This window comes from Colias croceus, chromosome 25 (assembly GCF_905220415.1).
Source record: "Colias croceus chromosome 25, ilColCroc2.1".
In the NCBI taxonomy this organism is placed as follows: Eukaryota; Metazoa; Arthropoda; class Insecta; order Lepidoptera; family Pieridae; genus Colias; species Colias croceus.
In genome coordinates, this window is record NC_059561.1 from 6141953 (window position 1) to 6253483 (window position 111531).

The following is a 111531-nucleotide window of genomic DNA, read 5'->3' on the forward strand; positions in this document are numbered from 1 at the left end:
AGTATATAAAAATAAGGTTAAGTTATAATTGATGTCACATATTCAATTGTTTTATTATATACAGAACGGAAATATATACAAAAAGAGCGTGTGTGCCGATCACACGTGTCTGAAGTGAAACTTCTTTAGCAAGATTCAAAGATACCAAAATCGTCGCCTTACTCCACGACGTGACGATATTGCCATGACGCGACCTTGAAATTTTACTCTCAACGCGCATTATGGAAGTTTAATTATTTCAATAGGAGAAATTTTTTTTTACTAGTAAAGTTGATCGCTAGCCGAATTTTCCTATGTTCGATTTTTCGTAATTAAAGATTCTCCGACACGACCTTGAGAATTTACTCTCAATGCGCCCAAAAAAAAAAGGAGTGTGTGTACTTGTACACGCGTTAGAACTTTAGAAGTTATACTTCTTTGGCGTATATTCACCTAGAACTAACTTCATGCTGTTAAATTTAGGTGTCGGTGTGCGCGCGCATCGTAAAAATTCACTCTCATCATTTTTCTCCATCGCGCCAAAAGAAGTATAACTTCAAAAACAGTTTCTAAAATGTAACAATATTTTGCTTTAGGAATGATTAAACTGTCAAATTAAGGGATAGCTATTCTATATAGAGTTGCATATATTATCTGGTATTTGTCATAACTTCATTGAAAATTGTAAGATCTTAGCAGTATATAAAGGAATATCTATTAAGGAAAATAATACACACAAGTGCATTTCTCAGATCTATTTATTTCTCTGGTATTTCTCACAATTAATAATTTATATATATTATGAATTGATTTATTGTCACGTGTGTTCATTGTATCCTATTTTCCAATAATTAATTAAATACAGCGATACGAGTAATGTTACATGATATTGATCGATTGCTTACGATTGGAATGTTTTATATAAATAATTTTTAATACGGGCGTGAAATATTATTACGAATGTGTCATAAAACATTTGAGTTGTAATACATTTATTTATGAATTAAATTTATTTAATAACTAGCTGCTCCGCGCGGTTTCACCCCCGTGACTCCACTCCTGCTGCCCGTAGCGTGATAAAATATAGTCTATAACCTTCCACGATAAATGGGCTATCTAACACCGAAAGAATTTTACAAATCGGACCAGTAGTTCCCGAGATTAGTGCGTTCAAACAAACAAACAAACTCTTCAGCTTTATAATATTAGTATAGATATCTAGTATTGCAATATATAATAGGTAGGTATTTTTAGATTCTTTTAAATCACGTGGGATACAGTTAACAGTTTATAACAAGCTATTAAACTGATGTTCCATAAATGATGATATTGGGAGTTTGAGAATGGTTTGAAAAAATAAAATGTACCTATTCTTGACGAAAGGGCAACTACAGTGTTTCTTTCCAGACCGTTTTCTGAACCTGTAGGATATGGTTAGTTTATGTTATTAAGTCTAATAAACGAATACATAATGTTTGTATTTTAATCCATACTTATATTATAAATGCGAAAGTAACTCTGTCTGTCTGTCTGTCTGTTACTCAATCACGCCTTAACTACTGAACCAATTTGCATGAAATTTGGTATAGAGATATTTTGATACCCGAGAAAGGACATAGGCTACTTTTTACCCCGGGACATAGGATAGGTTTTATCCTGGAAATCCCACGGGAACGGGAACTATGCGGGTTTTTACTTTGACTGCGCGGGCGATGCCGCGGGTGGAAATTTAGTAATTAAATATGCGAATGTCGCGTCGACGAAGAATACGTTTCTAACTTTGTTCGACTGAAGCAATTTTTCTTAGTATATGATTAATTTTTATATGTTTAACTAGTAAAGTATTGCGATAATAATTACTGTTACAACTGGAATTCCTGTTTTATTTAGTGTTGCGTTAAAAATATCTTAAAAACGTCTGTTTTGTAACGTTTCTTAATTGCATTACTATGTCTGTGTTATGGTTTATAAGTGGATATTGCACCTTCATTTATAATGTCTACATAGTATAAAACAAAGTCGCTTTCTCTGTCCCTATATATGCTTAAATCTTTATCACCACGCAACAGATTTTGATGCGGTTTTTTTAATAGATAGAGTGATTTAAGAGGAAGGTGTTTTAGTTTTAAGATAAAGCGGGCAAAGCTGCGGGCGAAAAACTAGTGAAATATAAATAGGACTTTCGTTTAAATTTTATAAGTAACTAGCGGTCCGCCCCGGCTTCGCCCGTGGTACATATTTCGCAATAAAAGGTAGCCTATGTCCTTTCTCGGGTATCAAAATATCTCCATACCAAATTTCATGCAAATTGGTTCAGTAGTTTAGGCGTGATTGAGTAACAGACAGACAGACAGACAGAGTTACTTTCGCATTTATAATATTAGTATGGATTATTATTGAGCTTTAGCTATTTACAATATACAATACTTATAAGAAAAAGAAAACATATTTTAAAGTATATTGCTAGGAGACCGTATTAAATTATTTAATGATAACAAAGTTACCTACAGTAAGAGTTTTTAATATTTTAACATTTACTATTAGCTTTTAATAAAACACAAGTATTAATACGTGTTATAATAAATGTTAACCTTCTCCACGAATAAATTAATAATATTTGTTTGGATTTATGGTAAAATCTATCATTTTCTTGTCTGTTATCTATCGAATTATTGTAGAACTAAAGTGGTTTTATATCATCAATAATAGTCGCGCCATTATCAATTAATATGGTAATATTCTAATATATAAGATACATATTTACATTAAGATTATAAAGAGGATGTACATTTTGCTAAATTGTATGTTAAGCTACCTATGAATAAATGTTTGAATAAATTTTCCCCCTATTATATAGATTGTTGACAAAAACTACATTTATGACTTTCCGTAGTTAAGAAATTAAAATGATAATAACTATTAATTGACAATAATAAATGAAATTTTAATAATTAACAAGAATAAATATAAACATTTTTTTGTCTAATCAGACCTTAATTATTATACTTCGTAATTATTGAAGTGCATAGTTGATAGAAATATTAAAATAAATCGTATAGTTATATTTTTTCATAATATTAATAATCGAAGTGAAATAATAATAAAACGCATATCAAGTTTTTTTTTCATTTAGTATAAGTTTTAAAATTTATACAAATCTAGGTAATCAAGGTATCGATTACATCGATAACCTTTTACTAATAGTAATAATTATATATTAAGTGTTTCTTGATTTGAATCGTAAAATTTGATCGTCCACCTGTTTGATTTTATGTATTTATTTACATTTGATTGTATTTTCAACTCATTAAACAACACATGACATGATTGCAATTTTAAGCTTATTACTACAAATTAGATAATTCCTAACATTAAATTTCACATATTTTACAGGATATTTAATATTATTATACAAGATCAATCTAAATACGACTAACTCTGTCTGCCTGTCATGCTTATACGCCTGAATCATTGAACTGGGTTTGATGATATTTAATGAGAAGAAAGACTAGTCATACTAAATGATAAGGACATGCTACAAAACACACAGACATGCTACGGACACTACAAGACTTGGTGTTTAACAAGGAATGGAAACAGGGAAAATATGAAGCTTATGCGAGCAAAGCTGTGGGCATGAAGCCAGTTGAGAATATTTCGATTAGTGTTTTAATTATTTAATATTCTAACTGATTTCACATATTTTTAAATGGAGTAATCATTAATTACTTTGTGGTTAAAAGGTTTTAATAGAGTAATTAATTAACTCAAAATACATACAAATAGATATAATATTTTTATCGCCAAGTTAATCCAAGTAATAAGCTCTACTAATGAAAATTGTTTTCCTTTTTAAAGAACCTGTCGATAAATTGACTTATTGAATACATTTGTTTTATGAAAAGAATAAGTGGCACATACCTACAGTCATACAGTAAACTTACCAATAAAAACCAGTCCGTGTAAAAGACATCAACGCGTGCATGAGCTTCGCGTGAAATCATTTGAATAAAATATTAATGAAATTATCAATGAATATACTTTAGCCCGCGGCGAAACCTGATATATTAGATTGATCAGGATATAAGCTTTTATCACTACAAGTTGTATAATATTGCATACACCCTATTAGTTGTGGCAATTTTAACGGTTCGACGTAAGACATGTTAATTGGAAATGGAAGTGGAATTGATATAAAAAAAAAAATAAAGTTATTCTGTGTAAAATAGTTTGTCCTGCATATATTCTATAAAAGTATTAATATACTTTATGGTATATTTTCTCTTCAAACTAAATATTAAATAAAATATCTATATAAATAAAATATTGACTGGTCGGTTGCTTGTAGTGGTCGTGGGTTCGATTCCCACCCGGGGCAAATATTTGTGTGATGAACATAGATGTTTGCTCTGTGACTGGGTGTTAATTATCTATATAAGTATTTATTTAAAATTATATATGTACCTATGTATGTTTATCAGCCATCTGGTTTCCATAACACAAGCGAAAGCTTAGTATGGGATCGGATCGTGCCGTGTGTGAAAATAGTCCCGAAATATTTATTTAAAATATTTAAATATCTATAATAATAATATTATCTAATAGCAAATCAAATTATATCCTTGAAAGTCATACCACCTTTGATTAGTATTGATATTTCATGATTCACCAAATTAATCTATCTCATCCCTTGTATTTCATAAAAAATGGATATCATTTATAACAGCGACAAAATATCAATACACGATCGCAATAGAGTTTGGAGTTTATTGCTTTACTTACAGTTACTTCTATACAGTTTAATCGCATAGATTGAACTTGCAAAGCAAGCCAGTGAATTTGATAAGGAATCGAGCTTGAGATTTTCCTATAAATATATAATGAAGCCTCTAACACATACTGCAATGATGTTCGCTACATATTATGTAGAGCCTCTCATCTTGCCAACGTAGTATTGTCTTGTGTTTTAATATTTAGATATTGACGAGTTTTAACGGATTTTAAATATAACCGGGAGATATGACCACGCTCTCTGTAGAGCTTTCAAAACATCCGCGTCGGGGTAAGTAATATAATGAATAAATTGAGTTTAAAATCCATTGCAAAGTATTTAATTTGTAAATCTTGCGCATAATTCCTATAAACGTCTTTTGCGGATCACTTTTCTTTATATGTTTAAATTAAATTGTAAGTGATGACTGATGAGCCTTCTACGAGCCTTCTGTACTCTACCAAATCTCGATGCAAGTCGTCGACATTATTCGTTTTATTTACAGTGAAGACTTATAAAATAATTATGACTTAGGCCAGTTGCAGAGCTTCACCGACCATCAGTGCGTACGTCAGTCGCGCTTGTCATATGTATGGAAATTCATAAAACCGTTCATAGCTAGACCGACCATACGCACGTGTATTTCCATACATATGACAAGCGCGACTGACGTACGCACTGATGGTCGGTGAAGCTCTGCAACTGGCCACATCTACTAATCTGTAAAGAAAATTGATCAAGGTATCATCTCATAACACACGACTTTGACAAACATTCATAGGAACTCGGTATTCATAAAATTTTGTTCTCACAAGTTTTAATTTAATTGAATACAGATATAAATGCTTATTTGTTATTATTAATATCAACAAATGTTTGCCAGACCCGCTGCGCCGTTAGACGGCTATGTTACAGCCGCAAACCGCAGCTTTCCCTAATATTTGGAGCGTCAGCAGAAAAGAATGTTACTATATATTATGATATGGTTATTGGTCCATTTTTCATGGATGTTAGCGTATAAAGTAGATAAAATGAAATATAAAAAAGCCTGAATGTGTTCATAACCCAAAAATATACATGAAATAAATTACTCAAATTCAATGTAAAGAGAAAAAAATAAGAAGAATTCCTATAAATTTGTAGTTACATTTTAAAGATGTATGTGCAGAAAAATTAGTGACATAATATTTCATAATATAAAATAAAATTGTGTAAAAGAATAAATAAATCATTAAAATTTTAAATAGCCATATTAAGTATTTTTAAATAATATATGCATCGTATTGATTTAAATATTTATGTACATATTTATATTTCATTCATGGTTTTAACATACATTTGAGATAATTTAGTAACCTTGATACCGTTTAACTATTAACAAACATTATAACACGACTATATGATAAAAAAATAATAAATAATTATTTTTTAGACAAATTCACCACTTTCAAAGAACAAGATATACCTATTTTTAAATAGTACTAGAAGCCACCAGCTATCAAAAAAAGAGTGTGTGTACTTATGTACACGCTACTTCTTTGGCGTACAGAAAATACTAGAATATAGGTACGACTTGAACATAGTTATCAATTTTCATACCACCTAGAACTAACTTCATGCTGTTAAATTTAGGTGTCGGTGGGCGCGCGCATCGTAAAAATTCACTCTCATCATTTTTCTCCATCGCGCCAAAAGAAGTATAACTTCTATAAAAAAAAAAATATCATCGAAATCAGTTTACCCAGTCGAAAGTTAAAAGTTAACATACCCAAAAAATACAGTCGAAGCCTTTTTTTGTCGTAGGTTAAAAATATAATATTTTGAAACCAAAATATTATTATTTCTTGTAATTGTTTTGCCAACTGTACCAATACCGCTAAGTTTGTCGAGGCTTGCTTTTTTATTACGAAATAAACGTATTGTATTTCTGTATTTGCATATTATTTTGATATCAGTGACTTGGAATTGATCGCGATTCCGTCTGCTTTAAAAGGAACTGAATTTGTTTAAATACATTTTAATACTAGTTTTCTTACATCTTATCTTTTGCTATTAACTTTATTAGCTTTATTAATGGGTCACTAGAGGAATAACTTATCAATTAATAAAAATAAAATTCGATGATTTTGCCTTTATATTATGCAATATAATAATCTTTTAGAGCGTAGAGAAAATTAGGTCAAGAGGTTAAATATAAAATACCAAAAGAAAAACAAACGCTTTGGGACTTTTTAATTACATAGGAATCACGCCTTTATATATTTAGATGTGATATAGTATATTTATTATGAAAACAAAACAAATAACTACATACTTTCTGGTGATTTCAACGACATTCGACATCTCATAAAAATTCGTCCTTTGGGCTGTAGGGCGTGCAAAGAAATATACATACACTCGAAAAAAATAACCCTCCTATCGCAGTCGGGTTTAAAATATATAATCTAGTCAAGAAGTGCGCATTAAATTAGTACTTAATGGTATATCCTATCCTATTCTACTAATATCATAAATGCGAAAGTTTGTGAGGATGTGTGTGTGTTCGTAACTTTTTCACGCAAATACTACAGAACCGATAACAATGAAATTTAGCATACATATAGAGGGTAACTTGGATTAACACATAGGATAGGTTTTATCCCGGAAATCCCACGGGAATGGGAATTATGCGGGTTTCCCTTGAAAACGAGGGCGAAGCCGCGGGCGGAAAGCTAATAAATTATAAACAATTCGTACCAATGTATGTGCTTTATCTTCCGATTGTACAAACAGGTTAATTTACTTTTTATGTATAAAAATAAAGTCACGGACTCACTATTGACCATTAAACCAAGTTAAACGCTAAACCTGTTCTAAATATAAACAAGAAACTCATTTGTATGTTCGTGTGTACCTTTAAAAGCTGTATTTATATTGATTGTGTACGTAGTTGTAGAACAGAAATACAATTAGCATAAACGCAATTATTTCGTCACTTCCTGGATGTCTTAATTTTAAACATGGCATGGGTTAGTTGTATTAGTATAATTATGTTCTACAACTTCTATAGATAACAGATAGTATTTTCTTGAAAAATAGTAAAGAAAGCATTGTGAATAGTTTAGGTATTTATTATAAGGAGCTTTACTTTAAAGCTTTATCTGTCAAACACAAACTCAAACGTTTATTCATTTAACAAGACTTCTTTAACTTATACTCGCGTTTTCAAAGAAAAACTCGCATAGTTCCCGTTCCCGTGGGATTTCCGGGATAAAAACTATACAATGTGTTAACCTATACAAACCTATACAATCCAAGTTACCCTCTATATGTGTGCTAAATTTCATTGTAATCGGTTCAGTAGTATTTGCGTAAAAGAGTAACAAACACACACACACATCCTCACAAACTTTCGCATTTAATATAATATTAATAGGATAAAAAGTAAGTATTAAAACAGAATAAAATCTATCTCTATGACAAATTCCATTCAAATTGGATGTACTTTTTTACGTGAATGCGTAACGTTCATTTATAATTATAATAGTAGTAAGAAGTGATTTTCTATAACTCTAAAGAATTCACGAGGCATAGTAAATGTATGTAGTTTCTTTCAATACGAAAGTCGGGTCACTCAACTAGTATTCAATGTGAACGCACTATAATCATACAAACAAAAAAATAATATTATGACCAGCCCGCGGCGTTGCTTGCCTCATTACCATCCGTCTGTCAAGTTTGTATCATTTAAATAATTATTTAAGAATTACTTTGGTATTTTGTTCGCTTATTTATTTACTATAATAGAGTTCTTAGATTTTGTTTAGGCTATTATTATAATCATAGTGGTTGACCTAATCGTTTGCATGTTACTGGATTTAAATTTAAATATAAATATAAACTGGGTCATTATTTTTCTATACTATGGTAGGTATAGGCTCCATAAAGACTAGAGATTTGTTCGAATATGGTTTTAATATCTAAATATATATTTGTATAAAAAATATGCAATTTCAAGAACTACAGTTCTGTACCTACATTTGTTCCCTAGGCTTGTTATTTTTTTAATTCTCATACGATTTCAAGCGAGCTGTTGCGATAGTCTAACCGACCCTAATTTGCAGGTTTTTCCTAAGAAATTACGATATACATCTAGACACGCGGCAGCGTGTCAAGCCGAGTTCAAGCGAAGAGAACTGGCGAGCAGCAGCCGTGTGTATATTTACACGAACCATTTCGAGCCACTTTTCACCCCCTTATAACTCAAAAACTATTTAAGTTATATAAACCAAATTTGGTACATATCAAGAGGACCTCAAGATAAACAAGAACCTTAAATTTCATAAATACAGATTAAACAGTTGCGTAGATATTAATATCCAAAAATCGCAATTTTTAAGACTGACTGACTTATAGACATATACAAAACCTAACCTACTTCCAGATGACCTAGAAAGTTCAAATTTTGTAATCAACTAGGTAATAGTGAGTGTACAAAGGAAAAAATCAGAAAATACTGAATTTATTTGTATTTAATTTTTTTTTCAATGACATAAATTTTGTTTGTATGGAAAAATGGAAAAGTTTAAAAAAAAAGAAAATAGTATATTCACCTTACTAGTCTTAAAAAATAGATCAAAACTAATCAGTGGCCGAAAAAAAATTTGATATCCATCAATAAATGACTGAGATATAGATTATTGAAGTTTACATATTTTAGGACGAAACATCTGTAGATTCGAAACGCCTCTGACATCACACTCACTCGCGCTAGTATCGCTAGGGCGGATTACTTCGATTGCATGATTTCTTTATTCAAAACTGTTATTAAACGTAAAATAAAAGAAAATTGTAATAAAAATATTGCCTTTATTGCTCATACAGTTAAAAATAATATATAATTTTACATATTCACATTTATTTATTCTTTATTTATGAGTGTTTAGTTTAGTTTTAATTTCAGTGTAAATCAATAAATAAATAAATAAAATCTTTATTTTGCTTTAAACATGGTATTCAATGGTGATACAATTATATTAATAAAGCACAAACATGTTTAGCCAATACAAGCAATAAGCATGCAAAAATAATTACCATAAATGGTGTAATGGAAGAAGGCTTCGTCGAAGGTAAAATGATTTAATTTGCGTAATATTAATATGAGTGAAACATCTTTAGGCGCGTTTAGAGTAAAATTTCAAGATCGCGTCATGGCAATACCGTAACGTCATGGAGTAAGGCGACGATTCTTCTACAACGATCTTTGCATCTTGGTAATAGTGTGTGTACAAATTCACGCTGGATGTTTAGAAAATCATGTAATCTTTTAAACAGAAAACGAGTTTAAAAAATTGCAGATAATGACGGGGCAATGTGCGCTGACATTCATAACATACAAGAAAATATAGAAAATAATACTAAACAAACCATACAGAGAAACCGCAAGAAAAAAAAATCGTATATAAAAAGTATTATATATTTTATAAAGTAAATCAAATTTGCAGAGTAATTTTCTGTACAAAAAGTAATGATATCCCACCAAAAACATAAATGTAAAAATTGGAGCCGAGTTCAATCGTTGACTTAATTTGCCAAAAAAAGAAATGCGATCTAAATGTGTGCCAAGTTCTGCAGACAGTCCAGAAATTTATTTACAAAGATGTATTAAGTTCTTAGGTTGACTGAAAACTCAATTGTTTTATTTTCCCTTAGAGAACAATGTTTATTCTAAAATATAACTTTTTTAATTTGAATAATATAATTATTTTCACAAAGCAAACAACTAATGACCTATTGAACCCCATAATTTGATGAGGCTAGTTTTACACACTGTTTATATTTTGTGAGGTTCTGAAAACTAGCCTCATCAAATTATGGGGTTAAATAGGTCATTAGTTGTTTGCTTTGTGAAAATAATTATATTATTCAAATTAAAAAAGTTATATTTTAGAATAAACATTGTTCTCTAAGGGAAAATAAAACAATTGAGTTTTCAGTCAACCTAAGAACTTAATACATCTTTGTAAATAAATTTCTGGACTGTCTGCAGAACTTGGCACACATTTAGATCGCATTTCTTTTTTTGGCAAATTAAGTCAACGATTGAACTCGGCTCCAATTTTTACATTTATGTTTTTGGTGGGATATTCTTTACGCTATACAGCAGAAAGGGCTTGAAGGAAAAAAAATTAGTATTGAGTGTTAATTTTATGGTGTAATTTTGTGGCAGTTAGTGAAGAGGCTATGGAGAGATATGAGCTTCTTTTTATACGCTTTTTATTAGCTTCACCTGTATGTTTGTATGTTTGTTTGTAACCGACTTCTTTGGGCGCGATTTTGACCCACTTTAAACGGCCAGATTTCGTTCAAACTTTGTAGATTTATTGAGGACCGATGACAATACACTAATTTGATAAAATTATTCCATTTTTCAATTTGCAAAATATGATTTTTGGTACGCTTTTTTTAACTTATTATATTTTTTTTTTACTCACACTATTATTAATTTATATTCATTGAAAATTTTAACACTATTTTCTTAATTTAAATTCATTTAAATTTATTTTCTATTTTTAAGTTCGGTTTTCTATAAAAAGCGTGTTTTTTAGTTTTTTTTAACTATTATTAATTATTACCACAGTGAAACGTCTAATTCCCATGTGAATTTTCTTTGACACGCGGGCAAAGCCGCGGGCGGAAAGCTTGTAACTGTGTTAAAGTAAATCATTACATACTATTATCATTTGTATCATTACATATTATAATATATTACAAATTTTTGTGTTCAAACAGCACTTAAAAATTACTTAACATTACCACTAATTCAAAGAGATAAAACAAGTACATTGCTACAGTAATTCACTCTTAGATAAGTTTCCACCATTAACTGGGGACATTTACAGTTAAATTGATGTTGAACCTCTTGGGCCGTTCAATTAGATTAACTGGAAAACAATTTGCTCTAACTAGACGCTCGGTTTGTTCACTTTAATGTTATGTAGGAAAAGGACTGTAATTTTGTATGGACTGAGAATTAAATTCGATCTGACTAAAACTGGATTTCATTTTTTAATGTAATGAACACAAAAGGTGAAGAAACATTTTATACATTTTGGCGTATGTAAATTAGTTAAATAATATAAAATAATAGTTATATGTGACTACAGCTTACAAGCATTAACATTAACGAAATCAATACAAAATCCATAATCTATACTAATATTTAATTATAATAATTAATAATAATAGCTGAAGAGTTTGTTTGTTTGAACGCGCTAATCTCGGGAACTACTGGTCCGATTTGAAAAATTATTTCGTAGTTAGATAGCCTATTTATCGAGTATGGCTATAGATATAGGATATGTATCATCTCACTGAGACCAAAAGGAGCGGAGCACTGCGGTTAAAACTGCGGAGCACATCTAGTTAATAATAAGTGGACTATGTTGTTGTAGAGTTGTAGCGTTCATAATATTAAATCATTTAGTGGTATCGTTATTGCTATGTGATATCGTGTGGAGAGGATTATAATAATTTTATTTGATAAAGCAGGCAAAAGAGTTTGTAAACATCAGCAGAACTGAACTCCTCTAGTACATTAGTTTAATTGTTCAGTAGCTCTACCATGAGTTTACGCACACCATACTCGCTAGCGATTGTAGTAAGCGGTTTGTATAAAATTTCGTACAGCGCCCCTAGTGATCCGTAGCGGAACTAAAAAGCCTACCACGAGGTGCAATAGTATACTACAGTAGATTACGTATAGTAAACTATACTACACTCGCTGTAGTAACCATACAATTTTTACACCATGAGTTCTAATTTTGACATAATATGTCATAGTTTATAACTATTCGATACTTCATTCGAACTATTCACATTCACTATTGTAGTTACGTCAGACGATTTAACTATGTCAACTCATCGTAGAGGTACAGAGGGACAAAGAAAACATTTAAATATCCCTAAAAGGGCTTTAATATCCAACATTTTTCACACTCATGATCTCAACCTTCGTATTAAAAAGCTTTTTGTTTTAAATTGGAGTAATCATCTATCCATAAATGATCGGAAATTCTAAGAAAGGAAAAGATAAGATTATCTGTTCTCACCCTTGTTATCAATTAATTTGTTAACAAATGGGTCGACGAAACAATTTAGATCGCAGAAAAAACTTTATCGATTCGGACGGACTTTTTATGTTTGTAGGGTTCTCTCGAGTTTGGTCGCGTTTGATTTAATGTTTAATTTTCCTTAGAATCAACGAATATATCGAATAAATATAAATTAATAATACAATTAATAATACAATTAAATTATTTAATGCATGTAACATGCCACAGTTGTAGATTTGATTTCAACTAGTTTAGATTTTCTTCAAATAGGTATCAATTTCCTGTCTCGTAAAAATGACACTGTTTCCCTTTTTTTTTCACCATCAACCATATTATTATATATTTTGGTTGCCTGCAAGATATTGCTTTTCACAATAAAGGAAATTTTTTATCAAATTGTTTAAACACACTTTTAAAAGAGTTACTGTTTAAGCAAGGCTTATACAAAAATACATATACACATTTACCCATACATAGAAATCCTCTAATCCAAATCACTTCTGAAATAGCTCCAAAGATCCCTAAAAAGGTGTCAATATGTCCCTCACGGTAGCAATTCGTCAGCGAGTTTATTGGCTGCGATCTAAATGATAAGATTTTGACATATTTATAGTTTTCGTCTCGACTATTTCGCCTGAATGACTTTTTGTTTGGATTTTAGAGACACTCGGAGCGGGAGTAACCTTTGTGTTAATGAGAGCGATTTGATTCGTGTCTCTTTTTATTTGATAAGTAGATTTTATTCAAACTTTTTATTTAATATTTGAAACTTAATTTATGAAAATATAGTTAACTAGATTTCCGCCTGCGGCTTCGCCCGCGTTATCAAAGGAAAACCCGCATAGTTCCCATTATTCGGGAACGGGAACTATTCCCGTGGGATTTCCGGGATAAAACCTATCCTATGTGTTAATAAATGTTACCCTACATATGTGTGCTAAATTTCATTGTAATCGGTTCAGTTGTTTATGTGTGAAAACCATACATACATACAAACCTTTCCTCTTTATAATATTAGTATAGATTGGCCTCTTTTGTCTTATTAATCGTAGAAGTTCGAATTTTAATAATAAGTTTTCATAATTCAAAAAACAATACGCACGTTCTTCGTAAGTACGTACGTACTTCAAAATAATTGTTCTACGAAAAATACGTTCGAAGTAACGAAATTGTAAGCCTATTTAATGTAATTAAAACGCGAAAGTTTGTAAGAATGTATATATTTATATGTTTGTATGTATGTATATTATGTTTGTTACTCGTTCATGCGAAAACCACTGTAAAGATTTTGATGATACTTGGCAGTCTTGTTGATTTTGTATCAGAATAACACATTTTATGATACCTATAGTACTTTTACCCGCGGGTTCGATTTCAGATGTAACTACGCGGTATTAGTACTATGTATATCATATACTACTTGCTAAATAATGTAAAAATTTTATTAAAAGAGATAAGTATTTTATTTTGTATTTTTTTGATATAAAATATTTTTTACAAAATATGCCACATATTTTGTAAAAAATATTTTCCGCTTATCGCTTCGCATCTCACAAATACCTATCTTATCTTTTATTACACAATTAATTAACAAAAATAATCATCAAATGCTATTAAAATTTTATTTCAAACATTGTTTAAGCATTTGTCGATAATTGCCTCAACAAGTTCGTATATTGACCGTATAATTTTAGTTACATAATTTGTCTTTATCTATGATAATTATGTTTTTATTTGTTAATTGTTAAAGGGAATTTACTTTTATGACCTTATGTTGACAACGGACTCCAGCAAGAAAAAATCAATTGAAAAAATGACCTTTACAGTTATACTTTTATAATATTCTCGTAAACATTACATTCAACTTAAAAAATTACAACTCAGTTAATTGTTATTAAATTATTTAATGAAATCTTATATAACATTATGTACTATTTATACGTCATATATAACTTAAAATTATAAAAGTCGTATTATCTTTTTAATTTAAAACATGCAAAATTTTATTATAAAATCCTGTCTATTTTCCATGACCTATATTATCATAATATAAAATTTAATGATGTCACATTATCTACTTATAAATAAAAGAACAAAATACGAAACGATATTTATCTCAAACCAATTTGAAACTAAAATGCTTTAGCACGTGTTTAAAATTATTTATTTTAAATAAATATTTATTTATTCTATTATATTGTTTGTTAAGTGTCTAAAGACGTCATATACATTAAATAATTGTATCGGAATTTTAACATTTTGACTTTTTTAATGTTAACATTGCGTAATAATATTGTGATGACGTAAATTAGTGTTTTCTTGTGTCTAGTTTTACGAGTATCTAAACATTTTGAAATTAAAATGCAACAAATTTATTATGTTAATTAAAAAATCATGATTGAAATCGGTTCAACAGACTTCCATTATTAAAAATATATAATCTACATAATAAAAATGTAGCCAAATGTGACTCGAGAACGGCTGAACTGATTTCGTTAATACTTTTTTTTAAATGGTTCTTATGGAGAGAAAACGTAAACATGTACCGCGGGCGAAGCCGGGGCGGACCGCTAGTATATTTTAAGTATTACCAGTAACACAACATTATTAATATTAAATAATTTATTCCTAAAACATTAATAAATCGACATTTCATTTACATCCATGTCTAGTTTTGTTTGTTTCTTTATATTTTGTATTGATGCTCACAATACAGGCCACGAGTCTAGTGTGGGCATCTTGGTTCAAATGATGTATAGAGTATACTATAATATATTTACTGTGTTAACAGCCTTATAGTAATAAGTTCAACGAGATTGTATGCTTGATATTTGAATAAATATTTTTTACTTTTACTTACTTTAATATTAATAAAAATCATACATTAGATTCTATTCATTTTCGACGCGGGCGAAGTCACTTCCGGAAAGCTAGTTTAATATAAATAACACTTAATTTATTGCGTATACTTTTTAACCACCTCTTTTTTCCAGTTTGTTATCACACCTTCAGTTGGTTGCCTGGAAGAAGTTACTCTTATTAAGTTATTTAAGTGATAAGGCCGCCATCTGTGTTGATTCTTCTCTTGGAATAAGTTTTCATTTTGTGTTTTTAGTTGGCAGCACAATAAAGGATTTAAATTAAATAAATTATTTAAACATATATAAATCTATACTTACTAATATTATAAAGCTGAAGAGTTTGTTTGTTTGAACGCGCTAATCTCAAAAAATACCGGTCCGATTCGAAAAATACTTTCGGTTTTAGATAGCCCATTTATCGAGGAAGGCTATAGACTATACGTATATCATCACGCTCAGACTTAATAATAGACGAATGCGCTTAAAACCGTGGGGCACAGCTAGTAAATTATACCAACAAGCTTCTAATTTCAAGGAATAATGCGTAAAATTTACGAGAGCAAGAGATTACAGCTGTCAGGATAGTACAAATTAATTAGCGAAAGTTTAATTTACGTGCGCATGATCCGATCTATAGATCTTCGTAACCGGATATCGAGTATTTCATGAGCATTGTCAGTGAGTTCACAACATTATAAATAATCTTCTGGTAGTATATATTAATCTCCATTGGTTCGGTCGCGGAAGAATTCCAACCAATACCCGCGGCCCCATCATTAAAGCGGCTCGACGGAACACAGTGGGGTTTTAGTCGGCAGGAATCCGACATAACCCACGGCTCCTTCCCCGGGGGCAGTGGGTATCTTTGGAAGATTTCCCCACTATAAAAAAAAAAAAAAAGGGGTTAGAGCTAATATTATAGATGATATACAATTTTATTTTTGCCATAAATGATGCAATTGCTAATACTTAATAGTATGAATAGTACGAGTAGTAATTCTAAGTTTTTGTATAAAAAATAATACTGTAAAATAACATACTTGTATATTAGAAACTTAATATTATTATGATCATAATATGCCGATCTATAATATTCCGCTGTCTCTCAATGTAAATAATTTTGACGATTTTTATGCTATCGATACACACACTCAGTTTGGTGTATCAAATTAGATGTTAGAGAATATAGACAAGTGCATTTTAGTGTTATTTATATTTGAACTATATTATATGCACATGTAGGTAATGAACTTTTGATCAAACTATTCTCGTATTTTTATCTTCTCTGTTATGTCTAAATTCTACACTCAACTAACCAAATAATAAAAAGCTCAGTTTTGATGGTTGGATGAAAGCATTGATGTTTGTAACGCTAAAACCACTGAACGCATATTTATGAAACTTTCCTGTGTAGGAATAATGTATTTGTTTATGTCCCATACCAACATGAGCTTCACAAATACTATAGGTAACCTACTATACAATGCTCCTGTTTTTGTACATTCGTAAAACCGCGGGGCAGAGCTAGTATTTAATAAATATTCAAATTTCAAAATATACACTACATCCAACGTATTTCTTAACATTTCTCACTTCTAATACCATAATTAACTTTATAACTCTAATTTATGAGTGATAGGTATTATTACCATGAGCATGATGTCTTATAGCAGTAAGTGTGTGAAAGTGATGGCGCTAGACAACCTCTATAGCGCTGTCCTATTTCCACACTCATGATACGAGGGCAGGGCAATAGCCAATAACCAACATCGAATTAATATAAATACTAGGCTTCAGTCATTAGTTTGCTGTGGCTTGCACTGTCTATTATCGCCTTAGGGCTAATAAAGTTTAATCTATTTAAAACTTTATATAATTGTGTCCTAATTTGTAAATATTCGTTGAATATCGTGTAGAGATTTCGTTGCGATTAGCAGGATTAAAATATAATAATATGTAAAACAAATTGTTCTTATAACTAGCAAATTCTAAAACTCTAAATTTAAATTGGACTAATAGTTTTCACATAAATATATAATAATGCTCATTACAGAAACCGTACATGTCACCACATTACCATAACCACATACCTAGGATGAAAATAATGGCAAACAACAACATTTTATTGTAAATAGAGTCTACAGTCTAGTGGAGCACATCACAACAATGTCCCCGGTTGATATATTATATCTGAACATCGATTAATTAATGATAATAAACATATCCCTTGTGTCTACATTTTAGAACGTGTTTTATTATTTTCTTTAATCCGAAGTTTTACTATTAATAACTAGCACTAATACTTCAACGCCCACTCTGAGTGGCGGATTGGCTTAAAATAGTTTTAACTTTATGAGGCTTTCGTAGTTCCGCTATAAGAATAGAATATCTAGGAATTATCCTGATTAAATTGATCGTTTCGTTAATTACGGTCTTTCATAGGTTTCACACTAATTGACGTTGTTTGAATAATTCTATTTATTACTAAGTGAACGTATTTAAGTATTACATTAACTCATTTAATTGGGCTAGAGTTTTTTTGTATGTTTGTTTGATTAAACGCGCTAATCTCAGGAACTACTGGTCCAATTTGAAAAATTCTTTCGGTGTTAGATAGTCCATTTGTCGAGGAAGGCTATAGGCTATATATCATCACGTTAAGACCAAGAGGAGCGGAGCAGGGTAAAACCGTAGGGCACAGCTAGTAATATGGTAAGATTGAATTCTTATTGAATTCATATCTTTATTGCATGTATATTACACGCTTATCATTCAACCTATCAATTTTTCCCGTCCGATTAGGGCCCTTCTGGCCTCCTCCACTCAAGCGACAGCCCAAGCCGAGGTTCGTGGTCCCCGTCAAGGGGGGACGCCCTTGTGCATGTCGCTACCAGGGTGAACCTTCAGTTCACCCCCGCGTCCGCGTTAAAATGTAGTAGCCCTTCTGGCTAACATTGAGAAACACCATACAAAAAAAAAAAAAAGAAAAAAAAACCTATCAATTCTAGTATTTTATACAGATTATTTAAATTTCAAGTATTTTACATACATTTTAAAAGATGTGTTTACATTACAGGCTTTATCTTGATTTACCGATTGTTCGTGGTTGTCGTATTATGTGTAATTCAACTTAGGTTTTGTAATAACTGTATTTACTGAGCGATTAGTTTTTATTTATTGTTGTGTAGGATTTATAAGGCTTAGTGTTGTTTTCGAGATTAATATAATGGTTTGCTTGTGCGACTTATTTTTGATATATCTTTATTATGTGATTACTTCCACACGGTTTTTATTTTTATTTTACGGTATAAATTAGTAAAAAAAGAGCGTGTGTACCAAGCACACGTGTCAAAAGTGAAACTTCTTTGGCAAGATTAAAAGATACCAAAATCGTTGCGTTACTCCATGACGTTACGGTATTGCCATAACGCGACCTTTGATCTTTGACTATGAGGTGAAATTTTACTACGCGCCTAAAGACGTTTCCCTTCAAAAATAAAACGTTATAGCACTCTTTTAATTATCGTTTAAAATGTAGAGTTCAACACGTTTCAATCGCGGTTTAAAACTTAAATATCTAAATTATGTTTTTACTTTTCTTGTAGTAATATAGCATTACTTACTAAAATATTGCTTTTAAAACGTCGAAAGAAGAACAATAATACACAATTAACACCTATTTGAAACAGTTTATTCGACGAATAAGTTTTAGCCTAGTATAGAAAAAAAAAACACTATGAATGTATTTTAAAATGACTGAATCGTGTGTAATATATCACAGATTGCCAATAAAGTGTGGATAGTGATACGATGGTAATTTAAGAATTATCGATACCATGCAGAGTTGTAACGATCTATTGATCGATAACTCTATGTTGATTTATTAGGATATGATCGGTTTCATGTATGTAGTGTGTTATTTTAGTTTCGTCAGCAATAATACAAGAGCTTGCGCGTTTAATAAAGTAATTTTATAATGAGCATCCTCATAATTGAAAATAATTTGATGACGTACCTAGATAGAAAATCGACATCGTATTATTCAATGTATGTATGTAGAAAGAATATATTATGCTAGGTGAGCCCCGCGGTTTTACCCGCATTGCGCCGCTCCTTTTGGTCTTAGCGAGATTATAATATAAAGCCTATAAGCCTTACCTCGATAAATTGGCTATCTAACATAGATTTTTTTCAAATTGGACTAGTAATTCCCGAGTTTAGCACGTTCAAACAAACAATAGCCTAATGATATAATATAGCCTTCCGCGGAGAATGGACTATCTAACACCAAAATAATTTTTCAAATTAGACCCGTATTTCCTGAGAGTAGCGCGTTCAAACAAACAAACTCTTCAGCTTTATATCTAATATTAGTATAGATAATGAAAGAGATAATGCACTATAGCTCCTAAAGGTATTTAATAAAATTTGTAAATTATTTATTTTTATTGTTTAACATCGTTTTTTGTCGCAAGTGTGAGTGTGCTTAAAAATGGTTTTCGCTCTTTTTTTCAAATATTAAAAAAAATCTCATAAAATTCAATTTATTATTTGCTTATACTTTGCAGTTACATGATGATGAAACAGATAATAAAACCTAGTGAAAAACAAATTAAAAATAAATGTACATTAATAGCAATGATCATCAATACTAGGTTGTTATATTGTTGAAACATGGTACGCGTCGGCGCCATGTTTTGATCTATTACTGTCATAGTAATTTATTAGTTGCTTGAAGATGAGTCAGTCCACCTACAGTTTAGTAAAGGTGTGTTTTGATTGGAGAAAGGCTTATTGTAGAATATAATAATAAACTTTACTTGATTTACTAGGAATATTTAGAATAATACTAGCTTTCCGCCCGCGGATTCGCCCGCGTTTTCAAAGAAAATCCCGCATAGTTCCCGTTCTCATGGGATTTCCGGGATGAAACCTATCCTATGTGTTAATCCAAGTTACCCTCTATATGTGTGCTAAATTTCATTCAAATCCATTCAGTAGTTTTTACGTGAAAGAGTAACAAACATCCATACATCCATACTTACAAACTTTCGCCTTTATAATATACTAGATTTCCGCCCGCGGCTTCGCCCGCGTTTTCAAAGAAAATCCCGCATAGTTCCCGTTCTCATGGGATTTCCGGGATGAAACCTATCCTATGTGTTAATCCAAGTTACCCTCTATATGTGTGCTAAATTTCATTCAAATCCATTCAGTAGTTTTTACGTGAAAGAGTAACAAACATCCATACATGAATACAAGTACAAACTTTCGCCTTTATAATATACCTATGTTAGATATATATTATTAAGGGGATTTGAATTCAGCATAGTAATTTTTGAGTACTAAATAATGTAAAGTAGAATTCACCATACCTATATAATAATAATAGTAGCAACAAAAATATCTATTCAATTACCTATTAGTTAAAATATGCACATTTTTTTACACTGAAGAAGATTAAAGTTCATTATGAGGCTATCATTCCGAAACGTACAGAAATCGAAAAACTATCGAAGTATCTATAGTAGGAATCGAATAGTCTACTATCCTAAGAAGCTTGGTAAAAGTCAAACGCTTAAAATTCTACTCTACATAGAGACTATAAAATAATCGAGTTATACTTAAGTACCTAGTATTTTTATTACCAAACAAGAAACAATAAATAAAACAACATATTCAAACAACAACAAGTCGATCACGAATTTCAGAACAAAAGTCTGTATATTCACTTTGTTTAGAAATTGCGTATAAATGCCAAAAAAACGAGAAATACATATCAAAAAGTACTAAAGTAAGTTGAGGTGATCTTAAATCTTATGATAACAATATCTTAGCGAAATATACACGAATCGAACAGGAGAAAAAAACTTAAACTCTATGGATAGTCATAAATCACGGTTAACAATGTGGAAGGGTTTAACGTGATCTCTAGGTTATGTAGTTTAAGAGCTGCTGATGGATTCATTATGATATTTAAAGTGTATTTAAAACATTATGAAAGCATTTAATAATTATAGTACTAATTTTCGATGTAAATTACTACATATTTTCTCAATAAATAAATAAATAAATAAATTAATAGTTTATTTAATGAACTAAGGAAAACTTGCTCACATCATGATAGAGCATACTAACAGCTTTAGATTATTTTTGAAGTTATACTTCTTTTGGCGCGATGGAGAAAAATGATTAGAGTGAATTTTTACGATGCGCGCGCACACCGACACCAAAATTTAACAGCATAAAGTTAGTTCTAGGTGGTATGAAAATTGATAACTATGTTCAAGTTGTATATTCTAGTATTTTTTCCATACGCCAAAGTAGTATAACTTCTAACGCGTGTACATAAGTATACACACTCTTTTTTATAGTAAATAAAACACCTTTGCCGCGCGTTTTTCTGTGGATGAGCTTGTGGCCAAATCAAGTATTTCTTTAAGTCATTTTTTATTCTTATGCATTACTCATATTACTATAAGGATTCATCCAAATCCGTCAAATCAAATGAAAATTGTTTCAGTAATTAATTACTATGACGTGTAGGTATCTTTTTTATTCACTTGTAAATTACATAGTAAAAAGCTATTGTATAAATTATAAAATTATACTTTATATCAATCTCTTAGGCTATAAAATTCTTCGGAATTCTATAATCGTCCCGATGACATGTTTACGACATCTGTGCCCGTCTGTAAAGGGCCATAATGGAGAAAAAACACAACAAAGAAATCATTGCTAGATTAAATGGGTCAACATGTATTATGTTTTTAATATTGACCCGTATACATGTTATTTTATATGTTTATGATAACATTATTTTCTTTTTCTTCTTGCAGGATTGAAAAGAAATAGCAGACCATAAAGATATACATATAATATAGATATAGGGTTGTGCCTTACCAAATCATCGATTATCGAAAAGCGGGTTACAACTGCGGCTTGATGATGTCCAAGACTACTCTCTCAAGAGTGACACGATAAAGAAGATCTTAAATTAGAAAAAAAGTCATCACACTTATATCTATGTGGATACGATATGAACAAAATATTGTCTACAATGCAAATATTGCACTAAAATCTCTTTGTCGTAGAATTAAAGTATTAATTAGTAAAAAGTATTTGCTTAATTTATCATTTCAGCTTTCCTAAAACCTGATAAATCACTACATAGTATAAAACAAAGTCGCTTTCTCTGTCCCTATATCCCTATGTCCCTTTGTATGCTTAAATCTTTAAAACTACGCAACGGATTTTGATGCGGTTTTTTTTAATAGATAGAGAGAAAGTCAAGAGCTTCCTTTTCGTTTTAGTATATAATTTATTAGGTTTTAGACAAAGCGGGCGAAGCCGCGGGCGGTAAGTTAGTTGTATACTAAAACCTTCCTTCCTATCAATTCTTTTGCGTAATTTCAGATTTAAAAGATCGAAACATACAGACACACAGACGGGGGAACGCAAGTTTGTTTTATACTATGTAGTGATTAGTTGCTACTAGATGATAGAAATATATGATACTAGCTGTGCCCCGCGGTTTTACCCGCATTGCTACGTTCCTGTTGGTCTTAGCGTGATGTTATAAAGCCCAACCTTCCTCGATAAATTTATAGGCTATCTAACAATTTTTCAAATCGGATCAGTAATTCTTGAGATTAGCGCGTTCAAACAAACAAACTCTTCAGCTTTATAATATTAAGTACTTATAGATTCCAGAAGACCTTGCATTTTCGATTACCAATGACTACTCACTGTACATAGTAGAGGTTTAAAGGACAATCTTAGATGCATATCGCCCTAATCTCACGTATCTTCATACGGCATTGTGTGGACTGATTAGATTTTGGTGAACACCCATGTGGTCTTAAGATGTCCTCGTATTTGTATGCACTATTGTTATAGATTGTAAGTTTCCATTGTCACTACATAGTATAAAACAAAGTCGCTTTCTCTGTCCCTATGTCTCTTTGTATGCTTAAATCTTTAAAACGGATTTTGATGCGATTTTTTTAATAGATAGAGATTCAAGAGGTGGGTTTTAACTGTGGTTTTAATATATCATTTATTAGGTTTTAAGCAAAGCGGGGGTAGCCGCGGGCGGTAAGCTAGTATCCAATAAAAGCCTTAGTTTGTAAAATGTGCTAGAACGTAATATTGTGTTATGTGTACATAAGCTTTTCCCCCGCGGTTACGTCTGTGTAATCAAAGGGAATGATGTGTTTCAGCGTAGTAAGTTAGGACGAGTCAATTACTTAATGTAAGTAGCGGTATTTCAAGTTACGTGTATATTTTATAGACAAATGACTCTCCCATAATATAGAGGTATTATAGGTATAAGAAAAAATTGTAAAAATGTTACATATTGACTAAGAAATATTTCTATCTAACACCGAAAGAATTTTTCAAATCGGACCAGTAGTTCCCGAGATTAGCGCGTTCAAACAAACAAACAAACTCTTCAGCTTTATAATATTACTATAGATTATCACAGCTCAACAAAAAATCAATTTTTTTTTGTTGCTCTGGATATTTCTACTGATTTATATATTTCAAGTACCCAGTTTGCGAATGTAATCATTAAAATTATTTAATTGGTTCTATTTTTTTTTTAATTTGGATTTTCATACGTTAAATTTTTTTACGGCCCTTCAGAATACGGGTTACTAACAAGTGTTTATTTTTTTGTTGAATTACGTTTTCTGCACATTTATTCGCTCAGACATAACCCTATTCTATAAAACTGACTGTAGAATATCAGAATAATAAATGGTTTCTGTAAAAAAATCATTTTTATGAACAACAATGTTCGGTTTGTATTGAGTTGAAGGAATCCAGTTGCACTTGGTCAGCAAAGTGGATAGGTACCTATACGAAATTCCCTTGATGTTTTTATTAATAGTATTAGACAAAGCAAATTCATTAGGAATAATTAATAAATATGAGAATTTAGGCCTTTGAGGGAATCTAGAAGTATAAGAAGAATACCCGACGGCCCTACAGGACGGGCGTGTCGAAAATTGATAAAAGATGAAAATTTAACAAAAATTTATACCTGATGCTGTTTGTAAATTATGGAGAGATATAGTATTGGTTAATTTAAGGTAAATTTAAAACACCAAATTATAAAGAAATTGCACAACAGTTGTTAAAAAACTTCATTATTTTATGAGCAAATACGAACATAAAGCTACACTTTCCCCACAGTCTCCTGGATAGATATCCAGTAAATCTGAAAAATTTATGTGAGAAACAGGAAGAACGTATCGAAAAAGAAGTAAAAATTATCGAATAAAGGTATCAGGGTTTATGGGATCGGCACATGATGGCAGATTACTGATGGTCCATAACAAAACTATTGTCCCAAAATTAACTAAGAAGAGAAGCTTAAAAAATCTATTTCCTTGTACTATTTCATAAGTTTTAATGATTTTTCTCTATTTTTATATCCATTTGAATTAATTAAATACTAAAACAAAACGATAAGTAAGACTTTGTAATAAATAAATGATGTTAAACAAATATACCTTCTATTTCATTCTGCGTTTTAGAGTCTAATAAGAAAATTAGGATTAAAAAAAAACTAGAGCCAATCTACTAAAACCAGTTTTATAGTTTTATATATAACTAGTTTTATATATAATATACATTAAATTATTCGAAACCACTTTCACATCCAGGGCAACAAAATCATTGTTGACCAGTGTTATAATATCGTGCCGTACAACAATGGAAACTAAATTTCACCCAAACTCGTAACTAATATGTTTGACACTTAATACTTCCTCTAAGGGTTGAGATTTTGAATTATGCGGTAATAATACGAACCATTTGTTTGAGTTATCGATCTTTTTATTTATCTCCAGTCGGGGTCCGCCTTTGAAACTAATGATTTAACAGCATTGTATGGCTGATGTATGATATCATAATTAACGTGGTCGAAACGACCCCATTTATTTGATGTTTTATGATTGAAATTCGATTCTTGATAATTTTATGTTTATTGTATTAGGGTTAAGTTTTTAGGTTATAGGCTTGGTTATTTATTTAGGCGGTTTTGTTAAGTGTTTGATAGGTAAAGAGAAGAATTATAATTTGAATGGATTAAAAAAATATGTTTTGTATAAATATTATATGATCTGAATATTAATACTTTGAATAATAATTATAGCGGCGATTTTTCATCACAGAAGCATAGATAGCGTCAAGATGTAACGAGTTCTTAATTGTGCAATTTTTTTAATAGAAATTACAATTGTTTTATTATTTAAACAATTTATTTATTTGTTATAAGTTAACGTAACGATTCCTTTAGTCATTGCACTCCATTCTCCAAAAAAGAGACACATTATGGGTTGCAAAATAATATTTTAAACCGAAAAAATCTATTTTGACAGCTCGCAATAAAAAGGGCTATTTAATATCCAATGTAACAAAATTCCAAAGTATTTGTGTAAAGTGTACTTTTTCAAGGAAAATATCAACTATTTACTGTTAGCTCAGTCCATTGCCCTGTGTTTAAGATAAATCAGTTTACGTTATGATCGTTATTTTAATTTAAAATGCACATCACGTTAGAATATGGGACTATGGAACCATATATGCGATTTTAACAAGACCTCAAATGTTTATTGTGAGTATGTTCGTGACTTGCTTTCTGAGTGTTAGGTGTTAGGATTTATTATAGCAAATATATTATTTAATATTTACGCAATCCATATACATACAAAACGAAACTATGGTGGCTACTGGCTACCTAAAAGGATGAAGGATCTTTCGCTTTCAAGCGTGCTGCGATACTTCTATTTATTTGATACTAGCTTTCCCGCATAGTTAGTAGTAAAAACCCGCATAGTTCCTGTTCGCGTGGGATTTCCGGGATAAAACCTATCCTATGTCCTTTCTAGGGTATCAAAATATATCTGTGCCAAATTTCATGCAAATTGGTTCAGTAGTTAAGGCGTGATTGAGTAACAGACAGACAGACAGAGTTACTTTCGCGTTTATAATATTAGTATGGATATAGTTTTATTTTTTTTAGCCACTGGTTGGTCACTGAATCACGCCAACAGCTGAACCATTGTCGCTTATTATTTTTTAAGAGAAATAACTTAAAATTTTCTTGCCAAACTTAAAAAAGGAAACTATTCACACGAAGACAGTAGAATGTGTGTCGGTTCAGCTAGTATTTACCTATTATATTTCTTCAAAATTGATATTTCATATATATTTATATGAAATATCAATTTACTTGATACGTGCACAGGGACGCAGGATATAATAGTCGAAAGGTTAAGTTCATTTTGGGACGACTCTATAGTAAGTAAGTCATTGCTTCGTCCAAAAATACAATAAAACTTTAATCGCCCTACAAACAAGTGCATACTTGATACGAGCAATAATTTAACATCTACACGTACAAATTAACCTTCACCAATGAATATAATGGCCATGAAGACACGGTAATGACTCCTAATGATTGTTTATATGAGAACTTGTGGTGGGTCATTATATTGTGAATTATTGTGCATTCTTGCCTATTTACTGAAATAAAATCTAGGTATTTCCGTAGTGAATGGTGGTCGAATAAATCAGAGATAATTGAATGCTTGTTCATCGTGGTGTATATTATATCTACACTTATAACAGGGAAGACTTGATTGTTCGTGAGCTTGTAGATGGTATGTACTCAGAAACTACAACAATTATTTTACCAGTAGATCGTAGTAGATAGATAGAGTGAAGAATCTATACTAATATTATATAGCTGAAGAGTTTGTTTGAACGCGCTAATCTCGGGAACTGCTGGTCCGATTTGAAAAATTCATTCAGTGTTAGATAGCCCATTTAGCCTATAGGCTATTGTTTGTTTGAACGTGCTAAACTCGGGAATTACTGGTCCAATTTGAAAAAAATCTATGTTAGATAGCCGATTTATCGAGGTAAGGCTTATAGGCTTTATATTATAATCTCGCTAAGACCAACAGGAGCGGAGCACTGCGAGTAAAACCGCGGAGCACAGCTAGTACAATATATAAAAAAGACAAGTAGAAATTGTACTAACTCAGACTATAAATGAAATTATAATCTGACTCAAAACCATTAAAATGTATGTATGTACTTAGATCGGCGTGACATTATTTTTGCGTACCAAACACTCCTGTTCTGTGGTACCAAACCATCCATCCATTTTCACAGACGTGAACTTTTATAATATTAGTAGTATAGGATAGGATAAAAAAAACTCTGTTTAATAAACTGCGAACATAATTATGTATGTATGAATGAATACTCTTTATTGTACATACACAGAAATACAGTTCGTTACATGGTTGAGATAACTTATAAATAAATTAACTTATGATATAAAAAAAAAACTTATGTAATTTCTAGCCAAGAAAAAATACCAATGTTTGTAAACAAACAACAATCTTACAAAATAATTCAGTACAAATCTAAATGCAAACATTTGGATTATTTCTACAAGTGATTTAAATAAACCGAGACCTAGGCCGTGTTCCCTCAGCAATTCAAGTGCACTGTGATAAAGATCCCAGTACTCCGAGTTAAACCTAAATGCCTAGATTCTTAACTAAATTGCATATTGTTAGTTCCCGCATTTATAAACCTAAGGCCTGTTGTAGACGAGGAGTTTAAGTGCAAGCGTATAAAATTTGTAGTCAATTATACATTTTAATATTTTATCAAAAATATGTCAACTGCAAAATCTTTTCGATATAAGTAACATATAGCATATATTATTTCTTCCATTATTACTGAATTCAATTATTTGGTTTGAGTTGGTGTAAAACAATAACTACCCTGAAATATACAGTGTGATAAAACTTGTAAACACGAGTCTAATTATACCTTTTTAAAAATATCACAATTAAATTACTTATGTAGAATTTGTTGTTAATATTCTTCAATCTGTCAAACGTTTACGTTCCACAGTAAATAAATACAGAAAAAACGTAATAAGATCACGTTAAATTTTACTTCTTATTATAAGTTTCGTCAGTTGACCTAGGACTTAGGGTGCTTATCCACCAATAATGTAAGAGTATTACATTCAGTATTACAGTACATTCCTCGCTACATATTCTCGCACATTATTGGTGGAAAAACGCCCTTGTACCCGTAGCAGAGAATAATTCAACTTTCAGCGACGTTTTCCGCAATAAACGCTCTCCTATAAAATGCCTAAACATATTTCCCTATTTATGCGTGTATGTGATAACGATAATTTGACTTAAATGTATGTTGACTCATTAATATTAATCAGCTTGAATTACGCTGGTGGTCGTTTGCCATATTATTTAGTAATTTTAGATATGTATGTAAAATTGTATGAACGATGTAAGGCTTTGTATGTTATAAATAAATAAATTTTAAATGCTATTTATTTGTAAGCGTATTACTTGATACTGATTGAACCATTTTGATGTAAGTTTTTACAACAGTCGGGATGGAGATTAAACAGACATAAAAATATGAAAAACTTGCGCCAAGAATGGAAATATGTACAAAAATTTTATGAATACAACACTTTTACATAAAAATTATTTTACAATAAGGTTGAAAGTAAGTGTAGAGATTGTGGTAGAGATAGATTACAGGTACTAGTATATAGGCTATTTTTTAACACAGTACCAAGTGAATTAAAAATTTTACAAATATAAGAACAAAGAATTGTAAGACCTTAGAAACTTATAGTAATTTTTGTTATCCAGTTTTGGTTTTGTAATTTATATAATATAAATATCATTCAAGTCTAATCATAAATTGAGAAACATAATTTAGTTTTGCTAATGAAAATTAACTGAATTCGTGAACAGGTTTATTGCAAATTCTTGCACGAAATTTTACAATAGGCAATTTAAGTATATACTATACTATTACAAATTACTATTATTTATTTCTATAACTCTAGCTGACTCAGTTTTATCCGTATACGGAATTTAGAAATTTTTATTTAATGATTTAATAGTATATTCATACTTGACCTTATTTAAAATAATGATTTTTACTCCAATTAAAATATTTTGAAGCGAAACTTTTTAGGCTTGTTGAGAATAAAATTTCAAGGTCGCGTCATGGCAGTACCGTCACGTCATGGATTAAGGCAACGATTTTGGTATCTTTGAATCTTGCCAAAGAAGTTTCACTTCTGACAAGTGTGCTCGACACACGCTCTTTTTTCACCATTGTAACTTTGTTAGTTGAAAAATAAAATATTATTTACGCGCGTACGAATTCGCTCAATATTCAGCAAAAAGGTTTGTTCTATTTATGTCTAGCTGGTTCGTCCCTAACAAGATTTGTGGTTGTAATAAAAACAAAAGTGCGACGCGAAGACCGCACCGACTGAGCCTATCGGTTGCCAGTCTACTAAATTAGATGGCTGTTTATTTCACTTTGCTCCTATCGTTTAACCTGGGTATATTATGTTTCATTATCATAAAATGATGAAAGGGCTTATTTTATGATGTAAGTTGTGATTAATTTAATATTAGTATTTTATATAAGCTCAGTTTTTAACAATTTCATCTCGACAAAAGTAAGCTAAGTTCAATAATACGTTTGATCGCCAATATTCATGTTTGTTGAATAATAATTAGCCTATCTGTTTAATAAGCTATTAGATATTTTTATTAAAATGAGAAGTATACACTGAAGAACTCGGAATCTAAACTTTCATTAAAGCTTAAATAACAATGCCTTATTGAACAATATACGTATTTTCTTTTTCTTAATATTTATTAATACAATTTGTATACACCATCTATAATCAAAACAGTACCAAGTGGAATATACCATAGTATCTTCGACTTTTCGTAATCTGAGTTGCTTTGTCTAGTACTGTTAAATCTTTTTAATACAGATCAACTGACAGTCACTCGCGATTTACGATAACATGCCTTTCTGATCCAATCAATTACATCTAGAACACACCATGAATTATGTATCAGAATTGTTACATCTTTGGTGCAATGCACAATGGTTAGAGCTACGTATCCATGGTAACCATTTGTTGAGCAACAGTTGATCCTACTCACTAATAATATTATAAATGCGAAAGTTTGTGAGGATGTAGGTGTGTGTGTGTGCGGTTGTGCTCTTTCACGCAAATACTGCTGAACCGATTACAATGAAATTTAGCACTATCATAGAGGTTAACTTGGATTAACACATAGGATAGGTTTTATTCCGGAAATCCCACGGGAACGGGAACTATTCGGGTTTTTCTTTGAAAACGCGGGCGAAGCCACGAGCGGAAAACTAGTTAAAAATGTTTCTGGAATCTTTGTTAAAATGTTGACGCTCTTTCACAATACGCGTTTTGGAATACGGTGTGTCTAGTAATGATAGCTCAATGATATCTACGCAGAAAAATCAAAGTATACATTTTGATCTCGATCTTTAGGTACATCCATTCAATTAATATATCGGATTTGTTACATACTGAATTGAGATGAGTTTTAATAATGCTTATGGAAAATCATCTAAAAGAAATCCCAGGCACTAAAATTCGAAAATAATTCGTTCTAAAATGTATTTATTTATGCGTGTTTTTGACACGCGTTGTATTTATATTTAGGATAAGTAGTATTCAATATAGATTCAGAATATGGTTTCTGAGAACTAACTTAAGTTCCAGCCTTTAGTCATAAAATTGTGATGGTTAACAAACCGTAAAATTAACATATGCCAAACTCGATTGAATATGTTACATAATGTGGTTTGGAGCCAGATAATTCTCATTTTCGGTAAGCAAAATCGTGTACCGCAATACCGCAGTTCCTATAATTTACTTTAAAATTATTGTCTTAATCACTCTATTATTTGTAGTTTTGCTATAATCATATTCATGTATAGTTTAACAAAGTTACACACACGCTATAGCTTAAAGAAGGCATTTCATAAATCTTTTAGATTCTAATATTGTAATTTAAATTTATAAATATTTTAATATTCACAAAACTCTACCACAAAGTCGTATTAATAATATATCCTCTGGAACTCGTAAGTTGTTACTTAACTTAAACTGTAAGACTCGCAGTATAAAAAAAAATTATTTCAGGAGCTTTGGTCGTCAAATCATGTGACAAGGGCAATACAAGGGTACATGAAGGTAATATAGGCGAAAATGCAAGTTTTCCCTGGCTAGGAGTACTGAGAGTTCATGTTCGTAAGTGACTATGAATAGACTGAACAATATTATTGAAGTTATACTTCTTTTGGCGCGATGGAGAAAAATGATGAGAGTGAATTTTAAGAATGCGCGCGCACACCGACACCTAAATTTAACAGCATGAAGTTAGTTCTAGGTGGTATGAAAATTGATAACTATGTTCAAGTTGTATAGAAGTATAACTTCTAACGCGTGTACATAAGTACACACACTCTTTTTGTAGTAAGAAGTAACTGTCTTCTATTATAATATGAAGCAGCCTAGCAGGTTAGCCATATCAACTGTGGCCATATCTTATTGATTTTCATTGTGTCATAGGTATAGTATTATCGAGTAAATTGTTTAGTTGAATATATGTGTAAATTGCAAACAGTTTTTGATGTAGAGTTGAAAATCTCTTTATTATTATTTCTTATAGAAATAAAAAACCAATGTCGTGATGCATTGGATATCTGAAATTAAAGACCAATATATATAGACCAATAGTTCTAGTGTTTTCAATAGAAATTACGTACTAAACTGCAAGATGATAAGGTTCAAAGAAATTAATGTAAATTCCTAGAGCCCTTACTAATAATAATAACGGATAAGATAGTCTTAAATATTTTCAGGAAGTATGTTTCAGATAAAGGCTCGAATTTTCAAACGGCTCTCAGTGGGCTATTGCTGATTAAAACCACGTATGCAATTGTGAGCGGTAGTGATGTTGCCAGAGTTTCGAGGCATTTGCTACGGTAAGAAGAAAATAAGAATTGTGGAGTTTTGAAAGGTTTACGATATTACGAGTAGGTATAATCATAAAATTAATATAAAACAGAAGATAAACATAACACATCTTCATTCATCATCTTCTCATCTTTTAATTCATTCAAAAGTTTGAAATAAATGTTTCATATTGGTTGAGATGGTTGTTAAAATATCATATCAATAGATAGCGCGGGGTAAGACCTTTAGACAAATAAAACCGAAAGAGTAAATTCTATTGCTCAGTCTGAATCACGGCCGACAGCCTAGGCGTTGACCCGGAATGGCAAAAAGACGCGGGTTCGAATCCCACCTCGTGATTGAATTTTTTCATTTTATAAGTTTTTTTTTTAAATTTGAAAAATGTTCTAGGACGGATAGTAAAGCGATGTTTATCACATCAGATGGTAAATATTGGACGTGTGGTGTCAAAGATTACATGATGCATCCTGAATACGAATATACCACTTATAATACCTTGGCTCTGATTGAGCTGGATATTGATAAGGATAATGGTTAGTACCTAATGCATGAGTTTTATATAATAATCATTATGCAGAATATGTAATTATCCTTACTTCTTTAAAAATTTTAATATTATGTGAGTGTGATCGTTTATTTGTTTGCTTGTCTTTCTTTCACGAAGAGCTATTTCACGCGCTAATGTTTGTGTCTGAAGATATAGTTTGGAGGCTAGAAGCAACTTTGTTAGGTCTCTACCATGTCTCTACATCCTACTAATATTATAAATGCGAAAGTTTGTATGGATGTATGGATGTTTGTTACTCTTTCACGTAAAAACTACTGAACCGATTACAATGAAATTTAGCACACATATAGAGGGTAACTTGGATTAACACATAGGATAGTTTTTATCCCGGAAATCCAATGGGAACGGGAACTATGCGGGTTTTCCTTTGCAAACGCGGGCGAAGCCGCGGGCGGAAATCTAGTAGGCTATAATTGTGGTCAAAAACATCTCATTCCTACGGGTATTTTCAAAACTGCGGGGGAGAAGCCGCGGGTAAACAGCTACTACAACATACTACTTACTACAACATATTAAGAAAACGTAGAGAACCTGAAAGTTAAGAAAATAACTTGCCGAAATAGCAGTCCTACAACGGCCTGCATTTATTCGCTTAATCTTGAATTAAAAAAATATATATTCTTTAGTATACAAATTGGTTTTCAATTTAAATTTAAAAGCAACTTGTAATGATGGTATAATTAATATAGTGGTCTTATGAATAAAAGCCATGCAATACAAATAAATTATTTACAGAAAATTACTCCAACCTAAAGCCTATATGCTGGCCAAGCTATCTCTATAATGCGTCTACATATCTCTACGCACTGGGATACACAGATGGTAATGTATAAATATTTTTATTGTTGTATTAAGTAAAATAGTGAGCTCGTTAAGTGAAGGGAATGATAAATTATTTTAAAGTTGCATTGAAACTTGTGCTTGTTTTTATTGAATCGCACTAATTATTTATGCAGTATAAATTTTAATTTGTCCTCTTAATAACTGAGAATTTTTTTTTCAGAAAATCAGATATTGGAAAAAGTAATATATAAAATGCAATACGTCAGTCTTCCACTTTGCGAAGAATTTTATAACAGGGCTGGGGTATTTTTTTTTTCTCATATTTTTTTATGCATTTTACCAAAATATCTTGACCGCCTCCTTGGTACAGTGGTTGACGCGTGAGCGTAGAACCGAGGGGTCCTGGGCTCGATTCCCGGTGGAGACGAAGAAAAAAAAATGTCTCGGTCTGATAGGACATAGAAGGCTGATCACCTACTTGTCCCTAAAGAAAAATCGATCAGTGAAACAGATGTATGCATAATGCATCTGCCCCTTACCCCACTACGGGGACATGGGACTTCACTTTTACCAAAATATCTTATGTTGTAAAATAACTTGCCATAACTATAATGAATCATATTCACATTAGTATCTCATGTTAACTTTTAATTATATTTTTCGCGAATCTCAATTTAGTTAAACATTCTAAGAATTCCTTTTATTGCTTATACAATGAGCTATCTTCATAATTTTCTAAATCAGATCCGACAAAAATAGCAACAACGACAGAAAGCAAGGAATATAATTTTAAATTACTTCCTTCGTGTATATTTGTGATTTTTAATAATAATCATTTAATTATTTTAGACGTCCGGAGGAAAATTACCACAGTATCAATGTGGTTATGCCATAAATAATAAGAAAAACTGCGTTTGGGATAATGGCATGGTGCTTGCTTCAAATTCTACTGGTTTTTGGAGTGTGGTAAGCTAGTCTATATGTTTACGAGTATGTAAAATTATAAAATTAGGTAGTTATTTTGTTTATAATCCATACTAATATTATAAATGCGAAAGTAACTCTGTCTGTCTGTCTGTTACTCAATCACGCCTAAACTACTGAACCAATTTCCATGAAATTTGGTATGGAGATATTTTGATACCCGAGAAAGGACATAGGCTACTTTTTATCCCGGGAAAATGACGCAATCCCGGAAATCCCACGGGAACGGGAACTATGCGGGTTTTTCTTTGACTGCGCGGGCAAAGCCGCGGGCGGAAACCTAGTATAAACTAAGAAAGATTAGACTGGCGTATATTTTTTGTAGAATCGTCCGCCCGGATTATCTGTTTTTGCTGAAATATTGAGAAAATAAAAAATAAAATAAACATCAATTCTATAAAAACGTAGTAGAGATGATCTTATTTAAAAAGGATCATTTTTATCCTAGCAAGTGAAGCCGCCATTTTTTAAGAGTTTATTTTTATTGAAATTGCAATACAAATATGCTATTTTAATTAAAAATGATATAGATTTGTTAATTTTTCAGATCGGGTTTGGAGTTCGAGGGCCAGGATGCGCAGCTCCAGCTAGATTTATCAATATCTACCCATATTTATCGTGGATTCGAACTGCTACAGATTTAATTGATGCTACATATTTTTAAAGTTCTTTTAATTACATTACGGAAAAGTAATCTTCGGCATATTACGATGTTCGATAATAGTGACATCACTTAAATCTCTTTTGAAGAAGAAGAAGAAGAAGAAGAAGAAAAGTTTATTCAACACCACACACATAATAAAAGGAAAAAAAAAAAAAAAACACAAAACAAAAGCAACAAATTAAAAAAGAAAAAAAATAAAATAGAACTTATTCCTAATCAGTGTGGTGCTAAAAAGGGTCGCTACTCAGCATGTGCTGCACTTGTTGTGAAGCGCTGATTTTCAGTAGCCCCTTGTTGGAGTGCCAGTCAATAGACTTGAATTATAAAATATACGTATTATTACTTCTCATGTATACTTAAATATAGGTAATATTCAAATATATAATAATTAGTAGAATACACAACACAAGTACATATTAATAATAATAGTAATATAATATAAACAAGACATAATAACATAATTTTACATATAGGTAATATAGATATGAAATACAATATAACACAATAAACAATAAACACAATCGTACCCTGTAATATCCTATGCGACTAAGGCTGGTTATGTTATTATTATTACCATTTCAATTGGTTTTGGTACCTATAATAAATGCTCTTATGGATTTGGGTTCTTCTATACAATGCACTAGCTAATAAACGAATTAAAATAATTAATGTAAGTATTGCAATATAATAAATATTTTCAAACACTTCACAGTGGTTTTATTTTACAACCAAATGATTATCATTTAAAAAAGCTCAATTTTAAATGCCTTGGACACCTACAAAATGTAGGTTGATTGTAATTTCTACACATTATGTCTTTATTATTGAAGTGAAACTTGCGCGTTGAGAATAAAATTTCAAGAAGATACCAAAGTACCTTACTCCATGACGTGACGGTATTGCCACGACGCGACTTTGAAATTTTACTTTCAACACGCTTAAAGACACTTCAAAAAACCTACAAATACACCAACATAATTATTTCCTACGTTAGCATTTATTAAATTACTTTAATGTTAAATGATCTAATTCTGAACCAATTGCATTTACTCGAAAATGTAACGATTATGACTTGGTTTGAATCCCTTGGGCAATAAACCTTTATTAAAATAGGCCAGTTCAACCGTCTGTGACCTTATGACTTTACCTTTTAATGGCTCTAGATGCCCTTGTACGGCAATTTAGGGGTGATCTTTTAGCTTCTACTGTTTTACTATGTAAATACGTTTAAACGAATTAAACATTGTACTTTTATATGTTTGATTTTACGCGGGTATTACACTAGCTCTCGCGGTTTCACCCGAATTGTTCCACTCCTGTTGGTCTTAGCGTGATATTATATAGATAATATAGCCTTCCTCGATAAATGGGCAATCTAACACCGAAATAATTTTTCGGACCGATCTAAAATCGGACCAGTAGTTCCTGAGATTAGCGCGTTCATACAAAAAAAAACCAAAATCCTCAGCTTTATAAACAGCGTGGTCACGGGAACCGTGAATAATATAATGAATAAATCGCTTTTAAATCCGTTAAAGTCTTTAATTTCTAATCTTTTTCTAATCAATTCATGTTAAAAGTCTATGACGTGTAGTCTTCTGTTTCGTTCTCTTTTACGAAGGACATGAAACCTCTTTAGACATTTATAATTCTTTGATTATACAAAAATATGACCATTTCAATTCGCTTCGCTACAATCAGCGACATTACGATGTACCCCAGTATGTTTTGGAAAAAACAACGAGACGCATTCCCATAAAATAAATGCTATACGTATAAATAGCCGTAGCCTATAAATAACAATTCCAACGACTTCATCTCATAGCCCTAATTTCGCTCGACAGGTTTCAAGCTACGGTTATTATATGTCAATCATCAGGCCACTTATTTATAAAATAATAAAAATAACGTATGCATCAACACCAAATCAACAGACGAATAAACTCGCTGTATTAATAATGCATTTGATACCATGAAAATTTTATTTTGATCCTTGGAGGGTTGGTGTATCAAATGCGTTGGTATAACGCTGATGTTGGCTTTCGTAAGACGACAGCATCATAAAATTGATGGAATGTCGAAGAATGTACCAGAGGCTCTTTTGTATGTCTTATGTTAATTAACAGGTATTCTCAATATTTCATATGGAGTTGAGGGTTTGATTAAATTTATTAATTTTTTGTACTTCTCAATGTTTTATATCATGGAAATAATATTATAATAAAGGTGCTTGTGTGCTGATAAATAATACCTGTATAGAATCCATTCAGATTTTCAAATAAATTGATCCAAATGTTCATTGATCATTCAATTCTCAGTATATATCAGGTGATCGTATTTATTTAAACTGACATTAGGTTTATCTCGCAAATACTTTGAAATATAAATAATAAATACTTTGAAATTCAAGGGAAAATAAAACAACACAGAATATGTATTAAATCATTTATTTATACTTTTGCAGTAGCAATATATAAAACACTTAATAAGGTAATATGCAAAACAAGTTGTCTATAAGCACAACTTAATTCTCTCTATGACAATTAGGTAATAGGTTTAACATCTATGTTTGTGCGTATAAATTAATTTTGGTGATATTATCAATTACTCGTAAATCCTTACTAAAATATTCAGTGCTATAGAATATTAATCAGCAATAAAATCAAAATTTATTTCTTCTGAACGCAAAGGACTATATTTTTTACATAATATACTTATAACAAGTTATTACTAACAAGAGCAGTCTCATATGTTAGGAATATGATTCGTTATTTACACTTGAAATTGTAATTTCTACATTATTTTTCATGTCAATACATATAAAAAATTTAAAACTTTACACAAAGTTAGTCACAACTATTTACAATCTATTAAAACAAACACTTCCTAGCGGACCGCAGTAAAAAGTCCTCATCATCGAACTTCGGTTCCTCTTCCTTATTTTCAATTTTCTGCCCAAAAAACTCCACGACAATCTTGGCTTTACCAGTAAACTCAAATTTAAAGATAATATTGGTAGTCTCATAGTTCTCATACTTCGAATATCTGTCCTTTATAAACAGTATTTTCGGCGGGACTGTGGTATTACGTCCCAAAATTGGTACAGTCTTTATGAGATGTTCCAAGTCGTCCTGGTGGAAGCCTTTGTCGATCCAGAGATTTGTTTTTGTCCGTTTGTCGCAGTGTACTGTTACCATCACACAAGTCATGTTCGGATATAGCGTGTCGAAGAGAGATAGCTGAAAAATGAAATGAGTAATGAGGTAATAGTTAAAACTATTTTATTGTTCTCTAAAAATGCGTTTCGCCCTATTTATATGAGCTTTTAAATGTTGGCTTCTACTTGATAAAGATACTTTTTAAATTTGATTTGTTCGTTCGTGATTTGGAATGTTGTAACAGTGTATGTGGTTTATTCATATACTTTGTTCATTTGCTTCCTAACTTAGATCAAATAATTAGATCAGATACTAAACTAACTATAATAACTAGATGTGCATTTTCACACGACAAAAGATAGGTACTACTCTAGCTTATCTGTTATTCTAGTACTACTTTAAAATTGTAAATTTAATCAAAATACGCTCAGTAGTTTAGTTGTGATTGTAACAATTTTTAAACATGCAAATTTTTAAATATAAATACCACATAAACTCCTGTTCCGATGTGTCCCGGGGCTTCAATTCTTCCAATTTCTCTGTACATAGGTTCACCATCTATATCTGAACATTTGCCCAATACTGTTTCTCTTACGTTAGAATAATCTGGAATTTTACATTACTATTTCATATTATGTACTATAATATTATCTTCTCTTATTTATTTCATCAAGTAGCAAAGGTATGCAGGTAAAAAATAATTAATGTGCATTCAACTGTCTCTTTTTGTGTTAAATATTTACAAAAATGTAATATTAGTAGGATATGATTTATTAGTTCTCCATCTTGTACATATGAGAGGCTTCATTTTAATTTTAGCGTTCTCGAAGTAATAGCAATGAATAGCAAATATTTTCTGCAAATTCAGAAAATGTTTCTATTGATTTATTGGAACGAAGTTCCTTATCGCGCGTTGTGAAAGGGGGCTAGCCGGAAAAAATTCTTACGAAAAGTTGTCACGACACTTTTTGCTAGAGTTGTGCGGCGTGCGGCGTGCGCGTGGTTCTCTGTCTGTCTCTCTCTAACTTAACACTTCGTTCCATCCGGATGTCCCTTGACATCGCTCAAGATTTTTTTTAAATGATCGTGGGCTAGAAACACCTATATATGTATACATAATTTGTTACCTAAACTGTAACTAACTATACTAACTTTTTCTCAACACCATCGTCATATCATCCAGTTTTTCCAGTACAAAATCATCTTGCCTGTCAATACTCTCACTGGGTATAAACGGATTCTTGTTTCTTCTATACAAATTGGTATCCAAACGATATGTTCTACGGTATGTGTTTGTATGTAAATTTCTTTGTATCCAAGTTGTGTATGGAGATAGTTTTATGTACCTAGATGGCAGAGAGCAGCCGGGACCTAGGATGCTAATTCCTACCTGTGAAATTAATATATCAATAAGAGCGATTGTGTTTTCATTTAGGAGCCCTACAAATGACAAACATGTGTTGATAAACATCTTTTATAAGTGAAGAAGTGGAAATTAGGGGAAGAAGTCTTTTAAGTACATATAAAATATTCTGAAAGTTTATATGAAAAACAAGTTAGCGACTTTTCGACATGATATTATGTGATATTATACTGAACTAAGAAGCAACATGAAAAAACCTATCCTATTTCCCGGGGTAAAAAGTAGCCTATGTCCTTTCTCGGGTATCAAAATATCCCTCTACCAAATTTCATGCAAATTGGTTCAGTAGTTAAAGCGTGATTGAGTAACAGACAGACAGAGTTACTTTCGCATGTATAATTCTTGGCAATAGTATGTTCATACATTTTTAAATTAATAAAATCATTCAGTAATAGTAAATCATACAGTAAAAGTCCAGAAAAGCTTACCAGAATCCATTGATTCTTTATCTTGGAAACCAACGCCATTCCTGGATCGATCACACAACTCTGTTCTGTGTCTGCTTTTACACATATGAAGTGTTTAGGCCAGAGACTCTGAAAGTTGATCTGAAAATATATTTTTCTTACTATATTAATTATGATTACCTAGTACCTACTAAGTTAATATACTTAACAAATTACTACTGTTAATATTACATGAAATGCAAAAAGCTGAAAAAATCTGCTGTTAACTGTTTGTTGTCTCTACATAATATTACATAACAAAGTTCTCCGTCGCGTCTGTTTGCCTATCATTCTGTTCACGATTAACTCTAAAATTGCTGAACCGATTTTCATTTCGTTTTCACCCTTGGATAGCGTGGTTTTCAAGGAAAGTTTTCGTTCATATGAAACCTCACCTCCTCATTCTGATAAAATTCTTCACAACTATTTTTATCGATTTCTTGCACCTTGTTCTTTATCTGACGGAACCTCAGGTCAACTGTGAAATTAAATTGTTAAGGGCCGATTTTTCAATGATTGGATAAAACTTATCCGTCCAATAAAGTATTACACGATAGTATTACAATGTCACGTAAACTGTCAAATACGGGCAATTAGAATACGTTTTTAAAATGGTAGTTTTATACATTATTCGACGAATAAGTTTTAACCAAGGATTGAAAAATCAGCCCTTAAATCTATACATATAATAAATCTGTAGAAGGGTCAATTCTGTACATTGAAAATATTGAAAAAATAAATAGCAGGGGGTGTTACTGGATCGATACCAAACCCAAATATGTGATTAAAAAATTTTTTGTCTGTCTGTCTGTCTGTCTGTCTGTCTGTCTGTATGTGAAGGCATCACGTGAAAACTAGCGGTTCGATTTCGATGAAACTTGGTATAATTATACCTTATTATCCTGGGCGTAAAATAGGATACTTTTTATCCTGGAAAAATACGTAGAAAAAAATTAATCTTAATTTTTCAGTTTTATCCATAGACGTTGTTCCGTAGAACCGCGAACACACGTTGCGTATTATTATAGGCCTAGCCGTATTTGGGAATTGGGTCCAATAGATATTTATAAGATGTTATTGACAGAGGTACTCAAAATGGAGAAATAACCATCCACGCGAAGACCGACATCCGCGCGGACGGAGTCGCGGGCAGAAGCTAGTATTACATATTATATTTATTGTGATAATTTTGAAATTTGGATTTTAGGAATACTTATTTACAACATAAATATGACGCGAAAACCTATTATCTACATATTAGAATTAATATATATATATTATATACTATTTTACATTTTATAAGATGAAATTAAATATAACTTACAATCGTCCTTTAATAATATCGTATATAAATTGTGCTGAAAGTCCATGGTTCCATTTGGCAAGTTAATTACGCTCCCTGAAAACATAGCCAATTAATTTTAGATAATATAAATTTTCCACGAAGCATAGATCTACACGAATTCATTAATAAATAAATCATTCAATTGAACAAGCATTTCTACATCCATATACTAATACTAGCGGTTCGCCCCAGCTTCGCCCGTGGTACCTACCTACATGTTTACGTTTTTGTTCATAAAAACTATCCTATCTCTCAAGTTGGATGGAACTGCACATGGTGTGCGAATTTTATTATAATCGGTTAAGTGGTTTAGGAGTCCATTGAGGACAAACATTGTGACACGAGATTTTTATATATTAAGATTATAAATGCGAAAATAACTCTATCTGTCTGTCTGTTCACGCCTAAACTAATGAACCAATTTGCATGAAATTTGGTATCGAGATATTTTGATACCCGAGAAAGGAGATGGCTACTTTTTACCCCGGGACATATGATAGGTTTTATCCCGAAAATCCCACGGGAACTATGCGGGATTTTCTTTTGACTGCGCGTGCGAGCCGGGGGCGGAAAGCTAGTAGTAATTTTTAACTAGTTATTTATAAACAACTAGCTTTCCGCCCGCGGCTTCGCCTGCGCTGTCAAAGATAAACCCGCATAGTTCCCGTTCCCGTGGGATTTCCGGGATTGCGTCATTTTTCCGGGATAAAAAGTAGCCTAACGCCTTTCACGGGTATCAAAATATCTCCATACCAAATTTCATGAAAATTGGTTCAGTAATTTAGGCGTGATTGAGTAACAGACAGACAGACAGAGTTACTTTCGCATTTATAATATTAAATAGTATGGATTTTATACATACAAGTTCATAGTAAGTGAGTAAGTAAATGCGTTTAACAATACTGACTTATATTAAATTAAAATAGTCGACGAAAAAGAAATACTCACAAAAATTATCATAACAGTTTAAATAAACCAAGGCTATTGTATTCATCACTTTATTGTGTTCTGGATGTATTTTATAGTCTATCAAACAGCATTCATAGGTCACCTCTTTGTGAAGGAAGTATGATTTTGCAGTTTTTCTAAAAGATGATGTTAAAATAAGATGTATAGAGCTGTATAAAATGTATAGTATTTCAGGCGGAACATCGACATATCCTACTAATATTATAAATGCGAAAGTTTGTATGGATGTATGAATGTATGGATGTTTGTTACTCTTTCACGTAAAAACTACTGAACCCGATTACAATGAAATTTAGCACGCATATAGAGGGTAACTTGGATTAACACATAGGATAGTTTTTATCCCGGAAATCCCACGGGAACGGGAACTATGCGGGTTTTCCTTTGAAAACGCGGGCGAAGCCGCGGGCGGAAATCTAGTGTTGTAATAAAACTTAATCTTCTAATATATGAAATTCCCCTGTCATAATGTTAGTTACCATACTTCTCCAAAACGGCTGGATCGATTCTCATGAAATTTTTTGTGCATATCGGGTAGGTCTGAGAATCGGTCAACATCTATTTTTCTTACCCCTAGGTGATCAAGAGTAAGGCAGAACAACGTTTGCCGGTACAGCTAGTAATATATAGATCTTATTTGTAATTATATTGAAACGATAGGGGGAGGACAATGTATCCAGGTTTCAAAAAATCAAATGTTAAGATTTATTGCTGATTATTTATAGCTTAGATATTAAATAAAAAAAAGATAATATTCTCAGATGTCACACAAACCTATACGTGTAGGAAAGTAGCCTAAGTGCTAATCTAGACCATAATAATTATTTATCAAAAAAATGTGTCAAGTTTCTTTTAATTAACTGTTTCATTAATTCATTTATAATAGTAGTTTTCTAATTTCACTTAAAATAAACACTTACATTAAAGAATTGTTGGCCAATTTTGCTATATCACTGGCGACTGCTATTGACACGTTTTTCTGTATCATGATCAATCCTGTTGCCGCTTTTGCTCCATAATCTGAAAAATATATTCTATATTAAATTTATAAAAAACCTGACTCTGATAGAGATCTATGTATACTAAATGATATGATAAAGCGAAAATATACCTATTTATTTTTGTACGTAAACAACAAACTCCAAAATACTCAACCGTAATTAAAATAGTTTTACCATTGGAGAGCTCTATATCTTTACCGAGTGACATTAATTTAATATCTCAGGTCAACCCGAGGGAATCCGGGGGCAGCAAGCTTGTTATAAATATAAAGATCGATGATAGAAATTTCCGTATTAGAAAGTAGAAATTTACGACTTGTTACATCGAACATTTCATACAAAATAAACTCGTAAACTTAAAAAACATAGAATCTTACCGCTAGTTACTTCCAAGATACCAATCCATGGATATTTTGCACCGCACACCCCTGTAAATAAAAGTTAAAAGCTGTAGTTTTTTTAGTAAATACCTCATTTTCATTAGTAGGTACTTATACATCTATACTAATATTATAAAGTGTACAGTGGGTATAATCATTGGTAATCAAAAATGCAAGGAGCAGTTAACCCCTATACAAATATTATAAACCTGAAGAGTTGGTTTGTTTGTTTGAACGCGCTAATTTCAGGAACTACTGGTCCGATTTAAAAAATTCTTTCGGTGTTAGATAGCTCTCTTATCGAGAAAGGCTCGCTCTCTCGCTCGCCCATTTATCGAAATCTACGCTAAGACCAACAGGAGCGGAGCAACGCGGGTAAAACTGCGGGGCACAACTAGTATTTAATATTTATTAACCTATAAATACAATCAAGAGAAGAAAATTTAATTCCATCGTAAAACAATCACGTCATATTGCAACACTGTACACGACTGGTTGATTCGAAAACAATTAAACCATAAATATAATTGTTTTGTAAATAAAAAGATTTATTTAAAAACAACCACATGTTCCTATATTTACTATTTATATTTTCTGCTTGAATACGAGTATAATTTTAAATAATACATTTTGAAAATTTCTGTTCGGTTTGAAGTAGATAAAAAATCATGTACCTACTAATATTATTATGAATTGGAAAGTTTTTTGTTTGCTTGCACGCGCTTATCTCAGGAACTACTTACCTTATACCTACACATTAATTTATCAAGGAAGGCATCGGAGCAATTTACCCACAAAACTTCGCTCGTAGTTATAGACGTAGACCCACCAGTGGGTCATAGCGGGGCAAACTTCACAAATAGTAATTTTGTGAATAATTTGGATAGCACAAACTGGTTAGACCACTAAACTTCACCAAGAAGCTGATCCCATTAAACAGGGCACAGTAATTAACTGAAACTAAATAAAATAAAAATATGCACCGAAGACAATTGCAAATAAATCTGTTTTGTATTTGCAGTTCCAAGCGGCTTTGTTGAAAACTGAGTACGGTCAGCAGAAATAATTGAATTAAAGAAAGAGTCATTCAAACTTTTACACTTCCTTTTTTTGTTTTGCCTTTTCACTTCGTTTTTTTGTTTGCTGTCATTCAAATCCTTCGAAATTATCCTTAGGTACAGAATTGAATCTATTATGAACAATAATATTATAAATAGTTGCTTTACTACTGTGAAAACTAAATACTGATACTGAATTATATTTTTGTCACAAGTATGAAGTAAGTAAGTATAAAAAACGTTACAAATTAACGCTACAAAACAAAAATAATTACTGCAATCACAGTCATGTAAAAGAATATGCATAATTTAGAAACGTATTATGTCTATCCATTGAGTTACCTACTATGTACTACGTACTAGAGAGGACATTGCTACTACACTATTTGCAACACGAGTTAGAGTCAATCGTCTCAAACCACGAGTTAGAGTCACCAATCGCTTGTCGCACAGATTTTGTTCGTGGTGTCCTCTCTATACGTAGTAATAATACCTCCATGTGTCTATCTATTTATATACTAAAGTAGATACCTACAATAATTTTAATTTTCACGAATACTTATTATGCCGACTCTACCTCATAATTTCTTTCGTAAAAGGAAGCTGTAGGCGTAACTACTTCCGATGTCATTGTTACTTTAACGGCTACTGTAAAGCTTACACAAATAGTTGCTATTTATTATAAACATTCTGTCCTTTGTCTATTATTATATTTTAGGAAAACAAGACTCTATTTTCACTTAAAAATTCTTAGTGAAAGAAAAAAGTGAAATAATAAGAAATGAAAATATGAATGAACACTAAAATAGGCTCAGAAAATTCAATGGATAAAAAACACTAAAGTAAATGGTTAGACACAAACAACAAATTTCATAATTAGAGAAACGTTGGATTTATTTTATATACAAGAATTTTATTTACAATGTCACTTAAGTACACAATTAACTTTTTTTGCATTTTCATAAAAATTGCAAGTAACTCGAACAAGTAAAAATAACATTACAGAAACCAGAAATATTTTGACCACATTTTTTTATAAATTAAGGCTAATTTCATTTTCGATTATGCAATGTTGGAAAGAGATAGAATATTGTGAAATTGATGATGAAGAAAGAGATCGAGGATATTATATTTTTTGAAGATGTGAAATGACAGCGCATCAAATTCGAAATTGTATGAATTTTTTCATTAAGTTTGATTGATTCAATGACTTTCCTTATTTTTAAAGAAAGTCAAGTTATTTTTTATTTTTTTCGTCATATAAATTTACGAACAAAATTGATATCAGCCTTCTCTTTTAAATATTAATGAATGTTATTCACGTTTCAAATTATTCTTAACTTCTGCAACAATATTTGAAATCCAGAAGATTTGTTAAGTAATTCAATAATAATAACGTGACCAAATTATTAGGACCCTCAATATATTCCTAAACCTCTTGTATTGTTCACATGTTTTGATTAAGATAGATTCTCTTTAAACTGGCTGTTCTCACGACATTGGTTTTATCAGATTATCTTAAGACAACAAAGATGAAGCCAGACTAATTTCAACTTTAATTCCAAAGTGTGTAGAGTTCAAAATCTTCTATCAATCTTGAGAAGATTACAGATACATCGATCGAAGTTTACAACACATAATCATGCATTAAAACAAAATAGAAATGAACTTTAAATGTATAGAGATAGAGTTGATTTTCAATTGTACATTTTGTTTATAAAGATTAATATGACAATGGAATTTTATTATAGTGCGAAAATCGGTTTGAATAAAACCAAAAATGTTTTTAAATACTCGCGAAGTATGTTATTTGATGTTTTTCGTGGTTGTTTTATTATTGGTGTTAATATATTTGCAAGTATGTGACTATGTGATTGGCAGATATGTTGTCAAAATTTTCAGTAAGTATTTTGCTGTTTTTAGTAGTAACTGCTTGCCCGACTTCGGATGAATTGACATTTTTGTTAGATATTTTTTTCCAAATTTTAATCTTTTATATACTTTAATGTTTAAACTAGGATCCATGTAGAGATAGAGTCACTAAATCATTAAAATCCAAACTGTTCTTACGTTTTAAATGGAGTATCTACACGATTTTCTTTTATATGTCCCTAGCTTACTGCCCGCGGCTTCGCCCGCTTTGTCTAAAACCTAATAAATTATAAACTAAAACCTTCCTCTTGAATCATTCTATCTATTAAAAAAAATTGCATCAAAATCTGTTGCGTAGTTTTAAAGATTTAAGCATACAAAGGGACATAGGGACAGAGAAAGCGACTTTGTTTTATACTATGTAGTGATACTAGAACAGCTGAAACCGCCAGGCGCCAGTTTACTTGCATAGTTACCGTGTAAGAAGTAGCCTATGTACATTGTACATCCAGACTGTAATCCAACATTTTTATTTATTATTTATACATTAAAACAAATTTCATATTATACCACTGTTATGTGATAAGCTGTTTTATGTAATACACAAGATAGATAGTACCAAGTTTGATACAGATCCCATCAGCTGTTTTCAAGATGTAGAGAAACAACCAACCATACATTTTCACGATTATTTCTTTATTAATATTGTGCGAACTAAATATTTAAGACCAGTAAACTCTATTGTCAAAATTTAAGGTAAAAATAAAAAAATTGTGTGTTTTAAGTTAAATATTTATCTGTATGTCTGTTTGTTATTATAAGGCTTAAAAAATTGATGCGTCACTGTGATGGGCTGACATTTAATCATAATATGTTTCTATCTATTAGTAACTTTTATCAAATAGATATATTCGACTTGATAACTGATTTAGATAAACATTCTCTTCGAGTGGTATGGTTGCCAAGTTGCCAATGGCTCTTAATGCAATACAATAGAATTAAACTAAAAAGAAAAGACAGATCATCGTCGTTGTTGTGTATGATGATTTATTTTTTATTGTACATAATATACCAATCAGAAATATACTATAATATTGTACTATATATATATATATATATATATATATATATATATATATATATATATATGGGCACTATGTTGATCAAACGTGCCATATAGTTAGTAATTATTTGATCCGTTTTCACTTGTTGATCCGGTTGGTATTTGTGGATCCATTGCCACACCACCGTCCGTATGTGGATCCGAACGGAGCCACAAGTGTCACGATCAGTAATAATAATAATTACGTGCTTTTTATACAAATCCACCTTTTTTGCGTTTTAGCTCTTGTTGATCCGATTCAAATGAGCCAATCAGAGCCCACCGAGCTCAGCCATTGGTCGCTTGCGGCCTTAGCCACTTGACGGTTTAAAGACATTTATTCCCGTTATAAAAACGTATGTTGCCGTTCGCCTTCCATAATTTGTTCGGATCTTTGGGAGGGCAAGATAGCTAGCTCGTCTATTAGGATAGTGACGATTTGATGTTGAGATTATAATATTTGTATTTATGTTTTTATGTAGCGCTTTGCGGATGAACATACACGTATTTTATAAAATTACCTATAATTGTTTTAAATTCATTATTTTAGTAACGTCGTAGATTTTATTTGTAGAAGTTAAAAAAGGATAGTTAAAGATAGTTTTAATGATTTTATTTTGTAAAATTTGGAGTGGCGCTAATTTATTTTTGTAAGCACTCCCCCATACTTCTATTAAATACATTACGTGCGGCTTTACTAACGTGTTGGCGTGGTGTGGCGTAATTTATGAGGAATGCAAGAAGTAATATTACGCAGAGATCTAAGAAGTGCTGATAATTTATTTTTTATGTGATAATTCCATTTCAGAGAGCTGTCGATTCACAAACCTAGGTATTTCTCGTGGGTTTTATGTTCTAATACAACACCGTTAATTTTAAGTGGAGCGTGTGGTGGAATAATTTTGTTATGAGCTTTGAATTTAGATATATTTATTTTTAGTAGATTGCATTGAAATCATTTATTTAATTTATTTAAATCATTTTGTGCTTGCGCTATCATATCATGTATAGAGGGACCAAAATAAAACAGACAGGTGTCATCCGCATAAAGTGTTAGGTGACCATTTAGCTTTAAATCTTGTAAATTATTAATATAAATTAAAAAAGCAATGGGCTAGAATCGAACCTTGTGGTATGCCACATGTAATTGGTAAGGGAATGCTATCGTGGTTATCTATTTTAACTATTTGTGATCGATTTTTTAAATATGATTTCAGCATATCTAGTGCTTTACCATTAATGTTAATGGATGTTAATTTCTTTATTAAAAGTTCGTGAGAAGGCCTTTTGTAGGTCAATAAACACTCCCAAAACTATATTGTTTGCGTCAATGTTCTGTTTTATTTTAAATAGTTAGGTCCATAGTCGCTGACAGAGTGTTACTTTTTGGCTTGAATCCGTATTGACGCACTGATATAAAATTAAATGAGTCTAAATATTTTTCTAATCTCGTGTGTAAAATCTTCTCCAATATTTTTGACAATACTGGCAAAACCGAAATTGGCCTATAGTTACCAGGTTCAAATTTTGAGCCACTCTTACAGATAGGAGTTACCTTCACTATTTTTAACGAGTCCGGAAAACGTCTTTGACTTATGGCTTGGTTAAAACAGTCGCTTAAGGTATGATTTAATTTTTCTTTGATGCATTTAATTGCTTTTGTAGTAATACCATCAAGACCTGTACTACAGTTTGAATTAAGCTTATTTATAATTATATATTTTTACTGGCTTCGGTAGGTCTGAACTTATTAGTGAGGTAATTTTTAAAATTTCGTAGTTGTATTTAGATATCCTCTCCTCTGAGTTATAAGATGTCGATTCTGGGAAACCAGCAAAAATTACATTTTTTTCTGTCCCGTAGTTCCTTGATTAAATGTTCATTTATATGAAGTTGATTTTTAGACGTAAAACCCGATGGATTGGCTGACTGATTTATTGATTGAAGATTTAATTCCAGTGATTTTATTTTACTCTCACCCTGGTTTATCTGGGATTCTAATTGAGAAATAGTACTCTTCAATATGTTTTGTTCAGTACCTAATTATCATACATGCTGATGACTTAATTTCATTGATTTGATTCGTATTTTGGCGAATTAAATTCAAGGATTGTTCGTTGGACGATTTAATTTCGGCAATTTGTGTTATTATCTCAGAAATGTTTTCATGAATTTTGTTTACTATTTGTTCATTTGAGCATACATATTTTTCAAGTAATGTACTAATACTGCTCAACTCCAACCGAATATCCTTCATATCATCACTAAATCTGCAATCTTGTTCTAGCGGTTGTTTCCGTTTTCTGTAAGTAATTTGAGTATCAGTTGGCGTAGAACTCGTAGAAAACGAACTTAGCTTCGAATCTTCGATAGATCGGGATGCGATCCACCGGCAGTACCCACTGCATGTTGGCGATCTGCGTACACTCATATTTACTCCGCAATGGATAATTTGTGCAGGAATATGAGTCGTCATTTGTTTGACCTAAATCTAACATTTTAATTATTTTATCAGATTGATGTCAGAATCAGGGCAAAGGCGAACGCTACACGTCAATAAATATTATGATAATTATCCTGATATTTACTGATGTATCTTGGGAAGGATCACAGCACACCCTACACCATCAATACGTATCGCGTCAGTAATGAAGCGTTCTTTGTACGAGCCAGACGTGATGACGGCAAGATAAATATAGCGATCTAGGTCCTGGGATCAGATCACAAGGATTTCCAGAAATCCAGCGATAATATATCGTGATTCGTCAATACACTACCCTACACGTCAATAAATATCGTAATCCGATAGTAAATATTGACGGATCACAATATGGATCTTACGTGTAGCGTTCGCCAAAGAGTTGCCCTGATTCAAGAGGTAGGTAGGTATCTTTTTAGGGTTCCGTATTTTTAGTTTCACAACGTTTTCTGTAAGTTTCAATTGAATTACGGTTGACTTCTTCAACTACCATAAAACTCAGGAGATTTTTTGCTAGCCCTAATTTCATATCCTCATGTCAATATCATGCAAGTGCATATAAATGGAACAGATCAACATACGACTAATGATTTGGTATATAAAACGGAGTCAAGAAGTGTTTGAGCATTTCAAAATTTGAACCGTTACGGAGTCGAGTTCGTCTAGTCTAGGCGGATTTAGCAATGTATGGAACATTAACTAACTATAATATGTTTGTGTACGGAGCCAACAAATACTGTAGTGTTTACGAAAAATTAATCTACGTTACTTAATATACAGTTTCGTTTTGTCGGATCAAATAAAGCTTTAATTTTGATAATATATATGGATCTGATCAACATACGACTTTGGATTTGGTATATAAAACGGAGCCAACAAGTGTTTATGGGTTTCTGAATTTCGACCGTTACGGATTCGATTCAGTTCGAGATCTTAGCAATAAAAATGTTGAGTATAACAATTTCTCCATGAATACGTTTGGCAACATCGCCCAAATATTTGCGCCGTTGCCACTCCGCCGTTGCCACACTATATATATATATATATATATATATATATCTAGGTACCTACTATATACTACTACAAATTCTTAATTCGGTAGTTTATACAAAGGAGAGCCAAAAATAAATAGACTTTATCACAATGCATTGACAGACTAATCTTAGAAATATCAGCTTATTAATTAAATCTATATGATTATGATATCTATATACATATAATAAATCTGTAGAAGGGTCAATTCTGTACATTGAAAATATTGAAAAAATAAATAGCTGGGTGTTACTGGATCGATACCTAACCCAAATATGTAATTAAAAAAAATTTTGTCTGTCTGTCTGTCTGTATGTTAAGACATCACTTGAAAACTACCGGTTCGATTTCGATGAACCTTGGTATAATTATACCTTATTATCCTGGGCGTAAAATAGAATATTTAGAAAAAAAAAATATCTTAATTTTTCAGTTTTATCCATAGACGTTGTTCTGTAGAACCGCGAACACACGTTGCGTATTATTATAGGCCTAGCCGTATTTGGGTCCAATAGATATTTATAAGATGTCATTGTCAGAGTTACTCAAAATGGAGAAATAAACCATCCACGCGAAGACCGACATCCGCGCGGACGGAGTCGCGGGCGGAAGCTAGTTGTATAATAAATTATAAGAATTAATATCTAAGTACTTAAAACAAGGAAGTTAATAAATTATGTATATATTTCATAATAATTACTCATCATTCATAATCGAATTGTAATCTTTGATTGTGGTTTTCGTCAACACGTTTTAAACATAACTATTTAAAAGTATGTTACGTATATTAGATAATTTTAAAATATTTTAAACTAGCTTTCCGCCCGCGAAATCGCCCGCGTTTTAAAAAAAAACCTGTTCCCGTAGGATTTCCGGGAAAAAACCTATCCTATGTCCTTTCTCGGGTATCAAAATATCTCTAAATCAAATTTCATGCAAATTGGTTCAGTAGTTAAGGCGTGATTGAGTAACAGACAGACAGACAGAGTTACTTTCGGGTAGGTACTGTTCGTTGTGTGCGCGATGACAGCGCCCCTAGTGGCCGCAACTATTCAGGACTTGTCATCTATCAAATCATGTCAACTAGATGATAAGATATTTTTGTGATATTGATTTTCGACTAGTTTTTCAACGAAATTGAAAAAAATAGTGTAAAAAGTGAGTGTGTATATTATACCTAGCGATTTTCTTCCTCGTGAAAAATATGGATATTATAATACGTACGGGATTTGAATCGATTAAGCATAAAATACATTTCCAACCTCAAACTGAGCAAAAAGGGAAAAATTAATGCACAGCATGTGAGAGAAGTGGAAGAGCTTAGAACGAACGGGAAAAGCTACACGTAAGCGTGATTTCACAGGAAAAAAAAATATTTTCAATTGCTCTAATGTTAAGTAATTTTAGTAGATGTTGTGTTTTTGATTACCTAAGTTGATTACATTCCAAATTATTTCTACTTAATGTTATTACATTTTTAAAGAATACGAATTTATAAATGAAACATTATTGATTTAATAATAAGAAACTTTGTTTTGAATTACAAAAAATGTGTTTTATTTACGATTACTATTATTTATTTATTTATTTATTTATTAATACTTTATTGCTCTTAGAATCATTACAAAAAGACTTAATTTAAGGATACATTACAACAATTGGCGGTCTTATCGCTATGCAGCGATTTCTTCCAGACAACCGGACGTACGAGGAGAAATTAAATTAGAGGAAAGGTGAAGGGTAGAGCATAAATATATATCCATATAATATATAATAGATACAATATAATATATTCACAATCAAATAAGAATATGTTACGTAATAATAGTATAATATTCGAATACATATAATATTAATAATTTATATTAAGTACAGCGATTATTATTTATATTATCAAAAATTGAGGGCTGTAAATTGACTAATACACAACATACATGTATCGACACAATCAAATAAATTGTGAGGAATTTTATCTAAAATTCGATAAACTCTCAGTCTTTGCATAATTCTTTCCACATGGATCTCGGACTCGAGCAATATCATATGTTTGTTGGGTTTCTTCTTTAGTAGTTTCTTGGTTCTCTTCACAGCAGCTATCCATTTTTGTCTTTGCTGTAATGTCCACTTTGATGTTGGAAACGAATAAAACTTGCACGAACTGTTTTTCCCATTGTTTTTACAATTTACGACACAGCATGTACCCTGTACCCATATCGCAAATTTTTACGTTTTTACTTAAAATTATAAAGGAAGTTATGAAAATAAAGCAATTTGACACATGACAGCCCAGAATTAATTCACATTTCTGCCATGTCGTGTGCTACGATCGATTTGCCGTTCCCCACTACCCACTTCGCACATAGCCAATAGCTTTCAAATTAATAATTCAATAAATATAATAAGTAAGGTAGGTATGCTTTATTGTTGTAGGTGTGTTTTTATATTATATTGTCATAAAAATTATTTGAAGATGTTTTTTAAAAAGTGACACGATACCGTCGGCGGTGTAGAAAAACGTTGGCTCCTTTATAGAGCAAAAGTAAATCTTGGAATGAAAATAAGTAAATAACAAAATCAGCTCTATAAATTTAGTACAGAGAAAGATTAAATTAAGTAGGTACCTAGTACCTAGATGCCTTTTTCTTTTGACGTGACAACGTCTTAAATTAGGTTGCGGCTGGGAGTCACTTATGAAAAAGTGTAACGCTCGGTAACGTTACGATGAGTCACCGAAAGAGGCACGCGGGCATGGTTAGCCCGCCTAAGAGCGAGAGAGACAGACATAAAAAGTCGTTGTCACGTAAAACTTTCGCCCGTATACCGACTTTACAGGCAACCAATTTTTTTGTCCGGGTTCGATGCAAATGACTCTGCGTGTTCCAGCTAGTATCACACTAATAACAGGTAATAGCTGGTAGAGTACCTAGAAAGTACAATGAGATGAACTAGACTTTTTACAATTTGCCAAAAGTTCCATCATAACTACAACGTCAATCGATTTAATTATTTTATTATCAAATCGGTACTGTTATCAGTTGATCAGAGATAACGTTGTATTCCGTATTGTTTAACATAATCGCTATATTGTGTGTGAAAACCGAAAAAATGGACTATCTAGTGCTCTTGTCTCCTTTTTTGTTGCTAATTTTGGTGTATGGATTGACATGCGTCTGCTTGCATCTGTGCGAATTGATCGGTAAGTTTTTTTGCTCTACAGATGTCAAATTTGGCGCCATTTTGCGTTTTTTTTATCTGTGCGTAGGTATTTTTCACAGGTATTTTTGGATAGGATAATTAGGTATATACCTACTAAGTAAATAAGTGTAGGCAAATGAATAAGTGTCTAGCAAATTTTATAATACTTAAAAGAAAAAATCAGTTTATTTTAATTATTTTAAATGGTTATTAAAATGGTAGTTAGGTAATACAAGCAACCACTGTTAGTTAATAAACAGCATTTAAGTTATAAATTACAATAAAATCAATACCCAAAAAATGATTGATATTAATTTATAAAATTAATATAATATTATTAGCTACTTAGGTTGTCAGATTTAGTAGGTAGACCTATGTATTAATAATTTTTTTATGTGTGGTTGATATTTTTATTATTAAAAATGTTCGTTAAAATTATATTTCTTATAGGTACATACTAAAGAAGTTTTTAATACTTATTATTTATGTATATAGGTATAACTACGTTTTAATCACAACTGTAACTATTTGCATATTTTTGGAATAGTTGTATATATCTACTGTAAAAAGAATACCAATGAATTTGCACCGTTCTCATAAAAATATGTTTATTCAATCCAACTGAAACTATACAAATTCTACTGAACTACACATTAATATATAATTTTTTATAACAACGCCATCTATTCGTAACTCATGTTATCACGCAAACATTTTTATTGCATGGAACAATAATAGTTCATGTAAAATGTACTAGATGGCGCTGAAACTAAAACAAAAATTTCACTGATATTCTTGAAAACAAAACAGGTTATCTATATACATAATATAATAAATCTGTAGAAGGGTCAATTCTGTACATTGAAAATATTGAAAAAATAAATAGCAGGGGGTGTTACTGGATCGATACCAAACCCAAATATGTGATTTAAAAATTTTTTGTCTGTCTGTCTGTCTGTCTGTCTGTCTGTGAAGGCATCACGTGAAAACTAACGGTTCGATTTCGATGAAACTTGGTATAATTATACCTTATTATCCTGGGCGTAAAATAGGATACTTTTTATCCTGGAAAAATACGTAGAAAAAAATTAATCTTAATTTTTCAGTTTTATCCATAGACGTTGTACTGTAGAACCGCGAACACACGTTGTGTATTATTATAGGCCTAGCCGTGTTTGGGTCCAATAGATATTTATAAGATGTCATTGTCAAAGTTACTCAAAATGGAGAAATAAGCCATCCACGCGAAGACCGACATCCGCGCGGACGGAGTCGCGGGCGGAAGCTAGTCTATAATATTATAATATATTTTATGATTTTATTCACTGAATTGTGAACATAATATTCGTTCGTATACTGTATAATATTTAATTAGGTGCATTTTGAATATGTTAGACTAGAGAAGATTATGCTTGCATTAGTTGCATTATTTATAAAATCAATATATTATTTCGTAATCATGAGTCTCTCTCTAGAAGTTTGAATAATAAATAGGTATTTACCTACTTACTTAGTCCTTTCTGTATGAAACACTAGTAACATCCTATCCTACTAATATTATAAATGCGAAAGTTTGTGAGGATGGATGTACGTACCTATGTGTATAAGTACCTATATGTTACTCTTTCACACAAATACTACTAAACTGATTACAATGAAATTTAGCACACATATAGAGGGTAATTTGGATTAACACAAAGGATAGGTTTTATCCCGGAAATCCCACGGGAACGGGAACTATGTGGGTTTTGTTTGGAAAACGCGGGCGAAGCCGCGGTAGGAGAGCTAGTCGTAGGTAAATATTTTATTATTTTTTAACAGATGATGGGAAAGTAATTTCAATACAGAAAACTCACCTGAGCGACAAACGCTCTATTGGCCAATAATTATTATATAGTTATTCGAAGCCCCGTAACTGAGTAGTTAATTTACCTACATTTCTTAGGTTACGTGAAGATTGGCTAACCGTTACTTGTGTGGTTTCTTGATTCAATATACATAATTGTATTAAATCGTTCAATTTAATTAATCTTCTGCGGCTAATTAATAACAGGTAAAGACAAAAGTTATCTTCACAATATAATATACTTAAATAATAATTATATAATTAATATAATAAATAAATAAATACTTAAAAGTTAAATAAATCAAGAGTTGGATGACGCACCGGCACATAACAAAAAAGAGTGTGTGTAGTGTGTACTTATGTACACGCGTTAGAAGATATACTTCTTTGGCGTATGGAAAAAAATACTAGAATATAAAACTTGAACATAGTTACCTATGAATTTTCATACCACCTAGAACTAACTTCATGCTGTTAAATTTAGGTGTGGCGTCGGTGTGCGCGTGCATCGTAAAGATTCACTCTCATAATTTTTCTCCATCGCGCCAAAAGAAGTATAACTTCAAAAATGAAATAAAATCTCTCGTCTCTATATTATTTTGCTAAAACAATCAACTAATATAGCGGAATATTTTTTTTATATTTATCTACCTCCTACAGGGTGTCTCACTGTTGGTATTCTAAGCTTAAAGGAGGATATAGTTTTGCATACGCTGAGTACCTACGTAAAAAATATATACTTATAAAATTCCAGACGCAGTTTTTTTCAAATAGATGAACTAAAACTCTATGTGTAGGTACAGTCATGTACACCCATAACAAGTAACCCGCCCAACTTTGCTACTAGCACGTGAGCTATCGATTATGTTTTCATAGACAAAATGCTCACAATATTAGAGAAGCGGTATATGTCGGCTGCGCGAAGCTAGAGAAGAAGACATGAATTTTCAGGAAAAAATTAGCAAAAAATTTTCGACGTAATTTTGTTGTATAAGTATTTTTTACGTGATCAGTGTATGCAAAACTACAAGTCCCTTCGCGCTTAGTATACCAATAGTGGGACACCCTGTATATTATAATTTCAACGGCGAACTTTATCAAATTCTTTCTCTAATCAAATGTAGGTATTTAGTCTAAATTGATTGACAGTAATTACATTTTAATGTATGTTTTCCAATCGGATAAAATCATAATTAAATACTAATGACGTCACATGATAAAAATAAGTTTGTTTGTTTACGCGTATCTCTTAAATACCTCTATTATCTTTAAAAATATAATAGTCAAATATTCATTTTATATACCTATCACTAGCTGTTCCCCGCGGTTTCACCCACGGTGCTCATCTCCTGTTGGTCTTAGCGTATCTAATGATATATAGCCTATAGCCTTCCTCGATAAATGGGCTATTTAACACTGAAATAATTTTTCAAATCGGACCAGTAGTTCCTGAGATTAGCGCGTTCAAACAAACAAACAAACTCTTTAGCTTTATAATATTAGTATAGATTAATTTTACTACTAGTCTAACTAAAGTTGTTTCTAAATAGTTTCTAAACAGAAGAAAATAATAAACACAGTTATTTACAAGGAAATTCAAAGGCTAATCAATCACCTTATAATTATTACATAATAATTAAGGAAAGTTATACAAGTATGAAGTATGCTGTTGTCTTATCTAACAACCTTGTTTTACCAACAGTGACATTGTATGCACGTGGCCTTTTGAATGGCAATGATTTTTTTATACTGACTATGTAACAAAAAAAGAGTGTGTGTACTTATGTACACGCGTTAGAAGTAATTAGGGATACTTCTTTGGCGTATGGAAAAAATTACTAGAATATACAACTTCAACATAGTTATCAATTTTCATACCACCTTGAACTAACTTCATGCTGAATTTATATTTTTTAGTTTTTATGGCATTCAAATGCTTTATAAATTTTTAACTTCATGCTGTTAAATTTAGGTGTCGGTAGGCGCGCGCATCGTTAAAATTCACTCTCATCATTTTTCTCCATCGCGCCAAAAGAAGTATCATGCCATGGATGCGTTAGAGTTTTTATTGGCATCACCTGTTTGTTTGTAAGCTTGTATCTAGCCGACTTCTTCCAACACGATTTTGACCCAATTTAAAGGATCGGTGAAAACACAATAATTTCATGGGTTTATCGTATTAAAGCGTGTTTTTTTTTAGTATATTTTTGTGTGTGAGAGGGCATCTGAGCTGATGGTTCGTCTCCAACGCCCATGGACATTTGCAGACTTTATACTTCTAGTAGAGTCTCTTCTCTACCAATGCATTATTCACTTTATAGGGATAAGAGAATGATTGTCAAAAGTCTCTACTTTTGGTAGAGTCTCTTCTCTACCAATGCATTATTCACTTTAAAGGGATAAGAGAATGATTGTCAAGTCTCTACTTTTGGTAGAGTCTCTTCTTTACCAATGCATTATTCACTTTAAAGGCATAAGAGAATGATTGTCAAAAGTCTCTACTTTTGGTAGAGTCTCTTCTCTACCAATGCATTATTCACTTTAAAGGGATAAGAGAATGATTGTCAAAAGTCTCTACTTTTGGTAGAGTCTCTTCTCTATTAATGCATTTTTCACTTTAAAGGGATAAGAGATTTTCAAACATTTAACTACGATGTTCAGTAATTTTTTTTATAATTATAAGACATACCGCGAACCACACTAAAAATAAACCTTATCACAATATAAAACAATAGTCAAAATGTCACATCGTTATAAATAAATTAGATAACCTTATCTACAAATACTAGATAAATCATCTATAATAAGATCACACGGATCGCCGAAGATTTTAAAAATAACGAATACATGTAGAATCTCAGCTTATCTCAAAAGTGCACAATCTAGCGTACAATCCATTCATGTTCCAGTAAATTCGCGATAATCAACTCTAATTGTAAGAAGATACGATCGAAATTATCTAAACAAAATCTTTATTTATTATCTGCGCTAGCGTCCTAGAAGCATTTGACACACGCAGCTCAGAAAACGCGGGCGACTCGAAAGAAATGACATTACGGCTTTTTGAATATAGAATAATATAGCCGCGTTCTTTTTTTTTAATTAGAAGTGCCACAGATTTTTGCTCTTTTTTAAATATAGATGATAAAACCTTAAAACTTTTAAAATGAATGTGCTAAGTGATTTTTATAATGACAGTTCGATTGTTACGAGGCAAGTGCATCCCGCTGAATCGGACGCGGGAAAAGTATTGGGACTATTGCCAGTGTTCGTTTTAATTTTAATAATATTCATTAGGTTAATCTACGTATTATATAAAAGTAAAGGTAAGTTAATTACAAATGCTATTTTTTTTCTGTGCTCAATAATATATGATATTTTAGAGTATTATAATGAAGGGAAAGCAAAGCTGCGCTGTTTAATTTCAAAATTAAATGATATTTTGAAGTGAAAACTTCTTTAGCGGCGTTGGGTATAAAATCTTAAACTCGCGTCAGGACACGTGGCCTGATCGAAAAAGCGTGACGGATGTTTTTTTGAATTTGAATTTGAATTTGAATTTGAATTTTTTTTTCTAATTTTAACACCTTAGTTTAACACATATTCCTTGTGTTTTGCAAAAATATTGTTTCATAGGATAGGTACATAGATACTATTAAATGCTTTAGTCGAAAATGCAATACTTACCCTATTATTCTTAGTGACAAGGTAGGTATTTGTCTGCATAATAATTTAAATCAGCCAATTAGTCTTTTTGCAAGAGCAGCATATTTTTATATTTTTTGTAAGTGTTATGTAAAATTTTAATCTCAGTAACGTCATCAATTTTGAAGCAACAATTTGTTTTTTTACCAAATCAACAAAAAGTGCAATTTTATCACGAGTTTGAACATTATGTCGACATTAGTCACAAAAATAACTTAAAAGGTTATTTTAATTATTATATATTTGTTATTTTTTAAAGAACTTTAGAGCCATAAATTATCGTGCTATTTATAATATATATTATTTAAATTAGAATATTGAAAAACAATAAGCAATTTACAAAATATATATACGATAACGCAGAGCACTTAAAAAACCTACCACATTGATTACTGTAGAGTGAAAAAAAACTAATAACGTAACAAACAATATCTCATAATATAAAGGATTCTATCATCTATGTCATTATTTTGATATACATAATAATATCCTACTTTCAATTAATGTATGCTCTATTTAAAAGGATTCAATTAATTATTAAATAAAATTTTAAAATTGTTTTAGTTTTTTCGCTCTTCTGCACCCACTAACTACAAAAATATTATGTGAAAATGATAACTAAGTATTTATAGTTTTTAAAACACGTTATCCATACTAATATTATAAATGCGAATGTAACTCTGTATGTCTGTCTGTTACTCAATCACGCCTAAACTACTGAACCAATTTTCATGAAATTTGGTATGGACATATTATTTTGATACCCGAGAAAGGGCATAGGCTACTTTTTATCCCGGGAAAATGACGCAATCCCGGAAATCCAAGGGTACGGGAACTATGCGGGTTTTTTCTTTGAATGCGCGGGCGAAGCCGCGGGCGTAAACCTAGTTCAAAATAAATTTCAATTTGACGGAATAATACCTGTAACTTCATAAATACCACTTTAACAAGACATATAACTTCAGTGGATAATATTTTAAAGCGTTTCTAAACGAAGTTTAGTTGAATAAATTATTCGAGTTTGAAACTTCATTTAATCGATTTTAATGTTGATAGGCATAATATTAGGTTAATTAAATATAACATTTTAATAATGTTAAAAACGTGACTATTCTCTTGTAAACACAATAAAAACGTAACTCAAGATTAACTTGGTTTTCTGATATGGAATATAAAAAGAAATGTCTATGCTTACCAAATATAAAACTTTTCGCCTGCGGCTTCGCCCGCGTTTTTAAAGAAAAACCCGCATAGTTCCCGTTCCCGTGGGATTTCCGGGATAAAACCTAGCCTATGTTACTCGTGGATAATGTAGCTTTCGAATGGTGAAAGAATTTTTAAAATCGGTCCAGTAGTTTATGAGCCTATTCATTACAATCAAACAAACAAACAAACAAAGTTTTCCTCTTTATAATATTAGTATAGATTTGAATGCAGTTCCTAGATATAAATAATGTTCTTAAATAGCTATTTCTCGCAATTATAATAGTGTTTTCTTTCTAGAACATGTTTTCTAACTATAAATAAAGATTTATAGTTTAATATTATATATTTATTTTATTAACATTCTTAAGACAGATTAGTGTATTAAAAGAAATGGAAATAGAGTTTATTTGTACGAGTATTTACTATTTATTAAACTGTGGTAGAGTGCTGAACTTACATTATAATGTGTAAACAATAAATTATATTATGTGTAACACTTTATTGTTCTTTGCTTCTTTGTTATTGAAATTATGAACATAATAAGCCGAATACTTACTTTTTATAACAACAAAAAATAGCCAAGTTCACTAGGTTCTATAAAAGGTAGGTATTGATTAGTAAAGGTAGGTACATATATACATATTATAATAATAGGTAGTTCTCTAGCCTAAAATAATAAGCACAATAGCTAAAACGAACCTGAAAGTAAGACAAACACATTTTAACCTTTATAATATTTAATACGGATTATATGTAATTTATGATCAAGTATATTTATAATTATAAAGCGTATTTTGGTTAATTAATTATTATTTTATCTCATTGTTTTAACAATATTAAATATTAGCATGCAACACATGTCTTGCGCAATTTGGTAATCGAATTCTATGCCAAGGATATACCAGGGTCACTTTGAATCTATTTATATTTTATTATCTATTAATAAACCCGTTTTTAGATGAAATCTGACTATTTAAAAAAATGGTATTTGTATGTATTTTACAAAAGAAAACATGTTGTAACTTTACTATCAGAATCAACAGACTCTACAATTGATTTATCCAATCTATACGTATATGTTATGAGATATTAATTAATACAAGTTATAAGTATTGGATATAAGACCATTGAGGTATTACTACTACCAATTAAAAGAAATCAATGTAACGAAAAAAATGGTTTGAGACGATTGACTCTAACTCGTGTTACAAATAGTACCTAGTTGTGATGTCCTCTCTAGTACGTAATACATAGTAAATCAATGCATAAGATAGTTTTAATTTCATTACCTATTATGAAGAAAAACGAGGTAAAATTACGTGAAAGCTATTGAGAAAATTTAAAACCAAAAAATCTCCAAATTCTCTAAAAATTTTTTGGGTATTAAAATAATTAATACAGTTTAAAAAACACACTTAAACAGATGAAATTATTGCCATGTCACCGATTCTTGATAAGTGTAGTATTTTGAATTAAATTTGTCCATTTAATTTAAAGTAGGTCAAAAATCAAAATCGAGTCTAAAGGTACATACAAACATGTCGGTAACACACAGGCGAAAGTAATAAATACTGACACCTTAGGCCGGTTACTCAAGTACCTGCCGCAGGGGCAATATAATATGAACAATCTCGGTTGGAGCAATTTCAGTTGTTCTATAAATTGCCCCTGCTTGCCTATACACATCACAATTAAGGAGCCAATTAAGGGTCCAATTTCAAAATTGTCCCTGCTGCAGGTACGTGAGTAGCCGGTTTATTAATACGCCGAACGAACTAACCTGAAAGGAACTATTCAAACAAGAATATCAAACTTTCTAAAAACGTCATAAAATTTTTGTTAACATTTAAGTCTTATCTGCGAAAACGTATAATCCAAGTTTGGTGAAATTTACTCATTGCCTTTATCTCGGGTAAACCCAGATGAATAAACATTGTTTGCGTTTATTGCATTGCTATAAATATTTAACAACACGTGAAGTATCTATACTATTCTTAATATTATAAAGCTGAAGAGTTCGTTTGTTTGTTTAAACGCGCTAATCTCAGGAACTACTGAAAAAATTATTTCAGTGTTAGATAGCCCATTTATCGAGGAAGGTTATAGGCACATATATCATCACACTAAGACAAATAGGAGCAGAGCAATGCGGGTAAAACCGCGAGGCACAGATAGTAATAATATATTGTATACAGGAAGACTTCACTTTGTACATTTTTGCTTCAGTTACCTTGGTTCATGAAATAGCATTGACATGTCATATAGACAATACAATGTATTTATGGAGCATAGTGGAAAAAGAAAGGAAATTGAATCAACACAGAATTAACAAGATCCCAGGGCTGCCAAACCTCACCTATTTTATGACGGAGCTATCCACCCGCGGCTTCGACCGTTTTTCAAAGAAAAACTCGCATAGTTCCCGAAACCGTGGGATTTCCTGGATAAAACCTATCCTATGTGTTAATCCAAGTTACCCTCTACATGTGTGCTAAATTTCATTGTAATCGGTTCAGTAGTTTTTAAGTGAAAGAGTAACAAACATCCATACATCCATACTTACAAACTTTCGCCTTTATAATATTTATTAAGATGGTTGGGATATAAAAAGGGATAAACTATACAGATTTTAAACTGAGTCAGCTTAATTTAATCGGTTCAATTTCATTGTAATCGGTTTAGTAGTATCTATTTTCGTGAAAGAGTAACAAACACACACATGCACATCCTCACAAACTTTCGCATTTATAATATTAGGGTAAGAAGTTTAATCATATATTGTGTTTTTTCTTATACTTTAATACTTTCTTCTTAGTTTTAATTGCGGAATGACAGAAAAGACTTCGAAAATTCTTTTTTTTTTGTATTCATTAGGTACTATAGGAAGAATGTTCTTAGAACCGTTGAGATTTTAATATCTATACTAATACTAGCGGTTCGCCCCGGCTTCGCCCGCGGTACCTACATGTTTACGTTTTTTTTCATAAAAACTATCCTATCTCTCAAGTTGGATCGAACTGCACATGGTGTCCGAATTTTATTATAATCGGTTAAGTAGTTTAGGAGTCCATTGAGGACAAACATTGTGATACGAGATTTATACATATTAAGATTATAAAGCTGAAGAGTTTGTTTGTTTGAACGCGCTAATCTCGGGAACTACTGATCCGATTTGAAAAATTCTTTCGGTGTTAGATAGCCCATTTATCGAGGAAAGTTATAGGCTATATATCATCGCACTACGACCAACAGGGGTGGAGCCACGGGGGTGAAACCGCGCGGAGCAGCTAGTCTAATAATAAACCTATCAAACTTTTATACGTCCTGAGTACCAGGAAAACATAGACAATAAAAGATACATACATATCAGCGTAATGACGAATAACTAAGATAATTTAGAAGTACGTATTTAACAATACTTTTATCCTCCTTATTGACTCTGTGGCGCCAGAATGAATATGTAGGTACTTTTGAGTTTTGTGCATTTGCATTATTATTAATATATCAAAATTGTATAGTTATTCTTCGAGTATAAGTATTAATTATTGTTTTTGTGATACAATTCAAATATTTCTTTCATATAATATACACGACATCTGAATCAACTTAATAAACTGTAAAAAATACACCCAAAATTGTAAGTTTAATATTAATATGCTGCATATTTTTAATGTGCATAGGTACATCATAAATGTTATTTTTTACTTTAAAACCGTCTGCAATTTTATTTGTATGTCTGTATTATAATGAACCTATATATTTTAAGAAATCAAACTAGTACAGAACAATCTACAACAATATTTGCAAGGAACATACATACTTATCGAGTCAATGACTTTTCTTTGTTTAGTATTTGGTCAAATATCACATTGTTATTAGATTCGACAAGGTTTTGTCTGACTAGCTATATTATCTTTTATCTATCTTGTATTGTTGCCTGGAAGAGACGGCTTAGTAGCCATAAGGGCGCTATTTGTGCATGTCTCGTATTGAAAAATGTGTTGGTTTTCCTATTCCTTATTGACAAAAATAAAATATAATAATATGTTCACAGTGAAAACACCTTATGGAGACATTTTCATGTATCTCTATTTAATAAGATTTGTTTTGTTCTATATATTATATTTCTGAATTAGCCTCCGTAAGTTTTCCAATAAAACAAATAAAATAAAATTTGTATTGGTCGTTTCAATACTAGCCGCTTACCCGAATCTATCTAGATTGGACCGGTATTATAACCGATGAGTAAATAGCCTTATATCACCGAGAAATTATTTAAATGTCTATTGTTAAGACAATTCCACACTCTTTTTCAATTCTTGAGTGAAACACAAAAAAAAATCTCTTAAAATATACGTGTAGAGTCACAGAATAATACAGTATAGGCTATATTATTTAAAGGATAAATTATAAAACAAGCCTTATAAAAAAGAGTGTGTGTAGGTACTTATGTAGGTACACGCGTTAGAAGTTATACTTCTTTGGCGTATGGTATATATGTATATATAAAAAAAATACTAGAATATACAACTTGAACATAGTTATTCAATTTTCATTCCACCTAGAACTAACTTCATGCTGTTAAATTTAGGTGTCGGTGTGCGCGCGCATCGTAAAAATTCACTCTCATCATTTTTCTCCATCGCGCCAAAAGAAGTATAACTTCAAAAATCTGCTTAAACCTTGAAACAGTTAACTCAATTTGCAGAAATGTTAAACAAACATTCGCTGAAACTGAAAACAATATGTAATGTCAATACATGTAAATCAAAATCACGCGTAGCACGAGTCATGTGATTCACTTATTATTTGTAATTGACAGTTTGCAAGTAATTGAATATTATGGGTTCTTTGGTCTTTACCACAGTCCTGAATGTTTCGGCTATTTCGTAGTGTGCATTCGTAAATTTATAATACTCCAAAGTAGGAAGAGTTTTTATGCTATTAATCTTATAAGCTTCTTATATGACACTATATTTTGAATACTTCAAAATTTTCTTTGACTACGAATCTCGCTCTACTTATTCGTGGTCGAATAATTTTTACACCCGAAATTATGAAGATAGTGGTTTTGGAAGTCTATTTCTCTTGATAATTTATTAACATAAATCTTTATGCGTATCCCGTATAACATAATATTACGACTCGTTTTCCTCTTAAATTTAGCATAGTAACAAGTAAACAACGACGGGTTTACAACTCTTATTCAAATATATTACAAAATAAACAAATATTGCTATCATGCAGCCTTGTAGCGTAAATCTTAGAATTTAATATAATTATTTAAAACAAAATATAGGTACATAATATTATAGTCGTATCGGTAACTAGCTATGCCCCGCGGTTCAGGATCAGGCCGTAATCCACCACGCTGGCCAAGTGCGCGTTGGCTGATATTGCTGGCATTTTAATCCTACTAATATTATAAAAATGCTAAAGTTTGTGAGGATGTGTGTGTGTGTGTTTGTTTCTCTTTCACTCAAATTCTACTGAACCGGTTTCAATGAAATTTAGCACACATATAGGATTAAACAAAATAACTTGGATTAACACATAGGATAGTTTTTATCCCGGAAATCCCGCGGGAACGGAAACTATGCGGGTTTTCCTTTGCGCGGGCGAAGCCACGGGCGGAAATCTAGTGTAATATATTTTTAAATTGAAACACCCTAATTACTGAACATATTATATAAACATATATAACATAGGTAATAATATATAAATAATGCAATATTGGTTCCCAAAGCCGCTCTGATTTCAAAATTTAAATCAAAAACATATTTCGATAAATGCGTTTCGATACGAGATTAGCCTGCATTGATCTCCTCAGATAAATGCAAAAATAAAACGCTTTTTCCGTGACAAAATCTTAATATATCATTTGGTATAACATCATGTGATTTTGACGCAACATCAATAATATGACATTACCATTGATCCCCCACTTGAGATAAATTTGTCGGTTTTCTCTTTAATAATTGTTGTTTGTTTTCTATTTAATATGATTAAGATTATTATGGATTACTCGTGATAAAAGAACATTTGTGGTATACGATGAGTAATGTTTCATTTTAATTCAGAATGCTTGAAAAAGAGCAACTATGGAGTTTCTTGCCGGTTCTTCTCCATAGATACTGCTTTCCAAATCGATGGTAAATGTTAAAAATATGTAGGTAATGTGACGATTCAAAAGTGCTTCTAAAAGAAGTCTAATTGAATAAATAAATGTTTGAGTTTGAGGATAGAAAAAAATTGATGAATATGTTGGGCCCTCCTCACAATGGGCAAAATAAATAGCTAAAATAAAGTATTTTTCATATTTTTAAACATAATTTCATACTCATCCCATACATTGAAAAAACTATTGTATATATTAGAGCTGTACTTTATACAAATTATTATAATAGTCTATTACCTATAACATTAACACTAAGTATAAGGCCGGTTGCAGAGCTTGACCGACCATCAGCGCGTACGTCGGTCGCGCTTGTTATATGTATGGAAATTCATAAAACCGTTCATAGCCAGACCGACCATACGCACGCGTATTGTCATGCGCATTAGTGTCATAGTCATACAATTGTTGATGCGTATCGTCAGGACCGATGGTACGCACTGACGGTCGGTCAAGCTCTGCAACCAGCCTAATTATCCAGAAATTTCATATGTTTTATGTGTCAAATTTCATATCTACCCCGTGCAAACATCCGAGATTTTTTATCTTTACGGCTTTAATTCTTAGTCTCTCATTTTATCGTTAATTTCCGCATACCTTTAAACCTAAGCCAATATTAACGAAATTAGTCGACATTTAGAGGGCGTATTAAATAAATATGATGTTTTTAATCTGTAGGAAATACGTGATTGTTCAAATATGTTCTTGTTCATAGGAAACAAAACATAACATGCGTCATATCTATACTAATATTATAAAGCTGAAGAATTTGTTTGATTGAACGCGCTAATCCCAGGAACAACTGGTCCGATTTGAAAAATTATTTCGGTGTTAGAGCCCATTGATTGAGGTAGGCTATAAAGCTAAGATTAATAGGAGCGGAGCAATGCGGGTAAAACCGCGGGGCACAGCTAGTTATACATAATATAGATCTAGATTATATTACACCTGTAAGAAAATTTATAAATGTATCTAGGCATCTTTTTTATTTTTTCCGAATACATAACAAAAGGGCCCGAAGCCGTAGTCTAAAATAAGTTTTGTAATTAATAAATTCAATTTATTTATTTATTACTGATTCCTTACAGCTATTCTTACAATTATTACAAAATAATAAATAAAATACGCCAATTAAAATGAATTCGATTAATGGCATTATAAAACATATTGTGACAAAGAAAATTGAGAAAGTTTATAAGGCATTTTTGCAAGTACCTAATATAACTATCTGCGCGGTTTCACCCACGTGTGACGTGGTTCCGCTCCTGTTGGTGTTAGTGCCTTCCTCGATAAATGGGCTATCTAACACTGAAAGAAGTTTTCAAATCGGACCAGTAGTTCCTGAGATTAGCGCGTTCAAACAAACAAACAAACTATTCAGCTTTATAATATTAGTATAGACAATAGAATCAGTATTAAGGCTTCGGTAGTCTAGTTTTATGAAAGTTTGTGTTGTCTTTGACATAATATTATATCAATCTTTGATTTTCCTCAGTCATTCTTAGAATTGCTTTTTTTATTTATAGATACGTTTTCAGGAAATCTTTTTATGTATTTAATCTTAACACTGTGTCACGAGATTTTTTGACATATTTAGATATGAAGTAAATAATCAAATTCTTTTTCAATCTGTGTTTTTCTTCTCTTTAAATAGGCATGAAATATAAATTACTAATAAACATGCTTTAAAGAAATAAACAATAAGATAAACTTATAAAATTATTGTATTGTTACCGGTCCTCGATAAAGGTACAATTCCGAGAGTCGAGACGGACCGCAGACCGCAAACTGCAACAGCAAACTGCAAGCGACAACACTTGTTTCTATGAACATCTATGAATCGCTGCGCGTCGCGTCTGCAGGCAGCAGTGTTGCCACTTGCCGCGCTTTGAATCAATTTCATAGATGTTCATAGAAACAAGTGGTGTCGCTTGCAGTTTGCTGTTGCAGTTAGCGGTCTGCGGCCCGTCTCGGACTTGTACCTTAAGTGTACAAAGCTGAATTAAATCTAATCGTCTGTTAATATAAATAAAGGATTCAGTTTCATTATAATGTACAAATATTGCTTATAAAAGCGTGCCAAAAAGAGAAAAAGTCTTAGGTAGGTACTTACCTAGATTGTGAAATCTTGTGTCTTAAAATATTTCAACATTATTTCCTTTTCCCATTGTTATCTTCTATAATATAAAAATGAATCGCAAAATGTGTTGGTAAGCGCATAACTCGAGAACGGCTGAACAGATTTCGATAATTCTTTTTTTATTATATTTATTGAAGTATGAGGATGGTTCTTAAGTAGAGAAAAAGTAAACATGTACCACGGGCGAAGCCGGGGCGGATCGCTAGTCTTAGATAAATACTTAGATCAAACTTCTTCAACGTAATAACTCTGAATCTATAAAATCTATCTGAATATATAAAACTTACGAAGTTTGTAGTTCTACGGTCTCTGCGTTTATTTATTACTAGCTTTCCACCCGCGGCATCACCTGCGCAGTGAATGAAAAACCCGCATAGTTCCCGTTCCCGTGGGATTTCCAGAATAAAACCTATCCTATGTCCCGGGGTAAAAAGTAGCCTATGTCCTTTCTCGGGTATCTCTATACCAAATTTTATTCATATTGGTTCAGTAGTTAAGGGGTGATTGAGTAACAGACAGACAGACAGAGTTACTTTCGCATTTATAATATTAGTATGGATTTACTAAACGTGCTAAAATTAATTAATGATCAAAACAATATGCTGGCATATATGAATAAAAGTGATCACTTTTAGAAATCAGGCTGGCGAGAAATGTTCGTAGTTAAGAGTACTTATACGTCTACGTACTTATAAATTTTAACAAATAACAAATATATATTACTGAGTTCCTATGGCCACCTTCCGATTCCATCATCAAATCAGCTCTATGTCATGACAATGTTTCATCGCTATCCAATTACGTATACAAAATTTCAGCTCAATCAGTTACCGGGAAGTGAATCAAAGTTACTTGAAACATTTAGAAATACAGACAAAAATTCTCATAAAATAAAAACTACTGGACCTATCCCAAAAAAAAATTTTATGGGACCAATACGACGACACCATCCCGCATCGAACAAAAAAAGAATCACGTAGATCGGTTCAGAAACCTTGGAGTAATCGGTGTACATACATAAAAAAATACCGGCCTAATTGATAACCTCCTCCTTTTTTTGAATTCTGTTAAAATACTCATAATTAATGTTTAAATCAAAAATTAGGTACAAAAGTACTTAAAACATATTTAACTCATTCGCAAACCCATTAGATGTAGTGATAACGATAAATCATTGTTGACTAACAGTTATGATAAGAGCCTTCGATCGGTTCCCGAAAAAAAATTGACAAAGTGGCAGGAAAATTGACAGACTAGTGACGACCACAGATAATAAATAACTTGTGTATTGTTTGTAAAAAGTTTTTAATGTTTTTTTTTTTTGTGATTAGAGTTGTTTTTTATTAAAATGAATGAAGGCGACAGAACTGTGGCGAAAGATGTAGCTCTTAGGCTAATTGTTATACCTTTTGCTCTGGCTTTGCTTATTCTAATGTATTTCGGATGGGACTGCTATAGGAGCAACAAAAAGATGTAAGTCATTTGAATTTATTTTTACCAGCTCACTTATTTTTTTTTTAATTGCGAAGTAAAATTGTTGTCCTAATCTAAGCGTAGACAAATCGAATACTTACTACAAAAGTTATTAAAATCTGTAAAGCCGTTTTTGAGGAGCATGAAACAATATTTTTCTCAATAACTTACAACCATTTCTAACGTGTTTTCCTTCCATTTCATATTGTGTGAGTCACATTTAAAATCCGTACAAACAAGAACATTTCCTATCAAATACTTACCAGTAAATCAGTAATACCTTTCATTTCACACATTGTGTGAGTCACATTTAAAAACCGGACAAATTTTCCTATCATTTATCAAATACCTATTTTATTTTCTATTGTGTGATAAAATTAGCGTTAAAATATGAAGTGAATTTTCAGCCAATCATTGATATTTCTATCGATAAGTCACCAGAATCATCTGTACGAATTTCACCTACAGATAACAATTGTACAAATTACCTCACCATATTAGTCATAAATCTATATCTATACTAATATTATTATAAAGAGGAAAGGTATTATAAAGAGGAAATTATGTATGTATGTATGTATGGTTTTCAGGCATAAACTACTGAGCCGATTTCAAAAATCCTTACACTATTAGAAAGCTGCATCTTCACTGAGCAACATAGGCTATGTTGCATTTTAAAAAAAATTAGAGATCCTTACCAAAAATGCAATAATGTAACCCAAGGTGTAAAAAATTCTGTCATCGCGTGCGCTGCGGAATCTAGGTATTCCTTGAAGTACGAGGATGGTTCTTAATTCTTATGAAAAAAAACGTAAACATGTAGGTACGACGGGCGAAGCCGGAGCGGACCGCTAGTTATCCAATAAAATACGTATACTTAAAAGTAATAATAATAATTTATAACATTATCAAAGTGAATAAAACATAATCTACCGCAATACTAAATCCTATTGTGCAAATCAATACAAATCCCAAATAATATTATTCCTTTCTGTATACATTTGATAACCTACAGACAGATTATATAAAGTGCATTGATACTGAAATAGTATATTCATATTAATCCATAGGGGATTAATTATTTTGAATTATAATTTATGGTTTTGAAAAATCAGTTGTTCACCGTATAGTCTATATAAAAATAGTTCATTGTTTTAAAATGCATTAAAAGAGATGACGTTGATAAATACCTGTTCTTATATATTGTTAATTAATAATTTAACTCATAGGTGCAACATAATTGAATAATAATTAGCTTCAATATTAATTGAACTCTGCCAATTAATTAAATAGTAATAATTCAGGATTGTATTAAAATGTTTAAATTAAAAATTAAGTAGGGAATTGATGTCACAAGTACCCTAGATGTAATTTTTTTGGGTTCTCTTTATAAGTACTTACATATTTTAACTAATTTAATTGTCATATATCGTGGACTTGAAATAAAATTGATGAAGCTATATAACGAATTTTAAAGAAGATACACTGGAATAAGCTTCAGGACATAATATCAAATAAGAAAATTGCAGCTACTTCCAATACTTGCATGATGTATCTTTCTTGTAAAAGAGGAAGGGGAAGGAAAAGTCACCGATGTCAAATCTTTCTTGATATCGAAACTGAATTTCCGAACTTTCGGGTCAATGAACTGTATGTTAAAAAAACAAATTCACACGCATCTTAGTTACAGTTGACACCTAACCTTGACTTCCGTAATATCGATGCAACACAAAATGACCGTAGGGCAATCGTTTTCTTACCTTGCATTTATGACACTATAAAAACTCAAACAACATGGCATAAACTCAGAACAATGCACTTTTATATCTTATCATAGCATTGAACTTGTAAATATTTACTACAAAATATAAACAAATTTAATAGTAAATCAGACGTGAAAGTGTCAATACGAAATGAATGTAAACGCTATGTATTTCTTATATTTTGTGTTAGCGTGTGTTGTTAGTGCTGTGATTATTTTATATGCTTTCCGATTTGTTCACATTGCACGTAAGTTTTCTACATACTTATTTTTTATTAGACTAGATTATTATGGCCATAGTTATATAATTTAATTTAATTTAATTTTAATTTAATTTATTTATTAATAGAACAATAAGTGCATTAATGTACAAGTTAAAGAGTGTTGGAGAAGTCAACCCTCCTTGTCTTACCCCACATTCAAGTTTAAATGTGTCCGAACGAACACCAGCCCAACGAACTGTATTGGCCTGGTTACCATACCAAAACTGTGAAATCCTGATCAATTCAGGAGACAAGTGGTAATCTCTAAGCTTCCTCCATAAGACCTCATATGAAATATATAATAATAATATAATACATAATATCTTAATTGTAATTATATTCATCTACCTTATTTATCTAATTGGATTTAATTTACAATATCTAATAATTATGTAAATTGTTAGACGACTATCAAGATGAGTTAATATTTTGAAAGTTATAAGTCTCTAAGTTAAAAAAAATCGATTACTTAAAAAGTCTACACTTCAATAAATTCCATGACCGTAGTAATTGGTTTATAATTAGCCAATTAGCCCAATACGATAAATAATTATGACTGACAACTACATAGAAATTATTACCTAGGCACTTAGGCAGGCGCTTTCCGCCGTCGCGTCTAGTCACAGTGCAGTGTGGCAGCTGAGTCTGAATGCTTAAATGATGCTTCACTACGCATTTTGTTTGGATTTTTTAATGGATTAGAGTGGTTCTTGAGATTTAAGTGTATCATTTATTAAAAACATAAACAAAATACCTAAAGTACTTAGATGAGAAGGAAAAATGCCATCCTATCTAAAAATGAAGAGTAGGGATACCTACAGGCTTGTTAGCCTAGGTTTATTTTACAATTGTGCTTCTTAAATGTTAATTAAATGCATTTATCCGAATGACAATTTGGTCACCATTTTTTTTTCAAAATAAAGTTTATGCATACAATTAGATACAGCGCCATCTAGCGTGTATTGAATAAACTACGGTGAAAAATAAAAGTTATCTTAGCTTCGTAGAGATTACTATAGATGTCACTGCTACATTAAAAACAGCTGTTGTGAAAAAAAATGAATAAAATATATCGCGGGTCTCAAACCATAGGGGCGTATCCACAAAACCCCTACTTTTCAGGAGAGACAAAAAACTTAATAACTTTTTTTGTGATTGAGCCACCTTGTTGTGTTTTTGCATGTAGCTATATATTTACACTGCAGTTAATATGGAATGCTTGGTTTTGAGATCCTATTCCCTCTGTAACACTAGTTTTTAGCTGATACGTCTATTTGCCATGACGAATAGACGGCAAAACTCCGTCAAATTTCCCCCATAAATGTATGGAATTTATGGACGTAAAACCCTTCTCCTTAAATTATTAATATTTATACTTATATTTATTTTTACCTAGTTGGTGACTCAAAATATTGTAATTTAGGAATGAGAACCCATCGAAATTAACGTTATTTACGCGGTTTTGAAAAATCTTACGCCTGTTTGGCTTGACATTTATATTGAGAGGCGTTTGAATTCAAAGTAGAGGTATAAACCAGTTTTATTCTACAATCTAGACAAAAAAAACAAATGGACGTAATTACACAATATTTTCTGTGTGAAAATAAAAGTAAGCATATAAAAAATTAAATTTATTTATAAATCTGAACATAGTTACTTACCTTCTTTAAATGACTAAAGTCACAAACATTTAGAACTACGTTAAAAACAACCGACTTCAATACGTAACGGAAAAGTAAAAAATAAAAAGAAGATTTGATGTTATTAATTATAACATATTATTTAGATGTGCTATTTACTAAATAGGTTTGATACTAAGTGCTTAGTGCTTGGCACCGACTTCAAAGCTATTTAATAAATAGCACATCTAAATAATAATATGTAGTAATTAATAATATCAGATTTTTTTTTTACCTTTCCGTTATTGAAGTGGGTTGTTTTTAATGTAGTTATTTTTAATACTTTATAATGTATTTATCAACACGAATCAAACGAGCCCAAACTCGATAAAGTTGAGTCAATATATTACTGAGTTCCTATGGCCACCTTCCGATTCCATCATCAAATCAGCTCTATGTCATGATAATGTTTCATCGTTATCCAATTTACATACGTTTACAAAATTTCAGCTTAATCGGTTACCGGGAAGTGTATTAAAGTTACTTGCTAGATTTCAATTAAGTCATCGAGATCAGACAAAAATGCTCATAAAATAAAAACTGCTAAGCCTATCCGAATAAATTTTTTATGAGACCAATTCGACACCATTACACATCAAACAAAAAAAGAATCACATAGATCGGTCCAGAAACCTCGGAGTAATCGGTGTACATTAATAAAAAAAATATACTGGCCAAATTGATAACCTAATTTTTACATGATTTGCTGGAGACATCATTACATATCTTAGCATTGAAGCCACCACTGAATTTCGATTTTGTCCTGGGCAGCAATCAGAATAAAGAATCAGGTGTTCCACATTGGTAAGCTTGGTGATATAAGTATACAAACATGTTGAGACTTCATTCGCCCCTCTATTTCTCTCGTACTCTGGCCAAAAGTAACAGTAGCCCAGTTTGCTCACTGCATTATGTATTGTGAAATTCATAAAGCCCAATTTCCTTTTATAAACGATAGGTTTACCCAAAATGTCCATTAGGGACAGTATAATACTGCTTCGAAATCAAAGGTATAGACAAGAAGAGTAGAGTCAACCATTGCCTTTAATTTATCTTCTTCTTTTCTTCTTTGGCATATTCTTTCCTATTAACATGTTTTTCATACTCCTCCTGTTTTTCTTTCTGTTCTTCTTCGGGTAACTGCTCAAACTTATGACACCAACATTGGTCTATCCTCGGCTTGTGAAAATCTATATTATTTTCCAGAATTAATTCTTTGTATGAAATCTTGCAGATAGGAACCTTATTATTTTCCATGAAATGTTCTTTATAAAATAACTAGCTTCGCATGCTTTCTCTAAAACGATTTGAAATTTAAACTATCCTATCTCTCAAGTTGGATCGAACTGCACATGGGGTGCGAATTTTATTATAATCGGTTATGTGGTTTAGGAGTCCATTGAAGACAAACATTGTGACACGAGATTTATATATATTAAAAGAAGATATATAATATATAGTAAATTCACTAAAGTTATTCCACGCATTAGAATTACATATACTCGCTTTGGCATCTCACTGCAGAATGATCGTGTTTCCGTGTTGTTGACATGACGATACGTCCACCAACTTGCTCTGTGACATCCTCCTAGTGACGAAATCTTGAGACAGCAATACTAAAATATGTAGACGTATGTGCATACGTCCGCAGTGATGACTAAATATCCCCAGGATCATGTTGACATTGATGGTCGTATGTGCATACGTCTATATAGCTCGATACAATGATTTCAGGTTAAAATAAAACAAACAGTCGTATGTGCATACGTCTATAAGGCATGTCAAAACTGCCTCAATAAGCAATAATATTGCTCTTACGTCTATTATACGGCTATATGGCCTAACAATAATTGTAGACTGTCTAGCTTACGGCAAATAATATTTTGCATTTTATACAAAAAGTAATCAGTATTAAATTATAAGAAAAATTGAGGTTATGTATTGCTTAAAGTAGAATCCAATGGCATTAAAAACGAAAAATCGCATTTTTGCATATACGCCCCTATGGTTTGAGACCCGCGATATATATCTCAGTACATTACATTTTTTAATATCACCATCATATAATATTACCATCTAGTTAAAAAAAAAGAATTATACTATTTAAAATTTCCGGTTGATTAGCTCAAAGCTTAGTGCCGTGTGTGAAAATTGGCCTGAAATATTTATTTATTTATAAACAGCCGATAATTATTATAACAGATATGCAAGTTATCAGCGGAAATGAAAGTCACTAATCCATACTAATATTATAAATGCGAAAGTAACTCTGTCTGTCTGTCTGTTACTCAATCACGCCTAAACTACTGAACCAATTTGCATGAAATTTGGTATGGAGATATTTTGATACCCGAGAAAGGACAAAGGCTACCTTTTATTGCGAAATAATATGTACCACGGGCGAAGCCGGGGCGCACCTCTAGTAAATAATAATTAATAAAAAATCTCGACGTAATATTATTATCATAATAAAAATATCTAAAAATATAGATTCATTATCAAATGTGGCAAAAATAAATAACTAGCAATGCCGTACGGTGTTACCCGCATTCCTCCGCACTTATTAGTTATTGGTCTTAGTGTGATCATAATCAATACTAATATTAAAAATTGCGAAAGTAACTCTTTCTGTTTGTCTGTTACTCAATTATGCCTTAACTACTGAACCAATTTGCTTGAAATTTGGTATACTTAGAGATATTTTGATACCCGAAAATGGACATAGGATAGGTTTTATCCCGGAAATCCCACGGGAACGGGAACTATGTGGGTTTTCTTTGAAAACGCGGGCAAAGCCGCGGGTGGAAAGCTAGTATTATATAATGTTGTTAGCTTATCGCCCGCGGCTTCGCCCGCTTTGTCTAAAACCTAATAAATTATACTAAAACCTTCCTCTTGAATCACTCTATCTATTAAAAAAACCGCATCAAAATCCGTTGCGTAGTTTTAAAGATTTAAGCATACAAAGGGACATATAGGGACAGAGAAAGCGACTTTTTTAATACTATGTATTATATATTATTATGTATAGGCTATAAGCCTTTCTTGATAATTTGGCTATCAAACTCTAAAATAATTTTTGGAATCGAACCCATAGTTCTTGAGATTTGCGCGTACAATCAAACATACAAACAAACTCTTCAGCTTTATAATATTAGTATAGATAATATATTTCCTATAAATACAAAAGATGGAATCTTTTCCTCTAATTGTAGATAAAATATGTATTCACAAATAAAAATCATAATACAGACACTTAAAAACGTCATAATATACAAATAATATACCATTTCTCCTCTCCAACGAAAACAGATAAGATTAGAATTATCTCTGTAATGAAAATGATTTTTTCAGCGATTTTTCATTTCAGTACGCAATAATCAACTTTATGATATGCGTGGATTTTGTACCTATATAATAATAACTTGTGCATGTGTTTGTGACTGACGTAGGTGTGTGTGTGTAGGATGGAGTTTTTGTTAATATTTCTATTGGCCGCTATTTTATTTGTTGCTGTGCTTATTATGAGAATATTCTCGTTTATTGGTAAGTTTTCGAGTTATTGCAGCTGATTTTAATTATATTTTGGTCTTTTAAACATTGTCTATAGTATTATAATGAGACACAATAATTAATTGGTAGAGATGCATTTTAATTATTTGAAATTTTATTATGTTTGGTTGACAAAAGGTTTTATTAATTTAATTCCAAATTGGGTTACTAAATTTGATTATTTTTACTCAAAGCCTACTTACTTAATTACTTTTTGGAACAAAAAACTTTTTGTGTTGAAATATGAAAACCTTTCTCGAAATTCTGGATGATTTTGTATCATATTTTTAATAAACTAGGTATATGTATTCATTGCACATTTTATGAATTTCGATACGACGTTTTAGCCATCAACACGTACAGACAGACATATCACATTTATAATATGAGTATGGATATTAGATATCTCGTAGGCAGAGTTCAATCTTGTAATGTGATGTAATGTAAGAGTCAGATGTCAATTGAATAATTGCATCCTGCGTGGTACAGACAGCAAAAAAAAAACTGTATTACAATTTTGATGAAATTAAGCTGTTTTGCCGATTTCTTAAATCTTGGTATGTATGTATGTATGTAATACATCACGATTAAACGTAAAATTTGTGTTTGCTTTTAAAATAAATTTTTAGGATTTTATTCCTAAGTCTGTCTGTTTGAAATATGCATAGTAAATTATCTGCAAAAGTGTATAATATTTTGTATTTATATAATATAAAAATTAAAAACAAAATCAAATATGAATATATTATAGTGTTATATCACGCCAAAAGCTAATTGATTATAATTATAAATAATATACCTAACTATCAAAACGATAAAATGGACAACGAATTACGAAACACCATGATTCTCTTGAGTTCATATTATTGTCAATAAATGTATTATATAATATTTATTAAAAAATAATATTTTCTCATAGTGTTTAACCGTACCGTATTTAAGTAATACTGTCTATTAACGCAGTCCTTTAATTCCTTTAATACATACATAAAAATTACCGCGCGAATCACGCACAGGACCTCGTAAATCGGGGTTGTCAAAAATAAAACTCAAAAACTAATTTCAAGTTAAATATAACAGTATAAAAATTTTAACTACACCGCAGTCAAGCAATATGTTATAATATGACCTACTATCTAATTAAAGTAATAGTGAAATACGTCACTTAAATAAAAGAGATCGTGTACAATAAATACACTTAATTTAACATCAAAAAAACAAGCAACGCTCAATATCAACGAAATCTAAAATGTTCAAGATAAGTAAAAAGTGCCTTATCGGTAATACACAATCTCTACCAAGCAATATTTAATTACTTAGCGAATATATACATTCACCTGAAGCGTGTTAAAGACGTGACATATACGTTATGTTTATGTAAAGTAACGTTAAATTTGGTCTTGAATATTTGAGTACTACTATAGGGAATACACTATATTTTTCTAAGGTTTCATATTTAAAAAGGACAAGAATAAACTGAAAAAGGACACGCTTTAAGAACCGATTTGTTGACAACCCTATGGTAAATCAGTTGTAAAATAATACGAGGTTAAAATTGATTTTTGACAACCATATAGACTATAGTGAATTTGTTTATTACATCGCTCCAGTATTATCAAGGACATGGGACAGGAAATTAACCAGTTTGACTGCTTATTCTTTTGCTCCTTCTCATAACCCGCCTTAGTATTCCTTTGTGCCACCCCTATGCGTACTTCAGCGAGGTTTGAACTTGGAACTAAACTCTTTGTACGTAAGAAATAAGATTTAATACATAATGACTTACTTAGTTTTAGTATGCAATACTAATTATTGATATTAGTGTGAAAGTTTGTGAGGATGTTTATATGGATTCTGTCATGTTAAAAATTTCTGATCGAATTTGGATGCTCTTTGTATAGAGAAAGATAATAATAGCCTGTATTTTTACACACACAATCGATAAAAAGTAATTAATTTTAAAAATTGAATACTTAATCTGCCGACGTTACTTTTAATACACAACAACAATATGGTCGCCTAATCTTTATAATATAGACAGCTTGATTAAAGGGAAGCGTATGATTAACGGCTAGCGTTAAGTCATATCTTTTTATATTAAAACTTGTATAAATCTGTTCAGATATTTGATAAAAAACTAAAAAATGTTTGTTCTCCATGTCATAGAAAAGAAAAAGTATAAGAAAATCTATCTTTGAAATTGACAGGGTGAAATATTCAGCCCATTCCATAATATACACGGGCATTCCATAATATAGACAGGGTGTAATCGTTACGTGTGCACACTGCACAAGCGATTATTCCGTAACTATTACAGATACAAAAAACTTTAAACTGATTTTGAAAGTACTTAACCTAATGGGTAAAATGGCCATAATATTTTTTTTTAAATAAAACGAGAAACACACAGGTGACATATAAATATATTCAGTGAATCAATGGTCAAATCTAAGCTGCTTACGGGTCATCAAATATGTACTTACATCCTAAAGAAACACAAATCTATACTAATATTATAAAGCTGAAGAGTTTGTTTGTTTGAAGTTTGAACGTGCTAATCTCAGGAACTACTACTTAGTCCGATTTGAAAAATTATTTCGGTGTTAGATAGTGAATTTATCGAGGAAGGCTTTAGGTTATAATATATTATAATCACGCTAAGATGAACAGGAGCGGTGGCACGCGGGTGAAACCGCGGAGTGCAGCTAGTAAATCCATAAGGCCACGACCGCACAGTCAGAAGGCTTGCTTAGTGCCTAGCGAGTAGTTTTATAAAATGAACGATTGACACGATTGTTTTGATTGATTGCGCTTGACGTCTTACTAGCCTCTACAGTAGACTCTACAGGGTAGTAAGACGTCAAACGTGTACTCTCTACACTCTACAGTGTCGAGCCTAGGCGCTAAGCAAGCAGCCTGTCTAGTGTCTGTGCAGTCGCGGCCTAAGGGGATTAATGTATCCTTAGGAAATGTTAGAAAAGACAAAAGAGGTTTTGTAATCAACATAATTAAGTTAAAATAAAACACTACATGCTCCGGCAGATGGCACTTAACAACTAAAATGATTCCATTACACCTTCAATGTACATGCTAATTATCAACCTGTCATTACCATTTGATAACATTATCTCTAGCCTGATAGCATCAGACCGGTCACATATCGAAAAACACGTATTTTGTATGTAATTAGACCTTTATTAAATTCAGTGTTTGATTTACCACAAAATGCTGGACAGAGAGACGGTTGCGATTATTTTGGTGCTTTCAGTGCCTGCTATTTTGATGTTCATAGTACTATTTTGTTTTATGAACACCATCGTCCTGTGTTATGAACTGAGTAAGTAGATTTATAATCGTACATATTTTAACCTTTGTGTTAGAGCGAGATAGATATGTTGGTGTCTAAGGTTGGTGTATTGTGAGGAAAGAGGACAGTTGAATTTAGTATTCTTATATAGTTCTATGAATACCAGCAAGTGCAGTTTTTGAAGTTAAACTAATTTACGCGCGTTGAGAGTAAAATTTCAAGGTCGTGTCATACCAATACCGTCACGTCACGGAGGAAGTTGACGATTTTGGTATCTTTGAATCTGGCCAAAGAAGTTTCACTTCTGATACGTGTGCTCAGCACACATGCGCTTTTTGTTTATTATACTCATGATTATGGTCCGTGATAAGTTTTTACTTTTTAGCCATCATGCAAATTCGAAAATGGCGGAGTTTTAAATAAGTTTGAACTTTGACATGACTGTACTCTGCGTGTGTATGTGTGTGTGTGTGTGTGCGTATGAGTGCCTGTAATATTAGAGCTAGCGCGCAAGAGCAACTTTTGCCTCCGCAACTATTTTGTCTCTCCCATCAACTCTAGTCTCTATGGGCTAATAAGAATGTGCGCGCACGTAGCGACGGAACTTCCTATAGAGTTGATGGGAGAGACAAAATAGTTGCAGAGACAAAAGTTGCTCTTGCGCGCTAGATCTTACAATTTTTTACGATACGTCTCACGAACGGAATAGAAACGAAATGAACCAATTTAAATTTCGATTTCCTCTAGAAAGGCTTTCGAATTTCTTTATAGATCGTTTTGACCAATCGTTCACTTTTGGGAAATTTGGAATACAATCTTTAGGTACTCTTTCTCTTTATAACTAAGGATTTCCCTACTCCGAGTCAACCAATTAAAACTATTTCCTCTATAAAAGAAAACAATTGAAAAAGCAAACGTTTAATTCACACACATCGCAATCACACAACACAATCGTTTAATTGTTCATAATAAAAATTATCATAATCAAGTAAAATAATACAAATACTAAGCAAACAATTATGCAGATTACGAAGCATTTTATGTATTTTTATGACCCAAATTTGACAAGACAGACAAACAAAAATCAGCAAATATTTGGCTGTTATTATTTAAGTGTTTTGTGAGGTTTTTACTATCACTAAAAATAATAAAACAAAGTGGCTTCCCGCTGTCTGTCTGTCTTAGATCTTTTAAAGTATGCAACGAATTTTGATGCGGTTTTTTAATAGATAGATGCGGTATTTTATGGAGAGATGGATGTTTATCGTGTAGTGGTGGGTCCCTAGTTAAAAGACATGATATAGACAATTACATAATTTAGAGACTGAAATTACGATATTATCCTACAACAAGCTGTGCTCCGCTCCTGTTGGTCCTAGCGTGATGATATACAGGGTTACTTGTAAAACACCAGCAACCTCGCAGGACAAGATAGCTAACATCATAAGTAACAACATTTGTTCTACGACTTTTGGCATAACGCAATAAATTATTTTTAAATGATTTTTTAAGCTTTTATTGTACTCTCCTAACATTTGTAAGTCTATGTTCTATTCATTATCGAAAGGACGACGCGAAGCCCCCTTCCCCCTCTCGTTCGCTTCTTGTTTACGTAATTTTTGTGATGCGCATAGAGTTTATAATATTCAGATGGAAAATGAAATGAATATTTATTTTTGTACGAAAATAAAATCTAACAAATTATCAAAAGTCGTAGAACAAAATATGTTGTTACTTATGATGCTATCTTGTCCTAAGAGGTTGCTGGTGTTTTACAAGTAACCCTGTATAGCCTATAGCCTTCCTCGATAAATAGGCTACCTATCTGAAAATTAATATAAAGATTCAGCTATCATAACCGTGTATTAAATAATTATTATTTATGATACCTTTAAATTTTCAACTTCTGTTGCAAATACATTGTTATAATATTGAAAAGGTTTTCCTTCAGTAGGTACAAGGGACAATAACCGATTATAACACATAAAGAGTATTACCTACTAATTAACTTAAAATCCCTTTTGAAATGTGTAATGAGTTCATTTTTACTATTAGTTAGAGTAAAAGTAGGTTTTACTTGTGTTTTTTTTTTTATTCTTTAAAATTCGTGGAACTCTATGTACGGGCTATGAATGAAAACAAATGTAAGAAAATATACTAAATTTTTTTCTATTATCTAGGTCTCCCTTGTATAAATATTCCGAAAGGAAAGATTATTAGGTACTTTTATTTATAAGTATGATGATATAATATAATATGATTTATTTTTATTAACCCTAGAAAGATAGTCTGCGTCAAATTGACTCCTGCGTTTTCGAAATATAGCTATATCTTTTTAAATGTCGCGAATCCATACCTGTGCGTTTAGGACATTTCATAAGTAACTGAGAGCTACCCTATGGTATACATGTCAATACATTTAATGTAACCGATTTTGAAATATAACGACTACGTGAGTCAAAATTACGCATGATTATCTTTACCGTGACTTTTAAGATTTTGACTTCTATAGTAGTTTGAATATTTTTTGGCTTATTATTACTGTATATTGTGACTTATGTTAAAAAATTATTTTCATACATATTGAAGCAAATATAGAAAACATTTGGGGATAGAAAATTGGAAGAATATAGTATACTGGCCGCTCTTATGCAAAGCGTCGAGGGTCCCTGTGAAGCTACCGATAGTGAAGTAGGAGGACCACGAAATTGAAGATGACGAGCAAAGTGACACAGAAGAAGCTTTTCCTGATGAGGTATAAAGCAAAGATGATATATTACATTCAAGCAAAAAGCGCAGTAGATGCATTAGACCGAATGTGTTCTCTGATGTCCTATAGTAGGAAGACAATGAGATGGCCAATGGCTTTATTTTATGGAATCATTAAAATTGCCTGCATATTGCATATTAAATTTATAGCCACGATGTTAACAACAAAGCACGAAAACATCTGAGTCAAAAAAACATAAAATATAGAAACATGGAACTGCCTTATTTGTTTATGTGTGGGCGTTTAGAATCACCAGCTTTGAGAACATATTTGCTTGATAATATCACCAATTTATTGCCAAATGAAGTATCTGGTACATCGTAAGAAACTACTGAGGAGGTCTTCAGTAAAAAAAAGTATTTACTATTCTTTTTGTCCTTCTGAAATATGACGAAAGGCAAATGCGTCCTGCAAAAAATCTAACATAGTTATATGTCGTGAGCATACTTTGATATGTGCTAAAGTTATTTCTCATAAATTTTTCATATTGCTATATGTACAACATATATATAACATATAAAAAAGTCTGATAATTGTGGTAAAAATAAGTTTTTATTAGAAATAAAACGTATTACAAGAATTCTAGATTTAAAGCAGACATTTAATGTTTTCATTTATTTGTATGTATAAAAATAATTATAAATAAATTATTTGTAGTATGAATTATTCTAATATAACTGTAAATATATAATAACTTACAATTTATAGAAAAAAAATAATATACCTCGACTTAGAGCTAACTAAAAAACATGCGTAAATTTGACGCATGACTATCTTTCCCGTACTACTCAATATGATTATCTTTCTAGGGTATGAGACGCCCAATAATTTCGTGTACGAAAGTCTCGATTGTGGTAGCTAACAGAGATAACAAGGATAAAAAATTTTGATTTGATGGTTCTCAAATATTTATTACTAACTGAATGAATTTTTTTTTGTTCAATCTCAAGATAATTACCTAAATTATTCGAAAAATATTTGTCCTACAAAATCTATGGTTTGTTCAAAGAGTCCCCCTTTCCAAAGTGTATCGATAACGAAGTCATCATAAATGATTACTAACAAGCTGATTTTTTTGTTTTCACTTAGTTAATGTTTATATAATTCAACAGACATATTGTCCTACAAATTGCGTAATAAATATTTGAGAACCATCAAATCAAAAATTTTTATCCTTGTTATCTCTGTTAGCTACCACAATCGAGAGTTTCGTACACGAAATTATTCGGTGTCTCATCAAAATAAAGCTACAAACGGAAAATCAGCTTGATAGTAGTCACTTGCAAAAATGGGCGATGTATCCTGAACTATTATTTGGTAACAATGTCGGTCTCCAAATTGGTGCTATAATTTTGCGAAAATGCTTTGCAATACCTAATTCGTACTAGAAATATATCGTTCACGTAAAAGCGAACTCGCGAAGAAATTATCTTTATTTAATGTTAATAATAGTACTTAATTGAAACCGGTCGTAATTAAACTAATATTTATTTTTAGTGATACATGAGTTTAAATAAATAAAAACTAAAGTACGATCTTATGTAGAGATGTCCCTCGTTTCGTAAGATATTTATTTTGTAATAGTATATTTATTACTTGCTTTCCCGCGACTTTTTTTCTAAGAAAAATTCGCACAATTCGCGTTGCCGTCGGTTTTCCGGGATAAAACCTAACCTATGTGTTGATCCAAGTTATCCTCTATATGTGTGCTAAATTTGATTGTAATCGGTTCAGTAGTATTTTCGTGAAAGAGTAACAAACATACATCGATCCTCACAAACTATCGCATTTATAATATTAGTAGGATAGGCTACAACTGGCTGACCCACGTTGACCTATCTTCGCGAAAATTGTCAAACCCGTGAATTTTGCGGCCGTTATAGATTCGCCTTTTCTTAATAAATTAGTGCAATTTTCTAACGTTTTTATTTTATAAGATCCTTCTCCGGCAATAACGAACACAACAAACACTGCCTTCTACAAATAAATATAAATAAAATGTCCTTGCTCTATTTATAAATCTAATCCATTGGGAGTTATACAATAGATCCAAAATAAAATTAAATAAACAGATTTGATTTGATTTGATTTGATTTGATTTGATTTGATCCATACTAATGTCTATGCTCCATTCAATTATATTATTGTATAACTAGCTGTTCCCCGCGGTTTCACCCGCATTCCTCCTCTCCTGTTCGTCTTAGTTCGTCTTAGCTTAGCATTCCTCGATAAATGGGCTATCTAACACCGAAAGGATTTTTCAAATCGGACCAGTAGTTCCCGAGATTAATGCGTTCAAACATACAAACAAACAAACTCTTCAGCTTTATAATTGTATTAGTATAGATAACAATAGAAATAACAATGAGTATGATTGTTGAAATTGTGATCCCTTCTGTTAGAATAATTGAATTAGATAGATCAAATCGGGTTAGACTAACAGGAGCTAGGAAGCAGTTACAAACTCAAACAACACTTTGGTTTGTGTAAACTTTTAAAAATAGTCATGTTTTTACTACCATTGATTTGGAATTTAATCGACTGAACTGACATTCAGAATGTAACAAATAAATAGGTTAATATATGTACGTATTGTGTACTTTATTGTAGGTAATCTATACTAATATTATATAAACGCGCTAATCTCGGAAACTACTGATCAGATTTGAAAATTCTTTCGGTGTTAGATAGCCAATTTATCGAGGAAGGCTATTGCTATGCTATTGCTAAGACCAACAGGAGCAGAGCACTGCGGGTAAAACCGCAGAGCACAGCTAGTACAAAATGTCCTATTCACACAGGTTTGTGGTAAATGTACGTAGGTTTAAACCATCAATGTAGTCATTATGAGCGTTAACATTTCGTCGCGATGTCTTCATTTAACAACCAGCTCACTTATCGTGCGTTCGCGTCCGAATTTCTGTTTTCATGTCGATAATTCCTTGATAATGACGTGTAAAGATAAGATTATATGCAAACTCTTTGGTTCGTGTGTTTAATAGTGAAACAAAGATGGATATAGTAACGTCTGTTATGTCCGGTGTGTTTATATTTATGTGCCTGTATTTGTTTTGGATGTGGTTCTGTTTTGGGAACTTTATTAAAAAACGTAAGTGATATGATACTCTAAATAGTTTATAGAATAGAATGCTTTTTAATGAGATATTTTAAAAGAATGGAAAAAATTCTAACCCGCCTCGTTCGCCAAAGAAAAAGACTCAGGTCCAAATCCCGCTTCGTGATCGTTTTTTTTTTCTATTTTTTTTTATTTCGCGTAAGTTATCTATTATTATCTAATATAATAATCTATAATAAATTGCGTATTTACTCGAGTATTTCTAGTTTCTATTACATATTACATACTTGAGTTTAAAGTTATTGTTTTATGAATGTCCTTTCGATTGCATTGTTTGTACAACTGTAAGAAAACTATTTTTAGATATGACATTATTTTTAATAAATGCCAAAAGATAGCAATATTTTCAATGAAATGGCTTAAATATTTTAATTAGGTGATAGTCGTAGTAGGTCGTTATAATACCTAGTTTATTAAAAAACTGTAAGAATTAAAGTGATAATAAATTACTTAATATACAGTTAACTATCATTGGGTGTAATGTCATCTTTTTTTAATGACGGTAGATATAGTCTAGGAAACAGGAAATATGTAAAAACCTGGATAATTCCCATAACAACAGGGTAAAGAGCAGTTATTTATCCTGTACCTTAGGTAGCCTGGAAGAAATGGCTTATAAGCGATAAGGTCGGCATATTTTGATCTTTACATCCCTGTACAACAATATGGTTTATGTATTGCAATGTTAAATGGTGTGGTACATTATATGTATAGTATAAGTAAATAAATAAATAAGTTAGTATTTAGGCAACCTACATTCATAATATTATATCAGCAAATATCAATTATCAGAAACTTTCGTATTAATTGTAAAAGAAGATAGAATAGTTTGGTTTATTTCTCGAGCATTTACTTTAGGTACCTACTAGGTGTACTTGCTAAATATAATCTAAAGCCTTGTTTCCACTTGAGCATGCTCAGGCGAATGAGCGGCTCATTTGGCCGAGCCGCTCAAGTGGAGACGTCTGAGCACGCGCGGCCCGAGCATGCTCAGGCGTCTCCACTTGAGCAGCTCGGCCAAATGAGCCGCTCATTCGCCTGAGCATGCTCAAGTGGAAACAAGGCTTAACTAGATTTACGCCCGCGGCTTCGCCCGCATTTTCAAAGGAAAACCCGGATAGTTCCCGTTCCCGTGGGATTTCCGGTATAAAACCTATCCTACGTGATAATCCAAGTTACCCTCTATATGTATGCTAAATTTAACTGTAATCGGTTCAGTAGAATTTGCGTGAAAGAGTAACAAACACACACACACATCCTCACAAACTTTCGCATTTATAATACATATTAGTAGGATTTTTCTTGTGTCATCTCTACAATATTCTTAATCTTACTAATCTTCTGGCTACACTATGCTAACAACTGACGTAGGATCTTAAATAGGTGGTATTAATTATGTCACATTCAGTTTTACAAAGAGATATGATCCAGGAAACAATGAAAAGCATGAATTCAAAATAATTGCGAGAATTTTGTACCCTATTTTACTTGAACCACGAAACTTCGTCTTTTCTCAAGAGGAATATTTTTGCAACATATTTTTTACCGTCCCTCCTATTGATCGTATTCTATACTAATATTAAAAAACTGAAGAGTTTGTTTGTTTGAACGCGCTAATCTAGGGAAATATTGGTCCGATTTGAAAAATTATTTATTTGTTACATAGCCCATTTATCGAGGAAGGCTATAGGCTGTATATCAACACGTTAAGACCAACAGGAGCGGCTAAAACCGCCGAGCACAGCTAGTGTGATGATATAGCCAAGCCTTCCTCGGTAAATGGACAATCAAAATATTTAAATCATTAGGATATATAGTGAAAAGGAATGAATGAAAATCCTTATAAAAGTAAAAATAAATCAGTCATTATCCACACTTGACAGAAACACTATATTATTTTATGAATGTAATGTTTATTTTTTTTAAATTAGCTAATTCCGTCCATTCGATATTATAATTCAGAATAGAAACGATTAAACTCAGTAATAATGTCTTATAAGATAACATAGCTATAAGTAATTACTAATTAGTATTAATTATTATTACCTAATTGTTTCAAATTTCATCATATCAATAAATTACAATTATTATGCTTTCATAATTCATCGTTATTTAAATCGCTTTTAAATTGAATTTAGGTAATTCATCTACACAATTCTCAGTAAATACTATTACTAAAATTACGGATAGTAAGGCATTTATTCAAAATTTTTGGTATACTTATTCTTATATAATGATAACAGAAGATACCGTTTAATTAATAATATTTTATACTAAAATAGATTGGAAAAAATAAACTAATCTATGAAAACATATACATTTTAATTACGTTCGTGCTTTCATTAATTTAACTATTCTTCAGTACAACTTGTGAGTTGTGTTTTTTATGGTTGCCTCAATTAAATTAATTTAGTGCGCCTACGGATTCATATTAGCAATTATCCAAGTATATTCGATCTGTGCTTGAGGCGCCTAGTAAAAAGAGATGAGCAAGAAAATGAAGATGAGAAAAAGAAGAAACGACTAAGTAATTGAATTTCAATAGGCGTATATTTTTAATTTTTTACTAAGCTTTTTATTTTACAAAATAAAGTGTTATATTTAGACAAAGACGATAACTGACCTTAAAATCTAAATTTATTTATTATGTTATCAAATAATTTTACCTATTTATTTGTATTTGTGCGCAGATAGGTACGTACTCTGAAAAGTTTCATTTTATTTTTTGGAATAATCATCATCAAATGTTTGGGTGCCAATAATTATCATATAATCGACCTTCAGTCATAAAGTACGTATTTTATCAACAATGATTTAATAATTAATATAATAAAACGACGCCAAATTAAATACAATATCATTTTAATATACCTACCCCTATCATTTCTGAAAACCTTTCTTACTTAGTAGATTTGAATCAACATTTGCTTTGTGTTTTGGGACATTTCCCTTACCTTTATTCTCAAAGCAACAAGCCTTATAATGTAAAAAAATAATCACCCGATAAACGTTATCGCATTACACATTCTTAATTTTATATTATGATCGATAAAATATCACCAGTTATACGTCAAATAGCGATAGCAATAGAACAATGTCGAATTTACCATCCCTATTGTTGTTTATGGTGCTAAATATATTGATATTTTGGATACTGTATGGCGTTCTTGTGAGATATTTTGGTAAGTTCGTTTTCGTACATAGTTAGGTATCTACCATAGTTTAATTGAGCATCTATATCTTATAAGAAACTAGCTTACTGCCCGCGGCTTCGCCCACTTTGTCTAAAACCTAATAAATTATATACTAAAACCTTCCTCTTGAATCACTCTATCTATTAAAAAAACCGCATCAAATTCCGTTGCGTAGTTTTAAAGATTTAAGCATACAAAGGGACATAGGGACAGAGAAAGCGACTTTGTTTTAAACTAGGTAGGTATGTAGTGATGTTATTTATAGGATAGCTATAGAACCAGGAAAATTTTGTATTAAATGCTTTACCTTGCACTTTAGTCCTGAAAAAATAAATAGCAAGTGTTACTGGATCGATATATAAGATGTCATAGTCAGAGTTACTCAGAATGTAGATAGAAACCATCCACACGAAGACAGACATCCGCGCGGAGTTGCGGGCGGAAGCTAGTCAAAAATATACTGTGATCAAATTAATTATTGAAAATTTATTAAGCCGGCTTCTCACTTCTCACGCAGGGGCAATATTGGAAAATTTGAATAATAATGTGTGAGTTAAGTATTAATCTATTGCAACATTCCTTTTTCATTAAAGAAAACCAATTTAACAGTAAACAGCTAATAATATTATATACTTTACATTAATACCAATAATTTAAGGAACATTATCATAGTGGAACAAGTGCACCTTAATATCTACACAAACTTATAGGTAGATACCTACAGAAACTTAGAAATATGTACCTACTTGTTTTTTGAGTACAAAAAGTTTAATTACACGAACATTAGCCGTAGTTGGAAACGTGCTAAATATAGTAATGTATATTTTGCTTCTAGTTTTCAAATGAGGACATGGATAGAAATTGTAACAACATTGGTAAATAAAGTCATAGTAGGTAATTAAAACTGATACATTTTGATACCGTGAAATAGTACTCTAGTTTAAGTTTGCGATTTGTCTTTAGATCATAATATAATAGATTTCTTAAATTACAGAAGAGTTTTAAAGTAAGTTACAGTACTTAGTAAGAAGTAGTAGTAGTAGATTATTTTATTAATAGACTAGATAATAGATAGTAATAAAATGTTCACTAGCTCCTAGAGCTGATACGTATTTGGTAGAGTTATAAAATAACTATAAACTTAGAGCACGAAAGTTGCTCGGAGACTTGCTTGCCCAGTACCAAAATCTTGACTTTTTCACTGATAGTATGACTGTATTTATTCGGTAGGTACGCCATTAATTATCTGGATAGCAATTTCTAATTCAATAATAATCTGATCTGTCTAATCTGTCTGTCTTCTATTTCTATTAATTTCTATTGTATTGTATTCTATTATATCTGTATGTTTGTATTATCATAACGTTTTATAAGTATTTTTCTTTTGTGTTTTGACTTGAATTGTGTTAATAATAATTTTGTATTGTATAGCATAGTGGCGCTTTGGCATGAATGTAAGCCATTATGTTCTCGAAATAAATAAATAAATAAATCAAATAAATAAATTAGTATGAACGTCTTTTGCAACGCGTGAGATTTGAAAAAACGTAGGTACTTTTCATATAATAAACTAGGTATAAGTATGTACCTGTGTATTATCTCATCATCATATTATTCATTACTTCATTCATAGATGGCGCTGTGTGTGAAATCGGAATCGCGTCACGATTTTAATAAATAAACAATTCTGTTTATCAATATTTCCGACAGCCTTTGGTGGGTTATAATAAAAAAAATATGTAAATTTAATACGCATTTTTACCGTCCATCGATTTCAATTAATTCCTCACATTCCTCCTTCTTATCTGGGTTATCAACTTATTTTCGATAATTATATAGATTAGATTTATTAATTATCTGTACAAAAGGTACGAAATATTCGTTTTTCATTATTCTGTATCATTGTGTTGCGAATTTAATTGTGTAAAATGTATCCGAGTATTATATTTTGGATGGCCTTTCTGCTGCTCTTATTGATGGTGGTCGGCATTCGGCAATATAGTAAGTTTTATCTTTTAACATTTTCGTCATATTATTCTATAAGATGGATTAGACATAATCCACCTAGAGCCTTTGCCATATTTCACCACGCCATGTAGGTTTTATACATAGAAATCTAAATAACAAGACACTAGAACTGCCCTGCACTGAACTGACACTATGAAAACCACTGTCGCCAAAACTTACACATTTAAACCGATAGCTAAACAGAGGCCTTAGACAAAGTAACAATTAAAAAACGATAACGAAGTTAGAAAAGGCAAAAATGTATGGGATCGACATACGCCGCGTTAGATCACGTGGTCTATCTATGTCAATCCCATACATTTTTGCCTTTTCTAACTTCGTTATGGTACACACACAACACACACAAGTAAACTATGCCATTTATTGAACAGTACACACAAGTAAACTATGCCATTTATTGAACAGCTTCATTTCAGTGAAAACTAAATTAAAAACAAATTCAGCATTTAAATCTGTAGGTACCCCTAACGCACGATCTTGCGGTTTTTTTTTTGGAATAACATCCCTAGGTAAATGAGATGTTTAGATTCTTTTTGTTCAGAAAAATATAATTTTTACGAAAAAATTCAGCTTTTCTACAACAGAGGGCGTTAATTTTCAATAGATATAACTTTGAACCTAAACACCTAGGAATAAGGTAGAAATTTGTGTTAAATGTGATAATAAGAACGGACGACTGTGTCATTCATTGTTATTAACATTTCTATGGTGACATTCGTATTACTTATAAATATATTCTTTAATTTTAAAGAAAAAAAGCATTATTTCTAAAAAAAAGACGTGTGGCACGCACTCGGGGACTGCTGCGGTAAAGCTATTGCATAGCATGCCTTCAAGCCACACCTCCGAGCCCGTCGGAGTGGGGAGCGTGAGGTTTTTTCGTTACGGAATTTCTCGATTCGGTCCCCGCGCTCAAGGCCCGCGATAGAAGCTATGCAATAGCTTAAAAATACTTACCGATGAAATGTTAAATCCTTTATTAATATAAGTAATTGCAACTTGTGGAAGAATTTCCGCAATGGAAAAATGCTGAAACATACCATGTTGTTTTTACACACGCATGTCCCGAGGGCAACTGAACAGCTACTAAGTAAAAAAATAATCAATGCTGAAAATCAAATTTTATTGCATTCATGAATTTTATTGTTTTAGAAATGAGAAAAAGTTATTTGATAAAAGCGAATAGGTATGGTAGATGTTTTTTAAAGGGTGAAAGTTAAGCTTTTGAAATAAGGCAAAATTTGATATTCAAATGTAAACAGTAGGTAAACATGATACTAGAATACCTATATTTTGTGTAATGTCGATTTCCTATAGATAATATAAAGATTATTTTGATATTATCTGTGAGGCGCGGAATATTTTGTACATGTGAGATAAATAAGTATGTCCCAGTTATTTCAATTATTTAATAGCTATATGTACCTACTTAATAACATAAATGGACAGGTACCTATTGGGTCTGATTGTAAGGATATTTCTTTGTCAGCTCGTTATGACCACCACGCTTATGAATATAATCCATACTATAATATTATAAATGCGAAAGTAACTCTGTCTGTCTGTCTGTTACTCAATCACGCCTTAACTACTGAAACAATTTGCTTGAAATTTGGTATAGAGATATTTTGATACCCAAGAAAGGACATAGGCCGGGAAAGAGGATAGGTTTTATCCCGGAAATCCCACGGGAACTTGAAGTATGCGGGTTATTCTTTGACTGCGCGGGCGAAGCTGCGGGTGGAAAGCTAGTTATACATATGATGAACATATACATACATACAAACATACATAGCTTAGACTCATTTAGACTCTATTTTGACTCACTTAAAACGAACAATGAATTAAAGATGTAATTCAAACTTTGTACTTTCAAAGACCAGTGACCATACCATAATAATTTACAAGTATAAATAAATTTAGAAATTAAAGACTTTTTAACGGATTTTAAACGCGATTTAATCATTATATTATTTTCCCGACGTTTCTCGCGCTCGAATATCTAAAAAAAAAAAATCGAGAACACTTTACACGAGCGTGATTAAATCGCGTTTAAAATCCGTTAAAAAGTCTTTAATTTCTAAATGTATAATACTCGCGTAAAATCAAACCCTAGAAAATACTAGTATAAATAAATAAATAAATAAATATCTTTATTTGCTCAAATGTGGTTTACAAGTTATTACAATAAGGAAAGTACAGCACATTCGCCAGTTACACTGGCAGGCAAATATTATAGTTTTTAGTTTTTACAGCTCCGCATAATCAGAAAAAAAAAATTATATAAACATTAATTATTATTAAAATAAGCGTGTTTTTAAGATTAAAAAATGTGTTTGTTTCGCTCAAAATTTCGTTTTCAGTTTTTGTACTTATCAGCAAGGTACGTGGAAAAGGAATCCTTTAAAAATCATAACAAAAAATAGTTGCAGTAAAAACGTACATAAAAGAGAATATTATATTTTTGAAATTGAATTAATATCGATCAAGATAGTGGTGACAAGGGATTTTCATTACCGCGATCTAGATAGGGTTTGGATAGACGAGTAGAAAATTGATATTTATTACTTTTTTATAATAAATATTATTTTTGTGATCTTATATTATTACTTATTAGGTATCTACTAGCTTTCCGCCTGCGGCTTAGCCCGCGTTTTCAAAGAAAAACCCGCATAGTTCCCGTTCCCGTGGGATTTTCTGGATAAAACCTTGGATAATAGCTTTCGAATGGTGAAAGAATTTTTAAAATCGGTCCAGTAGTTTATGAGCCTATTCATTACAATCAAACAAACAAAGTTTTCCTCCTAATAATATTAGTGTAGATTAATAGATTTGCATAACTTATTTCGATTTTTAATGAACATATTCCTATATATCGTACAAGATTTAACTTCGATTTCGATGTCTGAATTTTATGACATAAACACTTTGCGACTCTTTCTTTTTTGTGACATAGCCCGGTTAAACTGAATGTTGAGTATAAACCAATGCCAAGATATGCTCTCGTTCTGTTATATGCAACCCGATATTTATAAGATACTAGCTTACCGTCCGCGGCTTCGCCCGCTTTCTCTAAAACGATTTGATATTTAAACTATCCTATCTCTCAAGTTGGATCGAACTGCACATGGTGTGCGAATTTTCTTATAATCGGTTAAGTAGTTTAGGAGTCCATTGAAGACAAACATTGTGACACGAGATTTATATGTATATATTAAGAAGATTTGCATAAAAAATAATAACGTTTTTTCAATCAATTAAAGTAAATATTTGACAAATAATCGTATAAGAGTTCAAACTCTACTATACCTCGATATTGCAAATATTATTTCCTCCAATTATGTGCACAACTGTACCCCATACATTGTCTAGGTAAAAATTTTTTAGCTGATTATACTCGTCACCAGACTTTAAAATAGCAGTACTTATTTCTTAAGCCACAAGGGTGATTTTCGCACGAAAATAAAAATAGAACAAAGAATATTTTGCAAATGGATAAAATTTTATGTCACGATTACATGATCGATGCCATGTAAAGATATTTTATTCTAAACCATTTAGTGTTGTGATTGGTACTTCAAGGAATTCATTGCATTTATACGATTACATAATGACTCCTAATATTTTAATGAAATATTAGTGACGTCGGAACTTTAAAATTATAGTGTCACACTATGTGAATAGTGTTGTACACTTTAAAAGTACGAAAGTGTAAAGTGAAAGTGTAAGTGTTGAAAATGATTGCGTCAGACTCTAAGGCGGTGGAAGCCGGGCCACCACCATTGTCTTTGGTGTATATATCCGTTCTTTCCACACTTCTGGTCATGAGTTTTGTCATCATGTGCATCAAGATGGCCTCTATAAGTAAATGTTTTAATTCTTATGAGTAGACTTTAGTTGTTTTGTAGGTATTTAACAAAAGTACTAGGCGTTTAGTAAAGTACCTTTTATTCTATTCATACTTAAGAAAAGTGGCATAGGTAAGCGAATGGTTAGTAATTATTCCCCAAAGTGTAGGTATGCTACACAAAAAGTGCATTATTAACACTTTAATAAAACATAAGTATTTTTTACGGGTTAGGAACATTTCGAGTGGCGCGGCGGTTCGATAATTATTTACTGTATTTCGTAAATTAAATCTATACTAATATTATAAAGCTGAAGATTTTGTTTGTTTGAACGCGCTAATCTCGGGAACTACTGGTCCGATTTGAAAAAATTTTTCAGTGTTAGATAGCTCATTTATCTAGGAAGGCTATAAGATATATATCATCACCACCAACAGGAGAGGAGCCACGGGGGTGAAACCGCGCGGAGCAGCTAGTGTATAATAGACAGCTGATTTAGATAGATCTGCCGTGCAAGGAATAATATTGAGTAAATCCCGATATTCTTCGAGATCTTTATTATTCTGAATAAGAATACGTTATATATACGTACGCGTAAATGTCTTTGTCACATCAATTTCTTTTATCTAGTAGGTATCACTTTTGTTTTCTTTAATGATCGGTATCTCTGATCTTATCTAGTTGGTACAATAAAGTTTAATTAGTGTTACTTCTTACTTGATTTCCATTGGATAGAATATTATTGATAAATCTGTCGCAATTAATAAATAATTAATTAATACGTGCAATTTTTGTTGGTCATCCTCCAAGTGCTATATATGTATATCTATAATACGAACATAATATATAAAACCTACTTATAATATATTCTTCATTAGCTCTAACAAACATACCTAGTTACCAAAGACGTTAGACTGTTATTTTTGTGAAAATAATGGGAATAAATACCTATTCTAAGATACCTATAAAGATTGGGCGAGTAGATGGTAGTTTATTGAAAAAAAAACGCGTAGGTACGTAATATCTATAGTACATAATATTATCTATAAATAATATCTCAATATATTCTTTACCACAGATGATCTTTACATCTGTTGATTCAACTTATCACGAAAGTATCCGATAGTGTCAATAGTATCAGATAAATTTATTGAGAGCACTCGACCATCCACATACCTAGCAGTTATCAAACGCCTTTGTGTGAAAATGTATCCAAAAATTTCTAAAAACAATTAAAAAAGTATTATAATTACTAGTGATACACTTCAAGTGTTTGTCTCGCAAACATTTTTTCAAGTGTCAAAATGTCGCCAATTTACGGTCACCCTAACTACGATTTCCCGGATGAAATCGTCGAGGATGGAGCCGTCGAGGATGGGATCAATGAGGATGTAAAGGATATTGGGATTACGGAGATGACGATGTGGTATTCTATGGTGCTGGTGTCAATTATTGTTGTATGGATGCTGTTGTACTTCTGCGTTCGATTGCTCGCTTTACGTACGTAGTTTTTATAAAAAAATGAGTACATTTTTAAATTTGGAGATTAACGTAACTGCTCAAGCCATATACCACAGTATAGAGATCGACATACAACCAATAGGTATCACAATTGACAGATATAACAATACCCTTACGATTCTCGTAAACACGCTTGCTTGTGTGCGTGCGCTATGGCATTTCGAACGTGTTGAATGAAGTTTCCCTACTGGTTGTATCTGTATATTGTGCATGCACGTTGATTCGATTTCGCGTCAAAGTGTCGTACTTAGAAAAAAAAAACATATTTTGCTGTGCACCATGTTGTCGACAATGTTGCTAGAAACATTGCTTCGCGAAAGCTTTTCAACATGTTGACAGCAACTGCAAAACATATTTATTCAAATTTTTTGTCAGGCAAATGTTAAAAATGAATGTGGAAAATATATTGTTTTAAAACTTAACGAGTATTGGCGATATAGCACAATAATAGGTAAAGTAAATTTTACTTTTCGACTATATAAAAGTTAAATAAATGAATATTATAAAATCAGTCTTTTCAATATGAAAAATTTATGTACTATAGTAATCAATCAATAGCAAAAGAAATCAATAGCAAATATACTGACGTGCTTTGTGTCCTTATCTACGTGTAAGAAGAAAAAGGACAATGGAGATTAATGATTATCTTTTTGAAAATATCTTAGTGCGTTGAGATTGTGTTTCGTGAGATAAATAAACCAAATACCTATCTATACGAATATTATAAAGCTGAACAGTTTGTTTGTTTGCTTCCTTGAACGCGCAAATCTCAGGAACCGCGGGTCCGATTTGAAAAATTATTTCACTGTTAGATAGTCCAATTATCGAGAAGGGCTACTCGTATATATCGTACTTAGACCAATACGAGTTTAAAGTAAGAACATACAAATTTACTTGCATGTAATTTCCTTCGTGTGTGTAATTTCATGTAATTTCCTTCGTGTTAACTTGCATGTAATTTCCTTCGTGTGTTAATTTCATATTCAGTATTCAGTATAGTTATAAGCCCTTCTCCGATACGATACTTCTAGAAAACGATACTCGAGTAGAATACTAGTTAGATAGACTCGCATATGAAAAATGACTAAATTGATCATAATTGTGTCTCGTTTTTGTGGATGGACGTTAAATATCTAAGTCATTTTTTTACAATATATAATATATAGGTATATTAACAATCATTAATGATTGATGATTCATTTATTTAGTTACAAAACACTTCCAGATTTTATCGTATTTAGCGATTACAAGCCAAACGGAAATTTCATAACATTTCGATATTTTTGGCAGTTATAATGTTTTTCAGATTAATTAATTAATGAAATTAAGATAATGTAACTATCAGTACAACAGTAATAAATAATGCAAGCTCATCTTGTTCTAGAAGGCCTTCTTTTTATTTATTTATTAATCTTAATTCTATTTGTTCATTAGAACAGTTTTACCTGAAATAAATTAATCGAAGTATATAAAAGTGTAGGTAGGTACTATAATTAGTATTGGTACAGAAAAGAAACGTTCGCCATTGTCATCAATTATTATTTGAGTGTATTATCAGTCAACAATCATCGACCGTAGGCGTAGTCTCGACACTAATCGACATCGATATCGACCGAAATCGGTCGGTAACTAACGATTATCAGTAACCAATCAGTAACTATAGTATAGACCTAAAAAATTTAGTGTTCTTTTTCCAAGAAATTTAGCTTAGTTTTAGGGAATAGATAGTAAATTAAAATTAGTTATATTAATTTTCGCATTATTACAATTGCAATTTCATATAAAAAAAGCAAATTTTATGCACAAAAAAACATGGCAGTTAATTTAATGTTAATCAAATTCGATATTTTTTATATCAATCGTTTAATTAATGTTCTATTAATTACATATTCATGGAATCCAAAATTCCATGTATGGCAACCTCCTTATTTACTTTTTTGACATTTGACATCAATCATCAATCATGAAAATAATATTTCTATCAAAATAAATATAAATTGTGTGTTTTCAAGAGGATAATTTTTAATTATGTTCTTAAAAGTCCTATAAATCTATTGGATAACAAATATTCTAAGAAAATATCAATCTGCGTTATGTTTTTATATAGTTAAAGCTATTAGTTTTAGTTTAGTAATATTTTGTTATTTGTGAAGTGCAATAAAATTCTAATCAAAAGACTCCAAAAGCTCTACAAGATAATTCTGCTCAATTCGAAGCCTTTTGAGAAATCTTTAAGACATCATAGAAACTGACGGAACTTAAACTAAGGACGGAACGGATAATTTGTATCACTTGTATTTTTAGCTTGTATTATTATATTATATTATGTGCATCATTGTATATTTTATTACAGTTAATAAGCAAAGGATGCAATGCAATTGATTTAGCGGTTCACGGTTAATATTATTTATGTGTTAAATATAAATATTTATCTATAAATTTTATATTTTACAGATGAACAAGTTACTAGAATTATTATGTTGGTGAGGGGTGATGGTTTTGAGCCAAATTTTCAACTACGCTATTATAAACTGTTAAATTAAAATTTTCTAATAAATTTTTTTCGTAATTGGATCGTTTTATTTTATTTGTATTCATCTGTATAATTTTATTATCCTAGAAGTTCAGAAAGAAATTTATCGAATTTTTAGGCTGAATAAATGCAGACAGCAGTAAACTATTCTAATATTTATTTAATACTAGTCGTCCGCCCCGGCTTCGCCCGTGGTACATTTTTCGCAATCAAAGGTAGCCTATGTCCTTTCTCGGGTATCAAAATATCTCCATACCAAATTTCATGCAAATTGGTTCAGTAGAATAGGCGTGATTAAGTAACAGACAGACAGACAGAGTTACTTTCGCATTTATAATATTAGTATGGATAAGTAATATGTACATATCATAAGAGGCTTCTGAACATCTTTTCTTATAATATAAAAATGAATCGCAAAATGTGTTGGTAAGCGCATAACTCGAGAACGGCTGAACCGATTTCGATATTTCTTTTTTTATTATATTCCTTGAAGTACGAGGATGGTTCTTATGGAGAGAAAACGTAAACATGTACCACGGGCGAAGCCGGGGCGGACCGCTAGTTTTAAATAACATTTTGAAACCATCTTAAAAATAAAACATTATTTGTGTATTTTATTTTAATTGCAATAACATTAAATAAGAGAAAAAATTATTGCGTTTAATCATATAGCATCGGAAGTGTGAAATATCTTTTTTATTATAAAACTAGCTTCCGCCCGCGATTCCGTCCGCGCGGAAAAATTAAGAAAAATTAAGATTTCTTTTTTCTACGTATTTTTCCGGGATAAAAAGTATCCTATTTTATGCCCAGGATAATAAGGTAAAAAGGTTAATAATTATAACAAATTTCATCGAAATCGAACCGTTAGTTTTTATGTGATGCCTTCACATACAGACAGATAGACAGAAAGACAGACAAAAATTTTTTTTAATCACATATCTGGGTTTGGTATCGATCCAGTAACACCCCCTGCTATTTATTTTTTCAATATTTGCAATGTACAGAATTGACACTTCTACAGATTTATTATATATGTATAGATTATAATAATCTATAATTTTTCCGATATTTTCAACCGTATCTACAAACCCACACAAACCGTAAGGCCCTTCTCCCATTACGATACGCACAGGCGATTCAAGTATCCTGCAAGTCTCGGAGACTAGTCGCCGCGGAGTAACTCACATTATCACATACATTTGTATGTGCCTACATGCGAGCCTTCGCACACTACGCTATCGGTATCCTACACGTCCGCGACTAGCATCGCACGACTCACCATGTTGGTCGCTTTTGCGTCACGTCTCCCGCGTATCTCTTCGGTAGAAAAATAAAAATTTCTAATCATCATGAGTTGTAGTTCTCGTGCGGCTACAAATCTCTACAATTTGTTTTTATTTCAATATATGGATGAATCCAGTACTTCTTACTCTTATGTTGCCGTCTTCTATTTCTATAAAAAAGAAAAACTGCAAGAGCTTCTTCGTCACTGGAATCGCTGATTGCTCGACATAACGACCTAACTGTTGTTACAATAAATAAATGATTATTATTATTTGTTTCTTTTCTTTTATTTCTCCCTTTTCAGGGGTTTGTTTGCTAGGGGCGCGGGCTATTTAGCCAAGAGACCCTAGGTAACTTACGGTTCGATTTAAATATCGGTTACAGTAGTTTCGCTGTCACTAAGAAATTTTCGCACAATACGGCAGGTATTTAATATAGCTGCCTTTTGCATTGTAATGTATGTATTTTTTGGTAGATCTAGAAGTTTCAGGCTATGGTGTAAATTAGTTGGGATAACTCCCGTACATGACAAAACTATTGGAATAATGTAAACAGTCCTAAGGTTCCATATTCGGAGGATTTCTTCTTTTAGTCTATGATATATAAAAGAGCTAGATACGTTACCCGCTCTCTATTTTGGCAAGAAAAAACTCAGGTAAGTGCCCGAGTTTCACTTAGTCACGCACCATTCAGCGTCGTGGCTGGACGTTCTTTTTGTATTTTAATCGGCAGTTGTTATTACGAAGTACATGAGTGAGACATGTATTATGTCTCGTGCGTGAGAGTGAAAGAGAGAACAACTGTATTGGTGATAATACGTTAGTAAGTAGGTATGTATTAATTACGCTGTTTTTTAGTGCAATGATGTTGGCGTATGCCGCGTCTACTAGTATAATAGGTCATATCTGGTCTATTAAAATGAATAGTTTTATCGGTTAGAATAGCGCGGTCGAAATAGATTTTAGATGTTGGGCTATCTAATACGGGTTTTGGTTTATAATTGTAATATGGTATAAGCTTTCCTTTATTAAAATTATATTTTACAGCTAACTTTTGATGAAGATAATGAGCTACCTGGTTGTGTCGATGTGTGTAATCATTTTGTGCTAAACTAGAGCATGCTCCCGTAATGTGCTGTATGGTTTCGGGCTGTCTCTGGCATTTGCGGCATCTATCTGTTGGTATATTTTCTTTTAGTATGTATTTTTTGTAATATTATTATATAACGTCCGCCCACAAAAACGAGGCACAATAATGATGAATTTAGTCATTTTTCAGTTGCATAATATGCGATCATCGGGTAGCGAGCAAATATCTTACTAGTATTCTACTCGAGTATCGTACCTATTCTAGAAGTATCGTAAATCGTAATGGGAGAAGGGCTTTAGTTATCGAGATTGTCGAGATCAAAACGTCGGTATCATAACGATTGACAATGTCAAAGAATAATTTGTTTTGACAACATTCGAATGTGTTGCAAAGAAATGATTTTCCAAATCCATGAAATCTATATTTTATTTATTGTTCATATATTTACGGAATTGAAATAATAATGTTATTAATTTAGATAAAAATGCATTACTACAAGGCTATTATTATATAAATATTTTGACGCATAACGGAAAGTTTTGTGAAGAATAAAAATTATAAACAAATAAGTATCCATTGTATGCTTCCATCAAATTGGGGAGAGGTATTAAGCGACATCATTTTCATTGCTGAAGACGGGTCTATAAATTAGTTGTCGGTAATTACCGACTAATTTGTACAGACTACCGGTAGTATCATTATTGTGTATAAAAACCACAGATAAAAACAATAAAATACAATCATTTTTATATTTTAAATTTAGAACAGTCCTAGCCTCAAAACCATATAACCCAAAAAAAGTAAACTAAAAAAAGATTATCTGTTATATTGATGTTATACCTATTATAAGTTATAACCTATTTGATTATTATAATCTGTGAGATAAAATAATTAGTACTGTATATAAAGCAATAAGCTTTTTACATTTGTTTATTATGAACGTTGATTTGAATACAAAACGTAGCGAAGATTTAAAAATTTTAGTTCGTTATAGTGATTTATGTTTCATAACAGTGATGTGAATACCGGTATTGAACCGTTATATTCTTTTCGCGTTATATCGGTTTCGAATATCGGTATATAAGTAAAATGGAAGTAAACGATACTGAGACACATTTATTTAGTGACAATAAAAGTGAACAATATCAACGTTTTGCGTTGTGTTTAGTTGTTGTATGCGTATTTATATTTTGCGTTGGAGTATTATCGTTCCTTCTTAGATTAATGAATATTGGTAAATATTTTTATTCTTCTCTGTTCTACTCAGATGTCATTTATTACATCGTAAGGAAAATAACAATTTTAAAACATTATAATATTTAAAACGACATAGATATAGTGACTTAAAGAGCTCAATGTTTTCCTCGTTTTCATTCATACTAGTTAGGTATCAAATTTGAATATTATGTCTATGTTACATAATATGGAGAAAATACCGATCGCATTTCCTTCCTGTCATATAAATTGTAATTAGGTATTTATTATATTACTATTATCTTAACAACCGCTAACTTACCAAAGCAAAGTGTGTGTTTTGGTGAATGTCGGTTAATAATTTATTAACCGACAATTATGTATTACATACTTATTACATGGTTTCTTCGTATCGTAATTGCTCATCAGTTTATTTTTTATCAAATGAATCTTTTACCGAAACAGTATCTTATCAAATCAATACAATTTTTTTGCGAACTGAACGCTTCGTCATGATTTATAAGAAGTAGCATTTACGGACCCTATTTTTAACTATATTTAATAGTTCAAGAAATAAGGCAAATTATTAATCAGCTATAGTAAGCTACAGGGGTCTAAGCAAATAAATTAACAAATGAAATATCCAATAGTATTATGAATGACTAGCGGTCCGCCCCGGCTTCGCCCGTGGTACATATTAACGTTTTCTCTACATAAGAACCATCCTCGTACTTCAAGGAATATAATAAAAAAAGAATTATCGAAATCGGTTCAGCCGTTCTCGAGTTATGGAATTACAACGAAAAGTGGCATTGATTTTTATATATTAGAGAAGATGTAACGGATGAGTTGAAATAAGTAAGCCGCTTGCTGGCTTATACGCAGTTATAAATATTCTATTAATAAAAGAACGTTATATGCGTTCTTATATTAAAAGAAAGTCACAGGATGTTTATTCAATGTATGCTAACCAGATTTGTTCTCAATTCCAGGACAAAAGACGCGCAATCCGCAGCAGAGGCGACCGTACATGGGTACCCGTTCCCGAACATCTCTGCCAGTCTCGGAGCCCACTATTTACGTCAGTCCGGCCAACTTGCCCCCACCGCCCAAATATGGTACGTACACAAGTTTAATTATTCATTTATTTGCCAGTAATAGGTATACAAAGATGTTACAATTCAGTTTTTCAGCATGTTTAGCATGCAAATATATCACATCTATATAATATAAAGTCAATTAATCAGTCGTATTTCTCAGAATAAATGCAGCATTACTCATAAGCGGAAACAGGGATTTTTTTTACTTCGATTCGATAGATCGATAACTCAGTATATTTTAACACGTTAGCTGCGAAACAGGGCTTGAAACACCCTGTCCGTGTCTCGTCGTTATAGCGGTAGGAAAAAACGTAAACTTCTCTGTCGTGCGGGAGGCATAACTTCCATCTGGTTCAGTGTAGGAAAGTGATATCTATATATCTGAGATGTGCTATTGATTCCTAGTTTAATGGTATACCGACCTTAATACCGGGTTTCTTAGACCTCGTGCCGCACTGAACAAATAAAAATTCTAACACAGTGCGGAACGAGGTTGCGAACACCTCGTACCACCGCGCACCTCGTACCGCACCCTATGCTAGCTCACGTGGTTAGTGTTGTGCAACGCATTCGAGACTATTTGTGGAACAACTTATTGAAGCTTTTACAAAGAATGACTTGAATGTAGATACAGGTAATTTACAAACATCCTAACTACTCGTTATAATAAATATCGTTAATAGAAACGTGAATGTGACATGTTGAGTAAGTTTCTTCAAATAGGTTGATAATCATGATTACTATTAGTGTGTTTATTCATTGAATCAAAACACCCGGCAATCGGTGTATGGCTCATCAAAATTTAACTCTTGCCCAAGTCAACAAGCCAACAAACAAGGCATATCATCTCTTAAAGGGATCAAAGAAGAGGAGACGTGTAGGTTGTTACTAAAAACTCCGCACCTTCTTAACAAGTCGTGAGGCTGACAAAAAAGTAAAGAAAATTCTCACAGAATGCACTGGTTGCAAACAATATTACCTATTGTTTGGCCTGTTTTAATGAAAAACATCCATAAGTTTGATAAATAAATACAATTAAATAAAATCGATATTTCTTTTCCCATCACTAAATTATATGAAAAACTGCTATTGTTCAGTGCGGTATGGGGTACATCAGACCCCACATTTTATTTTACCCCTAGAATCTAAACTAACTAATCTAACCACGGGCGACGGTAGATTTAGGTTAATGAACTCATTGTTAATAATAATCACGACAAAAGCCGCACACTTTGTCTTATTTGGCGCCAAAAAAACGATTTTGGTCTCCTACGGGCGGTGTGGTTTAATATGCCTCGTGCCGCCACAATCTCTGGTATAGGACAAGGTTTAAAACGACCCGTAACGCAGTAATGGAAAGTACAGATATTTCTGTGCCGCAGTGAACGTGTTAATGTGTATTTATGTACCTATCTAATATTTTATCTTGTCGTTTGTAGTATGTTTATAATAGGTTTTATGTTTATTAAATGACCTGTTTTATTCCTACATTTTATATTTCTCAACATACAAATAAAGCCACATTGCATTAAGTTTTGCAAATAATTTGTACGTTTCAATTTTGATCAGCACATCCGAAAGTAATTTACACTACGATCGGTATAAATTTAACAATTACTTATCATTTATTTCTCATTACAGAGGCGATGGCTCCACCAAGTTACGAAGAAGTGGTCGGTATCCACTATCCAGCATACCTACCACCAGTACAACCTATCAACCAGCCAATAACAAACGCGTTAGCAACGCAAAGCTCGAATTCAACTGTTACAAATACCGATACCAATACCATACCCAACGAAACGATACCTGCAGAAACGACAACGGTAACGACTATCGACGAGCGACGTCCAGTCGCTGCAGCAACATGAACCAAATAAGAAATATCGATATGTATTTATTTTAATTATTAAAACCAGTATTCACGGGGCCAATTGTACTTTAAGATATTAAATTACCAAAGACAGGTAAAATATAGGTATTTGTATAATTGTTGTTAAAATTTAATACCAATATAATATAATAGGATTTATTACTCTCTGTCATACAGTTATTATGACCGGGAATAAATACTTTTTGCACAAATACGTAATATTTTTCCACGCTAAGCCCCAAACTGGTATGCATTTAGGCTTCAAGCCATATTAAATATCATATACGATTTTGCGATAAAGAGCAAACGGGTTCAGATAGTCAATTAACATTTGGTGTGAAAACGCTTGATAATAAAAATACCGGAGAATTTGTATTCATATTTCTATATACTTAAATTTACTTGTCTAGTCAAGTATATTATGTCGTATAGTAATATCAAAACATTTCCAAATCAGTTTTTACACTACTGAGAGTAGGTTTATATATAAAAAAACTTGCAAAAATTAAAAAGTGATTATAGGTATTTTCACATCACTCACCAAGTATTTTTGAGTATTTAAATTAAAGTAATAATCATGTCACATGTACATTGTACAATGTACATATTGTACACAGTTATTCGAAATTAAAATATTAGGAATACCTATGTATCTTTTCAATACTATAAAAGTAACAGAGTGATTTCACGACAGTTACTAAATCGTTGCCGTTACGGGTGCGTTATTTGTTGCATATTAAATGAAACCGAAATAAAATAACTATTAATAACTATTTTTAAATCTATTTTAATAATCTTCAGTCTTCATTGAGGACGTAAGACTGATCATTGTTAAATTATTGAATTATCATATAAATGGACAATGAAATATTTTTATAAGAACATATTGTTATACCCAATGCGGTATAAATGTATATTTGTAAATTACGTGTTAATTAATATATTTATAATAAAAATATTTAGTTATAAGTAACGGTTGTTTTATTTGTGTTTTGTTTTTCTCTTCTTTTCCCATATAGAGAATTGCGAAACAGACCGTACAATAAATATATATTGAATGTCCTAGAAATTTTTCACAAAACTTCAAACTTGAAGTAAAAAAACGCTATATTTTATTGTGTATGAAAACAACGACCTATCAAGATTTATCACACGAGCGCTTTACAGCCGAAATCTAGTTTTGAGATTTCAGATTTATCAAATTATTTTATACTAGTGGTTTTTGTAAAAGCTGTACCTACACGTAGCGTACAGGCGAAAAGCTGCTGGTAACAAAATAATTATAAAGAAAATACCAAATCGTTCCTGTTTATATTAGTGAACATGAGTTATTATTAAAAAATAAATAAACATTTAAAAGATAAATAAACATTTACAACCATTATCCAACTATGGAAAGGAAACCTTCCTTTAGCCATTTCCTAGTTTCCGTGTTTTAATGTGTAATTTATATGAAAATGATCTAGAAATGTCGAGCATGCTATATTTAATTAATGCTAATTACTATAGGAGTGGTTTGTTATGTAAAGTAAAAACTAAAGGGAAATAATTGATACTTTTCAAAGTATTAGTATTATCACAATGGAGAGATATAATAATACCATGGAGAAAATATAGTTTACCCTTACGATTCTCGTAAACACGCATGCTTGTGTGCGTGAGCCATTTCGAACGTTTTGTATGAAGTTTCCCTACTGATTGTATCTGTATATTGAAATGAAATGAAATGAAAATTTATTTGTATGAATTGTGGTTACAAAGTTATAATAAATTTTTCGTCCGCACAATTCACCAACAATTGGCATACAAATATTTTAATTTTATAATTTAATTATTGTTATAGAACAGCGAACATCATACTTATGTGTTGATGTAAGTGAACATTTTTTATTACAGTTTTTGCACTAATTAATTAATCGTTAATTTATTTCAATCATGCGTAAATGTTTAATTGCATTTTATGCTAATACATGCACGTGCTATGCGAATGGTCGTGTCAATGACATGCTCCAATACATTCTAGAAATTGCTTTGACACATGGAGCAGTGCATTTAAAAAATACTTACTTACTTACTAGAGTGGCGCAGGGACCCAAAGTGAGTCTTGGCCTCCGACAATAAGAGCCTCCATTTGACTCTATCCTGCGCCATCTCTTGCCAGTTTTCAATTTTCATTGGTGAGATTAAAGCCCATTTAAAAAATAAATTCGTATTATCTGTATAGGTATAATACTTAGAAATTAAAGAATTCACGGATTTTAAACGCGATTTATTCATTATATTAATTTCCCGACGTTTCGCACACTTTTCCTTACACACACAGTCACACGACACACACACATTCTTTAATTCTAAATGTTTAAAACTCGCGTAAAATCAAACACTAGATAACTAGAAAATATATAGTATAGGTACTGTATAATAAAAGAAAACAAAGTAGGTAATGTATAATGTATAGAGAGAGATATTATCAATGATGAAACAGAGTACCTATAATTGATTTATAAGTCAATTTTATATAAACGTACGTATTTTATTCAGATAAAAGATAAAAACAAAAATTAACAAGAAAGAAATATAATTATATTATGTTCATTTAACTTATCTATCAACTATAATATTATCATACTGAAAATTTTCTAGAAACCTTAGTGTTTTTCTTATTTAAAAACAAACATTACCTTTATAAATTATAATCTTAGAATCACCCGATGAATGTTATGAATAATTTATGATAATCTATTTATTTTAAACCAATCTTCGTAATGTATTTATTTTGACAGTTGATTAAGAAATCATTGAGATAATTAATTAATCAAATATTATAATATTAAATTATAAATTTGCGTCATCATGATCCAAATATCAGCCGAGGAAATAATCTATACTAATATTATAAAGCTGAAGAGTTTGTTTGTTTGTTTGAACGCGCTAATCTCAGGAACCAGGTACGGGTCCGATTTTAAAAATTCTTTCGATGCTAGATAGTCCATTTACCAACCAACGGGAGCAGAGCAATGGTAATGGCAAAGCGGGTGAAACCGCGGTGCACAGCTAGTTTTAGATAAACAAGCGCCTTTGTTTTTTTAATAATTTTTAAATAAATATGACATAATAAACAGTACCTATATGTTTTAATTGAATGATTATTATTATTGGTTGATATTTCAAATATAATCAATGACAAAAAAAAAAGACATTGGTGTTTAACATAAATATAGATCGTCCAACCAATACGTCTATATACCTAGTATGCGACATAATATTATTTACATTTTTACGACGTTATTTACCTCAGAATAATAAAAGGATAATCATTAATCATTGTATTATGCTAATTAAAAATGCGTGACTTACAAGTTACAGGCGCAATAGGTACGTAGGTAATAATGTAAAATAAATACATTGTCTTGCAGGAAAAATCAATTATCTTCAATTTCATTAGAAGTGTATCTGCAAATACATTCATTAACATGTCACAGATAATATAATACTATAATAATTCTAGAGTCAAGACTATACTAAAAAAAACAATGCGCGTGATAAGCAAACACAGAAAGTGTTCTAATTTTAAAATTGATATTAATAGATGGCGCTAGTATACCTACTATCAAATTGTATCCGTTACAAAATAAACTTTAGATAAACAGTTCTAAAAATATGCATTCAGAATACATCATCATAACGTAATTCCACAAAACTCATGAACCGATTTTCTAGTCATTAAGATATATTTTCAACATTAAGGATTAGTTACAAAGGATAAGTGTGT

The 111531-nt window shown here is 31.5% G+C and overlaps 3 protein-coding genes across 5 annotated transcripts; 2 read left to right on the forward strand and 1 right to left on the reverse strand.

The window, feature by feature from the left end:
- Positions 1-31425: 31425 nt before the first annotated feature.
- On the forward strand, positions 31426-35639 carry LOC123703056 (plasma kallikrein-like). The gene is made up of 8 exons (XM_045650931.1): positions 31426-31468; positions 31783-31890; positions 32519-32627; positions 33010-33152; positions 33923-34009; positions 34191-34273; positions 34820-34936; positions 35502-35639. Exons 1-8 carry the CDS (start codon positions 31426-31428, stop codon positions 35616-35618), a joined length of 807 nt encoding a protein of 268 aa, XP_045506887.1. The 3' UTR covers positions 35619-35639.
- A 2849-nt stretch (positions 35640-38488) lies between these two features.
- On the reverse strand, positions 38489-42098 carry LOC123703057. Its single transcript, XM_045650932.1, has 5 exons — positions 41970-42098; positions 41041-41123; positions 40628-40747; positions 39264-39382; positions 38489-38857 (listed from the first exon to the last, which is right to left on the reverse strand). Exons 3-5 carry the CDS (start codon positions 40710-40712, stop codon positions 38489-38491), a joined length of 573 nt encoding a protein of 190 aa, XP_045506888.1. The 5' UTR covers positions 40713-40747; positions 41041-41123; positions 41970-42098.
- Positions 42099-59935: 17837 nt separating this feature from the next.
- Positions 59936-108246, forward strand: LOC123703201. 3 transcript variants are annotated; one of them, XM_045651129.1, is made up of 3 exons: positions 59936-60250; positions 105779-105904; positions 107528-108246. In XM_045651129.1, the coding sequence occupies exons 1-3, from the start codon at positions 60091-60093 to the stop codon at positions 107755-107757; spliced, it is 516 nt and encodes a 171-aa protein (XP_045507085.1). In that variant the 5' UTR covers positions 59936-60090; the 3' UTR covers positions 107758-108246. The 3 variants fall into 3 exon arrangements, with proteins under 3 accessions (XP_045507085.1, XP_045507086.1, XP_045507087.1); XM_045651130.1 differs by lacking the exon at positions 59936-60250 and adding an exon at positions 82023-82216; XM_045651131.1 differs by lacking the exon at positions 59936-60250 and adding an exon at positions 87816-88065.
- The last annotated feature ends 3285 nt before the right edge of the window (positions 108247-111531 follow it).

Coding starts and splice junctions, on each gene's coding strand:
- LOC123703057 (XM_045650932.1), bottom strand. CDS start 40,712: ATGTGTAAAAGCAGACACAGAACAGAGTTGTGTGATCGATCCAGGAAT. Junction 39,383..40,627: donor TAAAGAATCAATGGATTCTG/GTAAGCTTTTCT, acceptor GTAAAATTCCAG/ATTATTCTAACGTAAGAGAA. Junction 38,858..39,263: donor TCGGAACAGGAGTTTATGTG/GTATTTATATTT, acceptor TTCATTTTTCAG/CTATCTCTCTTCGACACGCT.
- LOC123703056 (XM_045650931.1), top strand. CDS start 31,426: ATGTTACATAATGTGGTTTGGAGCCAGATAATTCTCATTTTCG. Junction 33,153..33,922: donor GGATATTGATAAGGATAATG/GTTAGTACCTAA, acceptor AATTATTTACAG/AAAATTACTCCAACCTAAAG. Junction 34,274..34,819: donor AATTTTATAACAGGGCTGGG/GTATTTTTTTTT, acceptor TAATTATTTTAG/ACGTCCGGAGGAAAATTACC.
- LOC123703201 (XM_045651129.1), top strand. CDS start 60,091: ATGAATGTGCTAAGTGATTTTTATAATGACAGTTCGATTGTTACGAGG. Junction 60,251..105,778: donor CGTATTATATAAAAGTAAAG/GTAAGTTAATTA, acceptor TCTCAATTCCAG/GACAAAAGACGCGCAATCCG. Junction 105,905..107,527: donor GCCCCCACCGCCCAAATATG/GTACGTACACAA, acceptor TTCTCATTACAG/AGGCGATGGCTCCACCAAGT.